Source organism: Tenrec ecaudatus, chromosome 11 (assembly GCF_050624435.1).
Source record: "Tenrec ecaudatus isolate mTenEca1 chromosome 11, mTenEca1.hap1, whole genome shotgun sequence".
NCBI classification, from domain to species: domain Eukaryota; kingdom Metazoa; phylum Chordata; class Mammalia; order Afrosoricida; family Tenrecidae; genus Tenrec; species Tenrec ecaudatus.
Genome location: NC_134540.1, coordinates 56,882,900 through 57,027,078, shown reverse-complemented (window position 1 = coordinate 57,027,078; position 144,179 = coordinate 56,882,900). Strand labels below are relative to the sequence as shown.

Below are 144,179 nucleotides of genomic sequence, written 5' to 3'. Positions count from 1 at the left end.
AGATAGTATTCAATTTAACACAAGCCACACATTCAGCCTGCAGTTAGATGCAGGAAGAAAAAAAAGAGATATTACATTTGACAGTTTATTTGCATCAAGTTTGACTTTCTATCTGCAAAATAAAGGCTAGAAATGCCAGACCTGTCATAATGTTTCCCTAAAGATCAAATAGAATAATGACTGTTTTAGAACTACATAATCTTAAAACACTAAATTAATGATCAGTCAAATTATGTCTTCATAGACATGGTTTCTTATGTGTATCTATTTCAGTTCTCAACAGCCATTTTATCCCCAAGCTCGCCACTAGCAGTGATTGGGAGGATGGCGTTATGCATTGTGTCTGATGCTTTTTAGTGTCCAGAGAGCTTTGATGCTCACTATCGCATTTAATTCTCACTAATATCCTGACAACTAGTTAGCGCTCTGATGGGTAATGACGAAGGTCCTGGGTGATACAAATGCTTGCATGATTCCCTGCCAACAGAAAGGTTGTTGGTTTGAGTTCACCTAGAAGTGCTGCTGAAGAATTTCCTGGTGATCACTGTCCATAAAACCTGCCACTGAGAACTCTTTAGAGAACAGTTCAAGCCTACAGTTCCACATGCAGCCTTTCCATGTGTCCAAACTGACTAGATACTGTCTAGTATTGGTGCTGGTGTAACTCAAGATAGCTACAGTCCAAGGATCTGGAAGACGTGTCAATGCTGTACAGCCACCGAATAATGGAATGAACTTAAACTTTACACCACTTGCATCCCAGTGCTGCCCCAACTGCATTTGAACACATTGCACCATCGTGTCATCCATGCTTCATTTGGCATTCTTCTTTGCCCGGTCTTTGAACTGTACCAAAACCTGAGAAGTGTATATATATATATATATATATATATATATATATATATATGTCTATTTACAGCTTTCAGCCAGTGTCTTGTTTGGGGAAAACCCCCAATAGAAACAAATCTGTTTCCCCATTAAGAGTGGGGAGACCGGAGACATGCCCATACTCTGTAACATAGCTTTATTCCACTTACAAAGATATTAAAGCATGCCAAGCTAGATAAAGAGGCCGCTCCTTAAGAAAAGAAGGAGGAGGAGAGAGGAGAAGGAGAAGAGAGCGGCATACATTGGGAGAAAAAGAGGCTCTGTAAACAAAGGTTGGCAAAATTGGGGACCCACATTCCTGCACTCCCACGTTGCAGAGTGAGTGGAGGTCCAGGTACAGCTATTCCCATTGAGAGTTGAAAACACTCAAGGCCTTGGCCAGAGGCCCAGTGCCACGTCAGGACAGCCCCAAATACCTTTGCCGCAGCCCAGCAGGCCTCTGCCCTCCTTGAGTATGCATGGGAGTTACCTTAGAGCCTTCTCTCCATGGATCGGGTCATTTAAAATGTAAGGGCTCCACAGTTTCCTAAAGTTTCATTAACCCTCCAAGTGTGCTTTTATTTTAACCAAGAATTAAATAACTCCACACACTAGATTAGACAGGTGGAGAGATTTGATATGACTGAGTAGTTGTTTTTCTAGAATCTCTCAGATTATTACTTGTTAGCAGTTAAATGGGGTTGCAGCTAACACAACAAAGATCCTTGCAATACAAATGGATATTGAGCTAGAGCCTATGCTGAAGACAAAGTTTTCTATTCCATAAAAAACATCCCATAAACCCTGACTCTGACATTTCATATTTTCACATTCAATGATTCTTTGAGGCATGAATGTAGCACCTGTTTTAGACTGATTATAGGACAACTTGCACCTCCTTGTTCATGTCCTTCATAATAAAGAAATCCAAAATATAAACTTTTAAAAACAGAAATTTAGTCACAATGAAAGGGATCAGCTATGAGCTAATTAAGGCCCTTGGCTACTAAATCAGTTATGCACACTGTAGGTGCTTGCGGATTTAATACTAGGAGAGTTGAGGTGAAAGTGGCATGTATGAACAGAGAGTAATAAAGAGAATGTATGTTTATTGAGCACTTATTATGAACCAAGGACTCTGTTAAGAACTTCATATACATGGTTTTGTGTATTCCTTTATGCAAAATTTTATGAGGTGCATTTTCTATTTTACCCTAAATTTTATAAGTGAGGAAGCTGAATTCTGTGGAATCTAATGAATATGCTCAAGAGCCAGGACCTCTGGTGCATCTGACAGCCTGCAGAGTTCATTTTCTCCTGTAGGTCCTCAGACCTGCTCCGGAAGAGAAAGAACCGGGAGGTCAATGGAGAAAATTTTCAATTATGTTTTCTTTTTTCAAAACACAAGCAAGGCATTGTTATCTTAATGGTTTCTCAAATAGGGCAAGCTCTCAATATCCAACTAATATATTATGAAATTGGTCCATATTTTCTGGTGAAAAACTAAAAATGAGACATTATTAATTTAACAGAAGAAACAAAGGAAACATCAAGTAACCAAATCTTGATATGGATCTAAAAGTACTACTATAGATGAGGGAGTACCCAAAATAAAACAGGAGAAAACTCCATGGAGCAGAGCTTTCACAGTAAATACACATGTTTCCCATGAGGCGAGCAGCAAGCAACTCACTAGGAGTTAGTGCACCTAGTGGCATCGCCTGGGAAAGTTATCTCTCATCACAGTGAATTTTTTCCATGAAAGCAGTTTCACTCAAAGAGAAGAGCATTGTGACTGTGAAATTTTGTTTCCTGCTCAGGAAAAATGCCACCAAAACTTCTGTGATGCTGAACCCAGTTATAAAGACAGAGCTGTGGGAAAAGCTCAGGTGTACTGAATGGTTTTCTCATTTCAAAAGGTGAAATGTTGATTGATGGAAAACCTCATTCTGGACGTCCATCAACTCCCTAAACAGACGGAAATGTCTTGTAACGCATTTGAAGTTCATTCCACCAGGTCAGAGTGTTAATCAAGTTTTCTGTGTAGAGGTTCTGAAAAGATTGCCTAGTAGTGCGTGCCAAAGGTCGGATTTGTGGCACATGGGACTCTGGTTTTGCCAACAAGACCATGCACCTACTCACACAGCTATCTAGTGTACCGGTGTTTGGGGAAAAACGGCATGCCTTTCTTGTCCCATGCACCTTACTCACCTGACCTCGTTCAAGGTGACTTAGTTTTGTTTCACAAATGAAGGGGTACATAAAAGGACAGCAATTTTACTACATAGAAGAGGTGAAGAAAAAAAGGGAGGTGCCATTAGCCATCCAAACAGATGAGTTTGAAAAGTGTTTCCAAGATGGATTAGCAGAATTGACAAATGTATTAAGTGTCATGGAGAGTACTTTGAAAATGATGTTTGTTTTGTTAAAAACATAAGAACATAGTTTTGAACAATAATCCTATTTGGGGGGGGTACCCCCTAATACTTAAGCCCATATTAATTGTTGGAAAGTTCTGAAAATGGTGCTACTTCTTTTACACATTTCTTTCTTATTCTGAGCTGGGGACTTTTTTTCTGGCTATTCTCAGTCAACCTCGTTACTCAATCCATTCTATCTTTAAAAGGCCATTCAATTTTCTAACTGCAGACTGAAGCTTTTCCTGGTAGTTGATTCTGGCAGTGACCATTAACTTTATTCAGTATCTGCTGCCCTTAAGTCAGAGTTGGTCACGGAGATATTATGTGTCCTTGCTTGATAGCCTTGTTCAGAGCGCCAATTCATAGAGACTCGATAGGACGTAGTAGAAGTGAAGTGAGGCTGATGGAAGCAGAGTTGCTGTGCAAGAGGGCTGCAATATATACCGCCTGTGTGCTCGAGGATGACTGGTTGGTGCCGGACTATAATTCTCTGCAAACTCACCTGCTGTCGTTGAGCCAAGTCTGACTTGGAGCAGCGCTGTTGAGCAGAAGAGGATTGCTCCATACTCTCCAGAGCTATGTATTTACAGAAGCAAACTGCAGCAGCTTTCTCCCACATGTGACTGGGGGTGCATATCACTAACCTTTTCAGAAGCAGCCCAGGGTTTAACTCTTGCATCACCAGTGCCCTCTGAGTGACACTTGGGTCACTTAAAATCCTAGATACAAATCAAGATATCTAAAAATAAAAAAGCCGACAGTGGATAATGGGTCCACAAAATTGTTTTGAGAAGTAGAAGACACATTTAAATGAAAAATTTTTCAGTCTGTTCTTGAAAGTGAAAGCGTTGTCACCGACCATGTTTTCACTTCAGAAAAGGTGACTCATGGACAAAATGAACCACTTAGTGATTAAACAACCAAGTGCCCAAAACCACTAAGGTATCAAGTCCATACAGCTGGTCTTAAAATCCTCATTGCCTAAGAATTTGGATAAATAAATAAAGGAGACTTTAGAAATAAAGGAATAAAATTTCTTACAGTCGTGTTTTAGCAATGTTGGTTGAGGAGCAGTGCCCCAGCTGTCAGCTTGCTCACTGAGCAGTTAGTGACACTGTGTTCATCATGCAAATGTGACTATGTTGCAGGGGATTAGTTAACATGGCCTTTTAAGCCAAATTCTTTGTAATCTTTACCTCATGACGGCATTAAACAAAATAATGTAGTGCCACGAACTAGATTTAGATTCATTGCAACATTTTACAGGGTTACTGAGGCTGTAAATCTGTCCTGGATTAGATAGCTTTACCTTTTTTCCATGGCACAATCAGTAGGTTTGAACTACTGACCTTGTAGACAGAGGCAAGAGGGCTCATTAACAGAAATGTGAAGTGCTTGTGCCACCCCACAATTCCATCCCAAGGATATTGAATAATATGTGAGTGGTGTAAATAGGTTCATGGCACCTTTGTGTGGTGGGACTATGCATATAAAGTATATAAACCGCTGCCTGGGGATTGATCCTTTTCGCCATATCACTAGTCTTACAATAAGCCACCCCACAGGGAGTAAGGGGGACTGGAATAGCACCAAGAAGGGAGGAGGGTGGATTTTGTCCTTGAGTCTTGGGGTTCCTGCATTGGGAATCCCTGAGACACAAGAGACAGAATTATAAAACCAGTGATGGCAAGATAGGCAAGAAGTAGTGGCAGTGATATGGCTGCAGCCAGAGGAGCAAAGCAAGGAGACTGGCATGAGAAACAGCAGGGGCCTATAATATGAGAGATTTGACTGTCTTTATCCAGGAGAACTACTACAGGACTTGGGTGCCTCCAAGCAGTTACTGAAAGTACTAAAGAACTTTATAACACTTGTCCAAGCAGGGCAGAGGCTAGGCTGAAGGAACAAGGAGTCAATGTCCAGAGGGTTACCTATCAGTGGAGCTAACGAAGTGTCTACCCTGATCTTAAAAACAGTATTCCAAGGTGTCACCCAACCTGAACTGTAACCTGTTACTCTCTAATAAAGCCTCTGTTCATAAGTATATCACAGCTATTGCAATGAACTATTGAACCCAACAGAGAGGTACAGGGCAGCTGCAGAAAAGACAACTGGTATCAGTACTGGTAAAAAGTGTATAGGTGTGTGTGGGGTGGGGGTGGGGGATTTTATGTGTCTAACTTCAGTCTCATAGAAATCAGCCAGGAATCCTGATACACATAGAAGAAGATGGATGTCAGAAAGCAGAGATAGGCTGGGTGATAGTTTGGTGAACTTAGAATAATAATATCATAAGGAGGTCCTAATTGAATCCACCTTTAACCCATACACCTAGTCTTCCCCATGACCCTCACCCAGATATGACCTGACCTATCAAGATGCCAGGGCATGATCCCATAGTCCCAAACATCACCCTGCTATGCCTTGTCCTACTGAGAGGTGAGGGGGCATTCCCAGAGGGCTACTTACTACCATGACGTCTGCCCCAGCCCACTGAGCAGCAGGGAAGAGTTCCCTTACTCTCAGTCTCAGATGTGATCTGCACTGAATCTGCCTTGAACCTTCCCTGACTCACATCCCTATGCTTCCAGCCACATGCTGAAACCACATCTGAGCCAATACAAACCTACTGAGCAGTTAGGGAATATTGCAGAGCTTCCAGATGCCACCTCAACTCTCACCAGGACCTGCCCTACTGGTGGATCCAAAATGAACTTTCTAATGATACTTTTACTCCGTGTTTACCAAATATCATACATCCTGTCTCTGCCTCCTAGCTCTTTGCTTCCCTCTGGGTATATCTACACACTTTCTCTGTCTCCATTTGAGCATTCTGTAACATTTCCTTCTTACGTTCCACGCTAGGTATTGCTGCACGCTTTCCATCAACATGTCCCCTCAGTGAGGGGCTGGCTGACAGGGTGCCTCCTTTCTTGTCCTCACTCTGTTTGATCCCTTTTCTTTTTCCAGTTGTCATTTGAGTTGATATTATTACTCTCATTTGAGGCTCGAGATCTCAAGACTGCCATGATCTCAGGTGTTTGTGGTAGAGGATGGCACCGTGTTTCTCATTAAGTTGTCATCTGGACCACTATTCTGGCTATGGCATCTCCTATTCATTCTCGGAATGTCCAGTGTCCTCCTATGGCTCTGAAACGTAAGCAGCAAGGAAGACCAGAGACGCATTGGCACACTTGAATTGGGTGCTGTCTAAGCACACTGGTAGGGGCCCTGGTGTTGTGTCGGGTTCCCAATCTCAAGGTCAGCACTTTGAAATCATCATAAAGAGTTACAGTCCTGGAAACCTACAAGAGCAGTCCCGCCCAGTCCTCAGGATCTCTGACTCAGAAATGACTTCACTGCATGGAGATTTCTTGGTTTTTGGTTTTTTTAACAAGAGTGAAAGTACCATGGACTGTCAGAAGAAGAAACCAATCTGTCTTGAGGGGCATGGAGTCAGAATCTCCTTTGGACATGACAATGGCAAGACTTGATCTCGTGTGCATTGGACCAGTCCCTGAAAAGGGACTTTAAAGTAGAGGTTCGCACGAAAAGAGGCATATCTTCCATGAAAGGATTGACACAGTGGCTGCCACCAGACTGAGGCGGGCGGCGCAGGCCCAGGCCACGCTCTGTTTGTTCTGCTGGACACAGGATCGCCACGCGTCAGATCCGAGCTGATGGCACCTCGCAGCAACAATCAGCTGCGGATGGCAGCTGCCCCGACGGCCCCAGGCACACCCTGCTAGGGTGGTGCTACCGGTGTGATCATCTTCAATGATTCAACCTGAATGTTCTGGTATTTTTTTCCTCACTAAAGGTGATTATCTATGGCTGGATTTCCTTACAACCTTTTCGATAGAAATAATGACCCCAATATAATTCCTAGTGTTAGGTATTTTAGAACTCAGGTGAAGTTAACTGCTGGGTTGCTAACCAAATATTTGGTCATTGGAGACCCCTCAGTGGCTCCGCAAGAGAAAGAACTCGTGAGCTGCATCAGCGACAGTTACAGCCAAGGGACCCCCTATAGGACATAGCCCTGTTTCACGGGCCAATAGGAGGCCGAGTTGACCTGAAGGCTATGGCCTCTTAGTCATCATGGGACCTTCTAATTTGTTGTTTCATCGACCAGTGAGGAACTTTTCTTTGGGTGTGGAAATAAACTAGGGTTTTCATTTTTTTCCTTTTGCATTCAAATTAATGCATTAAAAATGAAACAAAAACAAATCAAAAGCCCTGTTATCACTGTCAATTTATGAGACTGATTAGAAACCATTTTGTGATAAATATCCCTACACTAAATTATTAAGTACAACTGAAATTATAAATGAAATATTTTCTGTTCTTTCCTGGATGGTTATTATTTGTTGTATTGTTTTTTATGGTGCTATTGACTTTTTTCTTCACATTAAAATTGGATGACTTTATAAACGTAAGTAGAATATAGTATTTTCCAAAATAATTCATTTGTCTTTGGTATAGAAGTTACTACTGATTTTATAGTCTTTCAAGCAAACCAATTTAAGAAGCATAGGTTAATGGGTTTGAATTTATTATTCATTGTTTTGTTTAAAGTTATGTATGGCAGCCACCTACGCCATTCCTTCAGGTTGAAAAAGCACTATTAGATAAAGAATTTTGCAAAGACTAATAAATATATATTTTTGTCTCTGACAGCACTCAGATAAAACTTAAATTATTTTTTCAAGCAACTACATTCAGCTAATATCACACTAGAATCTCATCCATTCATTTATATTAATAGAAACATTTTTATCCCTAAGTTTTTGGCTCCAAAAGGAGAGATTTCTCCTACACACTCTCAACTTTGATTGACCTTTAATCTTTCAATCAAAGTAATATATATTATTACTTCAGTAATGTGGGACACCCACCCATCTTGTTGTAGACTCTTTTCCTCCCACCTGAAAACAAAGCAAAACAAGCAATAAAACCTTATCAACTCATAGAAACCTCCTATGGAGTTTCAAATCTATCTTCACTATCAATCTTCACATGCAAGCAGTCAGTCTCCTATTTCTTCAATGGAAGAACTGGAGAGTTGAACATGGATCAGATCAGCCGCACAACACCTACCCCCAACATTACCGAGGCTCCTTCTTGTCCTTCCAACTTCCTTGGATCTGTTCCTGCCCTCTGGGATGATGAGTATGCCCTTCATTCTGCCACTCTATAGTACACTTTTCACAGACATTTTCCTCTAGCGAAGTTGGTACAGAAATAGAATTCTGAGGTTCACTCTTGGAATTTCCATTGTTGCCTTACTCCAAAGTCACATCTTAAAAGCATTCTGCCAGTGATAAAGGTGATGTTCTAAGCCTCGTCAACTTCCCTCATTTTTCTATCTTTTGTTCTTCCCAAATTTAGTTGGGGTAGGGGAATTTTAATCGCTCCCCTTTTAATACTAGAAATTCAATTATTTACCTTAAACATTTGTGCACTTCCAGTGTTAAACATCCATTTGCTCAAACATTTCAATTGATAGTACATCAAATGCTTGAGGCTTGATTTTTTTTTCTTCCTTTTGGCTAATATCGTCTGTATAATTTGAACTTTTTCCTTCATGATTATTGTGGTAGATACAGAATCTGTTGTCAATTTGAGACTTAAGAGTGAATGGGGTGGAGTTTAGTCTGTCAATCGGGTTGCAGCTTGAGGCACTTATGTGGAAACACTAAGGAGATCAATAGCTCTTTGGAGTCAGAGCATGCTCACTCCCTGTGACACATTACTGACAAAGAGCCTGACGGACCACACTGATGCAGCCAGGACCCTGCAGCTGGAGGAGCCACGTGGAGACCCCTGTCAGCTCTGAGATGCTTGCAATGCCACTGGATCCACGAGACTGTCGACTGTGGGCCTGGGATCTCCCTGCACTCAGCGTCATTGCATGTGCTGGTAACAGACATATGGGCTAATATCAGACTTACGGACTTGACCTGACCCGGGATATGTTTTCTTCATGTACAATTACTTTTTAATATAAAGCTCCTTCCTATACATATATGAGTATGAATTTGTTTCTCTAGTCTGCCTAGACTAATGCAATTGTATAACCTCCTGAACTAGCTGACCAATTCCTTCTGTGACACTGGTTTGGTGTCTCTTCCCTCTTTCCTTGGTACCTCCTGATCACTCAGCATGTTACCCAGGGAATCCTTCAATATTTCATTTTAAGGCTTGAATTTTTTCTTCAGATGATTCAGTTGAGAAATGCAAAGCAATTTTACCTTTAGATTTCTGACTCCAGGTTTTTCTGCATTTTATTATAACACTTTATTTTTTTAAGAGGTCTTTGAACATTTTTGTTCAGGTCTTTCATGTCACCAGTTCTCCCATTCACTGTAGTGATACTGATGTTGAAGACCAAGTTTACAAATCTCTGCTGACATCCATCTTGTTTTATGCTTTGCCTTTCTTTTTAATTGTGTTTGTTTTCTTCATGTATCCTTAACTAATCTGATTTTCAGTCATTAGTGGTCAGTGTGTCAGATATATTAGTGAGGTGTTCTTTCAGTCAGGCGGCTTACTAAAGCTTGTACCACAGCGACTTTCAACTTGTTTCAATGTGATTCAGCTTCTGATTGGACTTTCCTACGAGCAACTTGTGGCCTATTCTGAAATTGGCCCTTGGCCTTGTTTTGACTGATGATTTTGAGCTTCTCTTTCAGCTCGTTTCACAGATGTCAATTTGATACCCAGGGGTTTCACCCAATGAAATCTATGTATACTCTTGCCATTTACATTGTAAAAATATTTGTAATGAATACATTATTGCTCTTGTAAAATTTGATCAAATGATCTAAAGTGACATTCTCTGCCCTTCCATCTTCCTACCTGCCAGAACCTTACCTATCTCAAGTAGTATCCCCATCCGGGTATCCTGCCATGTATCCATGGATTTAGATCCACAAGAGTCACCAGACACTGGCTGTAATCTGCTTTCTGCATCACCTTCTGCAGCAACAAGAGTCTGAAAAGGGACTTATGGACTAGCATTGACCTTAGGACTTGACTTGGACTGGGCTGGGATGTCTTCTTGATATATAATGTCTTTTTGATATAATTATCTTTCTTCTCTATAGATGAGTCTTACTGGCACTGTTTCTCTAGACAACCTGGCCTAACATAGTGTGTGTCCTTTTATTTACTTACTTGATTTCCGTGCTGAGCAACCAATCTAGATTATATAAACCAGAGTGATGCATCAGGATTCGAGGAAGGTTTATTAACAACCTGCAAAACACAATGACACAAACTTGCTTGCTGAAAGCAAACAGACCTAGCAGTACTTACTGAAGATCAAAGACAAGCTGTCAGTACCAACTGCATCTCAACATAAGGAAAACAAAAATTCTCATCACTGTAACAACAAAAAAATCCACAATTAATGGAGAAAATAATGAAGTTTCCAAAGATTTAAATTTTACTTAACTAACTAACCATTTAAAAAAACCAAACAATATATTACTTTGGGCAAATTTGCTCACATCACTTTGAGGACTAGGGTACAGTGACCCAAACCACGATACTATCACCTGAAATACAAGTGAAAACTTGATTATGAATAAAGGAGACTGAAGAAAAATTGCTGTTTTTCAATATAGTGTTGATGACGAATATCAACTGTACCCTGAGCTACCAGAAGAATGAACAAAGCTGTCCCACTCCAGGGGCTCAGGGCAACAGAGGTCCTGGATAGGTAGGAGGCATCTGGCTCGGAGGAACCTGAAAGTCCCTCGGGGGAAGATGGAGATAGATGAGAAGGGGAAGAGTGGGAGAGATTTTGAGAGCGTGGTGTTCAAGTGGAAGGATGGTGAGTGGGATCTCCACCCATGGGTGCAATGGCAGAGGGTGAGTAGTGTCCCCATGCGGGGCAGGTGTTAAGAGGCAGTGGGTAATGGACAACACTGACTACCACCTCATGACCCCCCACCCCAATCGGCTATGGAAGACTGAGGAAGGCTTAATTAGGAAGTTGCATCCATGCATCCTCAGCTTGTTGCATCCATGCATCCTCAGCTTGTTGCATCCATGCATCCTCAGCTGTGGGGAGGCTAACCAATGGGAGTGCAGGACCGGGGCTAGAGAGACACAAGCACCAGAATTGGTGGACAATCGAAAATTTCCCATAATGCTGCTTTTCCATAATTACTTGGTCTTTGGAACTGAGACACATTCATCAATCTGGGGTAGCTATTTAGATATAGGTAGATCTGTATAATTTCTCTTGTTTGGTTTTCTCCAATCCATCCCTGACACATGGTGCATTTATGTATAAAAGAATGAAATGTTGTCTAATCTGCAGCTATCATCTGGAATGTTGGTTTGTTTGAGTACATTCTTGTGTCAAGCTGTCCCATTAAGAGTTATATACATATGTACAAGCCAATCTGGAGAATTGCATAGTAGATTTAGGGGAAGGATTGATTAAAATTTAAAACACCAGGAGTATATGACAAATATGTTAGAATATACCACGTGCACCCTATTACAACATGCTGACTAGATCTTTAAAATAAGTTGCATCAGTAGACACATATAAAGACACCAAAATCTGCTAAGAAGACAAGAATATTAAATAACACATTTTAATAGCAGAACACAAGAGAAGGCTCTTAATTGTCAATAGTGCCTAGAGGTTTGGCTATTTATGAAAAGATTGATGCAAAGGGTCATTCTAACACAAAGAGCAGAGCAGGTATGTTTGTTCCTGAGGCTTTTACTGCTCCTATCCCATCCACCGCTGCACAATGCTCCATTACCCTGTGCTGTGACTGCTTAAAGCTAGTTTTGTGGTGCATGACTATTATGACGCTGCCACAATGAGCCCACACCCCGGAGCAGCTATGAGGATGGCACAGGCCTGGGCAATCTTTCACTCTGTTGTGGACACAGACACCGTGGCTTGGAACCACCTTGATGGCACTTAACAATAACCACAACTTGCTAATTGTGATGATTATTGTTGCCAACACAGACTGTTTGAACAATCTTGGAGGCACTATTCTAGAAGGCCACGAGATGGGGGTAGTCCTTCAGACAAGCACAAGACAAAGAAGGTAATACAGAATTCTAGGAGTGTTATGCTGTTTAAGTCCAAATTTACTAGCATTAAAGAATAAGATGAGTTCTTAGTTGCATCAACCACATAGGAATTTATAACGCTACACAATGCGACATTATAGAAAAAAATTCATCATGAAAACATTGTCTACTGATTTAAAAAATCATTTTATTATTGGCAGCTCTTACAGCTCTTATAACATTCTGTACATAAATTGTATTAAGCATCATCATTTCCAAAAACATGTTCTTTCTACTTGAGCCCTTGTTTTAAGATCCTCTTTCTACTAATTTTTAAATTTTTAATTTTATTTCATTTTTCTTTAATTAAAAAGTAAGGTGTTTTTCTATATTTTTATAATACGTAACAAATGCAAAAACCTACATGTTCAGCAATATAGTATCATTTCAACTGAAGACTGAATCGTGGTATAACATATGATGATTCTACATTGTAGAATGTAGGGGAAAACTCATGGTATAATTTTAAGTGACAAAGAGAAAGGAGAGAAAAAGTATATATATGTTAAATTATATAATATTTTATATTATGCATATATTTACATAACGACGAATACAAAGTATAAGGTCATTGAAAAAAGAGATGGTTAAAGGGCAGGGATTCCTTCTCCTGCACATCGGAGTCACTATGAGTCAGCACGGATACAAGAGCACCGGACAACAGAGGGCAGGCAGAAAAACATGTGTAAGAATAACAATGGCGACCTCTGAGTGTTGAAACATGGAGGATTTTATTTCCATCACTGATTGTTTATTTTTGCTCTAAGAGCTTTTCTCTTTTTTTTCATTCTTTTTTTGTGTTATCACAGTTGGACCTTTCAAGAAACATATACCAATAGATATACCACTATTGAGTAAAAATCTATCCTAGTTTTTGTGAAGCATACATGTGAGAAACTATTTTGCTTCTAGTCTCCAAGACTTTAACTATGAGTTTATCAAAAAGGTAGCTCTGATCTCAGGGATCCTGAGCCTTGAGGTTTTGAATGTTTTGATTATAAAATAATTTTAAGTGGACCAACTTAGTTCCCAGCTGTTTTTCTTCCAGGAGTGGGCTAATCATTTTGAAGTTACTGACTGTTACAAGAATATCCCAGTCCTTTAGGTTTGAGATATACTTTGTCTTTGGAAAACTTGGTTAAAAAAAAAGTATATATATTTTTTTACAATAAGGATACATTGGGGAATGGGGTGGGGCATGGGAAAAGAAGGATACATTTACTGGAACATACTCAATATTACTTATAACAAAGAGTACAATGTCTATCTATGTGCTGTGTTCACTGTTTTGTATCTAGTCACTATTCTAAATACGGACACAGCTGCCACTTCTGGGTCAATCCCATCCAAGTACAGTCAAAGACTACAATCGACTCCTTAACACGACTCTTGGTATCTGAGATTTTGATTAAAAGTAAAAAAAGGTGAGTGAACAAATACACACACTCAAACATGGTTACAATTTCCAGAAGTAAACTGCAGAGGGGACTTTGAGAAAATGTTTAAAGCTATGGCTTTGGTGAGCACCGGAGAGAATCACAAGACGGCAGTTGCAAGAGGAGCTTCTGCAGCTTCGAAGGAGAATTCTCTGAAGGGAGGCGTTTTCTCGACTAAGCTAAATAAACCTCCCAAGGTTTTCAGCAGCTGAGGGCAGGAACCCAACCCCGAGAACCGCTCCATCTTCACATCCGCTTGAGAAGGGTGACCGCACCATTAGGCCCAGGGTGCTAAACGGTCTCAAAGCCTGTGGTGGTATGATACTGGTAAGAAGAAAAATCAATGCACAAACCACATAACACCATTAAAATTGGGACACTTAAAAAAAAAAAGCATCGTTTCCTTAACACAAGGTGTTGGAAACACAGAACCTGGCAACCTTTATTCTTTTTTCTCATCTTCAGGTGCGGGCTCTGTTGGGGGCTCCTCCACGGTCGCGCTGTTGCTGTCCGAGCTGGTGTTACTGTCACTGGTCCCCTCCTCTGCCAGGCTGTCAACACCCTCCTGCCAGCTCTCCTTGTCCTCGGGGGTCGACGAGTCTGCCTCCCCGTTCTGCTGGCCTTCTGGGGGCTCCTCTGGGTGGGGCTCCTCTATCTCCATCGGCATGCTGTCATCTTCCTTCTTTTCTTCCGCCATACCTGCTGCGTGTTCTTACTCAGGCACGACACTGCTCTGGCTGCGCTCCACCTGCTCTGCTGCCTCTTTCTCCCTTTCCTCCTGCCTCTTGCATGGCCCCGTTTGCTACTCGCCCTCAGGAAGGGAACACAGAAGGTATGAGTGCTATAGTAAAATGTGTAGGAGTGATCAAAAGAGGTGCTGAGGAGGGTGTGGGAGGCCTGGTTGGGCATGATCAAGGGTAATGTAACCAAGAGGAATTGCTGAAACCCATGTGGGGACTGAGCATGATAGTGGGACAGGAGGAAAGCCAAGGAAATAGAGGAAAGAGCTGGGAGGCAAAGGGCATTTATACAGGTCTAGATAAAGACATGTATATTTGCAAATATATTTATATATGAGGATGGGGAAATAGATTTATGGACCTATATTTATAGGTTTAGAATTGAGGTAGCAGAAAGACATTGGGCCTCCACTCAAGTACTCCCTCAATGCAAGAATACTTTCTTCTATTAAATTGGCATTCTATGATGCTCACCTTCCAGACACAACCACTGAAGACAAAGCGGGTGAATAAGCAAATGTGGTGAAGAAAGCTGATGGTGCCTGGCTATCAAAAGAGATAGTGGCTGGAGTTTTAAAGGCTTGAAGGTAAACAAGTGGCCATCTAGCTCAGAAGCAACAAAGCCCACATGGAAGAAGCACACTATCCTGTGCTATCTCAAGGTGTTGAAGGGATCAGGTATCAGGCATCATCAGAACAAAAAATCTTACCATAGTTACTGAGGCGGGGAGTGCGGAGTGGCGACCCAAACCCCATTTGTAGGCCACTGGACATCCCCTTACAGAAGGGTCTCAAGGAGGAGATGAGCCAGTCAGGGTGTGATGTAGCAACGATGAAAAATACAACTTTCCTCTAGTTCCTAAATGCTTCCGTCCCCCCCAAAGCTCCCCCCCCCCACTATAATGATCCCAATTTTACCTTGCAATTTTGGCTAGACAATAGGACATACACTGGTACACAGAGAATCCAGGACAGATGATCCCTTCATGACCAGTGGTGTGAGTGGTGATACTGGGTGGGTAGAGGGAGAATGGATTGGAAAGGGGGAACCGATTACACGGCTCTACATGTGACCTCCTCCCTGGAAGACAAACAACTGAAAAGTAGGTGAAGGGAGACATCAGACGGGCCAAGATATGACAAAATAATTTATAAATTATCAAGAGTTCATGAGGAAGGGGGGAGGGAGGTGAAAATGAGGACATGATGCCAGGGAATTAAGTGGAAAGCAAATGTTTTAAGAACGATCAGGTCAATGAATATACAAATGTGCTTTACACAATTGATGTATGTATAGATTTTGATAAGAGTTGTATGAGCCACTAATAAAATGATTTAAAAAAAAGAAATTAGATGGTGCCTGACTTTCAGATAAAATAGCATCTTTGATAGGTAGGTTTATTGTGCCAACAGGAACATGTGGAATTAATGGGGTCGCAGTTTGATTGGTGGGCAAAGAGATAAATGGCTCGGTAAGCCCCACCCCTCTTTCTCTTGATCTCCAGTGATCTGACCAGTGTGCAGCTGCTTTAGCTAGTTCTCTGCCTCACTACCTATAGGACATCCAGCTGTGATTGTGTCTCTAGAACCTGAGGTTCCTTTCAGACCTGCTTCACCACACTGATGGTGTGTGTATATATCAAATAAGCTTGAGGCTGGCAGATCCTCTTGTCTTTCTTTGTTTGAGATTGATATCTCATCGTGGCCTGATTCGCTAAACTCCTGAGGTGGTTACTGTTGGTGACCTGTCCTGCTGTTTTCTGCCTGTGGCCAGACTGACTGCATTGCTCTAGGGAAGACTCAGCTGTCTGCTTCCTTGATCTTGGACCCAGCAGCCCTCGTGATTTGAAGGATTTACACTATATTAACTATTCCATGGAAACGAGTTAAACTGAGCCCTCTATACTGCTGTGTGGGCTAATTAGCATATATACATATATATATTCATAAGTGTCCTGATTTTATTTTTCTAGAGAACCCTGTCTAACACAGCGTCTGTGGTCTTAAAGGCTTGTCTTCAAACAAACAGTCATCTAAGTTAAATAAGTCCATGTGGAAGAAGCAGAACATCATCAGTCACCAAAGGATTGTAAATCATATAATCTGAAGCCAAAGGACGGAATAATATCAGAGTCTAAAATGTGAGAATCCGGTTTGCCAAATGGATGACAGTGAGAGCCCAAGACACATTTGTGGGAACTACATAGGAAAGAAGCCTCCGGTGATCTCCTTCTACCCATAATAGAGGGATGGGAGAATAGTGATTAGTAAACAGAGTGCAGGAGAGAGATGAGAGTAGAAGATCAAAGGCATGAACCTGACTTGAACAGTTAAAATTTTGTCAGTTGCTATCACCTCTGATATACATTGGATCTGATCTGGTTTTCAAAATTTTTCTGTATTTTTTTGCTTGTTCATATTAGGATTTATCTCAGATGTATTATTGGGGACCACCCTCTTGAATTTGCATTATATGTTTTTATTTTTCGGTATATTGAAATCCAGGATTGATGAACCTATAGGGACAGCAAGTAGAATAAGGGTTTAAGTGGAGGGAGAGGAACAATTTGTGAGGGTAGAGTAAAGAGGAGACAATGTCAAGGAGTTCTGGAACAAAAAGAACGTTTGCAAACTGATTGTGGTAATAATTGTACAACACTGCTTGAGGTGATTGAACTTTGGAATGAATATATATATATATATATATATTCCCAATTAAAACAATTACTACCTAGCCAGCTAATTTAGAATTTAAAAAATCAATGAAGTAACACATCTTAATATAATTTAGAACTTTTTGGAGTTGACCAAGATTAACTTAGTTTGAAAAATCACAGTGCTCACTTAAAGCATAAACAAACTTTAAAATACATGCCTCTGTATATGCCCATTGTTACCTTTGTCATTTTTAAAATCTGTACTGCTTAGGAGACACCCAGACATCTGCAGTTTAACTGCATAGATACAGCGGCTATGAGCTTTCCCGGTGCGCTGCACTTGTTTAAAAGCTCACCCAGGATTACCGCCATTCTCCAAAATTAGGGAGCAAATCAGTAAGACATTTTCAGTTTTCAGAAACTGTCTGACTCAGGAAACTAGTATCCTTCCAAATTTGTTTTGTTCATAAGCCCATGCCACCTCAATAGCATCTGCACAAAGCAAGTTTTGCACTTTTTGTAAATATGTATTTTGATATTCCTCATTTACAAAGACACTTCTAATTACAAAATGCTATTCCTCATTTACAAAGATACGTCTACTTTTTCATTGTAACTGGTTGTAACATAATTTTGGGTTCCTTAACTAATAACATGTGCTTATTTTGTATGAGAACCATGCTAGTAGCATTTAAATGCCTTTTCCAGTTTCAATAGAGAATTGGAAAGAAAGGAGTCCTGGCGATGCAGCAAGAAAGTGCTTGGCTTCCAATCGAAAGGTTGGTGGGTTGAGCACAGCAGCTTAGGGAGAATCAGATGTGTCGGTCTGCCTCCACACAAGTGCAGCCTTGACACCACTAACAGGAAGTTCTACTCTGTCCTTGATGGTTGCTGAGTCAAAATGAGCTCAGTGGACATAGCTTGTGAATTGGAATTAAGTAGAGTTTGATAATCAAACTGATCTCAGCCTGAAATTTTGACTAGAACCTGATAAAGAATGATGGTTTTGCCCAATCCTGGTTTTTTCACTACAATGTACCACTTGTGCATATGGCTGAATAAAATCACAAATCACAGCTTCTTAACTCAGCCAGAGCCTAGGCCTCAGTGGACCTTTCCCCAACTTCTCCACATGTCTTCCAACTCCTTCCACCAGGGAATACTTCAAAGGCCCCGCCCCAGGTCCTCCCCCACAGCCCTGCTGCAGAGTTCCTAGCCCTCAGGGCAGGCAGAAGAGGGGTTACAAAATTTATATATATATATATTTCATCCTAAATTCATCCAATAATTAGAGTAGACTGTTTCTTAATGGCCTCACTTGGAGTTTTGACTCCTTGTAATGTAACCTCTGTTCCCAAGAACTAGGAGGCAGAGTTGCTATGTCCCTTGTAATGGCAGGATGTTAAAGAGATGATTTAGAGTCTCAGAGGACAGGTTTCTTGGTTATAAAATTAGAAAAATTCTTTTTGACGCTTTTAAAAGAATTTATATGTACTTCAAAATATACAGAGAAAAAATTTGCTGCTATGAGTTTACATACGAGTGTTCTAGGAAAACGACACGGGAGGAATCCCTTTTCCTTTGACTTCCAGTGGAAAAATATTTAAATCATTTTCTTGTAACTGGCGTTACCCTCACATTTGTACTGAAGAAATTAAAAAGTTATTAAAAAGATAAGAAAGAAGGAAAAAACAAATATGGATGCCAGAAGAGGTTCTAAAACTTGCTCCTGAACACAGAAACTCTGAAATGATCTGAAGAAATGATGCTGTACAAAAGCTAAATAGAACATTTTAAAGGGCAGCTCAACAATACAAATTATTATAATATAATTTTGATAAAATGTTATAAAAATACAATTGAAAGACTTGAATATTTTAAAGGTTTGGAGGAGCATGCTCTGAATTTTTCAAGCTGAACAAACTGGAGGAATAATTCAAGCCTTAAATGTTGAAGGATTCTGTGGGTGAGATACTGAACAATACAGGACACATCACAAGAAGATGGGTGGAATACTCAGTAACTAAACCAAAAACAATTACCAAAGGTTCTGACATTTTAGGAAGGACCATCGGATCACGGACATCTGGTATTGAAAAAGAAGCCCAAGATGCACTGAAAGCACAGGGAAAAACAAGGCTCAAGAATTGAGAGAAAGCTGGTGAAACACTAGAGCAGTGGTCCTCAACCTTCCTCAGGCTGCAACCCTTTAATGCAGTTCCTCATGTGGTGGTGACCCCAACCATAACATTATTTTTGTTGCTACGTAATCACTGTAATTTTGCTACTGTTGTGAATTGGGCAACCCCTGTGAAAGTGTTGTTTGATCCCCAAAGAGGTCGCGACCCACAAGTTGAGAACCGCTGTGCTAGAGGCACTCACTGATCTGTGTAGAGACGGGAAACATGGTTACCCAGATAATCAACTGGAAAAAGGATCACGTCTCGGCCCATTCCAAAGATAAAGTATCTAATAGCATCCAGATGGATTCCAACAATATCATCACACTAAAACGCCAGACCCATTGCTCCGGGTTAGTCTCAGACTCACGCAGATCCTATATTAAGTTTCTGAGGCAGGAGGTGAAAGCGTCATGTGTCTCCTCTGGGGTGACGCATGCCTTCAACATGCTGACTTGTGGTTAATAACCCAACTTTTGCATCACAACACAACCAGGGCACCTGAAAACAAGGTCAAAAATGGTTACAGCAAGTCCATAGATAGGAAACATTCCAGAAATGTAAGCTGCGTGGAACAGCGTATTTCATTGCTAATGTCATTTGGTCCTTGGTGTAAATTAGAGAATACCAGAAAGATGTCTACTCATTTTATTGACCGTGCAAAGGCCTTCACCTGAGGGGACCATAATAAATTATCTATCACATTATGAAGAACAAAAGCTGCAAAACACTTTAATGTGCTCAAGGGGAACCTTCCATAGTCCATTGTTTGAATAGAACAAGGGATAATGAATAATGTAGCATTAGGAAATGTATGTGGCATGGTTGTACTGTTTCACCACACTGACTAATTCTGTATGGTGAGCAAATATTTCAAGAAGTTAAGTTATGTAAAGAAGAACACCGCAATAGTATTGGTGGAAGAATCATTATCAATCTGTGATGTACAGATGACACAAGCTTGCCTGCTGAAAGTGAAGGAGATTTGAAGTACTTACTGATGAAGTTTAAAACTGCATTTGACAGCATAGATTACACTTCACCACAAAGAGAAACATCCTCACAACAGTAGATAACATCATGATAAACAGAGAAAACATTGAAATTATCAAGGATTTCCTCTTGCACATATCCACAATCTGAATTGATTGACATGGTGGCTGCCATATGGGCTCACAGATAACAATTCTGAGCATGACGCAGGGTGGGACCATATCTCGGTCAGTTGTATGTCGGGTTGCTATCACTGAGAATTCACTGGACTGCAGGAAACAGCATGCCTGCTAGGACATATCAAACTGACCAGTGCCTCCAATGGTGTAATATGAGGTTTGCTGCTCCTGTAAGTATCTACAGTGTTGAAAACCCTGTGGAGCAATGATACTGTGCCCTAAAGGGTTGCTCTGAGTTAGAATTGACTTGCTGGTCCCAGCATTCACTTGCCATGCCCCCTGCTTGATTTGTTATGCTAGGCAACTGTGAGCTGTCCCTGGGTACTGCTTTAACTTTGAGTTGAATGCCACTTGGGGCTTAATATCTATAGTGAATATTGGCAATTCAAATCAACCCAGAGGCACTTCAGAACTAAAGTATACCACACTACTTGCAAACATAATTCAATGAGAACTCTATAGAATACAGTTCAATTTTTATATTCATGGGTTTTTCATAATTTGTAATTGACTCCATGTCAATCAAAACACCAAATTTTCATTACCCATCTGCTTGCTATTGACCACCACTGATGTGTTGGTAAAATACCAAATATGCAGCCTCTAATCATTTTCAATTATTCCATAACTTCTAGAAAACTGCACATAATTTAACCCACTGAGCTTATTTGTTCTTATCTTCTTCAATCAGGGTTATTAATTTTTCATCAGTTGATCATAGCATGTTGCTGATCAGCATGAAATTATGATGCATAAACCAAGAAGTTCTTTGTTGGCCAACTGAGAGGTGTTCAGTAGCTACCATCAATATATGATAATGCAGTTCTTCAGGTGGTTCGAAAGTTAGACCTTGAGGGAAAACCTTACCCACTTGCTTGCCTATAAATGTGATGTGAACATAAGTACCTCCTCGAATCCCTCTTGTGCTGTGTTCCCGCATAAAGCATTCCCACACTGTGATGAAACTCTATTGAATTCTGCCTTCCTTGTTGGACTGCTTCTCTCACAGCAACCACACACTATGAATATTTCATCTGTTAAGAATATGTGTGTACTTCAGAATGTACTTCAATCTATTAATATATACTAGGAAGCTAGTAACGGTCTCTCGAGCAGTATAAATCGTACCAGAACATATATTTTCTGGTCCAAGATATCAGCGATCACTGCTAGGTAGCACTCTTGGACCCTTAGCACCAATTCCAGTCTGGACAAGTGCTCTAGGAACCATCTATCTTATTCAAGAGCTATAGTACAGAGAACTTGTTGGCAGCAGTATTCTGGCTTTAAACAGGTCATTAGTTAAAATTAAAATCTGTTCTCTCTCTGTCTACAAGGCATTTTATATTGCTTCAAATTAACAATCTGGGGGTGGGTGTCCACATAGTTGGGATTGAGGACGGCCCCTCAGACCTCTCTATTGGTTCCCTGGTACATGCTGGTATGTTGTATTCACGTCTTGGCACATCAGGTCGAAGCCTGGTCTCTCTCTCTCTTCCTCTCCAGTGGAGAAATAAACAATAACCTCAGTGGAGTCATATTATACTTGTCCTTTTGTGCTTGACTTACTTCACTTAGCATGATTTCTTCCAATTCTTCCCATGCGGCAATGTGCTTCATGCGTTTGTATGTATTTACCACAGTATTTTGATCCATTCAACTGTTGATGGAAATTTGGGTTGTTTCCAACTCCTTGCAATTATAAACTGTGCCACGATGAATATTGAAGCACGAATGTCTGGACATGGATTGTTTCTTGCCTCTTCTGAGGCTACAGCTTGGGAAGAGGAATACATCAGATTAGAGCACACAGGAGAAATGCAAAGGGATGGAGAGGAAGGTGAGGCCATTCTGGCCCACCAAGACCCAAGGACGATGTTCCTGCTCAGAGCAGACAACACATGGGGAGGACCGAAGGGCTACCCTGCCCCCTCCCCACCCCTAGGACACTGCATCCCTCACTGGACCATGGCACTGCGGGGGACAGCACTGGGGACACAGTTCAGGAATAGTGCACAGTCTGGCCCCATCACGCTGGGGCGAGGCACTGAGGGCAGGCAGCAGAGCAGCAGGGGGAGCAGAGTGATGAAACCCCCCAGGGAATACCAAAAATAGACTTGGGAGACAGAGTGTGGCACCCCATCAGACTTGACTGAAAAACATTTATAAAGACCAACAAACAGACCTTGAACTATGTATAGGCTTTTCCATTTTTGTCAGTGGCTTTCTTTTTGTTATTGTTATATTGTTCTTGGTGGGACAAGAGGGAAGTAAAAGGAAATAGAGGAAAGAACCAGGGTCTGGGGTATTAAAGGCTTGAAGATAAACAAGTGGCCATCTAACTCAGAAGCAAGAAAGCCCACATGGAAGAAGCACACCAGCCTGTGCGAGCACGAGGTGTTGATGGGATCAGGTATCAGGCATCTGAGACCCAGAAAAAATCCTACCCCATGTGAATTGGGAGGAGGGCATGACAATTGGACATCTCCTCACAGAGGGGTCACAGGGAAGAGAGGAGCCAGTTAGTTTGCCTTATATCACCCATGAAACACGCAACTTTCCTCTAGCTCTTTGGTGCTTATTTCCCCCCACTATCATGACCACAATTCTACCTTACAAACCAGATTAGACCAGAGCATGCACACTGCTGCAGATAAGAGCCCACAACACAGGGAATCCAGGATAGAAAAACTCCTCAGGGCCAACAAGGAGAGTCGAAATACCAGAAGGATTAGGGGATGGTGGTAGAGAAAGGAGGAATCAGTCACAAAGATCAATCTAGAAACCCCTCCTAGGGGGACAAATAATGGAAAAGTGGGGAAGGGGCGACAGAGGACAATGTAAGATATGAAAATAATAATCTATAACTTATCAAATATTTATGAGGGAGGTGGGGTGGGGGAGAGAGGGGAAAGAAATGGGGAGTTGATATCAGGGGCTCAAGTGGAAAGAGAATGTTTTGAAAATGATGATGGCGTCATATGCGTAAATGTGCTTAACCCACTGGATGAATGTATGGATTGTGATAAGAGATGTAAGAGTCCCCAATAAACATAAGAAAAATAAATTAATCAATCGAAGGAGCACTGGTGACATGGTGTGGGCATGTGTAAGGCTGCCGATCACAAAGCCAGCAGTTTGAACCCATCAGTTGCTCCTCAGGAGGAAGATGAGGCTGCCTGCTGCCGTCAATACGGACAACCTGGGAAAACCCAAAAGGGAAGTTCCACTCTGTCCAATAGGCTCCCTGTAAGTGGAAATCGACTCAATGACAGTGCATTTTTGAAAAATACTACTTAAACACAAATATCACAGAATCTTAAAGTGCTTTGCACAAAGGAAATTAAGCCAGGAAGAAGAAAATTAATGACTATTGAACACATATGTGAAATCTTGGACATGACTTGTAGAATTATTTATGGTAGATTAAAAATAAAGCAGGATGTAACAAATACACTTAAGCAAAAAGGCGATGTATTGATATATAATTTTTATACCCTTAATCCCCAATGTTATGTAATGAAGATGTATTTTTACATAATAGAAAATAAAAATCATTACTACATTAAGAAAAGGATTGTAGGTGAGGTGAGGAATGGATATCTTTCCTCAAAGGAGAGTAATGACAAAAAGAGGGCTAGCAAGCAAACGTATATACCGAGCCTCATATTTGTAAAGAATATCAAGAGAGAATTTCTAAATTTCTGCTCTTACAAACACCTGTCTTTGAAAATGATTATTTTAATCTTTGTTATTGCACTTGAGGATTTCTGGAATGATGGAAGTATGGGCAACAGCTTCTTCCAGGCTCTGGGCATCGAGGAAGCAGTCCAGAGATTGAAGTACTGGCTATAAATGGCTCCTTTTCTTCTGATGCTGCTTGAACCTTCCAGAAGCAGAGGGAGGGCTTTAGAAAAGTTGGGATTGGGAAAGATACCATGTGGGCAATTGTGCTCCTTTGGAATACTAGAGAGAGACTAGATGTTTCTGGGAAAGACAAGATATGTGGTGATTTGCTCTGTGGCCATGTGGGCAGGTAGAGGTGGTGGTGGATCATCAGCACCATTAAGAAATTACTGGAAGAATGTAGGTTTCAAGCAGTCGAGCAGGCCAGTTACTCTGGATATCACCCAATCGCATTCCACCTATTGGCCCAAGATAAAATAAGCCCTCATCCCAGACCATGAATCACACACCCAAAGAAGACTAAGTTAATTAAATGCGGGATTCAATTGATGAGTTTGAATTAAGATTAATAGAATGGGCTAAATGTTTCCCTTCCTCTCTCTCTTTGTACTTGGTGGGGTGGTGATGTTCATGAGAATGATCCCTTCATTTAGAAAGTGATACATGAACTAGGTTTTTTCTGTATAAATGCATAAAGCTGTGGAAATGCAAATTTAGTAAACATTAATTTATACACAAAAAGTATATTTAATTTTTTCTTTTATGTGACTTTTCTCAAATTTCCATGGTTTAGGGGGAAATTACCTCTTTTCTGATGCATTTATTGCTTAGGTATTGCTTGTGTATATGACAGTGTACTAGATCTTGACAATCTTGACCTTGATCCTTTGAATGCTGATGGCAATGCAAGACTGACTTGATTTCTGCTTTAAACAAGCAAACAAACAAACAATCTTGACTTAATTATTCAAAATAAGATATTTTATAATTGATATTTACTTCAGGATCCTTCCCTCGCCCTGCTGTATAACATGAATATGGAAAATTGTGTGTGCACATGCACATACATGGAGAGATTACTAAACACATTTATTGATTAAACAAAACGGGAACTTTAAAGTTTAACTGAAGCAATACAGAGCACTTCTTATGATGCTGAAGGATGTCTCAAAAGCAAGAATATTTGGAAGGGTTAATAGGATTCTTAAGGGCTTGTATTAGGGTTTAATTTCTGAGCACTTTGTTGGTATATTAAGGTTTTCATTGGTAGCCTGAAATCTATGTTTGGGAGTTCATCTAAACTCAGCCTCCACTAAGTTGTTTCTGACCATTGGCCAAACAACAAAACCAAACCCGGTGCCACTGAGTCAATTTGGACTCACAGCCAACCTGTAGGACAGGGTACAAGTACCCCGGTGTGTGTCCAAGACTCTATTTATAGGCTAAAAAGCCTCAACTTTTTCCTGAGGACCAACTGGTGTTCTCGAACTGCTGATCTTACCACAATGCCACTAGGGCTCCAGACCAGTGAGCAAGAAGTTACACAGCTTTTCCTGCAGGTAGAGTAGAGTCTTATCCCTTCTTTAGCCAGCCCAGAGAGGGGCAGTCTAACCCTTGAGGGTTGCTCTGGATGTAGACTTGATGGAAACTGGGTGACTGGAGTTCCAGAGTAAGAAAACATGCCCTGACTGCCGTGGTAAGTGGACCTTGAATGACTCTTGTAAGCTTGGCAGTGTGTGGATCCCAGTTACGATCCTTTACCCCTTTTGCACTCGGCCTGCCTGCAACTGTGATCAACTAATCTGCTGCCAATCCTGATTGCGTGAGTTCCTTTTCATCCCACATCTTAGTTAACTGGCCACATTTCTATAACTCTTTGGATACCATTAGGTTCTTATGCCAATGTGCCTTTATAAATTATAATGTGAATTTTCTATCCTCTCTCTTCCCAGGACAGACTGAATTGGGTTATTTCAGAGCAACTCTGATGAAGTTGAGCAGTCTGTGGAACTTACAGCATTACATTGTTGGGTAAGTTACGGTCAACTGAATCTTGCTAGCAATGTACTACCATTGATAAAAAAATAATTATTTTAACCATTCGTAGTTTTATATTCTGACAATAGTTAGCTCTGAGTAATGGAAGAATTATAAGAACAGGAGAATATTCTTGGTCCCAATATTGTTTAACACACTATCATTACTTTTCAGGTGGTAATCCCGCTAAAAGATGATTTTCATGAAAAAATAAAGTCATGACTCTTATCCAGATATAAAAGAACACAAGTTAAATATTTTATTTTACCCTTTCAATCAGGGAACCAGGCAGAAGCTATAGCCGATTCAAAGGAAATATAAAAAGCACAAATGTATATGTAATTAAGAAATTGAATTGCAAATAGAGGAAAAACTTTCTCCACAGGGGGCAGAGTCAATCCAAACTATACCAGAAAAGCTAAAATTGGCATGTCATAAAAATGCTCCCAAACTACAAAAGCCTAGAATCTCATAGCCAGAAAAAACTGCATACTATGTAGAGAATGCAGACTTCCATTGTATTTTTAATATTTTATATATATACACACACAATGGAAGTTTGTGCATTAGATATTTACTATATACATGTGCATTACATATAAAACATATTTTTTTTCTTTTCAAATTATCTTTTGGAAGTAATTGTTGTTTATGCAAGTAGCTTACTTCATCGGAGCTCGTCTTGATGGCGCTGAGGTGGAAGCTCTCTGTTGTTAACCCAAAGGACTGAAGTGCTCCTCAGTGGGGGAAGGTGTGACAATGTTTCCGTAAATATTTCAGACTTGGAAACCCGAAGGGAATCCTTGTAATCACTCTGTTCTATAGCATTTGGAAAAGTTGGAATCAACTTGATAGTCGTAGATTTGGCTTCTTATCATGTCTACTATAATACATCATTTGTCTTTCTGCCTCGTCCTCATAGTTCTCATTTCCAGATGCCTTCATCAGGATGACTAAGCAGTTTTTACCACATATTTCTGATGTACTCATTTATTCTCTCTTAGAAAGAAATGGCATGAACAGGAAATCACCTATTTCTGATGCAATCATAGCGCCCCATACCTGCTTTTACAAATTAAACTTTAAATAATGGCTTGTCACATTCTAGAATCCCATGGGATATTATCACAGCCATATAGAGACGAAGAGATGGAGAGGTGTCTAGACTGGACCAAGATACACCACTAAAATGGAAAAAGCCTGAAGACGTCTTGCTTGACTGACAGACATGGTTGAGCTGAAACAATTAAAAAAGTATTCACAGAGGATAATGATTTCATCAAGCTGATTTAAATCTTAAAGCTAGTTAGCCACCTGCTTGGTAGTCAATTGTTGGTCTAGTTTTAAGTACATGCATTGTCCAGTTTATCTCTTGGATTTTTATTATTATTTTCTTTTTGGAAACCTAATATCCTTCAATGTAACAGACATATGTTTATCTGAAAGATTTGTCTTCTAGATAAGATCAGCCTGCTACCAGCAAACATATTTTAACCGTCTTAGTGAGATATCCTTCATTGCCATCCACAAGCCCCTTTGCTGAGAATGTTTAAATGCGCTTCAGAAATCTAAAATCTCATTCATTTGCATCCTTTATTGGATCACTTCTGTGACACATCCTGCTCCATTTCAGAAATACAAAGTACATGGGACAACAAGGTTATTTTCTTTAAGCTATTGTCATAGAGGGATGTTCGTGAATGAGAAACGTCACACATACAAACAAAGAAGGGATTTGGGCTTCATAGAGGTGGGCAGTCTGAGAAGCCACCAAACTCTCCTGTCAGTCTTATAGAAGTCAAGAGGAGAATGGAAAGCGAGCTCACTTCAGAATATGTAAGGATATATGTGTGCATTAGATGTGGTCCTTTAGGATTACTGTTTCCCAGAACATAAAAAGGTAGAGGGAGCAGTTAACCATCTCACATAATTACCAATCTCAATATATAATATCGTTGTTCTTCACTCCCTGAAGCAACAGGTTGAAACATAAGAATAATTGCTCAGGACCAGGTGGTGTTTCATTCAGGTCACTAAGAGCCAGAAACAACCCTATGACACCTATCAACCACAAGCCCAGGTTTAAAACCAAACCTGCTAAAACATTGCAGCTATTTAGTGTGTTGCCAGAAGACTCATGGTCTAGAAACATCTTATATATTTTCTCCAGTCTTTGTGGATTCTCATTAATTTTCAGTGGGCGATAAAAAAGGGTTAACTGCCAAGGAATTTGGTAAACAAAACGGTGTCCCATCCTACCCTAAATCCATCTCCTACTTGGCTATCAGTCTATCTGGAGGTGTTTTCCCCTGAAAAGGCAGTCCATGCCACAATAGCGTGCTTTTTGTGCCCACGCCAGAAACTGATTTCTTGAGTGTTTATACTTAGCTGTTCCAGAATTAGCTTTTCTTGTTTTTGTGTGTTGGTGGGTGGGAGATGGCAATGTGGGCGCTCCATATAAAAAGGGTCTGCTCGTGGTCCCAACTTCTGAGAGTCACTCTGTTTCCATTCTGTCAAATATCAAAGCAAGTTGTCTTATGCTTGCTTGGTGGTAAAGGGAAGGTTGGGCTTACATCTTTATTTTAAGAGGTTTTAAATGACATAATCTATCTTTATAAATATATTTATGAATAAAGAAGTGTCAAAAGTGACATTGGGTTCTGTGTGGTCGATAGAAACCAAGTTAATAGTAAAATTAGTCAGTTAAATGAGGTTTATTGCTGTAGAATATTTGTGAATCAGGTAGCATCAAAACACATGTGGAAAATTATTCTCAATTGTGTTAAGCAGTGATTGATTTATGCTGCCACAATGAGGTAACGAAAGAGGCTTCTTTATGACTGGCTTGTACAGTTTCCTATTGAAGCACTGTCAGAATTTCATTAGTCAATAAGGATGGGCATGGTGCCCTAATCTCATTGATAAATAGAGGCAGTCAGATTTAAAGGGAAGCTAGACTAACATTAAGGTAAAGACAAGCCTTAGAGGCATTGCCTACATGACTGCCAACGTCATTTAATCAATGACACGATTCCATTTTTAATTTCACATCGATAGATTTTGTAAAAGTCCTCAGGACAGAAGCAGTTGAGGTGCTCAGATTCCACATTCAGCCTAGATCATAATCTAATCATTTCTTTAAAAATTGTTATTACCTGGATCAATGGTTCTCAACCTGTGGGATCAAATGACCCTTTCACAGGGGTCACCTAAGACCATCGGAAAACACATATTTCTAATGGCCTTAGGAACCGAGACACCGCTCCTCTTTCCATCTCCAGGCAGGTCCGTCCACATACGAGGACCCAGCATGAAGACTGTGACCCATGCTACACCCTGCTTCAAGACAAAATTCCGTTGATTTGTAATTAGAAATAAATATTTCACAATATAGAATTACATATTGTTTTGTGATGAATCACTATACTTTCATTATGTTCAACTTGTAACAATGAAAATACATCCTGCATATCAGATATTTACATTATGATTCATAACAGTAGCATAATTAAAATCATGAAGCACGAAGGAAAATAATTCTATGGTTGGGGTTCACTACAACATGAGCAACTGTATGACAGGATCATGGCATCAGGAAGGTTGAGAACCACTGACTTAGATACTGTCAATCCATCTCATTGAAGGACATCCTCGTCTTCAAGCCTGGGTTCCTTTTACAGGGACTGGTCTCTCCTGGAAACATGTCCAATGTATGCAAAGCCATAGCTTGACAACCCTGCCTCTCAGGAACATTCTGGCTGTACGTGTTATAAGACAGACATGGTACTTTCATTTCTTCTCCAGCACCACAATTTAAATGGATCGATTATTGTTCAGTCTTCCTCACTCAGTGTCTGACTGTCACTGCATATGGGGCTATTGAAAATGCCATGACTTGTGCCAGATGCCCCTTAGTCCTCAAGATAACAGCCTTACTTTTCAAAACTCTACAGAGGTCTTATGCAGCAAATTTAACCAATCCAACTTGCCTTTTGAACTCCTGATGATTGAGTCATGAGCATTGATTGTGGATCCAAGCAAGACAAAATTCTTGACAATTTCCATCTGTTTTCCATTTACCATAATGATACCTATTGGCCCAGATGTCAGGATTTTGGTCTTCTTGACACAGAATCTTGAATCCATACTGACGGCTGCAATCCCTGTTCTTCATCAGCAAGTGTTGCAATTCCTTCTTATTTTAATAAACAACGTTGTGTCATCTGCATATTACAGGTTGATAATAAGTCTTCCTCTAATCCTAAACACTATTCTTCATTGTTTAATCCTGAGTTTTTTATCATTTTATCTACATACAGATTGAATAAGTATGGCAAAAAATACAAATTTATGCACCGACCGCTAAAGATAATGATGAAGTTGCAGAATTCTATTTTTTCAGTCTGAAATGATCAAACTTGAAATTAAGAGGAATTGATACTTATTGGTAATTTGATTGCAAAAGTTGGAAACAAAAAAGAAGCAATTGTAGTTGGAAAATACGGTATTGGTGATAGAAACAAAGCTGGAGATTGTATGACGATTTTTGCCAAGTTAATGACTTGTTCATAGCAAGTAAATTTTTCAACAACACAAAAGGCAACTCTACACATATAATCCTCCAGGTGAACTATGCAGGAATCAAATGGACCAGATCTGTGGGAAGAGGTGATGAGGAAGCTCAATATCAGCAGCTAAAACTGGGCCAGGTGTTAACTGTGTAGCAGATTATCAATTGTTCATATGTAAAATGCTGCATAATACCTCTACAGTGTGTTGAAAAACAGGCGATTACTTTGAGGACTAAGTGCATCTGACCCAAGGCATGATATTTTCAATGGCTTCATACGCATGTGAAAGTTGAACATTGAATAAGAAAGATGTAAGAATAATTGATACATTTGAATTGTGTTGCCAGTGAAGAATATTGGAAGTACCATAGCCTGCCAAAACCACAAACAAATCTGTTTTGGAAGAAATATGGCCAGAGTGTTCCTCAAGGATAGGAGCTTTTTGTTACAAAACTTGAACATGCTGTTAGGGACACCAGTCCCTGGAGAAAGACATCATGGTGCTAAAGTGGGGGAGCAGTGAAAGAAGGAAGGTGCTCACTGAGATGGGTGGGCACAGTGGCTGCAACCATGGAGCCAAACAAACAAAAACAATTGACAGGATGGCTCAGGGCCGGACAGTGGACATAGAGTGCTGTGAGTTGGAATTTACGTAAAGCCACCTGACAAGACACCCTCCTCATGCTGTTGATTTCCTCCTCATGGTGATTTTTATAAGATGTATGCTAAAGATCACTGGTCTACATATAGCTTGTTCAAAGTCTTGAGTAAAGGATGGTATAGTAGTTAAATAATCTGTCAACTTGAGTGAAGAGGTGGAGTCTAGCCTGTCAATCAGGTCATAGCCAATGAGGCATCTTCATGGGCATGGCCTTCTCCTGAGGATTTGGGGAACTCCTGCCTTCCTCCCTGGAGGAGGGGCACACTCTCTGACAAGACACATGGAGCCCCGTTGATCACCATCGGAACCCTGGAGACCCAGACCAGCGCTGAGATTCTTCCACTGCCATTGGGTCCACAAGACGTTCCGCCCACGGGCCTGTGATCTTCCTGTTTTGGGAATCATTACATATGTTGTGTGAGTCTGGAGGAATTTATAGACTGGTATTGGAATATGGGCCAATATCAGACTTATGAACTTGATCTGGACTGGGCTGGGATGTTTTCTTAATATACAATGACTCTTGGGTATAAACCTCTCTCTTACACACATGAGTGTCTATAGATTTGTTTCTCTAGTCAACCGGACTAACACAAATGGCTTCAACAAATAAATAAACACCAAATTTATCACAGTGCCTGGGAGATCCAATTAGTTAATTTCTTATATGTGGGGATTTGTCATTTCTACTCAAATAAAGACTTACACTTTGTTACAAATTGTTACAATTTGAAATGGAAGATATGGATTTTTACATGTTGATCCAAATGGAAGTAAAGGTAGGTGACAAGGGTGAGGATGTTTGGGGAACTTCAAGCGTAAAAGAGAAGAAAGTTGAATAATTAAAGTACAAAAATAAGGAAGATAATAAGTTAACCAGAGACAGACCTGGCCATTTTCCTGGAAATTGATCCTATTTATCTTCAACTAGCGTTCCCCAAACCAAACTCACTGCCATTTAGTTTATTCTCACTCATAAAGACTCCAATACAAGAGAACATTGTCCCTTATGTTTCTGAAATTGTAAGTCTTTAGGAGAGCAGAAAGCACCCCCCACCCCCGCCTTGTTTTTCTTGGAGTTGCTGATGGGTTTGACCTTCTAGTCTTACATTAGCATTTCAATGTAAAACCCATTATGTCACCAGGTCCTATTTTCAACTAATCTGAAGGATTACAACGAGATATTTTGGTCATAATCATAGAGCACGGCTGACCAGTATATTTAAAGTCATCTGCCAATCTTTTGCTTTTTAAAATATTTTTTAAAGGCATTATGCACACATACTTGATTGCTGAATTGCTATTCAATCTTATGTTCTTCAGTTCTCTGCACATACCTTAGGAGCTTTCTGGATTGAACAAAGTGTGTTAGTCTGGGTCAACTAGAGAAACAAATCCATGGACACACATATGTATCTAAAGGAGAGGTTTATATACAAGAGGAATGGAACATTGAGAAAACATCACAACCCAATCCAGTCCAAGGCCATAAGTCTGATATTAGCCCATATATCTGATACCAGTCTATGAAGTCCTCTTCAGACTCATGAAACACATGCAATGAAGCCAAATGCAGGATGATCACAAGCCAGTGGGTAGAAAGGCTTTGAGTCCAGTGGCATTGTAAGCATCTCAGTGCTAGCAGGGGTCTCTCTGTGGCTTCTCTGACTTCAGAGGTCTGGTTGCATCCATATGGCTTGTCTTCTGCAATGTCTCCCAGGAAGTAGCAGAGAAAAGTGTCTTATGCCTCTAAGGAGTAAGTCCCAGCTTTCCCAGAATTCTTAGGAGAATCCCATGCCCACACAGAAGACCCATTGGCTATCTCCAGATTGACAACCCAGACTCCACCCCATGCTCTCCATCCTTAAACTGACACCAGAGTAGGTGACTACCACACAAAATAATAAAGAAACATCTATAAAATATATCTTTATTTTGATCATTGGTTTTGCAATTTAAAGATGTCGTTAAGAGGAGATTTACCATTTTTTCTGCTTTTCAACCTGTCAAGAGCATTAAAAGGCAAGCCACCTGAGAACTTGACCTCTGATGGGAGGAAAACAGGTGGATAAATTGGGTGACCTCAGACAAATCATTTCATCTCTCTGAACTGTTTCCATCTGGGGACTGATGATGTGCTTCACATGTCAGCTATGAGGTCCTTTTTAGATTATCAGGGTGCATGAAATTGTTAGGGGAAAGTTTTCTAGGACAGTATATGTCATTTTATTGTACCGCTTCTGTATGAAACTCTAACACGCAATGGGGAAAATGGCTTCACTGTTGATGAAGGGCCCCCGAAAAAGACAGTGCTTAGTGTGTGAGAACCTGCATTTCATCAATTTAGTCTTTCCTGCTGAAATGTAAATTACTATAATGAGTTAAATACATATCTGCAATCATTCAAATGAAACGGAAAGAGTATGATCATTACGTAGAGACTCCTCTGTACTTTAGTGGTCTTTTTATGTGTATCCTCTGAAGTTTTCCAGGCTCTGACATTTTACTGTATCTCCAAGGAGATGTTCTAGTTATCTATAACTGCATAACAACTACTGCAAATGTAATAAAAGAAAAGAAAAACCTTGTTTCTGACTGTTGTTAATTTCACCGCTCTCAACATAGACCAGGTTTAGAAGTTTGGGCTTGTAGTCTGAGCTGCTTCATAGCCTTCTGTACCCATGTCAACCGGCTCTGGTAGAACAGTGAGTCAACATTGAACTGCTAACCAGTGTTTGAGCCTGTCACTTACTTCACAGGGGACAAATGAGGTCGTTTACATAATTAGACTTGGATCTATTACATGAAGGCATTGCCTCTATTACCTAGAAGGAGCTCCATCCATGATCAGTTCTTCATTTAACTAGATATCCACATGCAAGTTCAAGACAATCAAACATCATTCTCAAATCTAAAAACCAAACCAATTCAATTCAGTTATAACACAATAACTAAGGTTGGTGGTGGTGGATCACTACTGAAAGGCAAAATAAACTGAATGTCAAAGGGTTATAACTTGGGTTCTTGCTCAAGAATACCTCTAGCCTTCTGTGACCTTGGTTGGGTCACACTACTTACTTCTTTATGGTTTTTACGTTCCTATTTGTGTATTATTATCTTGAATGGAGTAATTCCTAAGGCTCTTTCTAGCCCTGATCTTCTGCAATTCCATTATCAATGTTTTAAATGCTGAAACATTTCCTCAATAGACAAGGAGTTAAAAGTCTTGATCCTCCAGTTTTAATATCATCGATGCCACTATTTAATGGTTGACGTATATTACAAACTATATCAAGAGTGTCAGGAAAAATGATAGTCATCTACTTTAGGGGATGCTGGGAAGAGACATCTTGTGTGGTTTACATAATTTTGCTGAGAAAGTGAGGGAAAAAATAAACTCTGTTGGCTTTACAGGGAAAAAGTAGTCTCACATTCACATTGCTTCAGTCTGGTGCTCAGATGCTGCTTTAGAACATGGTCAAGGAGAACATGTATCATAATGAGCAGAGCTTACTGCTTTACCTTTCCCAGGGAGAATGCCAGCCAGCACTGCCAATTCACTACCCACTCAGGCTAACGCAATAGATGACTTTTTATTCAACAGTGCCCTCTAATGGATGTTTCATACAAAATTTGTGCTTCATCTTTTGGGCACTGTTTACAGCATATTTTTCTAGGTTCTCTGTTTCTAGCTTTTGTGCTTTTTTGTTCCTCTTTCTAAAGTTTAGATAACTGTTGGATATCCAAACTCTGCCTTGTCTAGTAGGGTTTTGATTAATTTCCCAGTGAAAAATAACTGTCCTCCATTTGCTATTTAATTCCTTCACTTATTATAACATCTTGGTTTTTTTATATTTTTTATTTTGAACTAATTCCCTCACAGCATAGAAGCAAAATAGTGAGTATACCATGTGTTCATTTTTTATTAAATAATTTTATTGGGGGCTCTTGCATCATGTGTCAAGCACATTTTTTACATGGGCTCATTTTTTATATTTAGCTGAAATTCGAGACTTTTTGTTGCTGGGTTTTCCCCTGAAAATTACCTTGTAACAGAGATTTAAGTAAGTTTCTACTAAAAACTGAAGAGTAGATATGGGAGGTGGGGGTCATGACAGAAGAAGAGAACAAAGGATCAAACAGTTGCCTTCTGAGCGAGTCCAACAGCGCCAGAGTGCACATAGAAGGAAGTCACAAGTGAGAAGGGGCAGTGGGATAGGGTGACAGGGAGACGGCTAAATGTAAGACAACATATAGCAAATTCTTCATTCCAAAGATAATTAGAAACTTTAAATGCAAAAAATACTATTAGATTATGCTGACTTTTGTTTCCTTTGGTTCAATGAATCTGCTTCTACTGTGCCATAGCTTTGGCAATAAAGTATTACATTCAGAACTTTTTAATGCTTCAGGGAGTGAAGAATAAAGACATTATATGTTGAGGTCGGCAATAATGTGAGAACATTTGGTGGAGATGGCGATATGAGGTATGCAAGATTTAGTGTAAGACACACAAACACACACATACACACACAAACCCTGATGCATTCCCACCTCTGAAGGTCATACACATAAAAAGGGATTTTACCTATTTATAATATTAAGGAAAACAGTGACATACAAATGTGGAATATAGAGGTATATCAAGGAAGCTGAAACTCATGCTTCACCAAAAAGGGGGAAAAAGATTTGTTTCCAAAATTAATATTTAAGTCCTCCTCCAAGATGGTAACATAGGTAGCTGAACATCTGCCTCTACCCCAGAAGAATTTTAAAAGCACATTTTAAAAATAAATAAAATATCACAGAAAACAAGGTGGAACTGATGGAATCAGAGCTCTTACTGGCTAATCAAAGAAATAAAGCAGCTGACTAAAATCAAAACAAGAATAAGAATATAGCCGGGCAAATCTTTCTCTTCATCCCTTATTGGAGTGTGTCTCATTCTGCCCTATGGAAACACAAGTGGTGGTGGTCCGAATTCTACTGTGAAGAACAGTGACCTGGGTCACTAGGACACGGTGGAGAGTGATGTTGCTGTTCCTAGGCTAGGTGCCATGAAGACACATAGCAACCCTATATATAACAGAGTGAAACACTGCCTGTCCCTGTGCCATCCACATAATTGTCATGTTTGAGCCATTTGTTGCAGGTATTGTGTCAATCTGTCATCTTGAGGGGCATACATTTTTGGTCATGAACTGCACCTTGAAATTCTAAATGTCCTTTTGGGGAAGGAAGACGTAACAGGTATCCACGGGCTGAAATCAGAGAATACCAGAATGATGCTTACTTGTGTTTTATTGACTATGTTAAGGCATTCGACTGTGGATCATAACACACTATGGACAGCCTTAAGGAGCATGGGAATTCCAGAATGCTTCGTTGTCTCATATGGAACTTGGCCACAGATCGGGGCAGGCATGCAAATATAGCAAGGGAGTACGGCACGGTTCAAATTCAACAAAGGTATGTGCCAAGGTATCATCCATTCACCATACTTATTCAATCTCTATGCTCAGCAACTGATTACCTGAAGCTGGATGGTATAAAGAAGAACACAGCATCCGCATAAGCTCCAAGAGGCTAGTTGACCCCGAGGGCTGTGGACATCCTGGTGAAAGTTCCAAATATATTTCTTCAAGAAAATCTTGAACCGTGAGCTGAAAGTATTCCTTGAAGTCATCTTAACTGTCACAATGCTTCAGCTAAAGTATTTTAAATGTTTGACATAAATATTACACTTTTGAAAAGAATTATCTATGTGAGATAAGCTTGTCAGCAGGAATGCTCAAGAATGGACAAGAATTTTAGGACACAGTGACCATAAGTTAATGGCCCTGAAACAATATGTGGAGAGCAGGTGGCAAGAAGGTCAACACAAAAGGACGACTACAACCAAGAGTATTGAGTGGTTCATGTAGAAAATGGACATGTGTTCTGCTGTGTGCATTTTAACCAAAATAAACATTTAAATGAACCCAAAGGGTATTTAAGACAAACCTTCCTATGAGCAAGTATCACTATGGAATTCAATATTGCACAGTTGTTAGGAACACAGATACTGAAACCTTACAGACTGTAAAGAAAAGATGTATGAAAGGCACTTAGCACAAGCCTTGGTATAGTAAAGATTGAATAAAAGACTGTACATTACCAAAAATGTAGGCAGGGAGTGGTAGTTAACATGTTTAAGTGCTAAAGAAAAGTTTGGATATTTGGATGTTTATGTCAGTTTTCAATGCATTGAAAGAAAGACTTGGTGAAGATCAATCAACAGTAACCCGATGGAGAATTTTCTGCTTTCTTTTCTACTGTGGTTTTTCTATGTTTTGTTTTGATATTGTTTTTTTTTCGTGTGTGTGTGTGTGTGTGTGTGTGTGTGCGTTTGCATGTGGGTGTATTTCTGTGTATGGAATCCAGGATCTGTGGAACTCGGAGAAAGTATCTCAACTAATGGTTTACCTGGTGGTATGGTGGAGGCAGTTTGGGGGAAATGAGAAGCTAATAGCAATAAATATGAGAAGAAAATGTCCTGAAATTTATTGTGATGGTGATAGAAAAACTTTTAATATGATGAAATGATTAAACTGTATGATACATGAATTATATGTCAGTAAAACTTTTAAAAATAATACCATAATTCAAATTAAACTTAAAAAACAATATCATGGGGTATACTTCTACTCTGACACACATAGGCTTACTATGAGGAAAATTGAATTGATGATAACTAGCTCAATAAACATAGTATCTTTTCAAGTTGGTCACATAGCTACAAGATGGCTATTGAACTCAAGTGATAATAATTATATTTCAGCTAAAGAAGAGAGATAAAGGTAAAAATGTTGTGACTGAGCCTTTTGAAGCAACCACCATACTAGAGATACCACATAGAAGTATATCCGTTACATCTCCTCAAGCAAAACCAAGCCACACATAGGCCAAAACTAGGTCATGTGTACAGCCAGCCTTGAACCCATCACTGACCACAATGAATGATGACTTATCTTTAATTCATTTGTAGACTCTGAAGGGTATAACTATGTATGTAACAAAGCAAGGCCAGTTCTGGTATTGGGAGCAGTTTGGGAGGAGACCATTCAGTGGGCACATAGATAGCAATGTCTGTCACACATGCCCAGGTCTGTATTTACCTTATAGGGAAAATTTTGTACTTTAGTAGAAAACATTGTCTAGAACAGATTATCTAATTTTAATTCCATGGGACATGTTTTACAATCTGTAAACTATAGACTGATGATGATGAGAAAAAAAGAAACAAACTTTGTTAAATCCATGCAAAATAATTTTGCATAATAGAGGAATTTCTATCGGTAATAAACCCAGTTTTACTTCATACTTGCACATTCATTTTAATATTTCTGATCTATAAATTTGCATTTAATTGATTGCAATACCTTACTCAATTTCTCACTGAGTACAATAGAATTTCTTATATTTCACTAAAACTCATGATGCTTATTGTGCTTTGTTGGTTTATTTAAAAAGATTTTATTCTTAGAACTGCTGGAAGCTATAATTTTTGAAAGGCATAGTTAATTACCTGTTTTTTTAAACTTTTCTTTAATATCAGGAAGTAACACCAGGCCTAGATACATTAGTAGATAAATTAATATTTAATGAATTAATGAATAAGTTGGTAGGAAAATGAACCATGTCTGTTATTATAAAAGAAACACAACTATTCTTTAAATTATCGTGCTTGAAAGCCTTTCTTAAGAATCTATAAATTCGAACTCCTGGCAATCTGTAACCATCACATACCAGAAGGACTCTGCGAAACCAGCCTAGAAGAGCAATTGAGAGGGAAACCCCTTTCTGCTGGGTCACAGGAGGAGCATCATAAAGATAAGTAGACACAGATCCACTGGGTTTTGAGGCGATGTGGGCTTTTAGCTTACCACTATAGAGGCTGGCTAAGGCCGCCCCCGCCCCGCCCCAAAGCAGTCACCTCTAAGGTAACCAAATAATATCCTCAGACCTATCAGCAGACACTATGTAGAAGGGGAGAGAATGGAGTAACATATTCCAAAAATTGAAGGAAAATAACACAAACCAATGATATTCTATCCAGAAAAATATCAATCAAGATAGTGGAGTAGTAAGGGTGTTTCCAGACAAGGAAAAACTCAAAGAATACATTAAAGGAAACCCAGCCCTACAAAAGATCCTTGCCAACCCAGTATGGGCAGAAGAACAGCACTCACCAAGGACAAATGAGAGACCACCACGTAGAACAACCCACCAAAGTTCAACAAACCGAAAACAATACCCAAGATAGTGTGGAAACAAGGCAAAAATGAAATTCTCTCTCTCTCTCTCTCTCTCTCTCTCTCTCTCTCTCTCTCTCTTTCTCACACACACACACACACACACACAACACACACACACACACACACGACACACTGATTAGAAAGGGTGGTAGGAAAACGCTCAACACAAAAGGTACAAGATGACATCACATAGTCCACAGATGGATGTAATAGCCCTGAACATCAATAGACTAATCTCAGGCATGAAATAACAGAGGCTACCAGACTGGCATAGAAAACACAACCCATCAATCTGCTACCTACAGAAGACACATCTCAAGACTACAGACAAAAACAGGCATAGTATCAAAGACTGGAGAAAAATATACCAAGCAAATAGCAATTCAAAAAAAGCAGGTGCTGTAACCCTAATCTTGTACAAAATTGATCTCAAACTGTGAGACATAACAAGAGATAAGGAAGGGCACTATATAATGCTCAAGGGAACAGTAGACCAAGAACCAGTGACCATAATAAATATGTATACAACCAATGAGAGACCCGCGAAATTCGTCAAATGTTCCAAACGATCAAAAAAGAGCTAGACAAGCTTGTATAAAATGATTAAAGAAAAAAAGTAAATTTCTGCTCCTTTTGATTTACTTTCTGCAAGGACTATATTGCTATGCAATACTCCTCAGAAAGCGACACTCTTCCAATAGTTAATATGGTTTTAATATCTGAGATAAATTAATTTTTTGACATACAAGTTTATAACATAGTTCATTTGTGACCAAGTGTAAGTTGCATTCCCAAAAGTAAGTTAATGTTTTATATAAAAAGAACAACTGTGTTTATTTGTTTACTTATTTTTATTAAAATAAGAATTCATTTTATTTTAGATAAATACCCAAAATTTATCAGAGAAAATGTAATAATACCTTCTCTCAGTCCCCCACACTCAGATTCTCAGTATAGGGAGTTTCACACCTTTTCCTAGATGAAGGATCTATGGTTTGTGTTTTCATTGTGCCAAACCTATTTTAAAGCCGTGTAAGGAGCCCTGATGGTGTAGTGGGCTGTACAAACCAGAGACAAACAACTCACTGCTCTTGAGTAAATTCCAACTCACAGTGATCATAAAGGACAAAATAGAACTGCCCCTGTGAGTTTCAGAGACATTAATTGTTTACAAAAGTAGGAAGCCTCGTCTTCTCCTGAGGGGATGCTGGTAGTTTCGAACTGCTGAACTTGCAGTTAGGAGCCCAATGTATTACTGTTACATGACCAGGGCTATAGAAGTAACTGTTCAACACAAGGTCAGTGAGTCAAACTCACCACTTGCTATGCAGGAGAAAGAAGCATCTTATATAACTGAGGCAAGGAAGAGAGAAACTCTGAGAGACAGAAAAAAGAAAGGTCAAAAGGCAGACCCCAATGGTAGCAGCCTGCAGAAAGCAGACCCACCTTATGATAAGCCCCTCCAACCCACCCTAGGAATTTCCACTAGTGAAGAGAATGTCTGAATAAGAGAAGGGAGGCTACCATTTCATCCTCCATCTGCAAAAGGCTTGGCCACAGGAAGAAGGAAAGGTTCTCCCTTGGTTTAGGGAGTCAGACTTGGTGGCCTAGAGATAATGGGGCCGGGAGAGGCAGTGAAGTATTTAATGTGACTCTTCTAGGTAAAAGTTTGGATCTCTGCAAACCACCTTTCTTTGCATGGGGCTGGTAGGAATGTCGAGAGAAGCCACTCATAGAACTCACCTGTGAGTTCTATGAGTGGCTTCTCTCGCATTCCCCAGAGTCCCACCCTGCTGTATATAAAATTAACCCTCTGATGAGCAAGAGGGTGCATCTCATTAACAATAAGAGCCAGGAGAGGAGCAAATCCTCTAGACCAGGAGTCCTCAAACTTTTTAAACAGGGGGCCAGTTCACTGTCCCTTAGACCCGTTGGAGGGCCGGACTATAGTTTAAAAAAAACTATGAACAAATTCCTATGCACACTCTACACCTCTTATTTAGAAGTAAAAAATCAAACTGGGCAAAAACACCGAGCGGGCCAGATAAATGTCCTTGGAGGGCCACCTGTGACCCGCAGGCTTTAGTGTGAGGATGCCTTCTCTAGACCGCAGAGACTTGAGAAGATCCGTCAGAGGATGCCATCAGAGGAGCAGCACCAGAATCAAGGGCCAGAGCATAGAGGTGGATAGACTGCGTGCCAACTCTAGGAGAGAGTGAAGCTGAATGCTCTCGTCCAGGAAGCTGGGCAGGAGAGCTGTGTGCCTCTGGACACTTAATGCGCTTGCTGGCCCAGGGAAGCGGAGCTGCGTGTCTTCAGGCTGTAGCTTCTAGCAAACTAGTATGCCCTTTTCAAGATATCTTAGCAGACCCGAACGAGCTCTATAACACAACCCGAGAAGCAACTCGACCTTCAGCCTTCCTAAGCATTCCTCGCCGGCATTACAACTTGTTAACTTTCTTAATGAATTCTTTAATAATGAATGTTGTCTGTTGATTCTGTTTGCTCATTGAAGTGAATATTAGAACTCAGAGCACAAACAGAGAACATCAGCGAAGACAATACAGGGGCCCAAACTCTGACCAGCGCCCTGCAAAACCATCATCATTGAAGGGAAAGAGCCAAAGGCAACTGTGCATCTCACAGGTAGGACCATTAACCTTAGTGCTGCGTGTGCATGCAGCTATCTAGTCATGGTAGTGTACTGCAGAGGTCACCAGAGGGAAATGCGACTTTGCCCTTGGCAATAGAATGGCAAATAGGGCTGCAAGGGAAGCTGTGATTAACGGAGTCTTCAGATTGCGCAAACCAACTGGTCCCCTCCTGCATGACCAAAACCAGCTCAACAGGGGTAATTCACAGAATCAGAGGGGTCGCACCTGGTAAGTCCTGCTGCTGGCGCTGGTTTTACTCCTTCAGAAGCACTAGCAAGTCCCTTTTGGGTGGCTTGTCCCAGCAACAGAGGAAAGGCAAGCAAGCATGTGTGCATGCACACACGCACGCATGCACACACACACACGTACACACTTCTTTTGCTTAAAAAATTCTAAGCAAAAGTTTATTTCAGTATACATTAGCAAAATGGTTCCCCTCAGAATTTGAAAAGTCCCCAGGGCAAGGAACCGATTTTTTGTTTTATTGGAACAGGAAATGAAACATAAGTCGTGGCTCTACAAATGGTTAAGGTGCTTTCTGATGAGTCTGCTCTTGTGTCCTCTGCATATTGTCTTATGTGGTATAACTTGGGCATTTCTACAGTTCTGTGGCAGGATGTTGATTATGAGTGTCCAGGCCTGGCGTCACTGTCCATTATTCCCTTAACAGGAGGAAGTCCCTGTTCTGTTCCTGCACATACCTATTGAAAGAGGTCACCCCCAGACTATAGGTAACACGGTGGAGAATTATTAAACCCTACAGAAGTCATGCGACTGGAGGCCAAATAACTTATCCCAGGTATGCAGAGGTTCTGTTCTGGAAAGAGCTATATACAAGCATTAGCTAATTTTGCCCAAACTGCTCCCTCTGTGGACTAACAACACCCCTCCTTTAATCTAGCCTGCCCCATGAAGGGGAAATTTTCCCAGAAAAGACTTGTGAGTAGATTTTAATTGTATGCCATTCTCCAAACACTAAAGTAAGTTGCTTCATGGACACCTTAGAGGAGTGTTTCAGGCATTCCATATATGGATAGACAAGACCCAGGATGTCTCTAAGCTTTTATTACAAGTGAAAATCTCAAGATTTGGCATTCCCAGACTCTTCCAGGGTGATGATGGGCTTGCATTGATCTCCAATATTAGTAAGCATGTCAATTGAGCCTTGAATATTACAAGACATTTTCACACTGCTCAGAGACTCCAATCTTCTTGCAAAGAACACAAACTTCATAAATGATGCTTTCCTCCTTCCTGACTCGGGCACATGGTACATCTGGGTGATTTTTCTCCCTTCAATCAGACATTCAATCTAATTTTGTCAAACTATAAACTTGTCTCTGATGGTTTTAGGCTAGATAGCCTTTGTCAGGAAAAAGGCTTTCACAATCAGTATTTCTCTTCCTACCTCTACTCAATGACTGGACTAATAAGGCTGCTACAGGAAGTTGTGCCCAGATCCTCCTCATCTTTGTAGGGCCATGGAACCCAAGTTCTCATAAAAACATGAAGGGTGGTCACCCAGATCCTACTCTCTGGAGTGAGAAAATGTTAAGTAGTTAAATAATTTAAAATCAAGGGGAGATGTGGGGAAAGGGAACCCAATAAGGGGAATGAGAAATTGACACACAGAGCAACACCAAAGAAGCCACACTAATACTATTTAGAAATTGACCAGCAAAATGCCCTATGTTTTATTGCAGGCTGTGTCTTTTCTTTTTTAAATTAGAATGTAATACATATATCACTCCATAGCTCAATCAAATCAAACAGTATAGTAAAATTGCTACTACAATCAGTTTCCAAATATTGTTTTCCTTCCTGAACCTTTTGACAACATCAAAACTGCCCCACTCACTACCCCTACCACTACTGTACACACACACCCTCCTGGAAACCTTTATTCTACTTGCTGTCCCTATAGGTACATCAGTTCTGGATTTGATTTACCAAAAAACAGTAAAACATATAAAACAACTTAAAGAGGGTGACCCCCTAATAACATAACACATCTGAGATAAACCTTAATATGAACAAACAACAAACATTCAAAATACAGAAAATGTTGAAAATCAGATCAGGTCCAGTGTGCATCGGAGGAGAAATCAACTGGCAAGGTTTTAGTCATTCATGTCAGGTTTATCATTTGATCTTCTGTAGTCATTCTCCAATGCATTCTGTTTAGTAAACACTTTCCTCCGACCCCTCAATTATGGACAGTGGGAAAACTCTGGGGCTCTTACTTCCTGTGTAGTTCCCATAAATGTGCCTTGGGCTCCCGCTGTCATCCACAGCCTTCTGCAAACCAGATTGTCACAATTCAGGCTCTGATACTAAACCTTCCTTTGGCTTCAGATTATAGGATTTACAATCCTTCAGCTTCTTATCTTTTTGATGATTTGTTTCTCCCAAAGCTTCTACACACTGGACTTCTGCTGTTATGGAGATGTCAATGTGGGAGCGTCTGTGAACTCAAAGGAGAAAGGGGGGCTTGGAATGGGGTTGGGGGAAGCCTTTGTTTGTGTGGACTTGCTGGAACCTCCTGATCTACCTGTTTTGTTTTGGGGAATACACAGTCTCAGGAGGGTGGGTCACACATGAATACAAAGTGGGAGAGAGACAGAAAAAAATAACAAAATTATTCTAACAGAACAGAAGTATAAAACTGAATAAAATAAAATAAAATAAAACTGTCTGTAGGGATTCTGGCTCCTTTGGTAGTGCTTCGGACATAAGTAAGTGGCATCAATTGAATAGAAGCACATGGGAGAGAGCACACTGGAGAACACAGCAGGAAAGGAGGAGGAAGAAGGAGAAAAGGTGGATAAAAGGGTAGCATGGCACTGAGAACAGCTTTACCAAATTGGTCAGGCAATTGCCCACACAGGGGTCCCAGAAGCCTGCAAAGTAAGATGGTTTGTGCCAGAGAGGAGTGGGACTCACCGAAGCAGCTCACGCTGCTGCTGGTCAATGGTAAAGGGCAGTCTATCAGAGGTGTTGCTGCTTCCAACTTTTAAAAACAATGCCCTACCGCCAAGAAGTGCAGGATATCTCTCCTAATATAATCTCTTCAAGATCTGCTAAGGAGATCTTTCTGCCCTTACTATATGAAGGCCATAATGCCTCCACTCCATGATTTATAGTTCTTGAGGATATGGGATTTCTATTCCCAGTTGTTTGCAGTAGTATTTGATCACTTTCCACAGAGGTTGTGCATAGTTAAATGTACCATCAGCGGTGCGTAATGGTTCCAGTCTCTCCAGACACTCTCCAGTATTTGTTGTTTTCTGGTTTGTTTTGTTTTCTAATTGACTGCCATTGTCTGTGTAAGGTGGTATCTTATTGTTGCTTTGATTTACATCTCCAAGATGGATAGTGATCATGAGAATTGCTTATGTTTTTAGCTATTTGTATGTAATCTTTGGTGAACTGTCTGTTCATGTCCTTTGCCCACTTTTTAATTGAGTGATTCATCTTTTTTATTGCGTTTTAGAGATTATATACATACACTATTGATGTAAAGTAGAGAACCCATAAAGAAATCCATCCACCTACAAATAAATGATCTTCAGCAATAGGGTCCCAAATATTCAATTGAATAGACATAACTTTTTAACAAATGGTGCTGTCATAATTGGATTTTCACGTGTATAGAATGAAATAGGGCCCATGCAAAAAATGAACTCAAAATGGATTAATAGCCTACATGTAAGATAATCAGTGAGAAAATAGGGATGAAATTATGCAGGCATAGACAAACTGTCCAACATAACGAAGAAAGTACGTACATTTGGCAACAAAATAGACACATACTGCTGTTGTTAAGTGCCGTCAGCAGTTCAAATGCCCTGTGGAAGAAAGATGAAGCGTCCTACTCCTGCCAGGAGGCAGAGTCTTGTAAACCCACAGGGGAAATTCTACCCTAACCCGTAGAGACACCATGAGTCAGAATGGACTGTATGGCAGTAGGTTTTGAAATAAATCAGCGAGACCTAGTAAATGAAAGTCAAAAGACTTCATTAAAAGAGTAAAAAGATAACCCAAAGAGTGAGAAAAATTTTTGACAATGACACAATGGACATAAAGCTGTCCACTAAAATCTGCTTATATGTCCTTTTTGATGGTGAATATAGTGCTATTCCTCTTGAATTTGTCATCGTCAACATAGTAAACCATACAATTATCTTACTTAAAATAGTCAATACCAGTTCATTTGAACTCACTTCTGCCTAGAATTTGATTTTTATACGTTCCATTTTATTTGTGACAACTTCTGATGTCCTTAGATTCCTAGCCGATGCATTACATATTCTGATTATTAATGAGTGCTTGTGCCTGTTTGCTCTCATTTTGAATTGCACGCCACCAGTAAATGAGAGTGTTGAAAGCTTTGCTTCCCCCATGTTATAGATGCCACTTTGAGGAGACAGTTCTTCTGAGACAAAATCTGAGTGCCTCCAAGCTAAAGGTCTCATCATCTGACATCTTATCTGACAACGTTCTCTTTCTATTCATAAGGCTTTCCATAGCCAATCCTTCAGAAGTGTGCAGTCTAGTTTTCCTTTGTAGTCTGTTCTTAGTCTAGAAGCTTCCCTGAACTCTGCTCACCATGGATGACTCTGTTGGTATTTGAAGTTCCCATGACACGATTTCAAGAATCACAACAATAAGCAACCTACTACATTAGATAGCAAACTGACAGGCAAGTGTTATTTCTGAGTGTGATATTTAATCAATCCCATTTTATTGAATAGTCATGTATGGAGTGGATAGTTATTCTGACAGAGACCCTAAACTGAGTTTACTCTCTGAAAATAGGCCAACAGCATTTGCATCACTGATCCTCTAGGCCGAGTCCCTCTTGGCTCTTTTATCATTTTCATTTTGCTTGTCTTCCACGTCTCCCTTCTCTGAAACTCGCTTCTCCCTCTCATGTGTATGAATACCGTCTTTTTGTAAGAGCCCTATCAAGTGTCACACAGCCTTTGCTAATACGTTTTTTCAGATTCTAAAATTACTCATATTTTCTATTTTTATAGCCTGCAAACACCACCTCCCATTTAGTTTTCAATTTCTGCTGCCTCTGTCTTCCAATTTTTACCTCACTTATCTGCAAAGGGGATACTATTTCTGAGTGATGGTATGATAACAACTGGTAGAGACAATCTGCTAGGAGGGAGTCTCTATGAGTGTAAAGTGTGCCAGTTGATGATGCTTCTTCTCCTGTTAAGCCTAGAAGGCAAGGAGATCTAAGCAAATTTGGTGATTGGAGCTTAAGGCAGACTAATAATCTCAGGTCAACTCTCTTAGAAATAGATTTGCTGTATGTGAGGGGGTTCCAAAAATTACACAGAAAATTAAATGGAGAAAGAGTAGAGATTTTCCAAGCTATTTGAAGCTTGCTTATTTGGTTCATCCAGGACACTCAAGCTCTGTCATTAGAAGTTGAAGCAAAAGTTTCCTGTATTAGTTATCTATGCAAAATATCATGCACTGTAATATACACCACTGATAAACTTTAGAAAACAATAACCACTATTTAACATCTATATTAAGAATCTTAATAGATAACAGTTATCATATACCATATTCTCCTTCAATACCTAGCTTTGTGTTTAAACCTTCTATGAAACTCTTTTGATCTTTTTATTAAGTAAACTATGCTTATGACCTTGGCAATAGTTAAAAGGTTCCTTTAACTCTTGAGTTTTATTGAAGAGCAATCAGCCTTCATTTATAGTTAATATTTGACTAAGATTATTTTATATTTTTCTTTCAAGTAAGTTGCCTCTTTCTTGATATGGAGCTGCAATTTCAGGTAGATAGTATTTTATAATTGAGTACTAGCATTTATACCAAACCTGAATGAGTTCACAGAGATCTTTACCAATGAGTGCTTCTTTTCATTCTAATCTAACAGATAACAAGTATTTTTCTGAAAAACATTGAACTTTTCACTTCAACAGTTTGTTATTGTTTAACACATTGTAGGTGAGAATTAATGCTGCATAACAAGTTAAACTTTTCCACATGACTGTACATGTGTAAACTTAATCATATCTAGAACTTACTATTCAGTCATGATCCCTAGGTAGCACCTCCCATGGCAATCTTGTTTAAAAGAAGTTACGCATTGCATTTTAAATTCACAAACTCAAACTACATACATCTAACAATTAAAAAATCATATGAAATAAAGCATTAAGGTCTTTTATTTATGTATTTAGTGTCATTGATCCTCCTTTCAGGGAGCTTAATGAAAATTATAAACAAGTGAAGTTCATGGAAAGAGTCAGATCTTTATGGGGACTCTGGCAATAATCCACCATTTATCTGTCACTTTATCATACTAGTGTGGTTTGTGTGTCACTGATCTTTCAAATGCCAGCAGGGTCACCCAAAATGATAGGTTCAGTGGAGACCAGGCTAAGAGCAGACAACAAAGAACTATGATTCCCACTTTGGAGGAAAAAGCCATTGAAAACTATATACACAGCTTCTAAGCATTGTCAGACATGGAATGCCTAAACAAAGGAAGGAGAACATTATCTGATGTACCGCCAGAGGACGGAACCCTTAGGTCCCAGGGCACGTGAAATGTTACTGAAGAGGAGATGATTTCTTGGAGAAGAGTCACTCAGGAGATGTGGATCAGGGAGCGCTTGTGGGAGTGGAGTCACTGGAATCTTTGTTGGCTGCTAGGACAGGACCTATGGTAAGGAGAACCGGCTGCAGAAATGTTCCCACGATCTGCAATTGGAATGGGCAAAGTATGCATTCAGGGAAACTGGTTTCAGTCAAAAATGAAATGGAACAAATAAATATTGGAACTGAGATGTACTGATTCTGGCCATTTACTCAGAAAATTGCAGGATTTACTATGCCTGGAATATCAGGAATAGCACAATCCAGAGGAATGGGGTAACATTCATTGTCAGAAAAGATCTTGCTAAATTCATAATGAATTGCAGTGTTGTGATAAGATTATACTTATCTGCCTTAAAGGAAATCAACTCAATACAACTATTATTAAAATTTATTCACAAAAGCTAGTGATGATGAAAGAATTCTACCAAGTAGTTCCGTTGGTAATTTATCAAATATGCAATCAAAATACATCTGTAATTATTGATTACTGGAATGTAAAAGTTGAAAAAAGAGGAAGAGAGAGTAGTTACGAAATATGGACTTGGTGATAGAAATGAGGCTGGAGATCACATGATAGACTTTTGCAAAACCAACAACGTGTATTTTCAACAACACAAAAGGTGGCTATACACATGGACTTCCCCAGATGCAAGACACAGAAATTAAATAGACTACATCTGTGGGAAGACAGGATGGAGAAGTTCAAGATCAAGTGCTAAAACCAGGCTTTAGGCTGTCTGTGGAACAGATCATCAATTGCTCATATGTAAGCCCAGGATAAAGCTGAAGAAAATTAAAACAAGTCCACAAGAGCCAAGATCCAACCTTGAGTCTATCTCACTTGAATTTTGAGAACATCTCAAGCACAAATTTGACACGTTGTGCACCAACGAAAGAAGGCCCGGTGAGCTCTGAGACGGCCTCAACACCAGGATTAATGCCGAAAGTTAAAAGGTCAATCAAAGAAAGGAAGGAAGGAAAGAAAAGATCAAAGTGGAGGTCAGCCAAGGTTTTCAAAACCCTTACAGTTTTCCTAATTCCCTTAACTTGAAAAAATAAATTAGATTTTAAAAATAGTTTTATGAGCTTGTAATGTGCACATTATATAATAGTTCAATCGTATTCAGAGTCATGCAATAATCAGCACACTCAGTTTTAGAAGATTTTCTTATTTCTTCTACCCTTTGTTGTTGGCTTTCCATTCCTCCTCATCCCCCTGCCATGCCCTGTGCAAAGGACGAATCTTCTGACTCTCTCTGCAGATTCACTTAGCCTGGATTTCCTAGACAGACACGCATAGGAAACCCAGCTACAAAGCAAACACGATCAAACAAAAGGCAAGACAAAACAAAGAAACAAGAAATACAGCAAATACAGAAATACAACAATGACAAAACTAAAGCAGAGAAAACCCTCCATCCAAAAGAAATCAGAAGATATTTAAAACTGGAGCAAATATTTTGAAGACAGAAATTTGATTGCAGTATATGCTTATTAGATTTTCAATGTACAACACTTTTCATAGATTCCTTGTTCATTTCTCATGAAGAATATGCATCACCTACTTCCTATTCTTATCACTTCCTCCCTCCTTTGAAGTCTAATCCACCACCTCCCTTGCTCAAAATGAAATCCACTGCTTTTCAGCTGATTCTGACTCAGTGCCCTGTAGGAAGAAAAGAAATTCTCTTTTGGATTTCTATTAAGCAAAATGTTTATGGGAGCAGATAACCTCATCTTCTGTGGAGCAGCAGTTGGATTTGAACAGCGAAACTTTGGTTAGCAATCTAATGTGCAACACACTACAACAGCAGAATCCCAACATGCTCCTTGTAGTCTCCAAAAATGAATATTTGTAGAACGTGTAAAGGAACATATTAATTTATATCTATACTTTTCCTGTACTGTTGCTGCGCTGCTTCATCTCATTCAAATGACCAAAGGTAAAAAATATATTTTCCTTGCTTAAACACTATCAAATATGAAATATCTATTTTAGTCACAAGCCTCATACCAAGTCACCTCATCTCCATAAAACCCAGGCCTCTCACCCTAATGTATACTCAGCTATTGCCAGGACTATAGGCTACTGCGTTAACAAGCAGGGTATTTTTCAATAAGGATTGACCAGGAGAGCTTTGCTCAAGTAGTGACTCTAACTGTACAACTAAGAGATGCTGTAAAATTCCACGACTTTCCAAGTAGCTGCAGCAGATTTATACATATACCCATGCAAATACCACATAGCTTCCTTTCACCTTCAATGAAATTCACTGCCAATTTCAGTCTGGTCTCTTGCTCACAAATGGGAGGGCCATCCAACTTTCAGAATCCTCGAACAACTAGTTTTCCTGATGATAGTAATAGGTAATATTTTAAAATATATTCTCCTGTATTCGATATTTGATTATTACAGGCATTATCTAATTCTTAGGATACCTGTGTGTTACAGTAGTACCTCTCAAGGTTTTGCATTTCACTGACTAGATATTAGAGTCTATGACAGGGTTGCTAATCCAGTATTTTATTAAAAGTAATAAAATATAAACAAAATAGAATTTAAAATCTGTTCATAAATAAAGTATTGTTTGGATATTCCCAAACATATGAAGGATGTAATAACGGGAAAAATTAATGTGAGTAAGTTTAGATTTATAAATGATTTATTGATCTATTTATGATCCCTGCTGGGTTCAGGCTTGTGAAGATTTGACAGGGAAAAGCTCCAAGCATGCAGTGCCACTAGACTGTGACAGAACACTTTCAATTTGCAGAAGTGGGAAGCACACGTTCACGGCTGAGGTCAGAATATCAGTAACTACTTATTCCCAACTTGGCTTGTTGTGGCTTCTTTCATTTTGAAAGGATGGTAGGTTGAAATATGTGATATGACAGCTGTTAAGTTGAGTTTCTCTTATCCTGAAAAATACTGCCCATAATAAAGAAGCAGCAGTGGTGCCTGGAGGCTGCGTGCTTGCTTAGGGAGGAGTTCCAAATGTCCCCAAATGCACACTGTGTTTCCCAGAAACTCCCTCACATGCTTTCTACATATTGGTTTCCTCCCTCTCCTTTGAGACAGATTCACTTGTGTGAGACTCTACAGCAGTCATTGATGTAAACGTCATCCCATGGGTCACCACTCCTTAGGTCAGCCAGTCATGGCTTTCGTACAACTGTCCTCACTGGTTCTGAGTTGATCTAAACCACAGACACAGGCCTTGCTGTCTATTGAAGGAAGAAGATGTTTGCTTCTTTTCCTTAGTAGGTGTTCTCAAGTTTGTTGTAACTCGTAACAACCCCATGTACCATAGGATGAAACACTGGAATCACTGAATTGTATGACATCGTAAATATGGCTTTAAAAGTACATGAGATTAACACACCATCCCTCATAATCATCAAAGAACATTGATTAATTTTTTTAAAAAAAGAATGAAACACTGCCTTTTTCACTGCCCTTCTAATTTACCAAGCATGAAGACCATTTCCAGATCTCTACTGAAACATGTCCAAAGTCCATAGGAAACATTTTTCCAGCTCCTCAGCATCCTTTATCAGAAGAAGCATTCAGGTTGTGCATCCTTCAAAACAGATTTGTTTGTTCTTCTGGCGGCACTTTTTACCATAACTCAAATAAATCAGTTCTTTTCAGGTCTTCCTCATTTATGGTCCAGCTTTAACATGCATATGAAGCAGTTAAAAATGACATGGCTGTGTCAGACTCACCTCAGTCCTCTAAGTCTTTAACACAGGAAAGAGGGCGTTTGCAGCAGACTTCCCCAATGTAATGCGCTGCTTGATTTTCTGACTGTGGCTTTTATGAGCAAGGAGCCCTGGTGGTGCTGTGGGTAAGAATCGTGCTGGTGACAGTGAGGTTGGCAGTTCAAACACAGTGGCTGCCACAGGAAAAAGATGAGACGGCCTGCTCCCAAAAAGATGTAGAACCTAGAAAACCCTACACAGGCCCTTTATGCAGGCCAGACGTGACTCAGTAGCAGAGGATTTGCAGTTGACCACTACGATAACTGATTTAGGTTCTAAGGAAGAAGCAGTCCCTGCCAGGCAGTCTCTTCTGAGTCATAGAAACTCTATGGGGGAAAAAGGAGAACTGCCCCCGTGGGTAGTTTGCAACTCTTTACAGAAGTACAAAGCCTCTTCTTTCTCCTGCGAAGTGGCTGGTGTTTCAAACTGCTGACCATGTGGTTGTCTATAATGTAATTCATTTGTAGCGCCAGCAGTTAGCATTAAAGCTTAATGGAATACTTTCAGTTCAAAAGGAAAGTACAGTAATTGAAAGCCCTATAGCATCCAGTTATGCTCTGAGATTTAAGAGGGTACCAAAAATACCCTGAATTTTTTTAACCAAAGCTATAGATTAATTTTTTTTTTTTTTTTTTACAAAACAACCGTATCACCTTCAAAATACTCTCCATTACACTCAATACATTTGTCAAATCTGCGATTCCATTCTTAGGGATAGTTTTCAAACTCATCAGTTTGGGTGGCTGACAGTACCGCCTTCATTTTTTTTCTTCGCCTCTTCTATGACATCAAATCGTTGTCCTTCCTTGTCCCTCCTCATTCATGGAAACAAAATAAGTTACTGGAAGTGGGGTCAGGTTAGGGGCATGAGTCAGCAGAGGCATGCTGGGTTTTGTGTGTGTGTGTGTTGTTTTTTTTTGCCAAACACTGGCACACTGAAATGACTGTGTGAATAGGTGCATTGTTGTGGTGGCAAAACCAGTCCCTCATCTGTCACAAATAAGGCCCTCTTTGTCACACACTGTTACACTATCTTTTCAGAATCTCTAAATAGAAAGCTTGATTAACAGTCTGACCCAGTGGAATGAACTCCAAATGAACTACAAGTCAACATTTTCACCTATTTGGGAAGTTGATGGGAGTTCAGGACAAGGATTGTCCTCAATCAACATTTGACCTTATTTGGAACAAGGAAACCACTGCTACACTTGAAATTTTCCCTGAGGGCTGTCCTTGTCAGCTGTGTTCAACATCACAACCATTTCTGCCTCATCTTTCCTGAACAGGAAACACAATTTCACAGCCACACACTGTTCTCTTAAATCGGCCATCACAAAAAAATGAGGTTTGAGTGAAGCTGCTTTTATGAAAAAATTCACTGTGATGAGGCAGAACCTTCCCAGGTGATGCCAGGATGCCCGGACTCAGAGCGCGTTGCTCCACCTCGCCTAGCAGGACCAGTGTGTACTACACAAGGCCCGCTCCGCCCAGCACAATTCCGGGATTTTGGGGTACTCCCTCATATATGGGTGTGTCATGATTCAATGTTTATACAAATGGCCTATGGTAGGACATTTCTCTGTGGAAAGGCTCCAATGACTAAACATGGACATGACAGAAAACTTGGGACAGTCTTATGCGTTGTCTCTCCTATCCCGGGGGTGGGGGGTGAGGAGTGAGCAGCTTTATCAATTCAGAAACAGAGACGATGACATAAAAGATACAGGACTGATTTGAGGAAGGTTAAAGTCTGGAGACTTTCCAGAAAAAATGTTGAAATTCCAGTTTCTAATCTATCACGTCATTCATTCTAGTACTCACATTAAGAAAAATTATGAAAAAGAATGCTTTTTCTTAGATCCGTTAGAGAATTGAAGTCACAGGGCAAGTGCTGCCCCCTAAAATGATGAGGAAAGTGACTATAAAAACCATCATTTACCTGAAATCGAACCCCTAGTGGCTACACCCAGTATTTAATAGGAATGCTTCAGGGATAATCCCGTAAATACCAGAGATGAATTAGTTTGAAAGGTTAAAAACTCCCGGAGGGCTAATCTTTGGGAGAAACTCCACAGCTTTACTTCTAGGATCTACACCAGATTCTCTTTTTGAGAAAAATCCCTTAAAATTTCTGCCAAGAGCAGAGGAAAAGTAAATATTTTGAAATACCTCTCTAGATGTCTTAACAACAGTCTACCCTCAACAGAAACTACTCTGTCAAAGCAGAACACACTTGGTTCTCTTAAAGTCTATCCAACAAGGAAGAAAAGAACATGCCTATTCAGGGACCCTCAGTGTTCCACACTTCAGACCCTGTAGGACAGAACAGAACTGTTCCAGGCACTTCTGACACTCTGATTATTTATGGAAACAAACAGCCTCATATTTCTCCCATGGAATGCCTGGGGTCTTGAGCCACTGATCTTGGAGTTAGGAGTGTTAACCTACAGTATGACCAGGCCTCTTTAGACTGCCTTTGCTTTTCTCTTTAACAGCTGGAGAACAAGGGAAGGTGAGAAGTATTGGTAGAGATCACACCTCAGGGACCCAGGCCCACTATTCATAAAATTACAGATTACAATTTGTCACCACCTATAGAGGACTACAGAAGAAAAACAGAAAAAGAAAAATAAGAGAAATCAGAACTCAGTTCCTTTAACTGATATCAAAATATTGTAAGGCATAATGAAAGCTGAAAGAAAAACACAAAAGACCACCTCAAGAGACAAAGAAACCATATAAGCCAGATAAGGATAGAAGAGAGATTTGAAATTACTAGGTTGGACTTTTAAAAATAACTATTATTGATAGGGAACCTTGGTATCAGTGGTTAGCTCTCAGCTCTGGTGAGTCAATTGGCTAATATTCAGGTGCTGATGGAGCAGTTGTCATTCGAAGCCACCAGCTATTCTGCTGCAAAAAGAGGTGGCAGTCTGCTCATACCTATGGAGGACCTATCAATCACTGCTACTGTGCTCTAGGATCATTGAGTCAGAATTGACTGTATGGCAATAAGTTTTAGTTTCTTAGCTTTAATTGCCGATAATGCATAATTGATGGTGAAAATAGTTCATGCACTTGGCTACTAATTAAACACCTGGACATTAGGGTACATCCAGAGCTGCTTTGGAATAGAGGCTTGGTGATCGCGTGTGTAATATAGCCGCTGAAATCTCTAGGGATCTCTAGAAGAATATAGATATGGGGGAACTGCAATTTTACTTGACCTTTGGTACTTAGGCTTCCAAAAACTTCTGATTGAACAGAAGGAATAAAAAAGACCTGTAGATTCCTGTAATTCTAACAAATGAAAATTTTCATTCTCTAGTATTCCTAAAATTTAATCTTTTAATATTTAATTATTGTGTAGCTCACCACCTCTGTTAAAAAAGTTATCAATTCATTAGTACATGATATTATCAGTTGCTTTTTATAATGATATTTTAGGATTTCAGAAATTGTATTTTTTATTTATAAACCAGAAGAGTATTTGAATTGTTCCATGAAATAATATCTCACCATTTCTAAGACTAGATGCAAAAAAACCCCAAAGATATTATAGCCCTGGAATAAAACCCATCCCTTTGTTAGAGTAAGCATTCACTTAAAATCAAAAGGGCTGTATTAATCAAGGACAAAGTGTAAAGGGTCAGTAAGCTGGAGCAATGGAAACAAGAAATAGAAGTAGGGTAATTGTTTGAGGCTATTATGAATGAATTAAAAAAAAGGTATGAAAGCAAAACTGATGATTTATTCTGTATGTGTTCACCTAATTCGCAATAAAAAAACGTTAAATTTTTAAAAATTAGAAGCTGTGTTTGTTTTTTGTTTGTTCATATCAGGGTATATCTTCTAGGTGCTATGGAATAGAGGATTGCCCTCAAGTTGTGAAATCAGGTTTTTTTTTTTTTGTTTTTCAGTGAATGAAGCCACGGATTGATGAATCTATGGGAACAGCAAATTGAATAAGGGGACTGGGAGGGGAAGAAACAGGATGTTTGGGAATTGAATATGGATGCAATGGCCCAATTTTGTTTGACAAGATTGAGCAATGCAATGACATGACATGACACGGGTTAATTCCCAAGGATGAATAGATTGAAAGACCAAACAACCCTCTAGAAAGGGAACATGGAGGAGACATGTGCAATAGCAAACTGTTGTGAAGAAATTAGGTGGTGCCCAGCTCTCATGTAAAATAGCATCTGGGGTCTTCAAGGCTTGTCTCTGGACAAGCAGCCATCTAAGATGGCAACTAAGTCCTTGTAGAAGAAGCACATCATCATCAGTCACTGAAGGATGGCGAAGCGTATCATCTGAAGTTGAAGGGAGGGATACGTATCAGAGCCTAAAATTTGAAAATTTGGTTTGCAGAAGGCTCTGGGTGACAGTGGGACCCCAAGATCCACTGGTGGAGCTACACAGGAAATAACCCTCCAGTGAGCATCCTCTGTCTACAATAGAGGGATAAGACAAAAGTGGTCACTAAATGGAGTACATTGGTGAGTTGAATATCAAAGGTATAAACCTGATTTACAAAGTTAGTACTGTCAGCAGATTCCCCCTAGGATGCATGTTGGACCCGATCTGGTTTCCAAGTCTTATGTATTTGGGGGTTATATTGTTTAGTTTGGGCTTTGATTGTACAGATTAGGAAGCATCTCTGGAGTGTTAAGTCATTGGGAGTTACCCTCTTGAAATTGTGGTATGTTTTTATCATTTTTCTTGGATGAAAAGCAGGACTGATGAACCTGTAGAATTAACAAGTGGAATAAGGGTTTTGGGGGGAGGGGGACACAGAGGTGGAGGCGAGGTGAAGGCGTGATGACATCAAGGGGTCCATACAGAAAAACGATGTTTGGAAACTGATTGTGGTAGCAAATGTACAATTCTGCTGGACATGATTGAACTATAGAATAATATATGTGTTGATGCCAATTATTGAAAAAAAGTAGAAATATGTTATCTTCTAGAAGCAATTTAGGTCAGGCAAAAGGATCATATCAGAGAACTATCAAGATTGATTGACTTATAGCCAGTAAATAACTGTTTATTTTTTTAACTTCACTCTAAATACTACTATCACCCTTCATATCCAAGTAGCTCAAAATCTAATTAGGATTATAAACTATCAAAATATTTCCTCCCACCTCAAAGGCTGGGACAAAAACTGAAACTGTCTGAAGAAATAAAGAAAAGAATTGAAAATAGTACCTCAATATTTTCCTAGGACACACACAGGCTGTTCTTCTATTGGAAGATGAGTATGTAGCAGAGAAGGTACAGTATTGGATGCTTGTAAACATATGCTTTAAATATAAGAAACATATGTGTATTAGAAGCAAACGTCCAGCAAAGAATGTATGTTGCGAGTTCATACACAGAAGACAACTAATGAAAATATGCCCTTGTATTCTTTGAATTAGAGAAATATCAATATATGGAGATTAAAAAGGAAGAAGACGAAATGAAATGGAGCAAAATCATGTGATGCTAATTTATTTTTGAAGTTCATTGATCCAATTTTCATTATCTTGGTAATAAGTGCAAATTCTCTATTTTGATGACAGATTTGAGAAGTGTTCAAAATACAACTGAAAAAAAAAAGAAATACTTTGGTTAGTAGAATATGTATATATCTGGGAAAAAGTAGGGAAAAAAGGTAAATAGTGTACAAAGGAGGTGGGGAAATCTTTTCTCTTTCTTTGACATGTTGTTGCCATCCAGTTAATTCCGACTTATAGGGACCCAATGCACAACAGAACGGAACCCCGCATGCCATCCTCACAATTGTTCCCCTGCCTGAGCCCGCATTGGCAGCCACTGTGTCACTCCGGCTCATTGAGGACCTTCCTCTTTTTCACCGCCCCTCTACTTTATCAAGCAAGATGTCCATCTCCAGAGACTGGTCTCTCCTGACAATATGTCCAAAGCATGTGTGATAGTTAGGTTCATTATGCCAATTAGGTTCCTATAGGAAGATGTGGGTGGAGTTTCATCAGGTTGCAGCTTGATTGAGGGTGACCCAGAGGAAGGGTGTTTTGAGGCTGGCTTCTTGCTCTCTTTCTCCCTGGTGACCAGACCAGCATGCTGCTGCCTGCACTAGTCATTTGCCTCTACTCTAGGCTATGCTACCTGTGGGCTGAGCCAACCCATGAGTTCTGTTGCCAGAGGTGCATTGCTTGAGCTTTAGGTTCCATCAGGATCTGCTTCACTACACCCTTGGGCTACTGACTTCTGCTAGGCTTCAACTTCCCATCACACTGCTGCTGCCGCCCCACAGGGCTGTGTCTGCTGCCTGATGGCCTACTCTGCTTGTCTTGCCTGAGGGTAGATTATGCTGTTGACATTAGACCAGCGCCCACTGTTCCACAAAAGTTAGCTGAACTGAGCTCTCTGGACTGCTGTGTGGACTAATTAGCTGTTGGATTCCTTCTTACCATATGAACCTATCCGTGTGTGTGTGTGTGTGTGTATGTGTAATATATATATAATCCTAAGTGTTCTGGTTTTGTTTCTCTAGAGAACCCTGCCTATCACAGTCAAACAAAGTGTTGCCATCTTTGCCCCTAAAGGGCACTTTGGACTGACTTCTTCCATGACAGATTTTTTGGTCCTCTGGCAGTCTATAGTACTTTCAATATTCTTCTCCAATAATTAGTCTCCATAATTCAAAGGCAATGGATTTTCTTCGATCTTCCTTATTCAATGTCAAACTCTCACATGTATGAGGCAATGGAAAATACCAAGATTGCAATTTAAGGTTGGAATTATTCTAGAGTTCTTTCAGTTCCATGTATCCTAAGCTTGTTCTTCCCTTTGTTTTTCTGACTCTAGGTCTATGCACATTTCATTTTAAAATTTGGCTTTGCTTCTTGACAAAATATTACATAAAATGTTATAATACCAAAGGATAAAAAAATGTACAAAGAAATACAGAGGGAAAAGAGTTAATTCAGCATGCTATAGCCTGCCAAGATAGCATTTGTACATCTATAGCACTCAAGTCCTTATAGCACTCAGTATAGCATCTTCCTAAAAATAGCACTTAATCAAAATTAATTACTCATTTTTATTAAATAGTGCTTATATATCATTAATATTGCTTCAGTTTTTCCCTAATGATTTTTAATATAGGATTTCCTCCAGAATACCACAGTACATTTGCTAATCATGCTACTTTAGGTTTTATTTAGTTGTGTGATTTTTTTCAGACTTCTTATGTTTCTGTTGACTTGCTTGTTTGAAAACTATATGTCCATTAGGTTGGAGAATGTTATTTAATTGACTCTGAATTTGCATAATATGTATGTGTTACAGACAACATTTCTTCTTCCTGAAAAACACCTCAGGAATTCATCTTAATTCTTCACCTGCCTAAATGTGGCTCACAATATGATTGAGAGTAATGCCCTTCCATTAGAGTTGTCTTATTGTATATGTTAGTCAAATGAACAATGTCTTTGTACAGTTATATTAAAATTAGTTCTTGACTAAGCAGTTCATCTAAGGTGACATAAAAGTAAGCATCACATGGATGCTTTTGTTATTTATTTTTGGAACTTGATTAGCTTGTGAGACTTCAAGAAACTTCATCAATTATTTTCATTGACCCAATCCACGAAATAGATATTTATCCAAGGATCTTTGATCTGGTTTGTTTTATAAAATGGAATTAGAAACCACTATCTGAACTCTATTGTGTTGCTATTGCTTCTAATTCTCTGAGTTGTTAGATCAAGGAAATCTGTGTATAGTAATCCACATATAAAAATGTATAGTGTAGTCACTCCACCTCCATGACACTGAAGATGAGTTCATGCTGATAACTCAATTCTCGTGCATTATCACTTGCTTTTCTCATTTCCTATTCCAACACTGCACAATCAGGCTCCTACAATATGCCACTCATTTATTTAATTGATAATTTTCAGTATATATATATATCATGTATACTGATAGATGATATCAAGTATCATGTAACAAATGTTTTCATCTTTATCTATAGCTACTAAAACAATTCAATTTCAATAATGAAAATAAGCACAGTATTATGTACCATTTTGCTTTGTCTTCAGTGTATATACTTCAGTCATTACAGACTATAATTCATTCAGTGAAATATTTTCATGTTTTCAAAATATGCTGGAATTGTTAACAAAATGTTCAAATAATTGTCTTAAGTTAATAAAAATCTGAATAATGCAAATGAATGCATTGTTCTTATTATTTTTATATAGGAGGAAAGGGAGAAAATTTATGTGCTATCCTTTTGGGAAGTTTCCAAAATAATTAACATATAAAAGGCATGTGGTAGATAACTGTGTAGGACTGTTTATAGAGACAAAAAATCAATGGCACTCATATATAGATAAGGAAGACCTTTATATCAAGAAAGGCTTATAAATCAAAGAATCAGCCCAGTCCAGTTCAATTAAAGTCCATTGGCCAGATGCTAGTTGGAGACTCCTCCGGACTCACACAGCTGCTTGCTGAGGTAGCAGGAAGGCAATGTGAGATGTTGGGAGGTCATAGGCTATGGGGTTCCAGTTGTCTTTCTAGAATAAGGATGGATATTAGGCTGCGTTCTCTGGAGAAGGAAACTGATGATATTTGCATGGTTATCCATATAGAAATAGATTTATTTTTTAAAAGTATTTGTATGTTTGTAGAAATGGGTAAATCCAGTACAGTTCAAGTTCCTAGGTAAAAGGTAAGCTGAAGCCTTCTTATAACTCCTGCAGGTGCAGGGGCTGAGGAACAGGAAGCAGAATGAGGAAGCATTGGAACCACAGGCTAGTGGACGATGAGCAGAATCAAAACGTGTTCTTTAAACAGCTGAAAGTATGACTACCTTTGGTTTTCTGTCATCCATAACTCATGTCTTCACAGCAGCCTGGCCACTTGAGAAGTGTAATCGCAGACTTGCCTACCTGGCTGAATCTGTTGGATCTGCCACAACTCTCCTTGATGATTGTGCTCTTTGCTTGGATGTATGTACGAACGAAAAAGTGCATGAGTTACAGGACCACCTACTCTGCACAAACATACCGCCACTGGCCTATAAGTACAAAAATAACTATCTCCTGTCTGGACCCAATTCAAAGTTAATAAAGGTTAATGCCGCTCCTTTATCACTGCCATCAGTCTGGCTTCCTGGTGGAGTGGTGCAGGGTGAGTGAGGTGAAGGGATGATACCATAGTTAATGATTACATTTCAAGGACAAAATAGTATATATACAATGCACTGGGCAAATTTCCTTATCCATTTCTCAGAAGCCAACCATGCCATTTACAAATTTCTGGGTTATAATCAGTCTAAGAATTTATCGATCAAAAAAAAAAACACACCAAACTACATAGCCTCTGTGATTGCTAGTTCCAAATGGAGTTAGTATTTAAGCAACTCAATCATTAGTAAGTGATCAGAAGTTCTCATATTTTCATCTACTGTCTGGAATCTCTGAAATTAAAAAAAGGTAAATGAAGACAATAACAAAGTGTAAAGAAGAAATCATCATTGTACTGACTAAACTTGCAAAGGGAGAGAATAAAATTGGCTTCAAGATAGAACAATATATGTAAAATTAGGGAAAACTGAGCAATTAACACTCTCAAAAAAATAAATGCAAGGTTAAGCATAAGGATTTTAAAACCAATAGCAACAAAGAACTAAAGATAACTAAAGGCATAAATGAAAGGAAGACACACTCTCCATAAGAGTCATATCACAGAAATGAAATAAAAATCAAAGGATAGGGAAAAAATGAAGCAAATGGAAACAAGGCAAAATTGACCATACTAATTTCTCATTAAGCAGATTTAAGGCAAAAACCAGTATACAATTAAAATGACATTATATGATGAAAGCAAGTACCCATAGAGGACATAATCATAATGAATATGTACACACCCATTTATTAATTTTTCCATTTTGATAGGGAGCTCTTACATATATTATAACAAAGTAGAGTTCCATTACATCAAGCATGGTTTACAACTGTTGCCACCATCATTTTCTAAACAATTTCCTTCTTGCTATCTTTGGTATCAGCTGCCCTCTGCCCACCAAGTACCCACGTTATTATATTAAATATAGAGGCTGGGGTCTTAAGGCTTGAAGATAAACAGGTGGCCACCTAGCTGAGAAACAAAGCCCACATGCAAGAAGCACACAAGCTGGTGTGATCACAAGGTGTCGGAGGGATCAGGTATCAGGCATCAAAGAACAAAAAATCACATCATTGTGAATGAGGGGGAGGGTGGAGTGGGGACCCCAAGCCCATCTGTAAGCAACTGGAGACAAGCCAGTCAGGGTGCAGTGTAGCAATGATGAAACATACAACTTTCCTCTAGTTCCTAAATGCTTCCTCCCCCTCCACTATCATGATCCCATTTCTACCTTACAAATCCAGCTGCACTGGAGGATGTACACTGGTACAGATAGGAATTGGAAACACAGGGAATCCAGGGCCAGTGGTGAGAGTGGTGATAGTGGGAGGGTGGAAGGAAGGTGAGGAAGAAGGCAGGGACAGATTACATGGATCTACATATAACCTCCTCCCTGGGAGATGGACAGAGGAGAAGTGGGTGAAAGGGCACATACAATGGTGGAAGATATGACAAAATAATAATAATTTATAAATTATCAAGGGTTCATGAGGGAAGGGGATGCAGGAGTTATGTGCTTCAATAGTGGTATACTGCACCCTGGATATATCATCCCTTCCATGTGGACCTTCTGTAAGGGACTGTCCAATTATCTTACAGGTGGTTTGGGGGTCTCCACTTTGTCTGCTCCTTCATGCCAATTTGGTTGCTTGTTTTTGAACTTCTGGTACCTATTCCCATGTACACTTAATGATCACAGAGGCTGGTGTGTTTCTTCTATGTGGACTTTGTTGCTTCCCTGCTAAGATGGCTGCTTGTTTCACTTCAATCCTTTAAGATCCCAGACACTATATCTTTTAATATCTGGGCACCATCAGCTTTCTTCACCACACTTAGGCATCCATATTGTCTTCAGCGACTGTGTCAGGAAGGGGAGTATCATACTTTGCCACATTATTAGAAAAAATCATTCTTGTACTGAAATAAGATTAAAGTAGAGGCCCAAAGTCCATCTGCTTCCTTGTTGTATAGATAGATGATAGCTAGCTAGCTAGTTAGTTAGATAAATGTATCGTTATATATTTAGATTTACACCTAAATGTATAAATTTTACTTTCTTGGCCTTTCTTCCTACCCCACTATCATATATACCCATCACTAGTCTCTCAGTAATTGATCTCAGATATATTTCAATTGATCAAGCATGACAAGGAATGCTACCTGCTTCTCACATCATCTTTAGATCCCTTGTTATTCCCCTGTCTCTTTCATTATTGGCTTATCACTCCCCTGTCCTTGTTTTCTCCTCTCCCATGCGCCCCCCCCCTTTGCCCCAACCCTCCACTGAATCTGTTATCCTCAACTTGGGATTGTTCATTCTTCCTATCTTATACAGATAGACACCAAAAGAGAAAGAAAATAAAAATAAAAGGAGCCCATGCTAATAGTCCATGTCTATTTTCCTGACCTCGAGTAGATGAGTAGCCCCTGTTAAATTGCGAGCAGGCCATTCCCCTTTTTCTTTTGGGGTCCTTCTCCCAGGATGTGCTTACCCAGTAACACTTAGACCCTTGTAGTCCTCAGTGGTCATGTCTGAGGGGGACACCTTCTATAAGACCCCATTGCCCTTCCTGCTTCAAGGCTGTAGCAGTCTAATGTTCCACCCCACACCCTATTATACTTTAATTTTCACTGCGACCCCCTTGTGAATATCCCTCAACCAGTTCAGATGGGGGCGCACACCTAATTAATTCAATCAAATCTCACTGCCACCAAGGTGATGCTGACTCATAGTGATGCTACAGGACAGGATGAACTGTCCCTATGTGTTTCCAAGAATTTAATTTTTTTCTTTGCATTTGTTCAGGAAACTTTTTAAAAATCATTTTATTGGGGTTTTTTACAGCTCATAACAATCCATACATCAATTGTGTCAAGCACATCTGTATATATGTTGCCATTCTCATTTTCAAAACATTGTTTTTCTACTTGAGCCCTTGGTATCAGCTCCTCTTTCCCACCCCTCTTCCCCACTCACCAACTCTCATCAACCCTTGAAAAACTGTAAATTATTATAATTTTCACATCTTACACCATTCACTTTTCCCCTTCTCTCACATTTATGTTTTTAATCTCCCTGGGGGTGGTGGTAGTTATACATTGATCATTGTGATCAGTTCCCCCTTTCTTTCTCCCTCCCTCTCCGTCCCCTACCTTTCCTCACCCTCATGGTATCACTATTTCCATTACTAGTCCTGAGAGTTTTATCTGTCCTGGATTCACAGTTTCAAGCTCTTATCTGTACCAGTGTACATGCTCTGGTCTAGCTGCATTTGTTAAGGTAGAACTGGGGTCATGATAGTTGGGCATGGGGAGTGTGGGGGGAGCATTAAAGAACTAGAGGAATGTTGTGTGCTTTATTGGTGCTATACTACACCCTGGCTGGCTCTTCCCTTTCTTGTGACCCTTCTGTGGTGGGAGGCCCAATTGTCTACAGATGGGCTTAGACTTTTCATTTTGACCTCACTTATCCGCATCAATATGATTGTCTGTTTTAGATCTTCTGTTGCCTGATACCTGCTCATGTTAACAATTTGCAATCACACAGACTTGTGTGCTTCTTCTGTGTGGGACTGCTAGATGGCCACTTGTTTAACTTCAAGCCTTTAACACTCCAGATGCTATATATTCTAATAGCTGGAAACTGTCAGCTTTCTTCACCATATTTGCTTGTGCACCCATTTTGATTTCAGGATGGTGAGTATCACAGAATTCCAGGCTATTAGAACAAAGTGTTCTTACATTGAGGGAGGACTTGAGTAGGGGCCCTATGTTCATCCGCAACATTGATATGTAGCATATAAATATATGAATATAGACCTTCATTCTTCAGATGGAATACACAGAACTCAAAATGACTGAAGCTGTGCAAAGAGACCATGGAGAATTTCAAGTTCAATATCAGCAGCTAAAATGATGGCAGCAGTTGACTAGGGGACAGACCATAAATTGCTCATATGTAGTTCAGGTTGACACTAAAAAAAAAATTCAAACAAGTCTGTGAAAGCCAAAATATAACCTTGAGTGAAGTCCATCTGAATTTTGGGAGCATCTCAAGAACAGGCTTGATACATTGAATATTAAGGAAAGAAAACCACAGGAGCTGTGGGAGGACATCAAGAAGATAATTCATAAAGAACACAAAAGGACATTGCCCTTCACCAGTACCATTTGGATTGGATTTGTAGTAGTCAGAAGGAAACATATTATCAGTTCTTTCAACCAAATGGGGTATACTTTGGATTATGACTAGTTTTTTCTAAAAGAAAAATAAAATAACAAACAACCTTTATAAGTACATAGTCACAGACTAGTTAAAATTACATGGAACCAGGAACTGATCCAAGATTGAAGAAGGAATTGAAGGCAACTAAAAATTGCCACCATTTTCAGAAAAGTAATAACAAAGAACAGCGTCCCCTTGACCCCCCAAAATAACAAGTGGTAGCCTTTAATAGGTGCATTCTTAAGAAATTTGTTAATGATTGATTTCACATGAATGTATTCCTAACCAAATTCCAGAAACATGGTTATGGTATGAGCTTTCCAACCCTAAGAGTCTCCTTTTTTGGCCTCAATGACTTTGAAGCCTAGCCACTCTCCCTCGCTTGACAAGGTGCATAGGACTCCACATTAACCCTTGCCTGTCTTTGAAATGCAGCATCAAGAGAGGATGGAAAGAATACACACAGTCACTGTACTAAAAGGAACTAGCTGATAGTCCACCATTTCAGTACATAGCAGATGAGCAATAACACTGAATGCATTAGCCAAAGACAAGGCTCTCAAAATTGATGGAATTACCCATTGAAATTTTTCAGCAGGCCGAAGAAGCACAGGAGGCACTAATTTATGTATGCCAGGAAGTTTGGAAGACAACTACTTGAACAACTAACTGGAAGAGATCCATTCCAAAGAAAGGTGACCCAATAGAATGCTCAAACTATAGCATTACATCATTGATTCTCATGTAAGTAAAATGTTGCTGAAGCTCATCCAACAGTAGTTGCAGGGAAACTCTAGAAGTTCAGGCTGAATTCAGAAGAGGATATGAGAAAGAATATCTTTGCTGATATCAGAGGCAACTTGACTGAAAGCAGAGAATACCAAAAAGATGTTTACTTATGTTTTATTGACTAGGTAAAAGTATATTTTTGTGGACCATAAAGAACTGTGTATATCCTTGAGATGAATGTTCCAGAACACTGTATTGTGTTCATTAAAAACTTGTACAAGGACTGAGGCAGTTGTGTGAACAGAACAAGTGGATTGGAATGATTTACAACCCGGGAAGGTGTGCATGAGGGTTGTGTCCTCTCACCACACTTGTTCAATCTGTATGCTGAGCAAATCATCAGAGAAGGTGGATTTTATGAAGAAGAATGTGGCATCAGGATTGGATGATAAGACTTTTTATCAACCATCAATATGCAAATGACACAACCTTGCTTGCTGAAACTGAGAATTTGTAGTATTGGTTGATAAAATCAAAAGTATGGATTACATCTCAGTGCAAAGATGCAAAGATGCACATCAACTGTTGAAAGGTCAGAGTGCTTGTTAGAGTCAAGGATGACAAGACTTCCTTTACATGCTTTGGAAATTTAGGAGAGACCATTTCTAGAGAAGGATATCATGTTTCATAAAATGAAGGACAGCGAAAAAGAGCAAGACCCTCTGTAAGATGGATTGTCCCAGTGGTTGCATCAATAGGTTCAGGCAGAGGAACAATTGTGACCGTGCCACAGGACCATGCAGTGTTTCATTCTGTTGTGCAAAGGGTCACTATGGGTAGGAGCTGAATAGGCACCTAACAACAACGTATCATTTTACAAACTCAGGATAAAAAGAAAGGACTGAATTAACATGTTCTACTTTATATCTCTCAAAAGGTCTGCTTCATTGGCAAATCTTCAGTTAGTGATAATGCTATTTTTGACACAGGCCCCTGTTGAGCCAAGTTCCAGTAATTCTTGATATTTTTCAACCCTTAGAATAAATATGCTTGACTCCTGTATTCCCTCCTGTAGTATCCTTTGAGGTCTTGTCTGCAAATATTGTTGGGCTGGCAAGATAATGGGAACAAAATGTACAAGATATCCATTTTTACTTTTGCCAAATAAAAGTTCTTTAAACTTAACCTTGGCTACTCAAAAAGTAAGGACTCTATTCTCACAATCAAATTGTGTATTTTAAATAACCTAAAACCAGCTTTGTAAATGTACTTTTGAACTCAGTTTCAGGTTATCAAGAAATGATATAAAGAAATATTACAAAACACATTTTATTTCCTTGAGTGGTCATGGAAGACAAATTGAAGTTAGAGATCTTAAAACCTTAAAGTTCATCAATTATCTGAGATTATTTATATTAAAAATAAATCTGAACACAATTTGGTTTTATAAATTCTGTGGGAGAGCATGAACAGAGTCATGCTTACATCTTAACCCACCTTATTTCCCTCCCATTCCACAACAGAGTAAGGCAAGCGTCGGGTACAGAGGATAAGAGAGATGGTAAAGCTGTTCTTCAGGTTAGCTTCATTAGCTCCGACACACCGCAATCCAATCCACCCCAAAGTAGAGCTACTCTGTCGGGTTTTCTTGGCTATAATCTTCACATAGCAATGTTTCAAACCTGACTCTTATGGAGCTGTGGAGCGGAATGCCACCTACAGCTCTGCATTAGCCATCTCACCATATCACTCATATCACCAACTTCTGTGATGTCTGGCAAGGGCCAAACTTGCCTATGAATGAAACATCCAGGTACGATTCCCACCCTTAAAGTTATTAAGCCTTTTTTGCAAGATGGGGTCTCATCATTTTTCCCACTCTTCCCGATTCTGAAAGCATTATTCCTCCTGATTAGATCCAGAAAGGCCATGAGTTCCTTACGTGCTTCCATAGCCATGTATTAAGTATCTAATGGTAAACAATTCAGATGTTTAATACTGTTGATTTTAAAACATTAGAATTTTATTTAGATTTGTAACTGTTCTGTATGTATTAGTTTACATAGTGAACATTAGCTTCCTATGATATTTCTATATGCTGGAAAATTATGTGTTATAATTGATAGGGAATATGCCGGTTAATCTGTAATACTCTGCTATAAAAATTTTAAACATTCAAATAATTTGAAAGAATATGACATGATCAATGGATATCCATCTTCCCTTATAACCAGTACGTTTTATACTTTTTAATTTTGTTTTATTTCTTCCTTTCTTTGTCTATACCTTCTAACACACATATTCTCCTTGATGAATTTGAAATTAAGGAATCCTAGATATAACAGAATGAAATACTGTTGGGTTCTCACAACTGTTATTTTGTTTGACCTCATTGTTGCAGCCACGCTGTATCAGCCGTCTCATGAAGGATCTTGCTTTTTTTCCATGACACTGTACTTTACCAAGCATGATATCCTCGCCCAGGGACTGATCTCTCCTCATTATAGCTCTGTAGACAGATTTGTTTGTTCTTCTGGTAATTAATGATGCATTCATTATTCCTCCTCATTACCATAGTTCAAATGCTTCTTGGTTGGTTTTCCTTATTCTGTTGCCCAGTTTCTCACATGAGATTGTTGTGCATTTAATTCAACTCACGAGCAAATGATATATTCCAGATGACTGAGGAAACAAGTCTGTTCATTTGCTTTTCCTTTGACTTTTGACATATTCTGATTTTTTCTCAAATCTTACTGCTAATAAGCAATACTGACCTGTATCTATGAATCTTAATTTCAGTTCTAGCAGGACCTTAAGCCATTTGTGTTACTTATAATGCCTATATTCCTTATCATATAGAATTTAAATAATCCTATGAGAAAAAGTAGAAGGAAATGAAAAATTGAGAGATTAATCAAAAGAATGATCCCCATGGAAATTATTATTAAATTGTAACACAGTAACTGTAATATAGGACAACGACAAGCAGGAGGCTGTAGAAAGGTCAATCTCCATTTGTTCTTGAGGAAAGAGCTGGCCCGCTAACAAGAAAGAATTAACACCTGCGCAGTTCCCAGCCTTTGACGGGAAGCATCTCCACCTCATACAGAAATTTCCTTGCACCCAATCCAAATCCTCCCCCATGACCTCTGTACCACCTGTGCATTCGTGTCTTATACTTCCTTTCCCCTCCCGCGGAGTTAATGATAAAAGCCCTTGCTTTCAGACCTTGTAAACCATTCCAGACCCGCACAACAGGTGAGCTGCCGTCAGATGAGACACTCATTAGAGGGCTTTCTTCACACGTGGTGGGAGAATGTAAGGCAAATCTCTGTTATAAAATGGGAGTTGTTCTTATCAAAGGTATATCTAAGGGATGCTATGGCTATTGCCTCCACAGTTCTCTACAAAATTGTAGCAAGGGGTGGACGTCACAAAAGTCAATTTACTTCAGGAGTACAAAGAAAGAGGCATGGGGTAGAAAGAGGAGGGATTATCTCTTCAGACATACTTTCTAAATGTCCTTCTTGTCATGGTCTTGGACTGTCTGTTCTACTAGAGACAAGATGCCATTTCCCATGGTCCTGCCCAGCCTGTCCTGGATACTGCTCTCCAGCTTGATGATCCTGTCACAGGTCCAAGGTGAGGTTTTTTGGGTTTTTTTGTATTCTTTTAAAGATCATTTTATTAGGGGATCTTACAATAATACGTACATCTATTGTCTGAAGCATATTTATACATATGTTCCTAATATTATTTTCTAAACATTTATTTTCTATTTAAGCCAGTGGTTCTTAACCTTCCTAATGCTGAGACCCTTTAGTATAGTTCCTCATATTGTGGTGACCCCACAGCCATAAAATCATTTTTGTTGCCACTTCATAATTGTAATTTTGCTACTATTATGAATTGGGCCACCCCAGTGAAAGGGTCATTCTACTCCCAAGGGAGTTGCAACCCACAGGTTGAGAACCGCTGATTTAAGCCCTTGCTATCAGCTCATCTTTTTACCCTCCTGCCCCCCTTACATCCTCGTGACCCCTTGACAAACTATAAATTATTATTATTTTCATATCTTATACCTACCGCTGCCTCCCTTCCCCCAGTTTCTTCCCCCCTCCTCTCCCCTCCTTCCCCTATCCCTCCTGGTATCACTGCTCGCATTTCTGTTCCTGAGGGGTTTATCTGACCTGGACAAGGTGAGATTTTGATACTCCTAAACATTTCTGGTGGATGTTCAGGCCCCAAAGAGGAAAGAGCTATCTGTGTAACACACGTGGTAATAAGAGGTATATTCTCACATGCTTAAACCAAATGCAATTTCCTCCAATCAATATTGTTTACATTTGGCTAACTAGTTGTGGGAATCATCAAAGTGTCTCATTAATAGTGGAATAGGGTTATCAAAATCAAACAAACAAACGAACAAACTCAGTCTCATCGAGTCAATGCTGACTCACTGCAACCCCCTGTGGGTTTCTAAGACAAAGTAGAAAACCCAGTCTCTTACCGAAGAGATGCTCGTGGTTTTGAACTGTCAGCAAAGCAGATCACAGGCCAACACACAATCACTGCACCACCAGGGTTCATGTTGTCTGTGGGTGTCAGTCAGCTGTTGGAAGTTGAGAACATAAAACTATGTATAATGAAGGATGCGTTACAGAAAGGGTACAGTGTAGAAACAATCGTCCAGAAAAAGGTGAACCTTGAAGAAGAGGAGGGGGGAGAAAGAAGAGAGATGGCTGCTATAAGACAAAACAGTTCTGAAGGGGTTGGCAAAGGTGAGAAGCGGACAGCCCAGGAGTGAGCGTCACTCTCTAGTGCTTACACATTGGGCTGTGATCCGAATGCTGGACAATTCAAACCCAGCTCCTTGGAAGACAGACTGGGCTTTCTCCTCCTGTAAACAGTTACAGTCTCCGAAACCCACAGGTGGTCACTATGAATCAGCATTGCCTCGATGGCAGTGAGGGTTTTGTGGTGCTGGTGGTGGTTGAGAATACCTAGGATATGGTCTTGAAATACTCTAGTTCACCTTGGACAATTCCTAATTTTCATAGACTCACATGTCATACATTCCATTTAGATGTCTGTAATCTTCTCTATCTTCTCATTTGGAATCAGACTATGCCCTGCCTTCGTGGGCATTTGTGCCTTCAGCGTTACCTTCCCGCTGTCCCTCTCAAATCACCAAACTTCCTTTCAAGTGCTTCCTCACCTTTGTTTTTCTCCCATGACCACAGGGGAAGACTCCCCGATGGAGCCGCCCTCTGAACGCATCCAGTGCCCCAAGGGCTCCAAGGCCTATGGGTCTTACTGCTACGCCCTGTTTCTGACGCCTAAACCCTGGATGGCCGCAGACGTACGTAGTGGGCTATGAGGATAGCAAGTACAGGGAGGGGTACAGGGGAGCCAGAGGAGAGAAGGGGGGCTCTTTATCCTCCAAAGGTCCTTGCTTGTGACTATGTGCACCTCTATCTTTCATACAACCCTTCTCACTTACCGCCTCCCTACACAGCAAGCTTCCGTTTCTTCTGTCTCTTTCCCCACACAGATAGCCTGCCAGAAGCGGCCCTCGGGATACCTCGTGTCTGTGCTGTCTGCGGCTGAGGGATCCTTCATTGCCTCCCTGGTGAAGAGCACTTCAAACACCAAAGAGAACATCTGGATTGGGTTTCATGACCCCACGATGGTGTGATTGTGGTCTTTTCCTCTCTCTGACCTCTAAGATGGCTACGGTCGCTGGACTCACTCTCTGTCTTATATGCCTGCCCAAAGTGGTTCTTTATAGAGCCCAAGAGCTCAGTGAACCTAAAGAACATTTGGGGGGGGGGAAGAAAAGACCTTGCAGGCAGCTGAAGAGCTGAGTTCTGGATGTTCTTGTCTACAGCGAATGTGCCTCTTTCATAGTTTACATGAAAATCTCACATGAGGCTTTGCCATTCAGTGCTCTGTCCTCAGGGATCTGAGTGAACTGTTATGATAAGAACCTACCTAGGGAAAGGCTATTGCTCTCCTCCTATACGAGAGTCCTTGTCTTTGAGGTTTAGAAGCTAATCAAAAATGTATCAAGTGTTGTTTAGTCAGCAATGTATTACTTAGATGTCAGTCAGTAATGTCAGTAATGCATTACTTTAGATATCTCTATCAGCCTTAGTTTAAAGAAGAACTCCCCAGAGGATATGGTCCTGGAGCAGCGCTTGGACGAGCAGATGCAATGGCATGATGCAAGGGATGCTAGATGGGCTATTACTCAACTTGACTCCTTCCTTTGTAGGGATCTGAGCCCGATTTCGGTGGATGGGAATGGAGCAGCACTGACTTGGTGAATTACTCTGCCTGGGATGAAGAGACCTGCAGCAACACAAACTCTGGCTTCTGTGCAAGCCTCTCTCCAACCTCAGGTAAGAAACGCCGAAGCCACTTACTCCCCTCGTTCTCTCCCAATCCTTTGTGGCTTGACCTTGGGAAACACCCCAAGTTGTAAAATACAGTGTTGGAAATTACTCTGCTGGTTTTTCTTTTCTCATTTTCTTTCATTTCTCCTTGATTTCTATTGCCATCAGCTTGTGTGCGACACCAGGGAAGATGGAGAGGCTTTGAACCCTAGAGTATGAGAGAAGTCCCTCCCGAGCCCCAAACCGATCTTCCTTATGTTTCTGTTCCTCCAGGGTTCCAGAAATGGCACCACTCTGACTGTGACCAGGCGTTGCCCTATGTCTGTAAGTTTAAGGACTAGGAGCAGTGAAAGCATTTGGAGTGGCTGATCACTGTGGATGTCAGACTCCCTGTGCAGACCCACAAAGAAGAAAGTATCGCCCGGCGCCCTCAAAGGGTCCTCCGAATTCTAATTGTTCCTTTTACTCTCCCCTTCCTATGCTCATCGCTAGCGCTTCTGTCTTTTCCAAGGATCGGAGTCAAACACAACAATAATAAATTTTTATTCTGTACATACTGTTTCCATCTCAAATTAGACTCTGAAGAGAAGAAAATGGGTAGTGAATAGACACTGTGGATTTTGGCTTTGTCTGGTCCCAGTGATTCCTTCGGAAAATGATGAAATATAAGTTCTTAACAGTGTACTTTTGTGTGCTTGTCTAGTCCCTGTGATTCCTTGGGGAAATGATGAAGCATAAATTCTTAATAGTGTATTTGTGTGTGCTATGAACACGGAATATTTGGATCATAGATCGATATTGTCCACACAGACTACAGTACACACATTTACTTGTAACGGTTGATAAATATGTAAGAATATTCCATAAGTCCTGGCTTATTTGTGTTCACATATTCAACTGTAGCGAATAATGTTACATTTTTATACCATTCAAAATTTCTGGAAGAATTATAAATCAATAGTCATATCATATACAAAGAAAAATCGACACTCAACTAAGACTGTGAAAATAGAGTATTTCCAGAAAAAAACATAAATGAAAGGAATTTGTAAAAAGCAGATCAACTTTACTAGAAATACCAAATGAGATTCTTTGAAGAGAAAACTCATTATTGTAGCAAACAACCACAGATGATCACAGGATGACAGCCTCTCAATGTCAGTCTAGATACCGTGGACTCTGAAGTACAACATGCCTATAAAACCGGAAGCATGGGACTAGAGACCTTCATTTGTAAACAAAAATTATTAAAAATTAAAAAGAGGAAATAGCATAGCAAAATAACTTCCAAATATAGAGGAAGTAAAAAAATTTCAAGAACAAAGAGAATGTTTTAAAATTGATATGGAATTGATAAATTACAGAGTAACCACAGATAAGATTAACATTCACCAAAGTGAGAAAGAGGAAAATCATAAAGATGTAATATACACTAAAAGAAAAAAAACAAAGAAAATTACAGTATAAATAACACAAACAAATGAATTCAAAACAAATTAGTTATGTGGGACAAAGATGCCCACAGTACTTAACACATACACACAAAACCCACAGCAAAATTAGAGCAAGACACAGAATCCTATTCATGACTGCTCTAAATGTAAATGGCTTAAATGTCATCAAGAGACAGAATGTATCACAATGGTTAGAAAAATGGGATCCACTAGTACATTGTCCATAAGAAACAACTTTTCAAACCAACACAAAATATAAGAAAAGTCAAAGGATGAAAATAAATAACCAGGTAATGGCAACCAATAAGCAAGCAGGAGTGATGATATTAATTTGTGATAAGATAAAGTTTAGAAAAGATTATTATATAAGAGCTAGAGGGTTAATTGAACAAGAGGGCATGATCTTAATAAATATTTATACACCAAAAATATTTATACACCCAGTGAAAGAGCCTCAAATATATAAACCAAACTACACAATAGAAAAAGGACTTAGATAATTCTAAAATAAGAGTCTAAAATGTCACTTTTGATGAAGCACCAAACAATTGGAAAGAAACTGAGTAAAAGCATTCAACAATTGAACAATACAGTCAGTCTTCTTGATGTCACAGACAAACGCAGAACAATCGACCAACAAGAGCACAGTGCTCATGCTTTTCTAAGGCATGTGAAACATTCTACAGAATAGACGATATATTGGGCCTCAAAAAGTCTCAATATATTTATAAAGAGCAAAATATCATGATGCAACTTACTGGTTTATAATGTTATTAAATTAACAATCAGAAATTTGGAGATCAATAAAATATCAACTATATGGAAATTACATATGTTTAAAAGCTATGTTTAGAAACTACTGGGTAATTAAAGGTATAAAAACTGAAATAGAAATACTTCCTAATCAAAAAAGGATGAAAATCCATAAATTACGACCTTTATGATATAGCTAAAACAGTGCAAAAGTATAATTCATAGGAATAAGTAGACACATCACAAAAGAAGAAAGAAAACAATAACAGCACCTCAACACCGCAATGCAAGGTTTCCTGCAATTAGAAATAAATCAGTAAACAATTATACAAATTCCAGGAAAAAATTATAAGTATTAGTCATAAATGAAATAGAAAATAATAAACAATAGAATAAAAAGGAGGAAACTTGGGGGTTTTTTTGTTTTGTTTTTTCCTTTTTTTACATTTTATTAGGGGCTCATACAACTCTTATCACAATCCATACATATGCATACATCAATTGTATAAAGCACATCTGCACATTCTCTGCCCCAATCAAACTTGGTTTTTAAAAAAAAATAAACACAATCAACAAAGCACTGACAAATATAATGATTAGAACTACTGCAATAGAACCAATGAAAATAAAAATACAATTATAGAATGCTATGAAGAACTGCATTCCAAACAATTGCAAATGTAAAAGAGATGGAATTTTTTTCTAGGAAGTAGTAGCTATCAGTCTGAGGTAGTTTCTCCAGAGAAGCAAAGAACATGATGCTTCTTTGTGTGTGTAAAGAAAGATAGTCATGCCAAGAAAATCATTCACATGGATTGGGAGAAGGACACAGACTGATGAAAGCAGTGATAAATTAATGAAAATGATCAGATCAGGGTCATGGTTGCAACGTCTAATAAATTGAAGGTCAGCAGGTATATGGCACCTACTTATGCTCATTCGAAACTTTTACATAGGTCAAGAAGCATGAGAACAGAACAAAGGGATAGAGCATTGTTTAAAATCAGGAAAGGTCTACATCAGGATTGTATCCTTTCATCCTACTTATTTCATCTGTATGTGGACAGAAAAGTTGAGAAGCTGGGTCATATGAAGAAGAATGAAGTTTCAAGATTGGAGAAAGGCTTATTTACAATCTGCAATATGCAGATGACATAGTCTTGCTTGCTGAAAATGAGGACTTGAAACACTTGCTGAAGAAGATCAAGGACTGCAGCCTTCAGAATGGATCACAACTCAATGTAAACAAAACCCAAATCCCCACCACTAGGCCACTGGGTTAAACTCGATAGGACAACAGATTGAAGTTGTCCAGAATTTCATCTTGCTTGGATCCACAATCAAGAGATCCAATGATACATTGCAGAGGGTAAATCTGTTGCACAAGATCTCTTTAAAATGTGGAAAAGCAAGGTGGATGCTACGGTGACTACGGTGTGTCTGACCCAGGCCATCGTACTTTACATCACCACATATGTGTATGAAAGTTAGACATTGAATAAGGAAGATAAAAAATGAATCAATGCATTTGAATTATGGTACTGGTAAAGAATATGCAAGTGTCATGGACTTCCAAAAACAAATGGATCCATTTTGGAAAAAGTACAGCCAGAATGCTCCTTAGAAACAAGGACAGCAAAGCTTCTTCTTACAGATTTGAATATGTTGTCAGGAGAGACCAGTCCCTGGAAAAGACCATTTTGCTTAATAAAGTAGGGGAGCAGTGAAAGAGAGGAAGACCTGCCACAAGATGGATTGACCCAGTGGCTTCAGGCAAACAAGCGGCCATCAAGTTCAGAAGCAACAAAGCCCACAGAGAAGAAGCACACAAGCCTAAGTGAACACAAGGTGTTGAAGGGATCAGGTAGCAGACACCAAAGACCAAAAACCATCATTGTGTGATCATCTTCACCACATAAACGCTGAAGATGAATGTGTGCATAAGTAAGTGTGGTGAAGAAGGCTGATGGTGCCTGGCTATTGAGAGATATAGTGTCTGGGGACTTAAAGGCTTGAAAGTGAACAAACGGCCATGTAGCCCAGAAGCAACAAAGCCCACATGGAAGCAGCACACCGGGGACCAGGTTTCGAAGCAACAAAGTCAGGGGGGGGGAAATCATATCATCATGAATGAGGGGAGTGTATGAATGGGGACCCAATACCCATCTGTAGACAACTGGACATCTCTTGCAGAGGGATAGTGGGGAGGAGATGAGTTACTCAGGTTTCAGTGTAGCAACAATGAGACTCACAACCTTCCTCTAGTTCTTAAACACTTCCTCCCCCCCCCCCCCACTATCATGATCCAAATTCTACCTTGCAAATCTGGTTAGACCAGAGGATGCACAGCGGTACAGTTGGGATCTGGAAACACAGGGAATCTAGAACAGATCATCCCCTTAGGACCAGCGGTGAGAATGGCGATACCAGGAGGAAAGGGGGTGAAGAAAGAGGGAACCGATCTCGGGGATCTACATATAACCTCCTCTCTGGGGGATGGGCAACAGGAAAGTGGGTGAAGGGAGATGCCAGGCAGTGTAAGATAAGATAAAATAATAATTTATAAATCATTAAGGGTTCATGAGGGAGGGGGGAAAGGGGAGGGAAGAGAAGGAAAAAATGAAAATGAGCTGATCCCAGGAACCCAAGCGTAAGGAGAATTTTGAGAATGATGAGGGCAACGGATGTATAAGGGTGCTTTACTCAGTTGATGAATGTGTGGATTGTGATAAGAATTATATGAGCCCTAATAAAATGATTTTTTAAAGAAAATAATATGACTAATTTAAAAATTAAAAAACAAAGAAAACATAAGAACAATTGTGAGGATGGCACAGGACAGGGCAATATTTTGTTCTTTTGCATATTCCCCTTGAGTTGGAAACAACTCACTGGCCCCTAACAACATCAACGACTAGTCTCCTTCCCAGTGATGCTGTCCTCCATTAATATTTTCTTCCAGGGCTGTGATCTGATTGAAGGTATAGAACAGAACTGTAATATTTCTACAACTGCTTGGTGCCTCAAAGCATATCCCGTAATAGAGTTGACTACATTCTGTTAGATTTCATCATGGGATAAGTAACAATTTCCATACTAAGGAGAATCATGGCCCAGCAAGTAGGTACAAAATCTATGGTGCAGGAAATGAAGAAAACCTGAAAAGAATCATAAAAATGAAAACCTGCACAAGTTGTGAAAAAGATGCCAGCTAAAAAAAAATCTAGTCCCATAAAGTTTCACCAGAGAATTGTTCCAAAATTTCCAAAAAGAGCTAACAGCAATCCTTTGGAAACTGTTGAAAATTCAAGTAGAAGGCATTTCACAAGGACAATTGCAACAGTAAAATGAAATGGATAAAAGGAAAAAACAAAATGGCAGTGTAATTTGAGAAAAAGTAATTTTATGGGCATACTTTTGTCTGGTAAATGGCTATAACAGACCTTTCAATGTTGGTGCCTACTTCACCATGACCGCTTGGCTCAACCCAGATTGATTTGGATATGGTTCATATCTGGCATTCTTTCTTTTTTTAAAAGTCATTTTATTGGGGGCTCTTACAGCTCCATACGTCAATTGTATAGACATACTAGTACATATATTCCATCATTCTTTTCTAGACTTTTACTTTCCATTGAGCACTTGACCTCTTTATTTCCCTCCCTCCCCCAACCCCAAGCCCTCGTGGCCTCTTGATATATTGTAGATTGTTAATTATTTTAAAATTTCACACTGACTGCTGTCACCCTTCCCTTCTGGTTTTGATTGGTCCTCCCCCTGCATGGGGGTGAGTGGTTATGTGCTATTCATTGTGATCAGTGGATTATTTCTATTAAAATATTTAAATGAGCAAAAATATTGTTGCTATTTTAAATAGGTTTCCCTTGTCTAAGTTAGGAAATAGACTTCCCCTTGTCTAAACTAAGAAATAAGTATATCCCAATAAAGGTAGGAAAAAAGAAGAAATATGTATATTAATGTACATATATATGATTCTTATATATTTCATGTGTATCCATGTATAAATGTTAAATTCAATATTTCAAGACTTTATTGCTATCTTTAACTAGCAACATGCTTCTATTGTGGGAAAATATATATGTGTACTTAGTCAGTTTCTTCACCTGAGAAAGAGGGTGTTATCTGGGACTTTGTGTAAGTGTGCTCATGGTGGCCTGGGTCACCACAACACAGCTCTGTCACTCCGGTCAGGTGGCCCTGCACTTGTGCTCACCACACCCTCGCTTTGCCTTCAGAGAGCACCATTGTGTCATCAAGTTTTTAAGGTGCCATTTGGTGCTTGTCTGGTGAAAGAGATAATCGATGTAACAGACTATTTATTATTCCAATCATCTTACATAAACAATTTCGTGACACTATTAGCCTCCTTCATCGTGTACAACCATCCTCACAATCCACTTCCAATCTGTCAAATTATTTTGACCATCATCAGATTCGCTCTACTTTAACAATATTTTCCCACCTTCCCTTCCCTTCTATTCCCCCAAAGTAATAGCAAACATTTCTATGCATTTGCCGGTTATGGATACATTTATAAGTATCCAAGGGCTCATACAGATTTTTTTTATCGTTTTGTGCTTGATTTATTGCAGAGTGAAATAAGAGAAAGCATTTTCAGTTACAAATAAGAAGGATCACACCATGATTAAGTTTAGGAAAGTAAGTGCACTTAGTGGAACAGTTAACTGATAAATTTAGGTCTAAAGTAAGCGTTGAACTCATTCAATCAGAACCCAGGTATACTTTCTCCTGAACCCTCTTACCTACTCTCTTTCATGTATATGTTTTATCACCCTACCAAACATATCATTGTTCTGAACTTCATTCTGATGCACAGTGGCATAGAAGAGAGATAAGCACGTCCCTGCTGGAGTCCCAAGGCTATAAATCTTTGAAGAAGCAGACTGGCATCTCTTTCTCCCAGGGATCCTTGCAGGTTTGAATCACGAGGCCTTTTAGTTTGCAGCTGAATGATTTAACTACCATGTTCTCAGGGTTCCTGTCTTATCCCTCCAATGGCTTAGTTTTACAACTCAGGATGATTTGCCTTCCGTCTGTTGCTTGATCAGAGCAACAGAGCCCTGATCAATACCAGAAGAGAGAACATATTCATATTGGTTCCTAAATTTATACAAGAAAAATGAGTTTCATCATTTTGTAATTAACATTAAAAATATTAACATGACCAACTATGACGTGAGTTGACAATTGAAGTCTGAATTTGGAACCATTACAATAGTAAAAAGATGATGAGCTGTTTGAATCACAAAATTAATAAACTGTCCAAGATTATAGTGTAAGGCTGATATCATTCACACCTCAGGGAGACTTACTCAATAGAATTAAGGGTTTTAGTTGTTGTTGTTGTTGTTGCTGCTGCTGCTGTTGTTGTTGTTGTTGATGGTGGTGGTGGTGGTAGAAGACCAGGTGAGTGACAATGGCAAAGGGCAGGGTGCATTGAGGTTGATTAAAGACCAAATGTCGATTGCTGTATATATTCATTCAGAAGATTGTAAATGAACTTGCTATTATAATCAATTTGAGATAAGAAAGCAAAACATTGTAAAAAGCTATTGTTGCTTGGGAATAACCCACAATTAGTATATCACAGCCATTAAAAGAATGGAAAAAAACCCACATATTGAGAGAAATAAATCAAAATCCAAACGCACTGCCTTTCTGTCATTTCTGACTCACCCTCACCGTATACAGCACAGGACTGCCCCTTAGGGTCTCTGGGATCATAATGATGGAGGTATGCAGACTCATCTTCCTCTGCCAGGTGGCCCAGGGATTAGAACTCCAGATATTTGGTGAACAACCCAGCATTGGCTCCATTGCACTCTCGAGGCTCCTTACAGAAAAAATAGAAACCCACTATCATCCGAGTTTATTTCTGCTTATCACAGCCTCATGTAGGCCTTCTGAAACTGTAAATCTTAACAGCAGAAATATTGGAAGATTGAAAATCAGGGGGATCAACTACTCTCTTATTGTCCATGGGTAGTTGACATCAAAAATCATTTTTCTAATTATTCTTATACTCCTGTGTGTTTTCCTTCCAAGTCCACAATGCCAACTTTCAGTGCGAATATTCTTTGGACCAAACTGTCATGTAACTCTATATTATGCATAGGCTCAGCTTTGTTATGAAATTAATCAACCACACTGATAGGTGCAGTTTAAGTAACTTGCTGCAAGAAGAGCATAGAAGCCACATCTGACCTCCTTCAGCTACACAAGGGGCAGGATCCAACCCCACATTGGGCCAGGCTGATTTCTGGAAGGCAGCGGTCAGACATGCCTACACTCTCCAACCTTCTTTACCTGGCAGTTTTGTCACCAACCATCCATTCCCATGTTGCAGTACTATCATACTGCTGTTGCTGGGTGACATCCACTAGGTTATGACCTACAGGCAATCTGTGCTCTTTAGAAAAAAAACCACTGCCTGGTCCTCGGCATTCTCACGATTATTCTTGTTGTTGAGCCCATTGCTGCAGCCACTGTGTCCATCATCTTGTGCAGGGTCTTCCTCCTTTATGCTGCCCCTTCACTTTACCAAGCATGTTGTCCTTCTCCAGGGATTGGTCTTTGCTAACAACATGTCCAAAATGTGTAAGATGAAGTCTCACCATCGTTGCCTCTAAGTAGCACTCTGGCTGTACTTCTACAAAGCCATATTTGTTTATCCTCTTGGCAGTCCACAATATGTACTATATTCTTTGCCAGCACCAGAGTTTGAATGCACTGATTTAAGTTCCAACTTTCATAAGCGTATGAGACAATGTAAAACACCAGGGTTGGAGTCAGACACATCTTAGCCTTCCAAGGACCATCCTTGCTTTCCAATACTCAGAAGAGGTCCTATGAAGCAGCTTTATATCCAATGCAACATGTCTTTTGATCTCTTCATTGCTCTTCCCACAAGCATTGATTGTGGATCCAAGCAAAAAAAAAAAAAAATCTTTTACACCTCTATCTTTTACCCATTTCTTATGATGTTGCCTGTTGGTACAGTTGTGAGGATTTGGGCGCTATTTTGAGTTGTCATTCATACTGAAGGCTGCAATCCTTTATTTTCCTTACCAAGTGCATCAAGTTCTCCTTCCTTTCAGCAAATGGGGTTATGTCATCTGCATATCTCAGGGAGTAAATAAGCCTTCCTTCAATCCTGATGTCACATTTTTCTTCGTAGAATTCAGCTGCTTTGATTATTTGCACAGCAAACAGAAAGGATAGGTATGGACGGTGAGAGGATAGAACCTGGACACATGGGTTTCCCGAGTTTAAATCAGTATTCCCTAGTTCTGTTCACAGAACTGCCTCTTGTTCCATGTACAAGTTCTGCAAGAGGACAATAAAGTGTTCTGGAATTTCCATTATCCTCAATGTTATCCATAGTTTGTTATGATCCACACAGTCAAATATTTGGCATAATCCATAAAACTGAAGTAAATATCTTCCTCGTGTTCTCTGCTTGCAGGCAAGACCCATCTGACAACAGCCATGATATCCTCTGCTCCAAATCCTTTGCCGAATTTTGCCTGACCCTCAGGGAGCTGTCTGTCAAAGTCCTGCTGCCACCATTGTCCGATGGTCATGAGCAGAATGATCTCTGCATGGGATATCAATGAGCTTGTTCTATAATTTGAGAATTCTGTTGGGTAAAAATGTGGGGTTTTTTTCTGTTCAGTTGGCTAAGTAGCTGTCTTCTAAATGTCCTGCGGTCTTTGTCTTTTCAGCCATGTGGATCTCTTGGCCTCTGCCCTTGGACAGGTGTGACAAATCTTTAGCACCCCCACATGGATGTCAATTGACGACAGGAAAACATTTGACATTATTGGTTTATAGACTTGGAAGCCTGCCACACTGTCTCATGTTGCCACCACTGTTTCCACTTCTTTATACAGAAATCTCAGAAGTGCCCTGCTCTTGTTGCTGTTCCTTACTGATGGTTGTGAGACTCTACACTCATACTTCTGAGATGGCTCACTTGATGCTGAATAGGATGACAAAGCTGGCCATTCTCCTTGTACTAGATTCCCGTACACCCTATTTTCATACTCAAGCCTAATTATTTGATGAAAGTTACAATGACTCTCAATCAAAGATATGCACAGAGTCATTTTACCTCTAGGCACTTGATTTTTCAAATCTAAGAATATTGACATATTATGTTAATATTTTAGAAAATTATATGGGCAATACAGCTTAACATAAGATGAGCCAAAAACATTACTCATGTTCCAAACCAATGGGGGGCTAAAGAGTGGGAGACTTCGTGAGGGAAATGTGTAATATTATAACTTATAAAATACTCTTTTGAAAATTCTTCTATATCAGAACAAAATTGCTGTTTTCACAGAAATATTTTAATGTCTTGCAACTTATCTGAAACTCCAACATAGACAATTAGCATCCATATTTGAACCTATAAATGAGATAATTACATAGTGATTACTTAGCTAACAAAAAGAAATCATTACCAGTTCTTGTGGCCATTCATTTTCTGGAGAATTTTTTCCTGTCCCTCTGAAAATGAAATATATGAAACAACATTGCAAAATATATTGGAAATTTTAAATCTATTTCAAAAATATTTATTCTTATATATCCTAGACATTAAATAAACCATCTAAGTTTAGTAAATTATGATATACACAATGAATTAAATATCATTTACTATCATAAATGATATGGCAAATTTTAAAGATACTTTTACATATAAAATGTAGATATGGGAAAGGAGGTAGATTTACAGGAAAACAGGAACTATTTACAAAATTCTATACTAACAATCTGATTAGTAGTTTTACCAGGAAATATGGGGGAAATCCTCTTTATCATAACCTGCATGAGTAGAGTAACCCCAGGACATTGAGAAAAGTCAACGGTGACATTGATGATAGGGATTTCTCAGAAGCGGTGTATGTATTTCCCGGCAGAAACTTAACTGCACAAGATGAAGCTTCCTCTATTAGTCAGCACAGACTCCCCTTCTGGCAAAAGCGGGGTTTTTCCATGTAACAGATGTTTCCAGGTGCCCTGCTCCCATGGCTCTAAAAGGCAGGAGGAGAGAGATGAAATCTTCCAGGAGGTACTGGGAAAGAAATTAAGTGGCACATTTTCTTAAGAACTTGATTTCTTTAAATAAATGCTACCTATGATCTGTATCATTATTCTAAATTTAAAAAATAAACAACCAAGCATGAAGTGTTAACCCTTAAAAGATTTCTTTGCAACACATAGGTCTATAATCCATAGATAAACAGCATGCTATCATGGATTAGTTGTTTAATAATGGCTTCCTGATTGTCAGATAGTAAATGTCTTGCTAAAGTTTTTTTTTAATTTTTTTTCTGAACCATTTTACTGGGAGCTAAAACAGACACAATACCATTTCATAGTCTAATCAAGCAGTATTGTGTAATTGCTACCGTGGTCCGTTTCTAAACTTTCTCTTCCTTCTTGAACTCCGTGACATCAGCCCTTCTTTACCTCCCCTCTCTGTCTGACCCAGGAGTGATTTTTCTACTTGCTGTCTCTATTGGCTCTTCAATCCTGGGTTTCATTTGAGAGGGAACCCCCCAAAAAACCCAAAACTCTCCACTCAGCAGAGCTTTTGAAGTGCACATTTTTCCTGTTAGGCAATCATCAAGCAACTCGTCTGAGTTAGTTTGCCCAATGGTATCACCTGGGAAGGTTGTCTCTGGTCACAGTGCATGGTTTCATAAAAGAAGATTGGCTCAAACTTCCCTTTTTGTGAAGGTCAATTAAAGAGAACAGCATGTGGCCACGAAACTTTATTTCCTGCTTAGGAAAAATGCCGCATAAACTGTTGTGATTTTGAATACAGCTTACAAGGACAGCGCGATGGGAAAAACTCATGTGTACATGTGGGTCTTTGTATTTGCTTGTTTGTTTCCTAATGGTGAAATGTCTGTCATGACCTCACCTCTATTTTACAAATCAGATTAGACCAGAGCATGCACACTGCTACAGATAGGAGCCTGCAACACAAGGAATCCAGGATAGATAAAGCCCTCAGGGCCAAGAAGGAGAGTCCAGACACTGGGAGGATTAGGGATGGGTAGACAGAGAAAGGGGAAATCAATCACAAGGATCAATCTAGAACCTCCTCCCAGGGGGACGAATAAAGGAAAAGTGGGTGAGGGGTTTGTGAGAGTGGGCGGGTGAGGGTGGAGGGAGAAGAAATGGGGAACTGATACCAGGGGATCAAGTGGGAAGAGAATGCTTTCAAAATTATGATGGCGGCCACTGGATGAATGGATTGTGATAAGAGATGTAAGAGCCCCCCAAAAAAGTATTTTACAAAAAGAAAAGAAAGTATTAAAAGGAATTAAAAGGAATTTTTGGAAAGGAGAATTAAACAGAAAAAAAAGATGAAATGCCAATTAATGACTACGTTTATTTTAGCCATCCATCAATTTCCCAAACAGACAAAAATGTTGACTCATAGAGCATTTGGAGTTCATCCACCAGGTCAGACTGTTTGTTAATCAAGCTTTCTATTTAGAGTTTCTGGAAAGATAGCTTATTAGTGTGGGACAAAAAAAGGCCTGATATGTGGCAGATGAGGGACTGGGTTTGCCACCATGATAATGCTCCTCCTCCACAGCCACCTCAGTTTGCCAGCTTTTGGCAAAACACAGCATGCCTCTCTGGCCCCAAACCCCTGACTCATCTGACCTCACTCCATGCGTCTTCTTTTTGTTTCCATGAATGATGAGGGATATGAAAGGACAGTAGTTCGACAACATAGAAGAGGTGAAGAAAATAATGAGGGAAGTGCTGTCAGCCATTCAAACAGAAGACTTTGAAAAATATTTCCAAGAATGGTATTACAGATTTGACAAATGTATTAAGTGTAATAGAGAGTACTCTGAAGTTCATAGGTTGTTTTGTAAAATAATTTAAATACAAAAGTTTGAAAAAATCCTATTTTGAGGTGATGGGGAAGAGTGTACCCTCATATACCAAATAAAAGAAAGAGATATAACAAACATTCAAGAAGGTTACCCCCAATGACAAAATATGGAATAAATCCCAATATGGAAAGCAAGAACAAAAAAAAAACACAGAAAATATTGAAAACCAGATCAGGCCCAACATGCATGAGAGGATGTATAAACTGGCAAGCTTTTACCCGTTTAAATCAGGTTATCAATTTTATCTCCTATAGTCATCTCTCCCATGCACTTTATTTGGTAAGCAGTTTCATTCCATTCCTCTATGTCAGATAGAGGGAAATCACCAGAGTTTATTTCCTGGGTTGATCTCACAAATGTACGTTGAATTTCCACTAACACCCACAGCCTTCTGCAAACCAGAATTTCACCATTTAGGCTCTGAAATGATTCCCTCCTTTGGCTTCAGATTATATGATTTCCAATCCCTTGGTCACAAATATTGCTATCCATGGTTGGATCTATAAACTAGGTGGCTGCTTAAGAATTACTATTAAAGATTTAATTCCTATCATTTGCCTCTCTTTACACCAGAAATGCCTAAAATATAGATCTCTTTTGAGACTTCATAATTTTGATGCTTTATCAGTTTAAAAATGATACTTGAGATATAACCTACTTATAATATTGCTAACCCATTTATATTGTTATTTGAAGTTACATATTTAAAACTTTTCTATAAAAGAATGTTGCCTTATCAAGGGTTCATGAAGGAGGGGGCAGTGGGGAGGGAGGGGGAAAATGAGGAGCTGATATCAAGGGCTCAACTAGAAAGCAAATGTTTTGAGAATGATGATGGCAACAAATCACAAATGTGCTTGACACAATGGATGGATGGATGGATTGTGATGAGTTGTAAGAGCCCCAGTAAAACAATTAAAAAAAAAGAATGTTGCATTGAATGACACAAGCTTTGGAGTCGGAGAGCTGTGCTCACCAGGGGAACAGCTGTAATTTCTTCAGAACGCTCCATGGGGTTCCACAGCCTCCCCGTGTTCGATGCAGTGCCGTTCTGCAACTCGCCATTTCAAAGATGTGCAAGTGTTCAGTGTCTCTGCTCCTGGCATCTCCAGGCCCTCTTTCAGACACTTCAGCCCAAACCAATGATCGTGCTGTGAGAGTTACACACTCGCCCAAGTGGAAAAATACGCCTTCTTTTATCGAGAAAGAAAAGAATATAGAAGGAAGTGCTCTGGGACAAGTATCTCAATGTCTGAAAGTCTTGCAAACAGAAATGCTGATTACTTTTTGTTGTGGATTATTTGTCAAGGGTGTGGGAGTAAACATCTTTCTCCAAAATAATGGTTGACTTTTTTTTACTGATCTAGGAAGATAAGAATAAAGTTTCCACTCATTATGAGGACAAATAAGCTTACTAACCAGAAAATTTACAAAAATTAATGTCTTCCTCTGGAGTAAAAGATAGGCTTGCTTAATGATAATAATAATAAAAATATCAAGTCTCCAAACTGATAAATATTAAATTATATTTTCCCAAAAGAGATATTGAAGTTCTAATCCTAAATATCTGTGAATTAGACTATTTGGGGAATACAGTTTTGAAAGATAATATTCACTAAGGTAAGTGAATTGATACTGGAGCAGGGTCAGTTGTTACACAGTCTTAGTGATGTCCCTGAAAAGCAGAGAAGAGACAGAGGGACCAGGAGAAGGACAGCCAGCTGAAAAGGCATCTAGGAACCAAGGTAGATTCTGGGGCTAACGGAATTGATATGGCATCAGAAAGGATCTTTACTTGGAGATTCAGAGTGAGCATGCCTCAGCCAACACATCAATTTTTACCTGAGATCTGCAACTCTGTAGGACAGTAAGGTTTTGTTCTTTAAATCCACCCACCTTTGCTATTTTTGTATAGCGGTTAAAAAGATCCTGATCCTTTAAGAATAACCTAATTTAGTTCATGCTTAAGGAATAGTTCTCAGATTTTACTTTGTAGAGAAACTAGCAGTGCAGAAACGAACCAATAGAGAACGCTATGACGTGGCAGGCGCTGAGGGTAAGCAACCGGTTTCTACTCCTCTAATGGAGGAGAGACACCTCTGGAGGCCCTGGAACCCGAGACAGACTATCATCCGGTTTGACAAGCAGTGTTTCCAGTCAAGGAAGAGCAGCACAGCTTACAGGACGCTTGTAGGGTGGACATGGTGGAGGTCAGTTAAAAAAAAATTAATGGCAGAGTACACCCATTTCTGCCACATAGTAACCCTATGGGGTTTCGGAGACTTTAAATTTTCAAGTAGTATAGAGATTCGATTCATCCTTTCTCCTCAGATGGAGGGCTGGGTGAGCCATTGGCCTTCCTGTTTACAGCCTAACACTTATCCCACAACTAATACTTATTCCACATGCTACCAGAGATTATGTTTAATAAGAGGTTGATTGATATGTATAAGAGTTGTACAGTAATCAGTTCCATTTCCCTCCTTTCTGCACTCACTACTACCAGCTCCCTATTTTCTGCAAATTTCCCCCCTCCATCCCCCCAGTAAGCCAATAATCTAGTCCTTCCCTCTATGAATATCCTCGTGACAAGGGAGGGGAGACCAAAGAGGAGCAGAAAAAAACTCTGCAATTAGTGGGGATTAAATATTGGAGAAAAAGAGATGATGTTAAAGAGAAAGGAAAAATTAAATGTACAGACTGAAACAGGATACTTAGGAATTCTGTCTTTTTCTTCCACACTGTGATACTGGAACAGAATTTAAATCATCTGCATTTCAAATGACTCCCTCTGTCCCAAGCAGGGAGGCCGAACCACTTGTCATCCTGAACCCTGGTCCTGGTGTCACTCATTCACTCCCTGACCCTCCTCCTTCGGGCATCTCCTCTTCCTCCTTCTGACCTCCTCTTCTCAGCCGTCCTCAGATTCCTGTAAGGTCTCTTTACCTTACTTGCCTCTCTGGGTTGTGGGAAACTGAGCATGTGTGTGAGGTTGCTGAAAGGACACAGCCACCTTCTTATTGGACAGGTTGCAGGTCTGTAACGGGAAGAGGCTTTATCTCTGACCATGCCCAGTGTGTACCAGGAATAAGCTTCTCTGATGCCAAGATTACCTTTTGTCAGCGCCTTGAGTTTCCTCTCTAGGGCCTCTGGCCTTGTCCCCCGGACCCTCCCCTGATCATGTGCTAGGTCTCCTCACTCAGGTCCTGCTATAAAATCCTAGTCACCCATGGCCAGACAGCCATCACAGACCCAGTCTACCTGGTAAGTGGCTCATCCCTTAGCAGCTTGAGTGGGAAGTAGAAGGTGACTGACTTTGTCTGAGATTATAGCAGTGATGAAGGCAGAACAGAGTCAAAACGGCGTTTGGGGAATGGGGCCTATATAATCCTCAAATTCTCAAGACTAGTGCTTGATTATATTTGCTAAGAACCCCCCCAAAAGAGAATGTTTTTACAACAAGGAATGTTGTGAAAGTTCTACCTTCCACTTATATGACCCTTCTTCCATGTGTTTTCCTACAGAGTTTGAATTTGTGCTGTCAGCAAGAGATTTACCACTGCTCATCATGGTGTGCACTAACTCATGTTTGATTCTGTTCTCATCCCTGATGTTCCTGTCTCTGAGTCAAGGTACACTCTTCCCACCCACCGTATCATTTAATACTCGTGTCCTTCATCCTTTCCATGTGTGTATTGGTACCTCGAAGAAAAATTTTATTTCATGATGTTTGCTTGGTGATCACTGTTGATATTCTAATGCCATTAAAATGTATCTTCATTGGAGAATGTAAGAGGTATTTACAATGGCTATTTATCACTCACTGCTGTCAAATCAATTCTGACTCAGGGCAACTTGGTATTGCAGAGTAGAACTGGTCCCATTGAGCTTATGAGACTTTAATTGTTTAAAGGAATAGAAAGGTTTTTTTCTCTCCCATTTCACAGTTGATTGGTTTAAACTAATAATCTTGGGATTAGCAACCCAACTCATAATCCATTGTACACCAGGGCTCCTTTGTTTGATCAAATAGATGTATTCATCTGATTAAATCTAGGTTAGCTTTCAGGTTTGGGTAGGAAGGTATGTGGAAGGCCAGTCATGGGAGGTATTGGAATGGAGAGCTGAGAAGAGCCTAATATTTAGAAGAACCAGACGAAGCTCCAGAAAGCAGACTCCAGATCATGAAATGATGGAGAAGTGCTCAGTAAATTGAAGAGTAAAATGGAACTCATCTTGTTCACGTCTGTTTTCTATGGTGTAATTATTTTATAGGGAGGCTTGAGGAAGAAGACACAAGCAGGGGAAAGGGTGGAATAAGCAATCACTCCATATCCATTCTGTATCTGTATCTTCCTATAACAGAATCTCATGAATTGCTCACTAACCTTCCAACCTTCACCATTTCCCTGGGCTCTTTCTTATCCTTCCTTTCCAGGTCTGGGGGACCAGACAGAGCAGTCCTCTGGCCGGATCAGTTGTCCAGAAGGCACAAATGCCTATGGCTCCTACTGCTACTACTTTGTCCAAGACCTTGTGACCTGGACTGATGCCGATGTACGTACAGGAAACAGTATGGCAATGATGTGTGGGTGGTACACAAGAATAAAATCATTGCCAATGAATCATTCAGCATCATGGTGACCTTATAGGACATAGGAAAACTTCTCCACAGGGTTTCTAAGACAATGATTCTTTATGAAAGTAGACATTATTTTTTCTTTCATGCAGTGGCTCATTGGAATGAACCTGTGAGTTGCTAGTGTCATCTGAAGCTGCAATGACATATGATTGCTTGTCTAGAGATTTTATTGCCAGGAGGGGTTACATGATGTAGACTCACCCATCTCCCCGTCTTGTTTTTCTATTATGTACAATCACACTCAGAAGAATTTATTGTTGATAATATCATTAGGAACCTATCATAAGTTGCCTTTTTTTGTTGCAATTTCCACATCTCCTTCTCCCCACCACATGGAAAGGGGTTCAGAAAGATAATCATTTTAATACTAATCTCTTCTTTCTCCTGGACAGCTCTACTGCCAGAACATGCACTCCGGTCACCTAGTGTCGGTGCTGAGTCAGGCCGAGAGCAACTTCGTGGCAGCCCTAATCAAGGAGAGCAGCACTGATGACCTCAACGTCTGGGCTGGCCTCCACGATCCCAGAATGGTGGGTCTGCTGCCCTTCCCTTTCCTGGTGCTCAGGACTGGGGGATGAGACCCAAACGTTAGATGAGGCACCCCATGGCCCAGCGTGTATTATGATGCCCTGTAACGGATACTACTCTGCGGGGTCTCAAAATATACTGATGTTATTCACGCCTGATATTCGAGAGATTAACTGTATGAAGAATCCCCTCGGTGTTCTTGGCATTCATGATAATATAGCTCTGCCTCCCTTTAGAAAGCGTCTTTGGGTGTCCATTCTCACTGAATCTTGTTGCAGAGGCTGCCTCTGCAAACATAGAAGGAAGGGGCAAAGGAGAGTCCACTGCTGGCTTTACACAAAATAACATCCTGGACACGTGTCCTGGGTACATGAGAAAGAGAAGCCCGCAGAGGAGCTTTCTCTAATTTGCTGTTTGGGGGCTTGCATCGAGTTCAGGATCCTTACTATTTAGAGCAGCATATTGGAGGAGTTGGATATTACTTTAATGGGAAAAGTGAGAGGCAGACTATAGGCAAGGAAGCAAATAGTGTTTCTGGGTCAGCAACATTTCTCCTCTGAATGTTTCTGCCTGTTCCTGGATGTGCACATGATAGAATTGTTTCTCTCTGAGCAACCACTAATCGCGTTACACATTTTTTTTCCTTCTAGAACCGCCGCTGGCGCTGGAGCAGTGGGTCCCTGGTCTCATATAAATCATGGGCCATCGGATCCCCGAGCACTGACAACCCTGGCTACTGTATGAGCCTGACTTCAGATTCAGGTAAAAGGCAGCAAACCCATCCCCAGCTAGTTACTGCCATCTGCACCTGCTCTAGGTCTGGGGGCTTAGGATGGGGAGAACCTTGCTTCTTATTTAGGTAATTCAAATGATATTTACTATATTTTCTTCTGAGGTTTAGAAGTCAAGAAAGAACGAAACGGTTTTCTGGTTTTCTAGTCTAACTCTTTTCCTTGGTTTACAGGTTTCCAGAACTGGAAGGATGAAGACTGTGAATCAGAGTTCTCTTTTGTGTGCAAGTTCAAAAACTAATGCCTGCTACAAGTGGTTATCTATGACTCCCCTGGAAGTTACCATAATAACACACCAAAATGAACTGCTTTCATCTCTAAACCAAACACTCCATCTCCTGATGAGTTTCTATCTCTACCCAGATCTCTCCAGAACATTCCAGCCCTTGGATCCCTGAAAAATGAGAATAAACACACTTTTGCCAATTATAGTGTTTTGTGTATCTATTATTTGCCTGGGGGTGGGTGAGAGTGATTGGACCACTCTGAAAGTTGTTTTTATCCATATATCCATACCACTTTCTAAGACTCTGCCTACTACTTATTGTTCATATTAGATTCCAGAATTTACTGAAATGAAATTGAATTACAACTGACAAAGGTAATAAGATAGGACTTCAGTTACTATCCAAATATTCACATTGTGAATTGCAGAAATTTTTAGAACATAGGAGTTGAGATAAGTGGAATATCTCATTATTTTGAATCATTTCAATACCTGGTATATGGAAAAGGCATATGACCTGACATGCACATTAAGACCATGACTGAAGTGCTAATTTAAGGTGCTTTCAGTAGTATAATATGAATTAATGGTGAAGTGTTTAGAATAACAACCTGGCAAAATTCACTATATGGCATACTTTGAATGAATATATAAATGAGAATTTATAAAATATACAGGCATACATTAAAATTCTTAAAATACTTTGCTTATCTAAGTTGAGTAAGTCCCCTCTATTTCCCTCTTGTATTAATCTATGCATATTAGGGTCCAGTCTTTGCAATAGTCTGCTTCAGGATTTAGAGTGATCGTGTAGGTGAGAATGGAGGAAGTCAGTTGTGTTAGTCATGGTAGACTAGAGAAACAATTACAGGGAGACTCATATAGATATTGGAAAGAGCTTTGTGATAGGTAGGTTTATTGTGTGAACCTGGCCAATAGGAACATGTGGAATTAATAAGGCCATGATTTGATTGGGGGGCAAGGAGATAAGAGGCTCAATAAGCCCCACCCCTCATTATTTTGCTTTCTGGTGATCAGACTAGTGTTCACCTGCTTTAGCTGGTTCTTTGCCTCAATTTGTGAGCTACACTGCCTTTAGGACAGTCAACCCATGATTAGGACCTGCTTCACCACACAGATGATTTATACATGGCCTGAACTTGAGCTTGGTGGATCCTATTGTCTTGCTTTGCTTGCATTTGATATCCCATTGGGACCTGATGTACTGAACTCCAGAGCTGCTGACTGGTGATGAACTGCCCTGCTGTTTTCTTCCTGTGGCCGGACTGTCTGTATTGCCCTAGGGAAGACTCAGCTGTCTTCTTCCTTGACCTTGGACCCAGCAGCCCATGTGAGCTGAAGGGCTTCTGGCATAATAACTATACTATCAAAGTGAGTGGAACTGAGCCCTGCTCTTTGGATGAATTAGCTGTTATATTCCTTCATGATATATATCACGTTATATTCCTTTGTGATCTATATCACATGTGATATCACGTGTGTGTGCGTGTGTGTGTGTTTGTAAGTGTCCTGGTTTTATTTCTCTAAAGAACCCTGTCTAACACAAACTTTATATAAAAGAGCAATTGTATATTGAGAAAATAAACCAACCCAGTCCAGATCAAGGCTACAAGTCTAATAATTTTAGGTCATATGTCCCAGACCAGTCTATACATTTCTCTATAGACTCATGCAACACATGCAATGACTCCACCTACAGGAAGATCACAGGCCAGTGGGTTGAAAGTCTTGTGGATCCATTGGTGTGGGTCTCTGGCGTGGCTCCTCCAGCTGCAGGGCTCATGCTCCATCAGAGTAGCTCCATGTGGTTTGTCAACAGGAGTGTCCCACCTCTAGAGAGGAATATAGGAGTTCCTAGAATTGTTAGGAGAAGGCCATGCCCACACAAGGGCTTCATTGGCTATGACCTGATTGATTGGCTAGACTCCACCCCTTCCTCAAGCTGACAGTAGATTATATGTCTATCAGCCACATCAGTATAATATTCAATCTGAAAACAAAGACAAATAATAAAAAAAAACTGCTAACTTTAAATCAAAAGCCAGATCCATACTAGAAGCTTGTATAGTTTATCTCGTTTGATGTTGGAAATATTTTTCTTGAAATACTGAAAGGTAATGCTGTAGTAATTCCTATGGATTGGAGTTACAAATAATCTGATGTGGAACTGATAAACAAGGCCTTTGCTCCAAAACATTAGTGCTTTTCTCTACATTGTAATTACTACTTTCTAAGCATCATCTTCTCAGTCTCTAACTTTTATTTTATAATCTTTTTATACATGTATATTTATTATAAAATGATTGTCAACATGCCATGGTGTTTAAAAGCACAGTATCTAAGCCCAGTATACCTGCCTTCAAAATTGGCTTTGTTACTTTTTTAAAGAGATACCTTTTAAAAATGATTTTTAAAATTTGGTTTTGGAGAATATTCCCAGAAAATCTATAATCTAGCCATTTCTACATGTACAATTCACTGGCATTAATTAAAACTCTCTATTGTGCAACCATTCTCACTCCCTATCTGAGTTGCACCTCCCCCATTTATATAAAGTCACTGTCCCCTAAGTTTCCTTCCTAAATTGTTAGATTTATGTTGGTATTTAACCCAATAAAATTAGTTCTTCTACAGGCATAATGCTTGAGGTGGTTGCTTTTTACTTGTTAATCTGAAGTGCTCTTTAGTTTTTGTGTTTTGTTTTTAAGTTTTATAGATTTATTTTCAAAGGGCAAAACACTTAAGACAATTTAAACACAAGTCCAACAGAATTAGTCTGTTAAAGTTAGCAATGATGTTGATAGGCCGTCTTACTTCTAGACACTCACCAGAGTCACCCAAGTCTTCTCGCAGGGAAGAAAGTTGGTCTGACACGTTATTCACATACATCCTTCTTATCTGCAATGCACTCTACACTTTCTTGAGGACACTTTAACTTTTCCATATCCTTATCTAGGATTTCACATCCAAATTCATCCTCCATGGCTGATTTAGTTTATTGTGTCAACCTGGCCGATAAACACATGTGGGGTTAATTGAAGGGTCGAGGGATAAATGGGTTGCCTGTCTAGCTCTCAGATCTCTTGCTTTCTGATGGTCGGACCAGAGTGCAGCTGCCTTAGCCAGTTCCCTGCTTCAGCTGGCAAGGCTCACTTCCTGCAAGACATCCCTGAGGAGAAGCCACATGGACTTACCCTGGTACAGCCCTGGGTGCTGGAGCAGCTGTGTGGAGACCCCTGCCAGCACTGAAATGCTTACATGTTCACTGACTCGGCTTTCCTCCTGCAGTCCTGCATCATTGCGTGTTTTGTTAGAGGGAGGAAGACTTTATGGATCGGTGGCGGATATATGGGTTAATGTTGGACTTGTGGGCTTGGTCAGCACTGGGTTGGGATGTTTTCTTTATGTGCACTTAACCCTTATATAAAACTCTCTCTTATACATGAGTTTCTGTGGATTTGTTTCTCTAAAGTACCCAGACTAACACAATGACCATGACAATCTCCACTTGTTCCCAACTGTCTAAGCCGTGGTTTTTCATAAAATGGAAGTTCATTGAAAACTTTTCGGGGTCAATCTTATCATAGAGTTTCAAGACGTAAAGAACATGGTCTTTGATTCCTTCTAACGTCAATGGGGGTGCATTGCTGTGCTGGCGGCTACCAGGAGCCTGCATGAGCATTGAGACCGACGACAGAGTCCTGAGACTTGTCCAGATCCCCAAGGGGAATAGAGTGGTGCTGAATGGCCAGGCCACAGCCAGAGTGGTGGCCTGAGGCAATGGTATGAAGGCCACAGGGAGGCAGCAGACACAGGTGGAAAGGACATGAGCTGCCATGGCTACACCAACCCAGGATGCACTCTGCTATTTAGTTTTAAGAAGACTATAGGAGTTGTTTTATATTTAAGATTTAAAGATTCCCTCAATGGTTCACCCATTGTTGATGGCTTCTGAAAGTCTGTAGTCATGAAAATTTGTAATTTTATTCTACATTTTACCACTTTGGGGCAAGATTTTTCTCTAACATGTTTCATCAAAATACTCAGTAAAGGTAGCTGGGCACCACCTAGTTCTCTGATATCATAGCAAAGAATGGAGTTGTGCTTGCTGGCAGTGAGCCATCCATTTCATCTTCTGTTATTCTTTCTTCCTTTCATTCTTTCCGTTGTTCTTTCTTTCTCATTGGATCACTTTTTCTATGTAATTGGCACAAATATGTATTTCTTCCAGTTGGTGGGCCAGCTACCACTCTTTAAATTTACTGTCATAGACAAGTAAGTTCTTGGAGCGTTGAAACATCTAAATTTTTATCCCATCAATTACTAGAGCTTCATTCATGTGCCAGTTCCACGTGAGCACAGTTTTCTAGAATTCTCATTTTTCTCAAAATTGCTCATTGTGCATTATGATTTATACAGTTGAATGTCTTATGTAAATTAATTATGTATATTAATAAAACACATATAAACATTTTTATGGTAATCCCGTCTTTGAAGCAAAATGCATCTGACACCAGCCATGATATATCTTGCTCCATGTCCTATTCAGAATACAGCTTGAATTCCTGACTGCTCTCTATCTATTCACTGCTGCAACAGTTGCTGAATGAGTTTTAGAAAAAACTTAATTTGTATTGGATATTAAGGACATTGATCTGTATTTTCCATGTCATGCTGGATCTCTTTGCCTTGAAATGGGTACACGTAGGAATCTCATTCATACTTGGTAACTGTCTTCCAGATTTGGGGCATAAACTTGTGAGTGTTTCCAGTGCTTTATCAGTATTGTGAGATATTTCAATTTGTATCCCATAACTGACATGAACAACTGATGGTCTGTTATGTTACTCAGTCAGCCCCTGGCCTAATTTTGGATGACTACATTGAGCTTCTTGATCAGCTCTGTCCACAGATGTAGTCATTTTGGTTTCTGTATAGATACATCCAACTAGATCCATCCATATTTATATTCTGTTGATGTTTAAAAATGTATTTTATATAAATAAACTGTTGGTCTTGTAAAATCTATGTTACTATCTCCAGCTTCATTTACATATTTTCTACCTACAATTTCTTCCTCTTTGTTTCCAACTTTTTCATTCCAATCATCAATAATTATCGATGGATCTTCATTGCATGTTTGCTCAATTTCACATAAATATCTCCTAAACTAATCATTCATTTTTATAAAATAATAATAAATATATATTATAATAAATATTATTCTAAACACAGGTAGAGGAGTTGGATTTTACAACGCATGATTTAGAAAACACAATTCAACCTGTAACATTCTATACTTTAGCACCCCAAAATTCTTGTCATTCCCACATACAAACAACACTTTCACCATCATATCATCACATGTTAGACAGGTTTCTCTAGAGAAACAAAACCAGGACACTAATAATTTTATATATATTTATATATATAGATAACATAAGAAATAAACAGTTAATCAAAAATCAGTATAAATTGCTCAGTGCAACTCACTTCCATGAGACAGCTAATACACTGGTAGTCCTTCAAGTCTTGAGGGCAGCCAGGTAGTCCTCTGTAAAGCAATTCAGGTTATCAGGCGACAAGCAGCAAAGAGCAAGACAAGCCTCCTACAGTCAGCCAGATGACAGGGTCTGACAGTCGCCAGTTCAAAAGAGGTATATTCCAGTAGTGTGGCAAAACAGGTCTTGAATGAACCTCAAGTTACAGTGAAGCAGTTCACAGGTTAGATGTCCCATAGGTAGTGTAGCTTGCAAATGGAGACACAGAGCAAACAAGGAAGCCGCATACTGTTCCAATGATCTAAGAGTAAGAGACAAGAAAGGAGAGGCTTACTGAGCCATTTATCTCTCTACCCTTCAGTTAATCCCACATGAGCTTATTGGATAGGTTGGCACAATAATCCTACCTATCACACAACCTAAAAATCTTAAATCAACACCTATACAAAATCTCATCATTGGACTTATCTAAATCAAATATGGTGGGACTTTGTTCATATTATATTATGGAAAGAATTCATTTCCATCAGTGATCTTATAAAATTTAGAATACAAGTTATCTGCTTCCAAAATAAAATGGAGAGACAAATGTGCACAACATTCCCAATAAGAAAAGGTAGTATTGGAGGAAAAAAAGAAGACATTATGAGAACCAAACATCCCAAACACCAGTATTAGCATTAAACTAAGTCTATTCTATGGGAAGTGAGTGGTGTTCCTGAATTTAAATGCATACCATAGAGACTCTTTTATTAAGTCTTAAACAAAACAAAGACAAAAACAAAGTAGTTGGATGAGGGAACCCATTAGCATGAGGTCATAATAGTTTCCCAAATGTTTATGGTCAAATAGCTAATTATAGGAGAGGGGATCATCACCAAATCATGATTGGTGACAGATCAATTTATCACTGTCATAGGCATGAGTTCAGAAGAGAAAAAGGACCGCAATTAAATATGTACACAAGTGCCTATTAGAAAAGTTCATAGGATTGGTTCTGAGGCCCTCAGGGCATTCTGAGTAATGAGTCATGATCATGGAACCCTGGTACACCGTTCTCCACATCTAAGCATCTTGGAAGATTTGGACATTTGGAATAGCCTTGATATCTAACACTTTGGGGATAACTTGGTATTAATTCTTCTAAAAATATTATCATATATAGAAAATCTAAGTTTTCATTATAAATGTCAAGTTCCTAGAATGTTGCCAATGTATAGTTAGTCATCTTGAGTATAGAAAATGTGAATCATTGACATCATCATATGACAAGAATTTTGAAGTGATTTATAAATCACTTTTAAAATTTAAAGCATTGTAACATAAGATAGAATGCCTATTCTTCACCATTTTCTACCTGTATTGATATCTCTATAGAGCAGTGGTTCTCAACCTTCCTAATGCTGTGATCCTTTAATACAACTCCCCATGTGATGGTGACCTCCCAACCATAAGATGATTTTCATTGCTACTTCATAACTACAATTTTGCTACTGTTATGAATCGGGTGGCCCCCTATGAAAGTCATTCAACCCCCAAACGGGTCATGACCCACAGATTGAGAACGATTGCTATAGAGAATTCAAGTCTCCAAAATGATTATGTGAGCAGGCAAAGAAAGTCAATCTGCCTTCCCCTCCCCCACTTTCCCTAAGCAGGAATCTTATCTCATCTCTTCAGTCTGCCCCTACTCCAGTTTCCAGCATGCCTGCCCCTTCTTTTGCCTTTTTCTTCCCAGGAGGCCTCCAGCTTCCTTGCTGATCAGGGTCAAGGGAAGAGGGCATGGGAGTGCATCTAGAGAAAGGGCAAAGACCACATTTGTGTTGGACAGGTGGCAAGGTTCTCAGTACCAGGAATATGTCGAGTTAATGCCTGAATTAACGCCTTGCTTTGGCCTCAGTTCCTTATGGAGTTTCTGACTTACCTTATATTAAACCCTCCCACCCCCCCACTCCACCTTTACAAGATGTTGGGACTCTTCCCACAGATTCTTTTATAAAGACCTGATCCATCCCTTCTTGGCTTGACAGTCATTGTGTGAGTGCCTGATACAAGAGGAGCATCACTAACTGGGCAGTTATCCTCACATCTTGGGTTGGTTACATGATTAATTTTTCCCCAGATATTCCAACATTAATGAACCCTCAACAGGAGGTAAAGCTGCTTCTGGGAAACTGGATTCAGTCTCTCAAGATAAGGATTTGCAGGTATGGGTGTTCCAGAAGGTCCTTCTGCTTCTCCTGAACTCTGAGACAGGGAACAACAAGGGAGGTACTAAGAGCTCAGCTCTCCATTTCCCTGTGTTTTCCTTCAGAGATTTTTGATCCTTCAGCAAGAAATATTTCACTTCTCAGAATGGCATCTGCCAAATCATGTTTAATTCTGAGTTTGTGCCTGAACCCTAAAGCCCTCATCATTTTCTGATACACATTAATCCACATGCGAAAAGACAATTCAAACAGTAGGGTTGGTTAGAGTTGTCTGGTGATCTACATTGCAGCTCACATCCCATGACTGTATCTTCACCTCATTAGAGAGCCTGAGCTGTTATGTTAAATTACATTTGTCCTGGAAAGCTAAGTCTGAAGGTTTTTTCTGATTAAATCTGGTTGCCCATCTAGGGTTGGGGATACACAGATCAGCATTGAGATAGAGAGCTGAGGAGATCTCTGTGGACATTAGAAGCCAAAACATGCCTGAGAAAGGAAGAAGCTCAAACATTGAAGGCTAGAAATGGGCTCGGAAAGGGAAATAGAAATACAGAACAAATTTTGCTTCCTAATTTGTAGCGTGGGACTAGAACATAGGAAAGAGGATTCCGCTGACAGGAAAAAAAGCATAAGCAACCCACCTGTTCCCATCTCTAGGATACTCAAACAGAGGCTCCTAGGCTCCTTTCTCACATTCCAGCCTTCACCCTGTGGTGTCACTCTCCTTTATTGTCCTTCTTTCCCGTGCCAAGAGGTCCAGATCATCGGCCCTTAGCCCAATCTCTGTGGCTCTACTGCTACTTCTTTAACCAAGATCTTGAGTTGGGGGTTGGTACAGATGTATGTGAGGAGAGTAGTGCGGGCACAATCACATGGCTGTTCAATCACCTGTTACTATAGACATATTGTGGGTCTCAATGTGAATTGATTCGCTGCTATCTCTCCTATCCCCAGGCTCAGAGCCTTTCTTTCCATATTGTTTTTTATTCTGCAGAATCATAGCACAGGTCATTCGTGTCTGTCTTGCTTCACTATCCATTTCCTACCCCATTCCATAAGAGGTACTATAGGTTCATCGAACACTCCAGCCATGGAGTACTGATCCCTTCTTTTCCACAGACAGCTCTTCTGCCAGCATCTGCATTCAGTCCACTCGGGACCTGTCCTCAGCCAGGCTGAACTCGCCTTCCTGTTGCTTCTCTGATCAAGGAGAGCAGCCCTGACAACCTCAATGCCTGGGCTCATGTGCAGGACCCACAAAAGGTGAGTCTTCCTTGACTTTCTTTACTTAATGCTCAGGTTTATGCGAAAATGGGAAGGTCTAAGGCCATACAATGCCAAGCCTAGCTTTTATCATTATTCCCTGCAAAAGAAACTACTCCATAGGTCTGACCAACATACAGAGACCTGATATTTATATAAAAGAAATTCAGAAATTTAGTGGATGTTCTTGGCATTCATGGACAAAGGTACTCTGCCATTTCTAAAGCAGCATTTTTAAGCGTCAATTCTTGCCGAGTCTCATTATCCTGTGTTTCGCAAGAGAGCCCTTTGACAGCCAAATGGAAAAAGAGACCAGAGGAAGAAAGCCCACTATTTCCTTTATACAAAATCATATATTAAGAACTAATGAATAGCCAATGGTTTACAATACTGTTAGGACTTGAAGACACAGGAATGAAAAACCAGGTACTTTTTTTCTCTATTATTTTGATTTGGGTTTATATATCCTGATCATAAAAATACATATTTCTTTGGATAAGGGAAAGGGCTCCACATGAGTTGAATCATGAAACTGAACATTAAATAGAGACAGAAAAGGGAATATGCTCAGAGCCCTGTAAAGTACATTCTTTTGGTAGGTTTTTGTAAGGAAAACCTGAATAGGGATGTTTAACAATTGGAAATGAAACTTAGCGCATTGTACATTGTCTCACCCATGTACTTCTTCATTTCCTGAATGCACCTTCTTCCTTTATTAAGGACCATGTCTGCACTAGAAATCTCTGTCCATAACACCATTACTCTGCTCACAATATATGAAAGGTATGCACATCTGCCATTTGGAGCCCAGATCTTCTGAAATGCTAGTTCTTCTAGACTGCCAGGTCCTCTTTCAAGTTCCCCAAGAGTGCCCTTGGCCTTTCCAGATTCATAATTTTGCTGTTACACATTGACCTGCGTCCCTTTTTGTGCCCTCTCATATCCACAAGTGCTGCTGACATGAGAGTTGTGGATGCCTGACCTCATACAAAGCCTGGGTAATTGGAGACGCAAACAGTGTCAACATTTACTGTGGAAACCTAACTTCAAACTCAAGTGAGAGACAGAAAATACATCCTCATCCAACCAATGCTATCCTCTCTTATGTTTCCTCGAGATAGGAATCTGGGAATGAGGGGTAATGGAAAAACAACAACATCCTCATCCATGAAATCAAAGGAACATCTTATACAATAAGAGCCACCGCGTTCTGTCTCCTTATCTTACTCTTCCTTCTAAGTGTCCATAAATAGAAGGGTGAGCATCGTGAAGGCAAATTTTTCTTCATCTGCATATTCAAAATATGAATTTGGAGCTGAAAACGGACATCTGAACAGTCCCTGTAATTACTCTAGGGTCAAATGTCAAGCTGGACAAACTTTCTATCTCAAAGCTACCCTTTCAATCCCTGCTGCATTGAAAACTCGATATTCATATGTCTAAAAGCACCCCAGTTCCTGGAGCACTAAACGATGAGAATAAGCTATTACATCATCCCTACTGCATTCTATCCTTCATCCATTGTTTCCCTGAGAGGTTGGAATGGGAGTTATTGGACCAGTCTCCAACCTGCTTTGGCCTTGTCACTTTTTCAAGTTCCATCTATATACTGTTGGTAAAGTTAGGAAGGTAAAGAATTCACCTCCACCCCAAATATTTTCATGTACCCAGTGTGGACTATAAAATAAATATTAGATTTTGGGGGGTTAAGATGACTTGGTGTTTGATTCAATTGAAGAATCCACATGTTGGGGACCCAAAAAGGGTATAGTCCACAGTCACGCAAGTTGAAGTCATGACAAAAGCATGGATGTGAGGATATATATAATTTCTCACGTGCTAAATGATGGGTGGTGTGTTGGCCAGGTGATGATAGAAACCAATCTGGGAGTCATATGTGTATAAGAAAGAGCTTTATATTGTAGTGCAGTTGTATATTGAGAAAATATCCAGCCAGGTCCAGAACAAGTGCATAATTTCAATATGAGCCCTTATGTCTGATATGAACTCCATAAATTCCTCTTTAAACTCACGCAGCACATGCAAAAATGCATAATGCAGGGAGATCACAGGCCAGTGGGGAGAAAGTCTTGTGGATCCAGCGGCGATGGAAGCATTGTAATACTGGCACAGATCTCCACATGGCTCGTCCAGCTCACTAAGTGTCTTAACAGAAGGGCAAGGAAGGCAAGGCAGAGAGAGAGTGGGTCCTGCCAACAGTGAGCTATTTATCTCCCTAGTGCTACCAAATGAGGTCATCAAGCTGCAGCCTGATTAACAGGCTACACTCCACCCCTTCACTCTGAATACCCTTTAGCTGACAGGAGATTATGTAACTACTGCAGATGGTATGGTGATTGGATGCCTAGAGGTCTGCAATATTTATTATATGAAATGTCTTCAATGAATGAAGAAAAATATATAAATTGGTTATTGACCTTGAGGCATCAAGCTCTCAATAGCCTCCTTGTTTTGTGTAGATCTGACTTACCAGCTCAATACCCAGGAATTTCCTCCTTGGATGTATCTTGTTCAATTGGGATAGATTTGATCTGGAGAGTCTGGAAAAACAAGCTGATTTTGCTTTGCAACTCTATTTGGCCACAGTATCTTTTAGAGAAAGGAGAATCATGGCCAGCCAATGGTACCCTTTCCCTTCCAACCCTGAACCAGTTAGAACATTTTTGTGGAATGATGGGGAATTGGGCGGAGATCCCGTATGTTAGAGCATTTTCCTTTTGAGGAGCAGTTGAGATCCTTGCTCCCAGTGCACCCAGGACCACCTAAGGGACCCTGGGCTTAGGAACAACTATTCCTCCAGCCCTGAAACATCCCTGAACATTCTACCCGTAGCAGAGGCAGCAGGGGAATTTGGTCCCCAGACAATTTACAAGCTTTTTACTCTAATTGAACTCAAGCAAATTAAAAATTAATCGAGCAGTTACTCTAACAAACCCGAACAGTACATAGAACTCTTGCAGCACCTCACTATAGCCTATGATTTAACCTGGAAGGATGTAATGGTCATACTGGGACAGACTGTGACAGACTTTGAGAAAGAATGAGTGCTCAAAGGTGCTACATGTGATGAATGAAAAGTACCCTGTAGAGGAAACAGCTGTACCTTTAATAGACCCTGCTTGGAATCATAGTGAGCCTCAGGACAAGTGGGCACGGGAACATTTCCTGGTGTGCATCACAAATGGACTAAATCAGGTAGGCAAAAGGCCATCAAATATGCCAAAGTGACAGTGATTCACCAGGGACAAATGGAGTCTCCTGTAGGTCGTTAGAGCAGCTAAAGGAGGCCCTGAAAAATCATGCTGCTATAGATATAGAATCCTATGAGGGACAAGTCTTTATCAGGGACAAGTTTCTCACACAGGCTGCACCAGACATTCACAAGAAGCTCCAAAAACTAGTGCAAAACCTGAAGGAGCTACCCTAGAGGAGATGGTTCTTTGTGCTAATACAACCTTTTACAATAGGGAGCAGGAAGGGGAGGCTCGGGTCCGGGAGAAGGAGAGAAGAAAGGACATCAGGCATGCCCAGGTATTGGCTGCACTTAATAACCAATTAATAACCAGGCCTGTCAAATGCCTCCCAGGTTTCTCAGACCTTTGAACTAGGCACCAAGTGTTACATTTGGCAGCGACCAGGTCTTTGGGCTAGGAACTGCACTAACTGGAACAACCCTCTCAGACACCATGTTTACCATTGCAAGCAGACCAACCCCTGGGCTGGCCTCTGTCCTAAAGCCAAAAACCTGGAGGAGGGACACCAACAGCAGCTGATAACGGAGGAGGAGGACTCAAGGCGTCCAGTCCAGATGGTCCATTAGAAGGAGATAGCTGTTACTTGTCTGGAGCCTGGGGTGAGCACTGACGTGGCAGGTAGGTCGGTAATTTCCTTTTAGATACTGGGGCCACCGATTCTGTCCTTATCTCCTTCCCTGGACTCCTGGCGCCCTGCACCTGCTTCATTCTCGGAGTGTCCAGAAAACCTGTAGTTAAACATTTTACTGGTAGGTAAACATTTTACTGAACCTCTCAGGTGCCTATGGGATAAGTTCTATTTCTCTTATAGCTTGCTAGCAATCCCTGAATGTCCAGCTCCTCTAATAGGCCAAGATACACTGTACAAGCAACATACTTACATAGTCATCAGGCCTCATCCTTGTCCTTCTACAGCAGGGGTCCTCAAAACTTTTTAAACAGGGGGCCAGTTCACTGTCCCTCAGACCCTTTGGAGGGACAGACTATAGTTTCAAAAAATACTATGAATAAATTCATATGCATAGTGCACATCTTATTTTGAAGTAAAAGAAACAAAACAGGGCAAAAACACCCACAGGCTGGATAAATGTCCTCAGCAGGCTGCACGTGGCCTGTGGGCTGTAGTTTGTGGACCCCTGCTCTACAGCTTCCCAAATGTTCCTCACAGTGGAGGAGCCACAGTTTCCCCCACAGGAACCATGGGAACAAGCCACAACTCCTGAAGTTTGTGACACAAGAGTCCCTGTCATCACTAAGTATGCTACCCCTGTAAAGATTTTCCTCAAAGAGCCTACCCAGTTTCCCCATCAGCGACAGTATCCTTTGAAACCTGAAGCCATCAAAGGGTTACAACTCCTTATTAGTAAGTTCCTCCAACATGGACTTTTGGGTCCTGTTAACTCCCCCTGTAGTACCCCGATATTACCAGTTAAAAAGAAAGATGGGTCTTATCGGCTGGTCCAAGATCTCAGGATAATAAATGAAGCAGTGATCCCACTGCATGCAGTAGTGCCAAACCCCTGTACCCTCCTAGGGGAAACCCCTAGCTCCACACAGTGGTATAGTGTCCTAGACTTGAAGGATGCCTTCTTCTGCATAAACAGCGCCAGGTTCTTTTTGCCTTTGAATGGAGGGTAGAGCAAGGGCAGTCACAGCAACTCAGTTGGGCCGTTTTGCCAATAGGCTTCTGAGACAGCCTTCATTTGTTTGGACAAGCCCTGAGCCAGGACCTAGCTGGCCTGACTCTAGAGCGGGGCACAGTCCTACAGTATGTAGATGACCTCCTCATCTGCTCAGCCACTTGGGAATTGTCCATTGCTAATACAGTACAAGTTCTAAACTTCTTGGTAGAAAGAGGTGACAAGGTCTCCAGGGCCAAGGCCCAGCTAGTGCGACAGGAGGTAACGTACGTGGGACTAGTTTTATAAAAAGGAAAGAAAGGGCTCTCCTCAGAATGAGTAAGGGCAATTGTGGGGCTTCCTGGGCCGGAAATGCGGAAGCAACTGCAGGCATTTCTAGACCTCACAGGGTTTTGTAGAATCTGGATTCCTAACTACGGACTCCTAACAAAACTCCATATGAGAGCCTGGAAGGGAGGAGAGCAGAGGGAAGCAGTAAACCAGCTTAAGACTGTTCTGCTTCAAGCCCCAGTGCTGGGTTTCCCAGACCCTGCAAAGAAGTTTTTCCTGTATGCTCATGAGACAAAGGGGTGACTCTGGGGGTGCTGGTCCAGGAGCTAGGACCTCAGCTTCAGCCAGTGGCCTACCTATCAAAGAGGTTAGATCCTACCTCAGCAGGCTGGCCACCTTGTCTACAAGCAATTGCTGCCGTGGCCCTGGTGGTCCAAGAGGCAGTAAAGATCACCATAGGAGAAACTTGGAGCTCCTAACTAAGCATAGGATCTCCCAAGTGCTACAAGCTAAAGGCTAAAACTGGCTTTCTGAGAGCCACCTATTGAAGTACCAGGTTCTCTTATAGAAAACCCTGATGTCACTATTCAGACTTATAGCACACTTAATCCAGCCGCATTGCTCCCTGATCCAGGGGAAGACATTGTACTCCTTCATTCCTGCTTTGAGCTTCTGTCTACTAATAATTTCCCACAACCAGATCTCAAAGACTAACCTCTAGTGGTTGCAGACTATGTGTAGTTCTCAAATGGAAGAAGTTTTGTGATTGAGGGAGTGTACAAGGCAGGTTAAACCATTGTCTCCCTCGACCAAGTCATTGAAGCTAATCCCCAGTCCCTGGGAACTTCAGCCCAGCTGGCTGAACTCATGTCCTTAACCCAGGGCCTTGAACTAGCAGAGGGGAAGAAACTAACTTTATTTACTGATTCTGAATATGGTTTCTGGTTCTCCATGCCCACTCTTCTATCTGGCAAGAGAGAGGATATCTCACCACTCAGGGAAGCTCCATGAAGTATGGGAGACAGATCAAGGCACTCTTGGAAGCTGTCCAAACACCAGCTGAAGTGGCAGCAGTGTACTGCCGAGGGCACCAGAAGGGGGACTTGGTGTTGCTGTGGGAAACTGAGCCACTAAGAGGAACTGATAAGCAGCCACACAGGCAGCCTTGGGCACCAGCCCCTCAGCCTTGATAAATGCCCCCACACCAGCTCCCTCTTCCACATTACTCGCCAGAAGAAGTGGAACAAGCGAAGATGCAGGAATTCTGCTTTTGACCTGATGGATGATGGGAGAGAGACAATAAGCTCCTCTTGCCACAAAGGTTACAGTGGAAAGTCGTGAAGGTCTTCTATGATGTCACTCATCTTAGCCATAAACCCTCCTTGACTTTGCTCACTCAGCAGTTCTCTGGTGCCAACTTACCTCAACCATCAGGCCAGCAACTCGCCATTGTCTCACCTGTGAGACCAACAACCCCCAAGGGGCGCTCAGAAATCACCTTGCTCAACTTGTCCAGCACAAGGGATGCTACCCTGGGGAAGACTGGCATATAGATTTTACCCAGGTTCCTGCTGTCCAGAGACTTCAGTATCTTTGGTGTTTATAGACACCTTTACTGGGTGGATTGAAGCGTATCCTACCGACACTGAGAAGGCTCATGAAGTGGCTAAGAAACTACTTCAGGAAATAATTCCTCGATTTGGGTTACCCAAATCACACAGGCAGTCTCCCAACACTTGGGAATAACCTATCATCTCCACTTTGCCAGGAGGTCTGTCTTTGAGGCAGGTAGAGAGAATTAATCAACACCTGAAGTTAGCCCTCAGAAGGCTGACGCAATAAACTTAGATGAGCTGGAAAGATGCACTACCCATCGCTCTGTTATGTCTTAGGATTTCCCCATGGCAACCTACGTGTTTGAGCCCCTATGAAGTTTTATACGGGTGGCCTTTTCTTATAACAGAGCCAGCTATGGACTCTTAGGGAGCCTTCATACAGCAATATGCCACCCAAGTAGCCCAGTGTCAGGAGGCATTCCATCAGTTTGGGCTCCCTCGGACCCAAGGGGAGGCAAAGTTACCACCCTTGCGCCAGCCGGGAGATCTAGTTCTTATAAAAACTTGGAAGGATGGGTCCCCTAATTCCCAGCTCCAGCCAGTCTGGAAGGGACTTTTGCCAAGAATTCTCTCTATACCCACTGCTGTCAAAGTTCCAGGACACAGTGCTTGGATCCACCATACACAGGTGAAATCCTGGAAACCATCACCATCAGACCCCTCCGAGGCAGAGGCTGCAGACGAATACTCCTGTGAGCCACTGGACGGTCTCAGGATGGATTTCATCGCCACCCCAGGACAGATGAGGGCTACGCAGACGCTTCTACCTCAGACCCCTCACAGCCTTTAGGGCAGTGAATGCCTTTACCCCATTTCGGTGTTTACCATCACCAAACACTCATACCTGTTAGTCTTAAGATTTTTAGTTATTTCCTGTGACACTAACCTTACTTCAAGGGCACTGCCACCTCACAATCCTACCCCTGTCTCACTTAAAGTGTTCACCTGTTTGTCCGTTCATTTATTTTTTTCCCAAAGTTCTCAGGTTACCAAGGCCTCTGAACCAAGTGTGACAGCCCCAGGAACACCATCTCCTGGAGCACCTCAACCTTATCCATCCTGGGCCCTGAATGGACAACCCCTTCTAACAGAGTAGGAAAGTTATGGACCCCAAAACCTCATTTTGCCCCTTTTGTCAGCAGGAAGTAACTAGAGATGTCGTTGCCCAGTACCCCAAATATTTGGGTCCATATCGCTTCACGGGGGAATGTTAGGTAGTCTAGCGTAGGGGGTGGGGCATCTATTACGCATGCTCAGAGGCCTGAGCTACTGGCACATGAAGGAGTGGCACACTGCGCATTATCAGAGGTTCCGGTTTCTGGCCAGGAAGGGGAGGTACACCTAGGTGGGCACTGCACCTGGATTGGCCCACCTAGGCCAGGTGAATTCAATTCAGCCAATGGGGTTGACCAGGGTCATCCACCATGCCTCCCTGTAGAATAATTGAAAAGGCAGGAGCTTGGAGCTGACCGCGTGACTTTCTGACCAGCTTCTTGGGAGGCTGCATGGGGTGAGGGGTACTGCGGGTGCCTGTGTAAACCTGAAACTTCTAACTCTCATAAAAATCACTTGGATCACAGACCAGGTTTCGGTGTGAATTCATTCTCGCATGGAGCCAGGACTGAGGTATAACTCTACCCTGAGAGATCTAACAATTTAACTCAACCAATTTCTGGAAAGTTCTTTCATGTAGGATTTTAGAGAGCATTGCATCATAGTTACTCAGGATTAATTGTTTTAAGAATTAGCAATATCCATCGGCAAAATGATATGACCCCACAAAAATATATGTTTCATTCAATTAAGTTTTTCTATCATGGAATTTAAACTATAAAAGATAAGTACTTTTCACTAACCACTGCTGCATAGACTGAATGGATTTCCAGTGAGGAAAAGTCAAAGTCATGAGCACTAGGAGTTTGCACGAAGTAGGTACAAATTGTAAACAGAATAGATACACCAAAGAGAAGGGAGCCAACTCACATACATGAACACACATTCACATACTGCATATCTTATAAAATTATAAGGAACAGTAATTCCCATAAAGCATATGTTTCAGTATGTCCCACATATCTGGTAAATATATAGTGTTTAATGTTTCTGAACTTTATGTAAATGGACTCATATTGTCAGTATTGTTTTCAGCTTATTTTTGTTTGAAATGAGAATGTTAAGTATTTAGTAATAAATACATTCCTAGAACGAACTAAACTATTGGAATTAACTCAAGAAAAAAAATTGAATTCAAATTAACAAGTAAAAATATAAAGTAGTAATCAATTATTTTCCCGCAAAGAAAATCTCATGTTCAAGAGTCTCACTACTGAATTCTATGGAATACTTAAAAAATTAACATAAATAGTTTACAAACTGGTAAATAACATCATAAGAAATTAAGAAGAATTTGAAATTATCAGTGATTTAAATCTAGTTGTATCAACAATTTACATTCATAGACAAAGCAATGAAAACCTCAAAAAAGATGCTATTGTTAGGTGTTGTCACGTCAGTGCCCACTCATATCGACCCTGTGCACAACAGAACAAAAGACTGCCTGGTTTGGCTTCATCCTCATAATCATTCGTAGGCTCGAGCCTATTGTTGCAGCCAGTGTGTTGACTCACCTAGCCCACAGCCTTCCTCTTGTCCTCTGCTTCTCTACTTTACTAAGAATTATGTCCTTCTCCAGGGACTGGTCTCTTCTGCCAACATGCCCAAAGTACATGAGACGAAGCCTTACCATCTCTGCCTCTAAGGATTATTCTGAATTCAGTTATTTCAAGATGGATTTAATTGTTCTTTTGGCAAACAAATGCATATCCAATATTCTTCACCAGCACAATAATTCAAATTCATCACTTCTTCTTTGGTCTTCCTTATTCAATGTCCAACTTCACATGCGTATGAAACAGTTACAAACAGCATGCCTGGGGTCAGATGTACTTTAGTCTTCCAGGTCACATCCCTCCTTTTCAACCCTGTAGGAGGTCTTGTGCAGCAGATGTACCCAGTGCCATGCACCATTTCATCTTTTGACTGCTGCTTCCAATGAGCATTGCTTCTGGAGGCAAACAAGATGAAATCCTTGAAAGTTTCAATCTTTTCTCTGTTTGCCATGATGTTACCTATTGGTACACTTGGGAGAATTTTAGTTTTCTTTCCATGGAGTTGTAATCCTTGATCTTCATCAGCAAGTGTTTCAAGTCTTCTTCAGTTTGGGGAGGCAAGGTTGAGTCACCTGCCTATAGACGGTTGTCAATAAGCCTTACCCCAATCCCAGGCTGCATTCTTCTTCATATAATGTAGCTTCTTTATTCATATGCTAAGTATACAGGTTATATGAGTGTGGTGAGAGGATGCAACGCTGACACACACCTCTCCTGATTTTAAATTATGCACTATTCCCTTGCTCTGCTCCCACAGAAAACATACAGCCTAGGACTAATTTTTTGGAAAGGAGCATTCAAGTTTTTGAAAACCAAGATATCACTATGATGATGAAATTGTACCTGACCCAAGAGATAGTATTTTTAATCTCATGGCATGCAAACAAACACTAGCAACTGACAAGGAAAGACAGATGAATTGAAGCAAATGTTGGTTTTGGTGAAGACTATTTAATATACTGTTGAAAGGATAGACCAGTCTTAAAAGAAATAAAAACACGAGTAGCCTCACTTTCAGGGGGCACTGGAACGTGGATTAATGCAGATACCATTATTGTAAGCTCCGTGGACTGACAAAGAGCAAGTTTGTCTTGAATGAAGTACAACCAGAATGTTCCTTGGAGAATGTGTGGTTGGAGAGCCTATTCCTTCAAAAAGGACATCATACTTGGTAAAGTAGAACCAAAACCAAACCATTGAGTCCATGCTGACTCACAGTGACCTTGAGTGTTCCCCAGACTGTAACACTTCATGGGAGTAACAAGTCCAGCTTCCTTCCCTGGAACAGCTGTGGTTTCAAACTACTGACCTTACAACTAGTAACCCAATGCACCAGGACTCCTCCAGTCATGTCAAGAGGCAGTGACTGAGAGGGTGTCACTCTGCTGGGCATAGGATCTCTGCGAGCTGGAACTGTCTTGATGTCAACTTGGAAACAGGGACAATTCTAATATGCCCTATAAAGTAGGGTCGCTATGAGCCTACTGACCCATGACAGTGAGTTTTGAAAGTTTGAACAACCACAATAGCAATTTGGTTAAAATTGAACACCTTATCATTTGTTCTCTCTTTTGACACATTTTACATTAGCTCTGTTTTTTATTATTTTCTGTTTTCTTTTTGATTAAGGTTTTTGTTTTATTTTGTGGATGTTGTTGTTGGTATGTTTTCCTGTGCATGAAATCCAGGTAAGATAAATCTATAGAGACCATAATTTGATTATGAGTTTTTTAGTGGATGGCAGATGAGCTTGGGGAAAATGGACAACTAATAATAGCGAGTACACAGATAAATTAAAATACTCACAAATTGATTGTGTGGATGATGACACAAATCTTTAATATGATGAAACCATTGAATTGTATATGTGAATTGTTACTAAGATTCTTAAAATTTAAAAGAATAGTGATACAGTCATGAAACAAACAGACACACACACACACACACACACACAAAACCCAAAACATTTTCCTTGTTAATTTTTGGTTATTTTCTACTAGATGTTATTTCAAGGCAAATATAATGTATTTGTTTGTTCTCTGCCCATCTTGCCTATTTCTTACTGCCTTACTTGAATTGACACCCTCCTTGCTTTGGGCAAAGGCAGACAGTGCACTGGAGAAAGGTGAGAATGTTGGCTTGCTATAGGATCCCTACAATTTGGAATAGACACACTGGCAGTGGGTTTGGTTTTGGATTTATTTCATTAAATTTCTGACATACCATTTTCTTCACCTTAAAGAACTTCTTCGAATCTTTCTTGATCAGCTCTACTGGGTATGAATCTCTCAGCTTTTGTCCGTGTTAGCAATTCTTTATTTCTCCTCATTTGAAGGATACTATTATGACTGTCTAATTCTTGTTAGTCTCTCTTTTGTCCCCCTCCAATACATTAAATGGTTTCATCTACTCTCTTGCTTGCATGATTTCTGAAGAGAAAACTTGTAATTTTATCCTTGCTTCTTTATCTCTAGGAAGACTTCTCCTAGTTACCCTGACATTTTAAAATACAATTTATTATATTTTTTCTTTTTTTCTCCAGTTTGAATATCACATGCGAACTTTAAATATTTTAATGTTTATCTGATTTGGTGTTTGCTCAATTTTCTGAAACTGTGCTTTGGAGTCTGCTGTTAATTTTGGAAAATCCTCAGATATTTTGCCCAATGTAGTATTTTTTGCTTGTTTGCTGTTTATTCTACTTCTGGTAGCCAAGCATATGTGTGCTACAACTTTTAATATTGGATGATCTCCTCTGTTTTCGTTCTTAATGATTTTACATTTCATTTTGGGAAGTACTTTTTGGCACAAAGTAGAACTTTAAAATTTTCAAATACATTTTTCTCTTTAAGTTTACATGTATGCTTTCATTGGTCAGGTGCAGTTGAAGATGAGCCCATCCAACACGCTTTTTCTAGCTGTTCAGGATATCTTACCTTCTAGCGTTACCTTTTGATCAGTCTCCAGCTCTCTCTCTATTCTTATATCATGTGCACCGACTTCATTAGCACTTCTAATGCATTATTAATAGAATTTAATTTTTTTCTAATAAGTACAAAATCTGTTTGAGGGGAATTCAGCCCCTAGCACATCATCGCAGGTCTGGTAGGCACAATTGTACAGCGATACTAAGTATAGATTATAGTAAAATCATAAAGAATATGAGAGATAGAAGCGTGATAGAAATAATGGAGTCAGACACATTTCATAGTAGCATGCTCACCTCAGCCTTACTTGGTGGTCCACGTGGAGAGATAGTTATTGCTAACCTAGGCATTTACATTCTCTGGGGACATGCAAGCCCCTAATTACGGGTAAAGACATATGTCACAGGAAAGGGTTGTGCTATAGCATATACAGCAATGAGAGGGGGACAATCTAGGGATATACATGCAATAAGAAGAGGAGGGGTTGGGAGTATACATGTGACAAGATAGGTGGATGCTATATTCAGGATGGTAGCCTAACTTTCAATGTCACAGAGCAGGTTTGACCTGTTTGTTCTCTGGCTCAACTAGAGACCATTATCAGTAGGGTGTGAACTCCACCTACAGGAACCAAGTCAATAACTGCAAGGCATTAGGGAGAAGTAGCCCATTGTCCTTAACAGCAGGGAGTGGGCTCTACCATAGTCTGGTGACTAAAAACCTTCAGGGAGGATATCTGTAAGCATCTGACCTCCCCCCATATGCTGGCAAAAAGCCCCTAAAGTTTGGCATGTCTTTGAGGGAGACAAAGCTGGGGAAGAGTCTCTTTATAATCCCACATATCTGTATCATGCCTGCAGGTGGTTTTGATGCCTCCTTTTTTTCTCCAGGTTGTGCTATTTTCTTTTTTAGCACATTATAGTTTTGTGTTGAAAATCATATTAGTACAAGCCATTAGCGGGAAGTTTTATGTTAACCCATTGAGGAAACCCTCTATGACACAAGTGGTGAAACTTTGAACTATTAATTAAGAGTTTTGCAGTTATATAATATCAAGACTGGAGGAAAGCACATCAGTTTTCTTCTGATAAATCAGCCATTAAAACATCTATATAACACAACTGTCCTCTGACAACACGTGGGCTAACCAAGATTTTGAATCAACGGTAGAACAACTGGATTGGTTTCACTTGGTTTTGCTTAGAAGTGTGCTTCCTATGTGCTAAAGCTGGTGATGCCAGCGGCTGGCAATCCCCTCCCTGGTCCTAGTTCAATCTCTCATATGGCCTCTGAGCTTTTCTAGAACTTCTACGTGACACAACGTCTGTACTTTCCTTCTCTTTCAGATGCACTTTATTACTATTGTAAAGGATATTTGTATTTATGGTGGGGTCAGAGAAGGAAAAGCATTTAATTAACTTATGATTAAATCTAAATGCTATAGGGGGCTTGTATCCCTGGTCTTGACCTTCACAATTATTTCTCAGCTGTATGTACTGTCCTCAAAGAAATGGAATCAAGGAAACAAACGACATAGGGATGGAGCTGATTAGACTGTGATCACCTGAGGTGGGATCAACTTCTGATAAAATCTTTTCCTCTAGAAAGTAGGTCATTTTTAATGGAGAACCGTCTGAACAAATTTTTAATGGTTAAGCTGCCCCCTTCCCTTGAGGGAATCATGAGAGGACCTTTCTTGCCTCTTCACCATGAAAACCCAGAAGGTAAAACACACAAAACGGTGTTAACCTCCCTAATACTATGTACTCTTAGTCTTACCCTTAAGACTAATCTAACCTCAACATGCACATATTTGTCAAAATTATTTTTCAACATCCCTAACAATGTGTTACTTTAAAGGCTTTTATTTCAGGTTAGTAGATTTAAGCTGGGACCGTCCGTAATCACATACCTTTTGCAAAGATTAGGGTATTTATCTTGTAACTAAGTTATCTCATGAACAGGAGGAGAGCTGGGGGTTTTAATTTTATTCAAACTGTTTTAAGGAAGTGAGTGAAAACCTTCAAGAGCTTCATATATCACAGCTCAGACTGGAGTTTCAAGTAACCAATATTTTTCCTGAACTTTATAGAGTAGTAATCCAAGGAGAATTGGAAAATGGAGAAAACCACAACAAAATTTGGTTTTTACCCCAGTAAGTTTAAGAAGTCATATTCTAAATATCAGAAACCAACAATACAGTTGTATCAGACCATCAGAGCAGGGTTGGAAATGTATAAGGTGTGTAGGAAAAAATGTCTGCCTAAGCCCCAATCCTCCATGTGCAGCTGTCATATGAAATATACTGGTAAGAATTTAGTTTTGGTCATTTTCCCAAGATCTGATGTCAATTAGACATCGACAAGATGGATCATGAATCATTCTCCAGCCAATTTTCTTCTTTACTATCTAGCTAGTAAAACAAAAGCAAACAAATAAAGAAACTCAAATAAAATAAAACAGAAGGTAGAATAAATTTTTATTATTTCTCTCTTAAGTCCTAGATAACGAATCACACAGAAAACTCTCAGATGTAGGTGGGGAAGAGAGTTGGGAGGAGAGGGCAAAAAGGAAGAGATCAAGTTGAAGATGTGGAGAATAGTCGCTTCTTTGGTAGGTCTTCACACACTCTTAATGTCAAGTCCACGATGATCCCACCAGTCCCAGCTGCTCTTGTTCTCTCCAGCTTAGTCCTTGAACTTGCAAACATAGGGTAATCTCTGGTTGCAGTCATAGTCTTTCCATTTGAGGAATCCTGAAGAGGGAATGGAGAAGTGGATGAAGCTATTGAAGGCTGTAACCCCAATAGGGTAGCACCACAGATTCTAGTCTAGAATTCAACCCCCATCCTTACAAGTATCTCTCTCCAGGCTGAGACACAAAGAAGGTAGTGAAATGTGATAGTAGGAAGAAACCCACAGCACTAGATTTATTTGCTTAGAACATTTTCTGAAGATTAGATCCAAGTAGGAGTGAAAAAGGAGCAGAGAGGCTCCTATATTTATTACTTGTACTTCGGGACACTGTCCCACAGTGGCCAGAATTTGACACGGTGGAGGGATCTCTCTCCCAAGACAAGTAATGTAGCATGTCTCCGTTACTCCACTCCCAGCCGCCGGCACTGGGTTCCAAGCCCTACACAGTGAAGAAAGGAAGCAGGTGAGAGAATGGCTTGTACAGCTCTCTTTACATAATTCTCCTCATTGGAATTCTGATCTCCATGCTAATACTATGGAATTGGTTTTCTTTTCCAGGACCATCTCTTTTATAAAGCACTCTCTGAACTACTCGCTGCTTTGAAAAATCCCAAAGCCATGGGTGGCAGAATAATCTTAATTGCATGTCATTGGTTAAAAAATAGTGGGACATTGCTATTGTTTATGCTAAGAGCCCTAAAACTATTACAATTCTGCAAGAGGCAAAGAGACAGTCATTCCGAACTCCATCGGCACAGTTCACACAGGCCTGTGAAACTCAAACGAACTGAATTACGAAGCCTCCCGTATTATATAAAAATTTTAAAATGATGCAGTTCGGTTCAGCTTTAGATCACAACCTACACAGCACTCCACTATCCACTGACCTCACTCCTGGTCCTTCCTTTCCCACCAAGGTTCCCCAGGATCACTGAGCTCTAGCACTCCATGCAGAACTCCCTGAGCAGACACATTTACCAGAGAGCAGTCCATAAGACAACATCAACTTTGAGAAAAAGAAAGGAAAGAATGCAATCACACCATTGTGGGATCATGAAGTCCAATCCAGATGTTTGCATAGCTGTTGGAAATGCCATTCACCAAGGTGGAAACAAAGGATCCTTCGGCTGCCCCTAGCACAGAGACCAGGTGTCCTGAGGACAGCTTCTGGCAGGCTATCTGTGTGGGGATGGAGAGACAGAAGGGGAAGTGAAATTTTCCTGGGGGAGGTCCAAGGAGAAGGTAGGTGAGCAAGGTGCATGTGGGAGAAATAGGTGCACAAAAATCCAAGGAAGTCTGCTGAATGGAAGGGTCCCCCTCCCTCTTCTGCTTGCTCCAGTACTTATTATCCCTGTGACCACTCTCTTTCCATAATACTACGTACCTCTGCCTCCATCCAGGATTTGGGCGTCAGAAACAAAGCATAACAGTAAGAGCCATAAGCCTTGGAGCCTCTGGGGCAGCTGCTCCGGGCCGAGGGCAGCTCCCTCTGGGGGTCTTCAGCTAGAAGGGTGGAGAGAAAATAAAGGAGAAAACATAACGAAGTGAACTTTGAAAATTGGAAAGGGATATACATGTGGCCAGTGCCGGAGGAGTGGCAATCACTCCTGACCACCTCTCATTTTCATTCATCTCTTTTTGTTTGAAAGTCCTTCCTCTGTCTCTTGTACCGTAACCCTTCTTTTTGCCTCCCAACTCACTTCTTCACAGCCCAATGGAATAGCTCTTCCTATGCTGGGCCCCTTATATAACTCAAAATGTACTCTTTGTATTTTATCTTTTAGCATCCTATCATTCATTGATGTCCACTGACAAAACGGAAAATCATATTCTATTAGAATTCACTCACTCTAATTCATTGGGCATTTTTGTATAGTGACCCTCGTTGTATAGTGGTCACACCTTGAGCTGCTAGCTGCAAATTCAGCAGTTCAAAACTACCAGCTGCTCCAAGGAAGAAAGATGAGGCTTTCTGCCCTCCATAAAATAATTACAGTCTTGGAAACTTACAGGGGCAGAGCTCTCCTGTCCAGTAGGTCCTTATGAGTCAGAGTTTACTTGATAGCAGTTAGTTTGGCTTTTGAAGTAGTAATAATGAGGGGATTATAGGATATTTGATTATGTGGGACTATCACATAGGTAACTTTCTCTTCATCTTGGCATTGAAGCTTCACCAGTGCTAATGAGAAGACTCTTACCTTGGACCTTGGATAGGAGCATCAGGCAGGGGAGCAGTGTCCAGAACATCCTGGTGACAGCCATGGAAGACAACTTCATGCCTGAGTGTCAGGAAGCAATCAGAAATCATGAGAGGAAGGTTGATGAGGAAGTGCATGCAGCAGCATTCCTGTCTTACGACATCTCTTTTCCTTTCCATCCTGAAAAGTAAATGGACTTTCCAGTCTCGGGTAGCCCAGGGGTCACCTGCTTGCTGACCACAAGGTAGCCTGTGGAGCTCCTCATCTGTTCTGTGGAAGCATGATGAGGCTTTCTGCTACTCTAAAGGTTGACAGAGGCCGAAACCCACAGGAGTACTTTCACTGGTTCCTATAGAGCAGATCTACGTCTGAACCAATTTGATGGCACTGAGATTTTTGGAGATGGTCATCCCTTTCTGTAGTCTGGAAAGAATCAGGGAATCTGTACCCCTGGGATCCCTGAGACATCCCTTTGCTGAATCTGAACTTCGATGCTCTATAAAGTGTGGTATCCTCCCACAGCAGTTGCAGAGAGCGTGAGGGAAAATCCCAGATTGGGGTTTCCTCTGTCTGCAGCTTCAACTCACTTGTAATTGCAGGGTTGGGGGTGTTTTTTCAAGTTAGGTAATCCAGGGTTTTTATAGGAGGATCTAAGGGAACAACAATGACGTTAATGCCAGGAAGGTATAGGTGATACAAGAGTTATATGGCAGGACTTGGCAGGCATTCAAGGAAATTCCTGGCATAGGGAGGAGACTGTTACCAGTAGATACCTGGAACTGTACAGATATTGCTGTTTTTACCATCCATGATACCAGCACTTTTCCAGGAGCAGGTGATGTTGGCCTTATTTCTACTATCTCACACAGGCTATATTTTATAGATGAAAGGAAATTGTGATAGCTTGTGGTACAAATTCCAGTATGTCATATCGCTAAGCGAACATTGTGATAGATTATAAAGCCATCAAAAGAAGTTTATTTTTCATAAATCTATCAAGATATCACTATTGATAGTAGCATGTATAGTAGCAAATATGTGAACTTTAAAACAATCATTTCAAATAAGATTAAATAGCCATAAAGTAACATAGGAACAATGTATCATATTTACCACTTCAACATAATTAGATGAGAAGGAAGCATGGAGTAAAGTCTTAAGTCAATATGTGAACTAAGATTGTTAAGAACATCAGATAAATAGGTTTCGTTCCAATAAACTAAGATAAATTCCAGTAATGTATAAAACTAAAGCTATAAGGTGAGATAAAATAAAGGAAATAAATTGTAATTAAAAGGGTTACATGTTTCCAAGGACAGGAATTGTTCATGTGTAAGTAAAGGACATACACGATGATGGAAAAGAGTCGATATGAGCCTTTATTGAACATCAGACAAATCCTCCATTTTATTGTTCACTGGTTCATACTTCACATAGGTTCATTGTAAATATTTCATTGAAAACTATCCATATGGTCTTGGTCCTGAAGGTGGTGGTCATTATCATGAGAGGATACTGAGAAATACGTTATCCATCAACATCAGACTGAGCTGGTAAATAGGGTCAAGTGATGCTCAGCAGAATGGACGCTGTTGAACAAAGGGAGTCTTCAAACTCATTCAGAGGTCCTAATGTGGTAACTTTCAGAATAAATTTAAAGTGTTACCTTGATTGTTCACTTTGCTGACACACATACTGTTAGTGTTTCAACAATGTGGGGTAAAAGTCTAGTCCTTATAATTAATCAAAGTAATGATACTAATGATACTTATTTTGCACTTTGTACTAAAACATTGGGAAAAAAATCCAGACCTAGATTGGGGCGGGTGGGTGGGGGGTAGGAGAGACCTAGGGTTTGGAAAACCAAGATGAAGAACAGGCCAGCACATCTTAAACTGAAAAAAAAAAACAAAAAACGAAGAAAAAGTTCAAGCCTTGAGTTGCAATATTGAAAGGGTCAATGGGCAAAATATTTAATGATTCAGGAAGCATCCATGAAGATGGCAAGAATACACAGAGCCACTACACCTTTGAAACTAGTCAACATCCTTGCATTGCAAGAGGTATGTATGAGGAAGAACTATTCGTTCTCAAGGAAGATGTCCAAGTTTCACTGAACGCATTGGCCACAAACAAGACCGCAGGAAACCCTCACTGGTCTATGCTATGTCAAGAAACTGGAAGACAGCTACTTGTCCCACTAGTTTTAAGAGATCCATATGTGTACTCATTCCAAAGAAAGGTGACTCAACAGAATACTCAAATTATAGAACAATAAAATTGACACTACATTCAAGTAAAATTTTACTGTAGATCATCCAACCATTGTTGCAGCAGTACATTGACAGGGAGCTTCAGAGGTTCAGGCTGGATTCAGAAGAGGGTGTGGAATAAGAGATATCATTATTGGTACAGATGGATCTTGGCTGAAAGCAGATAATACTATAAAGATGTTTACTTGCCTTTATTTGACTATGCCAAGGTATTTGTGTGTATCACAGCAAACATTGTGATTCTATTAAAGTAACAGAGATTTCAGAACACTTATTTGTGCTCATTTGAAATCTGCACATGGATCAAGAGGCAGTTGTGTGAACAGAAGAAGGCAATACTGCATGACTTAAAATAAAGAAAAGTGTATGTCAAGGTAGTATCCTCTCACTACCAAGCAGGTACACTGATAATCTGGAAATGCTCTCAGCAGAGCAGATAGGTGAACATTGAGAACACATTTTGAGTTAGTGCACTCAGTGGTGTCACCTGGGAAGGTTCTCTGTAGTCACAGTGGATTTTTTCATAAGAGCATTTTCACATGAACCTTGTTTGTTGTGATGGCCGATTTAAGAGAACAGTGTGCGGCTGTGAAATTTTGTTTCCTGCACAGGAAAAATGCTGCAGAAACTGATGTAATGTTGAACAGAGTGGGAAAAACTCAAGTGTATGAGTGGTTTTATCATTTAAAAAAAGGTGACATGTCAATGGATGACAAACTTTTTTCTGGACATCCATCAACTTCCTGAATGGACAAATGTTGGCTTGTAGAGAATTTGGAGCTTGTTCTTCCATGTCAGACTGTTAATTAAGGTTTTTATTTAGGGATTCTGAAAAGATTGCTTATCAATGTGCAACGAAAAGACCTGATTCGTGGGAGACAGGGGACTGGTTTTATAGCTACCACAATGCACCTGCTTCTGCAAGTGATCTCAGTTCACCAATTTTGGGTAAAAAGAACTTCATGCCACTTTGCCCCACCCACCTTACTCACCTGACCTTGCTCCATGTGACTTCTTTTTGTTTCCATGAATGAAGAGGGACATGAAAGAACAGCAATTTAAAGACATAGAAGGGTGAAGAGAAAAATGAGGGAGGTGCTGTCAGCAATCCAAACAGATGAATTTGAAAGATGTTTCCAAGAATGGAATCTCAGATGTGATAAATGGGTTCAGTGTAATGGAGAGTGTTTTGAAGGTTATAAGGTTGTTTTGTTTTAAAAAATTAAATACATGCTTTGAAAAAATTCATTTTGGGGAGATACCCCCTTGTATTTATTCAATTTGTATGCTGAGCAAATCATCTGAGAAGCTGGATTATAATGAGAAGAATGCTGCATTAATATTGAAAGAAGGCTTATTAACAACCTGGGATATGCTGATGACATAATTTTATTTGCTGAAAGTGAGGACTTGATGCACTTGCTGATGAAAAATCAAGGATTATAGCCTTGAATATGGATTATGACCCAATGTAAATAAAACCAAAACTTCACAACTGAACCAACATGTAACATTAAGATCATGAAAAAAGATTGAAGTTGTCAAAGATTGATTCTTACTGCAATGAACAATCAATGTGTATGGAGATAGCAGTCAAGAGATCAAGTGATGCTTTGTGTTGGGTAAATCTGCCTCACAGGAATTCTTTAAAGTGCTGTAAACCAAGGAGTTTACTTTGAGGCTAAAGTGTGCTTAACCCATGCCATCATATTTTCAGACACCTCATATGCATGTGAAAATTGAACACTGGATTGGGAAAACTCAAGAAAATGGATGTATTTCAACTATGGTGTTTGCGAAGTATATTTAAACCAATATAGACTACCAAAAGAACAAATAGATCTGTCTTGGAAGAAGTACAGCCAGAATTGTCCTGAGAAGCAATGATAAAAAGATGTTTTCTTACACGTTTCGGACATGTTGCAAGGTGAGTGGCTGCAATGACGAGCTGACACACAAGAACGATTGTGAGGAATGTGCAGGACTGGACAGTGTTCCGTTCTGTTGAACAGAGGGCCACTGTAAGTTGGAACAGACTTGAGGACACCTAACCACAACAATGTTTTTACATTACAATGTCATTTTCATTGAAAAGTGTCTTTGATAAACAGTAAAGAGGATTAATTTGAATAATTGTCAACCTCCAACTATTCTTTTCATATTTTGTAGGAAAAATAAGAAAGTCTCAAATAATCTTTTCCTACACACATAAATCCAATGATTGATCTGAAGTAAGTGTTTTTTATTTAATTTAATTTTTTAAAATTTTATTGGAGGCACTTACAGCTCTTATCACAATCGATACATATATCCATTTTGTCAAACACATTTTTATATATGTTGTCATCATCTTTTCAAAAACAGTTTTTTTCTACTTGAGCCCCTGGCATCAGTTCTTCCTCTTCCACAATCCCTCTCCTACCCTCCCTCCCTCCCTCATGCCCTCCTAACAATATATAATTTTTTTTCATGTTTTACACTGACTGCTGTCCCATGTCACCCACCCATCTACTGTCTGTCCCCCTGGGATGGGAGCCACATGTGGATCACTGTGATCGGTTTCCCCTGAATCTCCCCCTCTTACCCTCCTAGTATTGATGCTCTCCTTATTAGTCCTGAGGGATTTACCTGTTCTGGATTCCTTGTGTTTCCAACTCTTATCTGTAAGATGGAATTGGGTTCATGGTATTGGGGAGGGAGGAGGAAGCATTAAGAACTAGAGGAAGATTGTGTGTTTCATCATTACTACATTGATGGCTCTATAGGATGCTATACTGTTTGGTGCACCCTGACTGCCTCTTCTCTTTCTGTGGCCATTCTGGCAGAGGAGTGTCCAATTGACTACTGATGAGCTTTGGGTCTCCACTCTGCCCTCCCCCTCATTTTGTTTGTTTGGGTCTTTGATGCCTGATACTTGATCCCATTGATACCTTGTGAACACACAGGCTGGTGTGCTTCCTCCATGTGGGCTTTGTTGTTTCTCAGCTAGATGGTCGCTTGTTTATCTGCAAGCCTTTAAGACCTCAGATGCTATATATTTTGATAGTTTGGCACCATCAACCACATTTGCTTATGCACCCATTTTGTCTTCAGCGATCATGTCAGAGAAGGTGAACATCAAATTGTTCTTGCGTTGAGGGAGTACTTGAGTGGAAGCCCAATGTCCATCTGCTACCATAATACTTTATAAATAAATATGTGTCCATAGCTCTATTCCCCTGTCATTGTATATAAACATATATACATATATACATGCCAGTGTTTAGACCTCTACAACTCTCCTGTGCCTCCCAGTTCTTTCCTATATTTCCTTTTACTTTCCTCCCATCCCACTACCATGTTTGGTCTTCATTCAAGTTTTGGTTATTCCTCTCGGATACTTTGCCCTTGATCAAGCCCCAAGCATTCTATGCCCTCCTCACCATCAATGATAGGTCACTTATTCTTCCCTTGTCCCTGGGTTTGTTGGCACCCCTCTCCTTTGCCTCCAACTCTCCCTCACCCTTGTCCCCCCACCCCCACCCCGGAAGTGTTGGTCCAATCGTTCTCTCCTCCGGATTGCTCATCCCACCTATCTTGTCCAGGTAGACATCCATAGACAATAAATAATACAAGCAAAAACAAAGCAGAGCAAAACATAACAGAAAAAGAAGACAAAAAATAAGTCAACAACCACTAATATAACAAAACAAAAATAAATAAAGATTAAAAGAAAAACCAACAGCAAAAACTGTAAAGCCCAAGTGGTTCCACGTGCGTCTGCTGACCTTTGGGAGTATTTTCTAGTTAGTCCACTGGGGTGCCACACCCTGGCCCCCAAGTCCACCTTTGGCATTCCTCCAGGACTTCGTTGCTTTGCTCCCTTTGCTGCTCCACTCTACACCCTTAGTGCTCACCCTAGTACAGTGGGGTCAGATCGGGTTTATCCCACACTGTGTCCTCAGTGCTGTGTCCCTTAGCACTATGTGTCCCTGAGGGACAAGTCATCCTGTCTTGTGATGGGGCTGGCCCTGTGATCCCCTTTGTGCCTTGGCTGCTCTAAACTGGAATATTGTTTTTAACATTATTCATTATCCATTAATTTCAGAGAAAACCAATTTTATCTCACAGACTTCCAGATAAACTTCAGATTTTTATGATATTTCCTTTCCATTAATAAAAAAATCAAGTTTCTCTCTATATATATGATTTTAAAAGGTTTTAAGTTTTTAGAAAATGTCAGCAAATGTAACTCTTTGAGGATTTAATGTTTTTTGGTCTTTTGTCAAAAATCAGTTGTTCGTGGATGAATGCTTTAATTTCTAGGTTTTATACTTTGTCCCCTTGGTTCATTCATTTTTAATTGTACCAGGACCAGGCTGTTTTCATAATTGTTGCTGTGTAATAGGTTTGGAGGTCAGGCAAAACTTCCTACTTTGTTCTACTTTGGGAGGAGTGTTTGCTAACTTAAATGCATTGCAAGGCATACACAGACTACCAAACATAATATGGGAATCACACAGCAGAAGACAAAATAGATAACTGGGAACTATTAAAAAAAACAGCACTTATGCGTGTTGAAAGATATCATGAAAAGAGTAAATTGAGAACCTATGGAATGGGAAAAATATTTAACAACAACACAACAGACAAGGGACTAATTTCTAAAATATACAGAATTCAGCAACATCTCAACAAGAAGAAATAATCTAATTAAAAGATGTGAAAAAGACATGAACAGAGAATTCATCAGAGAAGACACAAATGGCAAGCAAATACACGAAGGACTGCTCTCTTGATCATTTGATCTCCAGGAAAAGCCAATCAAGCAACATCCATAGCAAAATGAGAGAGAGAGAGAGAGAGAAATATGCTGGAGAGGATGTGGAGAGATTGGAATTCTTATACACAATTGGTGGGATTGCAAACTTGTACAAATATAGAAAGGCCATAACTGAAACAACTAGGACCAGAAATACCACACAACCTAACAATGCCCCTGTTTGGCATTTGCCCCAAGGAAGCAAGAGAAAGAACAAAACCAAATATTCTCCCCCATGTTTATAGCCACACAGCTCACAATAGCAAAAATCTGGGGTAAATATAAATTCCCATCAGAGGACGAATGAGTAAAGAAATGCAGGTACTTACACACAATAGAATACTATAAATTCATAAAATGGTGTTGAAACCATGAATCTTCCTCATGACAGGGAAGGAAATGGAAACCATTATGTTAAGTAAAATTAGCCAATAACAAAAGGACAACTGTTCTATGAGTCCACCACTATAAGGATAACCACCAAGACGAAGGCAGGCTTGTCTCCACGAATGTGATCTTATAATCTGGTCTCCTGAGGAATGAGGTAGAGCCTACCTAATGCCCATAAACCATATAGGATATGTACAACTTAAAAATTACTTCAACTGAGGATACCACACCTCAGCTGGGATTGGTTGCCAAGACGGGGGAGAGGGAGAAGACCACTTAATTGCTGCCATACAACATGGTTTGAAGGTCAACCCAAATCAACAGACACGCCTACAAAGGTCATAGAGCCCCTTGATGGAAATTCAAGTCAAAATATTAGGGGGAAGGGGCCAAGTATATCTCTGAGAAAGAGACAGCATTTCTGTTGATGGGTAAACTGGGAGGCGCCACCCTCCATCAGGAAAAAGTCCTTACCAATACTTATATAGAACTCCAGGCGAGAATGTGCCTGGGACTACGTTCCTAATTCAACATTTTTGATCTAGTTTCTATCCAGCCATTGGGGACCCTGCCGGGTTCCAGAGATTCCTGAGACTTTAGACTGGGTCCTTTTGAGGCTCACAATAGGCCGCATTAGAAGGATTTGACGTGGAAGCAGTACTAGTGATTTGGGCTTTATGTCACCTTCACCTGCAGCAGATTAAAGGAACAAACACACTCCCTTGGCTTTAAGGCTGAAATAGTCTCGTGTGAGACGTAGGTGACTGAAATCCCCAGGTTTGGAAATAACAAAGCTTGGTCATTTGTCTGGATCCATTGCATTGAGGTGCCCAATGCATGGTGGCCTGGACTGCCATATGTTTCTTATTCTAATACGCTAATTCCTTGCTTGTTCTCTTATGACATGTGTGAATATGGTCCTGCCTTTGTAAGTGAGTGTCATAGGAACTTTTCCCCTGTCACCAACCCTGACATTGTTTGTGTAAATAGTGTCCAGAGACTTAAGCAAATCAATATTTCATGCATTGTGATCTGAAACCAGACTATACTTGTATAATTTCCATTTCTCAGCAGTATTTTAAATTCTATACCAATGGATGAATTAATTACCTTGTGCCTCAGAGGGATGGTTTATAATGTTAACTATCATAAAATTATGGCATTGTGTCTAAAGTGAACCAGGCACATGAATGGGTTGGGCCTTGCACTTAATTCTAGCCCCAACCTAAAAACAACTGTTTCTTATGACATGGCCCTTTTTGATGTTCACCCTCATTAGAAGATCACTGAAGTTATGTGTGCTTTAGCAGACATAATGGACCAGACGGTAACAGGTTATCAGAAAGAATAGTTTCTGAGGTCTTCAAGCTTATCTTAAAACAGTCACCTAGATGAGCTATTAACCAAGTTCACATGGAAGAAGCCCACCCGTCTGTGTGATCCAAGGATTATAAATAATAACATTCCAATCCAAAGAAGGAATGATCTCAGAGCTTAAATTGTGAACACCTGGTTTACGGAAGGCTAGGATCTCACGTGGACCAAGCCTCCGGTTAATACCCTGCGACTATAGTTAAGGGGTATAAATAGCCTTACTGTCAGACAGAGACCATTATAAAATCTATTATGGAAGATGTAGTTAGGTTCAAATACAATACCATATCATTTGATTTCCTTTTCACCTATTTTAAATTTGTTTCAGGTTTTAATATTTACTGTTTTCTTTGGGAATGAGGTTTAATTTGTTTGGGTCCTATAGTTGCTGAGGTGTCTGTGTGTGTGCTTCCTGTTTGTATATAGTTTTTATATATGAAGCCCAAGGTAGGCTCCATACTGAATTGGTAATGACTTTGGGCCGTAGCAGGGGGAGACAGGCGAAATGGGTCCCTAATGACAATGTGCACAGGAAGACAGTGATCTGAAATTGATTGTGGTGATTATTGTATGAATAGTCTTACTGTAATTGAATTATTGAATTGTATCATATGTGAAGCCTATCCCAATAAGAATATAATTTAAAAATCATAAATGCCTAATTTTACGTGTTATTGACAAAAATGTTCTTGAAAATTTATCAAAATGAAGTACATGTCATGTGTTTAGTTTTTAAATCTATCCATTGCTACTTGTTCTCTTAATTATCTAACACATCAGAATTTGTGTCAAGTGTCATAATGATTTCTAGGGGGCAACGTAGCATCGAGGAAACATATGATTTCTCTCATTGCTGAATGCTTCCTCCGCAGCCCCCCGCCCCCCGCCCCATACCATGACCCAGTTCTACTTTACAAATATGACTACACCACCGGAGGACACACATTAGTAAAGATAAGAGTTCGAGACACATGGAATTCAGGGCTGATCACTCCCTCAGGAACGTGTGTGTGTGTGTGTGTGTGTGTGTGTGTGTGTGGTGTGAGATGGGGTGGCGGTGTCACATGGGTAAGGGGATAGTCAGGGAAGGGGAAAGGGGAGAAAGGGGGAACCCATCAGAAGGTTGGATGCATTCCACTGCACTCCCCTCCACACCTGAAGTGGACAAATAACAGAAATGAGGGTGAAGGGAGACAATAGTGTAAGATATGAAATAATAATAGCAATATATAATTGATCAAGGATACACTAGGGAGGGAAGGGGGAAGAGGAGCTTATACCAAGGGTTGAAGTAGAAAGTGTTTTGGAAATGAAGATGGCAGCATATGTACAAATATGCTTAATGCAACTGATATATGAAATGTTATAAGAACTGTAAGAGCCCCCAATAAAATTATTTTAGAAAACAGAGCCTATGTAAGAGACTGGGGAAGAGGCAAACATCACCCATCATAAGGAATTACTGGCATATTAGCAGAAAATAGCCAATATGAGTGAGTTCTTGGCGTCTACTGGCATTCATCTCCTCCTATGATATGAGTGTCTTTGAATGCATGCCAAGGCTTCCCCATATCTTGTATGCCCCTTACCCCTTCCTGATATTGATTTTAATGCTACTTCCTCAGACTCCCTTATAAAAGTGCAGACTTTCTGAACTGACAAACTACCAAAGAGTCCTGCAAGACAGGTAAGTGGAAGCTGCAGGTACATGAGGCCCACATCTAGGATTTTCCCTCACCCCATACAGGGATAGGTAGGAAGGTACCTGCTTTTATAGAATGTAGCAATTCAGACTCAGTGAATGGATGGCTTAGAGGCATTAGGGATACAGATGCCCCTTTCTCTACTGAACTATAGAAAGAGGGGACATCCCCAAAGTCAATTTCTTTGCAGGGATTCAAAGGAAAAGACAAGTAATAATAAAGGGTCATCTCTGCTTTTCTCTCTCTCATCATCCTTCCTCTAGTGATTTCTGGATGCTTCTTGACACACAGACAGAATGCTGCCGCCCATGGCCCTTCCTAGAATGCTCTGCACACTGCTTCCTGCCTGATGCTCCTATCCCAGGTTCAAGGTAAGATATTTGTTGTTGTTGTTGACATTAATAATGGCTGCAGCGTGTTCTGAGCCGAGAGGAAGCGACAGTAACCTATTTGAGACAGATGGTAGTGATGGTGGACGTAACCAGTCTGCAGTTTGTTCCTTCATCATCATTGCTTCTTCCAAAAACTCGTTGTAAAAGGTCGCAGAGTGGGTTGACAGTAATGTATCATGACTTTCCATTTTGTCCGTGCACTCCAATTAATAATGGAGAATGATGAGATAAAATGTGAAGAGTTGATTATGACTTATACAGATGACTCAGTGCAAGAACGGTTAGTCAATTGAGCATGGAAGAGGGCGTTTAAATAAAGGAGATGATTCAGAGGGAAGATGTCAACTATAAGAAATACTGACAGAATTGGCAAGGGCAAGGGGAGTTGAGGAGTCAGCGTCATTCTCTGTGCAGTGGTCTCATGGACATGTCCTCAGTGCTGCTTTCCCACTTCCCCTCCTCAGTCTCCCAATGTCATTGTCTCTCATTCCTCTCCCCCTTTTGCCTTCCTCTACCACAGGGGAAGACTCCCTAATGGAGCCGTCCTCGGCCCGCATCAGCTGCCCCAGAGGCTCCAAGGCCTATGGCTCTTACTGCTATGCCTTGTTTCTGAAGCTCCAAACCTGGATGGATGCAGACGTATATATTATGATGTGCAAATGGGGCCCACATAGGAACGTACATGGGGATCATGGTGGGGGGAGGGACTTCCATTTTACAGAATGCCATGGTTGCATGTATAACTTTCTCTCTCATGCACCATCCTTATGGACACTGCATCACCTCTGGGGAAATTTCAATTTCCTCTCTGTCTCTTTATTCCCCTACACAGATAGCCTGCCAGAAGTGGTCCTCAGGACATCTCGTCTCGTTGCTATGTGCAGCTGAAGGAACCTTTGTTGCCTCCTTGGTGAAGAGCACGTCAAACAGCTTGGGGCGAGTCTGCCTGCTGGCTGTGCAGCAACTGGTTAAGAGTGCATTGTAGAAGAGATTTTCCTTATGGAATGCCTGGGATAGCAATAGGATTCTGTAAGGGTGGCTTGGGGATCAAAAATTCCACCAAGGGGACTTATGCAAAAAGAGCTATCCTAACCCTTTTCTCACCTGACTTTTTTTTTCACTCTGTGGGGCTGGGAACCCAATGCTGGTGGCTGGGAGTGGAGTAACAGAGACGTGCTAAACTACTTGAACTGGGAGCAAGATCCCTGCACCACCACGAAGCCTGGCCACTGTGGGATGATCTCTTCTCTCGGCACACTAGTAAGAATTAGAGGAGTCATGTTCCCCCACCCTTGCCCAACTCCTTTTTTTATCTTCTCCGTGTGCCTAATCTCCAGGAAATTCTTCCGTGCTAGTAGATTCAGTGCTGGCTCTTTTCTCTCTCTTCCTTTCCTTTCTGTCTGGCTCATTCACCTAGAGAGGGAAACTGCTGAGGATGTGGGTTTGAATCCTAGGCTAGACTCTGAAATGGCACCTTCTGGGTTCATAGCCTTCAATGGCTCCATACACCTCTCATCTCTCTTCAGGATTCCTGAAATGGATAGACTATGACTGCACTCAGAGATTGCCCTGTGTTTGCAAGTTCAAGGACTAAGATCAGTGGAAACACAGCAACGGGGGCTCGTGTGATCATCATGTACTTTATGTCGAGTGTGTGAAGAATTAGGAGGGAGAAAATATTATTCTCAAAATCCTCAACTTGGTCTTTACAATCAATCCTCTCTTTGCTTCCCTCCCCCATACCCTCATTTTATGTTTCCCTGGGTGTTGTATGACCTAAGAACTAATGATGGAATAATAAAACTTTAAAAATTCTATGATTTTTTGTTGTTGTATGTATTTCACTTAATAAGTCAAGCCCTAAGGAATAAAAAGCAGCTGTGGAGGAAATGTGGAATATCTTGTCTGTATCTCGTGCCTATCAGTTCTTGAAGAAAATGACAAAAATAAATTCCTCCTAGTGTGTTGATTTCATACGTGTGTACTGCATTTGGAGGATGCGGGTGCTAGGCAGACGTTTCTGTATTACACAGTCCCATGCCCAGCTATGAAGGTCTGACACATCTGCCTTAGTTGCTTGGTGCTTACAAGATGGCTTCTAAGTGGTAACAGGGCTTTAAAATTTTTTTAATAAATCATTTTATTGGGGCTCATACAACTCTTATCACAATCCATACATACATCAATTGAGTAAAACACCCTTATACATTCATTGCCCTCATCATTCTCAAAATTCACCTTCCACTTGGGTTCCTGGGATCATCTAATTTTCCTTTCCCCCCCCCTGTACTGCTATTTTTTAAAATAGAGGAAAATAATACAAATATTTGTCATTTGGAATTCCAGCTTGAACTGGGACACGTAAAGTTCTTAGACGTTGATTCTCTTTGTCATCAAATAAGGGAAAAAATTGAACCAAATTGAAATCCACAGCTTTCCTCCTATTCATCAGGAAGCATAGCCAGAGAGCAAGTACTCGGGTGTCTGCAAAGGCTTGTGAATACAGCCTGGGACAGCTTACATCGGCTTATTTGAAAGACAAGCCCTAGAGTCACATATAGGTGGGGATGGAGCATGATAGTGGGACAGGAGGAAAGTCAAGGGAACTAGAGGAAAGATCTGGGAGGCAAAGGGCATTTATAGAGGTCTAGATAAAGACATATACTATGAAAATATATTTATATATGAGGATGGGGAAATAGATCTATGTGCCTATATTTATAGGTTTAGTATTAAGGTAGTAGAAGGACATTGGGCCTCCATTCAAGTATTCCCTCAATGCAAGAATACTTTTGTCTATTAAATTGGCATTCTATGATGCTCACCCTCCTGACACAATCGCTGAAGACAAAGTGGGTGAATAAGCAAACGTGGTGAATAAAGCTGATGGTGCCTGGTTATCAAAAGATATAGTGTCTGGGGTCTTAAAGGCTTGCAGATAAACAAGCGGCCATCTAGCTTAAAAGCAACAAAGCCCACATGGAAGAAGCACACCAGCCTGTGCGATCACAAGGTGTCGAAGGGATCAGGTATAAGGCATCATCAGAACAAAAAAATCTCACCATAGTGAATGAAGGGGGAAGTGCAGAGTGGAGACCCAAAGCCCACTTGTCGGCCACTGGAGATCCCCCTGCAGAGGATTCTATGGGAGGAGATGAGCCAGTCAAGGTGTGATATAGCACTGATGAAAAATACAATATTCCTCTAGTTCCTAAATGCTCTCCACCACCCCCCCACACACACTATCATGATCCGAATTCTACCTTGCAAATCTGGATAGAGCAGAGGATGCACACTGGTACAGATATGAACTGGAAACACAGGAAATCCAGGGTAGGTGATGCCTTCAGGACTAGGGGTGTGAGTGGCGATACAGGGAGGTTAGAGGAAGAGTGGATTGGAAAGGGGGAAACGATTATAAGGATCTACATATGACCTCCTCCCTGGGGGATGAACAACAGAAAAGGGTAAAGGGAGACGTCGGACAGGGCAAGATATGACAAAATAATAATTTATAAATTATCAAGGGCTCATGAGGGAGGGGGGAGTAGGGAGGGAGGGGGGGAAAGAGTACCTGATGCTAGGGGCTTAAGTGGAGATCAAATTTTTTGAAAATGATGAGGGCAATGAATGTACAGACGTGCTGCTTTACACAATTGGTGTATGTATGGATTGTGATAAGAGTTGTATGAGCCCCTAATAAAACTTTTTTTGTTTTTTAAATGGTAATTTTGGCAAAGTTCTGGGCGCTCAGTAGGTCTTAGTCTTAAGAGCAGGAAACAGCAGAAGAGTATCATCTTGGGGAGCCTAACCCAATTTTGTGCATTATACTTTCAGAACTCTAGAGAGTTCACATGTTGAAAAGCCAAGATAGATACTTTCATGACTCTAGCAAGGGAAGGGGAAACTTAACCATTTACATTTTTTCCTAGAGTGTTCTCTATGGGCCTGCATATTTTATCCAAGTCATTTTATTAGGAGCTAATCTAGACATCATGTCATTCCATAGTTCAATCACATCCAGCAGAATTGTACACTTTTTACCACAATCATTTTAAAACATTTTCTTCCTTATTAAACTCCTTGATATCAGCTCCCCTCACTTTCCTGGTCTCCCAGGAACCCTTATTCCAGTTGTTTTCTGTATGGGTTCATTAATCCTGGTTTCATACACTGAAAAAAAGTTACACATAACAAAGACTCAAGAAGGCTAACCACAATGACAAAATACATCAGAGATAAACCCCGATATGAAGAAAAAACCCCCAAAGAGTATGGAAAACCAGGTCCAACCCAGTCTATCAGAGGGGAGATCAAGTGTAAGGGTGAAAACCATTCAAGTCAGCTTGACCTGTTTGATCTCTAGTACTCTAGCGATCTCTCTAGTACTCTCTTTCTAGTAACCAGTTTATCCCCATCCCTCCATTATGGTTAGAGGAAAATTACTAAATGCTCCCATGTAGAGCTCACAAATCTATTTTGGGGCTTTCACTGTCATCTATAACCTTCTGCAAACCAGAATCTCACAAGTTAAGCTCTGATTCTATGCCTGCCTTAGGTTTTGGATGATATAATTTACAATCCTTAGGTCATGGATGGTGGTGTGCTTCTTTCATGTGGAGGAAGTTGACATCTCACATAGACGGCTGCTTGTTCGGAAATAAGTCTTTAAGGTCCCAGATGCTGTTCTATTTGACAGCCAGACCCCATCTGGTCTCTGCACCAGGCTTTGCTATAGTGAACATACCTTCAGTGCTTCCTTCATGAGGGGATGCCAGGCAGGGCCATGCCTTGAAAACTAATTCTTGTTAGATTGGAGTTAGGATTTAGTGCAGGCCCCAAATCCATTCCTGTATCAATGGTCTTTATCTGTCTCTGACTCCCCTTACAACTCTCCTTGTTATTTTATGTCAGAGAATCTTATCATTCATCTCCCCGGTACCCTAGATCTTCTGTTAATAATGTCATTGATTAGCACATGGTATTAATTTTTAAAACACTGTTGAGAGAGAGATATTGAAGAATTATAGGCTAACTTCATATCACAATACCAGAATTATTCACTTGAAAAGAATAAATCCTTATGTGGTTGAACGCTTTTTATACAAACAATGGGAGTTGGTTGCCAGACAAAATTTGCAATAATATTCACTAACAATGTCAATCACAGATCTGCAAGAATAATATGTATCTTAATGCAGCAAGTAAGGCATTGATGTACTAAGTCTATGTTGGTTCATCTACCGACAGTTCAATACTCTTGGTATAGCTTCTTCACACACAATGTAACTTTGGTCTTGGGATGCACAGGGGTTTCTGAGGTAGATTCAACTTCATCTAGTGAAATTTCCACATCGGACCCCTCTAGTATGACCTGTGGAGGATGCTATGTGTCTCAAAGTTTTAGGATTCAGTGTCCTCGGGTTCTATGGTACTTGCCCTGGGTACCCAGGATGATCTACTCTCTGAGGAAAAGACTTTGACAGATTTATACCCTCCTGTAGGAGAAGAGCATTCAGTGAACTACAACTCCATTTAGCCTTCACATTCAATTAAGGTGACCAATTAAAAACTGGAAAATACTTATGAAGGTAATAGGACAGGGATATAGGCCTACTGTTAGAAGGAGATTTAATAAAAAGATTATTGAATTTTTTCCTCTCTGACATTAACATAATAAGAAAACTTTAATATGATAACAATGAAATACTAATACAAGACAAGTCCGTTGCACATGCTATTAAAGGAAGAATACCTAGAAAAGCCTAAAGACGACTGGGAGGCAAAAAAAATTTAAGACTATCAAAGGAATTTTAAATCTCCGGCCCCTCTAAATTGACCACACATGAAATATAATTTTAAGCAAGCCAAGGTCAAATGAAACAAATTGCCACAGCGCTGACTCTGGAGCATGGTGAGCGCTGTGTCTGAGGAAATCTGTGGTCTTTAGGTGGTGACTGATTTTTCAGAAGTAAATTGATATGCTCAACTTCCAGGACATCTCTTGATATGGTACAATTGTCCCTTTAGGACAACTTTCATTTAATAATGGAATGCTAAGGCATTTGTGCATTGCAGCCTTCCTCAACAAAATGGCATGGACCTGACATTAATGATTTTACCCGTATATAATGTGTGACAATCAACAGAAAATTATGACACGAGGAAAGTCAAAGGAAAAAGCAAAATCTAGAGATAAAGAAAACACCAATACCACAATTTGGTGTGGCGTATATATATAGAAATTTTCACTCAGAAATTTTAAAACATAGTTGTTAATACATTAAGAATTCTAATGAAGTAAATATACAATATCAGAGAACATAGAAAGACATCTAGAACTAAGAAAAGTCAAAAGGAAATGCTGGCTATTAAAAATATTTTAACAGAAATAAAAATTTATTGTGGACTCACACATAGTAATTTAAGTTATAATGATTTTGCCAATATGAACTTCTCAAAAGTGTGAAATGTGAGCTGTAAGATAGACACACTTTGATATTAGACGTAGATAACATAGAAGGCACAGATAACTGAGTTAAAATTTTTCAAAAATTGCTAACATCCTCGAAAACAAAGACTCGGGAACTTCAACAAATATCAAACTGAATAAATACCAAAAGAGTTACATCTGGACATTTCATATTCAAACTATTGAAAGTCAAAGCTGAATAGAACATGTTTGAAGAATTCAGGTTGGTGGGAGTAAACCCTCTTAGCTGTAGAGAAACAAGGGGGAAAATTAGATGAATCAGCTCTTCAGAGACAAGGCAAGCAAGATTGAAGATTGAAATATCTAAAGTACCGGTTAAAAAATCAAATCAAAATACTGAACTAAAATGATATAGTTATTAATATGAGCAAAAATCTCATATTTCTGTTCCAGAGCAACTGATGTGTTTCAGCAAGCCAAGTGGTAACATTCTATCCTACTAGCATGCTGTAGGAAGGACCACAGTGCTTTCAGTGACTGCGCTCATTGCAATCCTACCAGCAGTGGATACATTTTCTAGACACTCTGTATTCCTCACCAGGATGTTGTTTTCATTTGTATTTCTAATGGTCAATAGTTGCAAATACTTGATCGTCTTATTTGTACAAGTATCCATTCAGAGCCTCTGCTCATATTTTAAGTGGACTGTTTGTCTTTTATTCATTTAAGTATTGATGTTTTCTGTAAATTTTTGAGATTAACATAAAGTTCTTTCTTGTACATAAATAAAAACAAAAGACACAGTGAGGTTGATACTGACATTCAAAGCACCAGCAGCTCTGAGAAAGAAAGAGGAAGTCGTGTGTGAATGTAAAATTTATAGTCTCAGATACCCTAAGGAGCAGTTTTCTTTGTCTACAGTGTTGATACACTTTGGAATCTGCTCTCTGTGATGCTGCTGCAGTTTCTTTTTGTTCAGCTCTGAGTAGGTCTGACTCATAACAGCCCTATATGCAACAAAACGAAACAGTGTTCAAGCCTGTGCCATCTTTCAGATTTAAAACATTTTAACCCATATTGCCAGCCACCATGTCAATACATTGTGTCAGGGTCTTCCTCTTTTCCAATGCCCATCTACTACAATAAGAATAATGTTCTTCTTCAAGGACTGATCTCTCCTGACGACATGTTCGAAGTTAGTGAGATAATGTCTCACCATCTTTACCAGAAGTACTCTGGCTATACTTCCAAGAAAGATCTGTCTGTTCTATTGGAAGTCCATGGTACTTTCAATACTCATAAGCAGAAGCATAATTCAAGTGCATCCACTATTTTTTGCTGTTCTTTATTCAATGTCCAACTTTCACATGCATATGAGACAATGGAAAATACCATGACTTGGATCGAGGTCAATGAAGTGTTGTGGAATTCTCATCCTTCTCAGGAATTCCCATTCTTCTCCATAGTTAGTTATGATTCAAATACCGTAGCCTAGTCAGTAAAGCATAAGTAAACATCTTTCTGGTGTTCTCTGCTTTGAGCCAAGAGCCATCTGACATCAGCAATAATAGCCCACATTCTACAACTTCTTCTGGATCTGGCCTGAACCCTATCAATGTAGTGCTGCAAGTGTTGTTGGATGATCTTCAACAAAGTTTCACTCACTTGTGATATCAATGACATTGTTCTATAATTCTGTTGAGTCAACTTTTTGTGATATGACTATAAATGTGAATGACTTCCAATCAGTTTGACATGTAACTGTCTTCCAAATTTCGTGGCATGAATTTTTTTCTTGAGTTCCTTTAGCGTAAGGCATTGAAAGTATTCTTCCTTTGATTTTATAAGTCCTTGCACATTTCATTATAATATTTTACTTTTCTAACCTATGCTTTGAAATGTTTTGCTTACCTCTTTGACATTGTCATTTTTTTCATTTGCCTCAGTTACTCTACAATGAAGAGCAAGTCCCAGAATCTCTTCTGACATCCAGTTCGATCTTTTCTTTCTTTCTGGTCTTTTAAATTACTTTTTGCTTGCTTCATAAAAGTTATTCTTGATCTCATCCAACAGCTCCTCACCTTTTCTAATCTGTCCTTGAGGTATTCTCGATATCCAGTTACGATAGACTATATTCTTGATATTCAGGTAGGATAGACTCAAAAGTATATTTTGGCTCTCGTGGACTTGGTTTCATTTCTTCAGCTTCATCTGGAATTTATCTATGAGTGCTTGATGGTGGCCCCACAGTTAGCCACAGATTTCATTATATCTATTGATATTAAGTTTGTCCATTGTCTCTCCCACAGAGTCAGTCAATTTCCTTTCTGCATATTCCATCTGGAGTAGTCCACATATATAATCACAATTTGTGTTGTTGAAAACGGTTATTTGTGATTAACAGGTCTTGTAAAATTCTATCACATAATCTCAAACTTCATTTTTATCACCATAACCATATTTCCCAACTATTTTTCCAACTTTTGATAGCTAGTTGCTCTAGAATTCTAGTTATCACTGCATCTGGATTTCATATTTTATCAATTTCAGACTGGAGCGGTTGGTATAATCCTTCAATTTCTGCCTCACTAGCTTCAGTGGTGAGTGTGTAAATGTGAATAATAGTTGTATTGATTGGGTTTTCTTGTATGTGGACAGATATTATCCTATCAAGACAGCCTAGTAGTTCACAATTGATCATGAAATATCCTAGTTGCTGATGAATGTGACACCATTGTCATTATGGGAGAGTAAACCATATGACTTCCTGATACAGATGGCTAATTCCAGTCCACTTCAGTTCACTAACACCTGGAATGTAAATCTTCATGCCTTCCATTTCCTTTTGGAAAATCTCCAACTTCCTGGTTTCATATTTCAAACATTCCAAGTTGAATAGTCCCATAGTAGCACAATTTGTTTTTGCCAACACCATAGTTCAAATGTATTGATTCTTCTTTCTTCCTTATTCAATGTCCAACTTTCACACCACACTATAGGATTACATTACCTATTACCTGCATCTTTATTTTTTTATTTTATTTATTTGCTTTTATATGGGCTTGTTTTCATGTATCTGAGTGGGTGTGTGGTTAGTAATATGGCAGTGCGAATGTGTTTGCCATGGAGCTATGAATGGACTGGTTGGTAGCTTGAAGTGTACCATGAAGCTCTTCTGCCTTGGTGCCAGCACTTAGTGTACCGACTGAGACTATGCTGGAAATCTGTATTTGCTTTGAGGGAATGATTTCCAAATGGAGCAGGCCCTCCACATGTGCACAGATTGTCATTTCAGTAGATGGTAGACATTAAAGGATTTCAGTACATGCACATTGGCCTGGTGGAACTGCTCAAATATGGAATGTGTGACTTAAAGTGAAGCAGACATTGGATGCAGACACAAGGGACTCCTGCTCATTATTAGGTAGAGGTACAGGTGGCATCTGTCAAGATGTGCTGGGAAGTGATTCTAAGGTGATATCCAATATGGACCCCAAAGTGGGTACACTACTGTCTGTTGTTAGGTTATGAGCTCCGTGGGTCCTTTGACAGTTTCCATGCAGTTGAGGTGAGGGTAGGTGGGTCCATAATATTTATGCAAAGCATGGAAACCCACACCGAGGGTTGGCATGGCAGGAGGAAAGAGACATGAAGCTCTGGGACGTGGGTGAGTGGGAAGGCAGCAGCAGCCAAAGGGGAGTCATATGGAGTGGGAAGATAGGTTAGTAAAATACATCTGTTGCTGGGCCGTGGTACAGCAGGATGCTACTGATTGCCTAAGTAGTCACCGTGCCAGTAACTCCCCAGATGACATGAAAGTGAAAGTGTGAGCCAGCAATTTATAGGTGGGTAGGAGGACATTCCCCAGATCTCAGTGCTCTTGCCAGAGAAGTGAGGAGATTGAGAAATATTAAGGAAATAGAGTGTTTACCTTTGCTCTAGGCCACTTTCTTCTGTAAAACAAGAGAGGAAAAGTTTCCTAGAGTGTTTAATTTACCTTTGGAATGGTAATGATATCTAGAAGACCTTGCCCCAAACATGACATTTCTGGAATACATGGATGGGATTGAAACTCCAGGGAAAAATCTGTGACCCACATGCAAGCGTGTTATTGGCTGAGCTACATTCACCTAATGGACACTAAGAAATACATGTGCTCAGTGGAGTATCTACTTGTTCTTTACTTACTCAAAGCATAATCCCACCAAGAAAATTCCTTGCTTCTGGTAAATGACTGATATTATACCTGTTTTCCTTATAATGACTCGTTTAAATGCTATTAACTCCAATTTCCCTTTAATTTAGATCATGTCTAAATTGCCAACACACTCCATTATCTCCATTAATCATTTAAGCTACCTGTATGCCAGGCAGCACAGATGCTATGAACTCCATATTACAATGAAAAATTCCAAGATCAGAGGGGGGACCTGGCATAGTCACACAGCCACATTGCAAATTAGTGGTCAAGTCAATCTGACAACTGAATTGTACTGCTGAGTTCTTCAGGGCCTGATACTAACACCTACGCTTTATCATTTAAATTAAAACTCCTCACGTATTCAATCCCAATGACTTAAATTCTGCAAAGACCCAGGTAATTACTTACTAACATGATAGGTTTGGAAAATGTCTCACCCCAGTTGCTGGATACATTAACTTTAGAATATCTTATTTGCTTTCTGTAATAGAAATTGCCACAGGTGATTTGTTATTTACTTTTTGTAAGCTTCATGCAGAGTTAAAAATTCACTTCTTAAAATATTATGTATACTGCATGGAATATTACTCTGGGTAATGTTAAGCATTTTATTGCAGGTTTCTAGAAGGTTTGCAGAAAATACTAGTTTTGCGTCGGACAATTTATATACATTATATTTAATTGAAGTCATTGCAATCCCTTCAATAGACCCTTACTTACTTCACTTCTTCTCTGTGTTTTCTATTTCTAGACCCTTTCCCCTAATTCTTCTGAACTTTAAATAAATGCTTCCTTTTTCATCTCAAATTGTGACTTATTCTAAAGGATGAGCCCAATAGGGTCATTGCTCCTAGCTCATGCCTGTTGATGGTTTGGCTGAAAATTTAAAAATGGATGTGAATGTATTTCAAACTGTGAAAGGTAGCTGATGGCATAGTCTCAGAGGTTCCACTAGCCTCTACCAGACCAATCTCTGAGGTTTCACCAGGCCCTACCAGACCAATCAGGCTGATGTGTTTTTTTGTCTTTTGTTTTATTCTACATTTTTCTACCACTCTATTCAGGACCTTCCATTGTGATCCGTTTAAGAGCAATTGGTAATGCTAGATTGTCACCATACCGTGTCTTTTGTCTCAGGGTGTGGACTACTATTTGAGCAGTCCAGTAGTCCTTTCAATTAACTATCTCCACGAATCTTTATATTTACATCAAACACATTTCTTCCAGAAAGGTAGAGATCAAAGGTTGCATCTTAGAAAGACCCTCATGAGCTTTAAGACCACAGTCATTATTCATCAAAGTATTATGTCAGCAACTGTCATCATGAATGACATCCTGGCCAAAACAATGGCATTGGTACATCGGCAAAGAGATGCTGGCTCCTGGAGAAGGACATCGTGCTGGGCGAAGTGAAGGGTCAGGAAAAGGAGGAAGACCTGTGATGGCTGGACTGATTCTGACTGCAGCAACGGGCTCAAGCATAAGAACACGGGCAGGTGGCATAGGATTCAGTCGTCGTCCGTAAGCTCCCTGTGCATCAGAACGAACTTGAGGATGCCAAACAACAGCAACGATAATGGAACTCACCATATGCTAATTATAGACTGGGATGACTTAATTGCTGCTATGTTGCCCCATGGGATTTCGTGTGTGTGTGTGTGTGTGTGTGTGTGTGTGTGTGTGTGTAAAATACTTTCATCTTCAAAACTGACACCTTCTCTTACTGATAAATTTCCATCTCTACTCCTAAGTACCTTCTCTGAATTCAGTTCCTGGAGTAATAAATACTGAGAATATATCTTATTTCTCCCTATTTTGCATTCTCCTACATGAGTTATTTGCTTAAATAATGGGGATAAGGGTGATTGTGGAGCCCCTTGGGCCGTCCCATTTTTCAGTCTAGGCACACACTATGCATTTTGGATCCAAGATTTACAAACATGACGTTTTTTAAAACAATGTGAAGGAGATCCCAGGAATTCAAGATTGTTGGTACTAGAATATGGGAGTCAATTGATCCTCAGGTTGAATTGAGATATTTAAGACCTCAGCACGTGTGTCTTCAGCATGATATTCCTTCTGGGAAGACCAAGGGTCAGCTCTGAGCCAAACCCAAACAAAACAGAGTTACAAGAAATTAATGTGGCTCAAATGATTTCAGAGACATGTGTTCAAGTAATAGTTTGCAAGTATATATATATATATATATATCTTAAATAAGAGCTTGTGATAACTATGAATTGGAGATGATATCTAAAAAACCATTGAATTCATTTTCATTATCATGTTTCAGGAGAAAGTTTGGTAGGGTGATTCAAGTAAATATGAAAATTAGTAATGAAAACAAGTTTCTGAAAAATGTGTAATAAACACTTTTTAAGAAACATACAACCAGGTAGATAGAAAAATGCAATAAACATTCCTGCAGCCTACTGCCAAATCTTGTCACAGCTCACTATTTTGCCATCATTGGATCAAATAATTTTATATTTTAATATGATAAAATTAAGAAGACAATGACTTCAATTTTAAGTCAATTATTTACAAGAATCCATACTGAATTACAAAAATTATTAAATTGTTAGATTTTTTTATATGGGAGTTGGTTGTTTCTGTGGAGAGACTCACACTCCTATGGTCTCACATGGCAATGGCATATCTTTGCTCGGTGTGATATCTATTCTGAAAGGACCAAAAGAAATTTTTGAGAAAAATCAGCATAAGATTAGGAATAATTACCATATCTGATTGCTGGCAAAATTTTTCATGTCGAGTTTTGTATTGGAGCTTAAATTTTGAGCCCTATGTTTCAAGAAGTCTTCTGATTACATTAGGAAACCTAAATCAATGTTTGAGTCTCCATACAGATACGGCCTCTACTGAGTTCTTTTGGATCATTGTCTGGCAATATGACGTCTTTCCCTCAGACTGTTTTGAAAGTAGATTACTACCATTCCCCTAGGCAGACTTAAGAGCTTTGAACTGCCAACTTTAAGGTCTGAAGTTCAAAGCCAAAGGCTATTTCACAAAGAAGGCTATCTGTTCCATCCACCATTTGTCTGTGAGTTTTGGGTACTAAAATGACACGTGTTGTTGTGATGCAGTAACCTATGTCACTGGTATTTCACATGCCTGCAGGCTCACCCAAATGAAGGGGTTTCCTGTAAGAGCTCCCAATGAAATGGTTTTGGAAACACACACACAGAGTGAGAGAACTAAACCAAAAAGAGCCCCTGAAGTCTTTTTAAAGCCAGTTTATGACTCAACTACACTGATAAAGAGTGTCTGCCTTGAGTGTTGTGCTACATAGGATTAGACTGAGAGCTGTGGCACACAATATTAGTTAGGCACCTTATCTATCTGGCAGTCAGTTTATGTTAATGGGGGAGGAACAACTTAGAAAAGGAGTGTGAGACTGTCCGGACACCTGGAAAAATGTAGACAGTGTCACCAAATAGTCCCTGTGGAAACTGTTACTTTGATGTGTGTATGTTCTCAGAAATAAAAATTTAAACCATAAAAAAGAAATGTGCAAG

The 144,179-nt window shown here is 40.0% G+C and overlaps 4 protein-coding genes and 1 pseudogene across 5 annotated transcripts; 3 read left to right on the top strand and 2 right to left on the bottom strand.

Annotated features, from left to right (window-relative positions):
* Positions 1-70,591: 70,591 nt before the first annotated feature.
* On the top strand, positions 70,592-73,764 carry LOC142460723 (lithostathine-like). 2 transcript variants are annotated; one of them, XM_075562521.1, is made up of 5 exons: positions 70,592-70,667; positions 72,269-72,387; positions 72,580-72,717; positions 73,303-73,429; positions 73,697-73,764. In XM_075562521.1, the coding sequence occupies exons 1-5, from the start codon at positions 70,592-70,594 to the stop codon at positions 73,762-73,764; spliced, it is 528 nt and encodes a 175-aa protein (XP_075418636.1). The 2 variants fall into 2 exon arrangements, with proteins under 2 accessions (XP_075418636.1, XP_075418637.1); XM_075562522.1 differs by lacking the exon at positions 72,580-72,717.
* A 16,407-nt stretch (positions 73,765-90,171) lies between these two features.
* Positions 90,172-92,805, top strand: LOC142460722 (lithostathine-1-beta-like). The gene is made up of 5 exons (XM_075562520.1): positions 90,172-90,235; positions 91,042-91,160; positions 91,638-91,775; positions 92,424-92,535; positions 92,738-92,805. The coding sequence occupies exons 1-5, from the start codon at positions 90,172-90,174 to the stop codon at positions 92,803-92,805; spliced, it is 501 nt and encodes a 166-aa protein (XP_075418635.1).
* A 2,881-nt stretch (positions 92,806-95,686) lies between these two features.
* Positions 95,687-96,649, bottom strand: LOC142460721 (acyl carrier protein, mitochondrial-like). Its single transcript, XM_075562519.1, has 3 exons — positions 96,305-96,649; position 96,229; positions 95,687-95,796 (listed from the first exon to the last, which is right to left on the bottom strand). Exons 1-3 carry the CDS (start codon positions 96,647-96,649, stop codon positions 95,687-95,689), a joined length of 456 nt encoding a protein of 151 aa, XP_075418634.1.
* Positions 96,650-116,869: 20,220 nt separating this feature from the next.
* LOC142460720 (regenerating islet-derived protein 3-alpha-like) lies at positions 116,870-119,155 on the bottom strand. Its single transcript, XM_075562516.1, has 5 exons — positions 119,077-119,155; positions 118,263-118,381; positions 117,920-118,057; positions 117,191-117,317; positions 116,870-116,937 (listed from the first exon to the last, which is right to left on the bottom strand). The coding sequence occupies exons 1-5, from the start codon at positions 119,153-119,155 to the stop codon at positions 116,870-116,872; spliced, it is 531 nt and encodes a 176-aa protein (XP_075418631.1).
* A 10,758-nt stretch (positions 119,156-129,913) lies between these two features.
* Positions 129,914-131,603, top strand: LOC142460719 (regenerating islet-derived protein 3-gamma-like; annotated as a pseudogene).
* The last annotated feature ends 12,576 nt before the right edge of the window (positions 131,604-144,179 follow it).

Bases quoted from the DNA above. Each gene is read 5' to 3' on its own strand.
- LOC142460723 (XM_075562521.1), top strand. From the start codon at position 70,592: ATGCCATTTCCCATGGTCCTGCCCAGCCTGTCCTGGATACTGCTCTCC. The intron at 72,388-72,579 runs GTACGTAGTGGG...TTCCCCACACAG, and splicing joins AACCCTGGATGGCCGCAGAC to ATAGCCTGCCAGAAGCGGCC. The intron at 72,718-73,302 runs GTGTGATTGTGG...CTTCCTTTGTAG, and splicing joins GGTTTCATGACCCCACGATG to GGATCTGAGCCCGATTTCGG.
- LOC142460722 (XM_075562520.1), top strand. From the start codon at position 90,172: ATGGTGTGCACTAACTCATGTTTGATTCTGTTCTCATCCCTGATGTTC. The intron at 91,161-91,637 runs GTACGTACAGGA...TCTCCTGGACAG, and splicing joins TGACCTGGACTGATGCCGAT to CTCTACTGCCAGAACATGCA. The intron at 92,536-92,737 runs GTAAAAGGCAGC...CTTGGTTTACAG, and splicing joins GAGCCTGACTTCAGATTCAG to GTTTCCAGAACTGGAAGGAT.
- LOC142460721 (XM_075562519.1), bottom strand. From the start codon at position 96,649: ATGGCAGCTCATGTCCTTTCCACCTGTGTCTGCTGCCTCCCTGTGGCC.
- LOC142460720 (XM_075562516.1), bottom strand. From the start codon at position 119,155: ATGAAGTTGTCTTCCATGGCTGTCACCAGGATGTTCTGGACACTGCTC. The intron at 118,058-118,262 runs GTACGTAGTATT...ATCCCCACACAG, and splicing joins AATCCTGGATGGAGGCAGAG to ATAGCCTGCCAGAAGCTGTC. The intron at 116,938-117,190 runs GTAATAAATATA...TTCCCTCTTCAG, and splicing joins GACAGTGTCCCGAAGTACAA to GATTCCTCAAATGGAAAGAC.